Source organism: Ursus maritimus, unplaced genomic scaffold (assembly GCF_017311325.1).
Source record: "Ursus maritimus isolate PB19 unplaced genomic scaffold, ASM1731132v1 scaffold_9, whole genome shotgun sequence".
NCBI classification, from domain to species: domain Eukaryota; kingdom Metazoa; phylum Chordata; class Mammalia; order Carnivora; family Ursidae; genus Ursus; species Ursus maritimus.
Window position 1 is genome coordinate 4,804,836 of NW_024427107.1, and position 144,179 is coordinate 4,949,014.

The 144,179-nt window shown below is 37.2% G+C and overlaps 2 protein-coding genes across 8 annotated transcripts in view; both read right to left on the reverse strand.

Moving 5' to 3' along the window:
- Nucleotides 1-11,531, reverse strand: part of PXDNL (peroxidasin like) — a 450,345-nt gene extending 438,814 nt beyond the window's left edge. The window contains exon 1 of the mRNA XM_040625808.1: nt 11,365-11,531. Coding sequence (XP_040481742.1) covers nt 11,365-11,528 — 164 coding nt within the window. The 5' untranslated portion in view covers nt 11,529-11,531. The remainder of the gene's footprint in view (nt 1-11,364) is intronic.
- A 5,164-nt stretch (nt 11,532-16,695) lies between these two features.
- PCMTD1 (protein-L-isoaspartate (D-aspartate) O-methyltransferase domain containing 1) lies at nt 16,696-78,824 on the reverse strand. 7 transcript variants are annotated; one of them, XM_040625715.1, is made up of 6 exons: nt 78,602-78,735; nt 39,282-39,384; nt 33,324-33,514; nt 27,718-27,889; nt 25,781-25,904; nt 16,696-19,295 (listed from the first exon to the last, which is right to left on the reverse strand). In XM_040625715.1, exons 4-6 carry the CDS (start codon nt 27,769-27,771, stop codon nt 18,931-18,933), a joined length of 543 nt encoding a protein of 180 aa, XP_040481649.1. In that variant the 5' UTR covers nt 27,772-27,889; nt 33,324-33,514; nt 39,282-39,384; nt 78,602-78,735; the 3' UTR covers nt 16,696-18,930. The 7 variants fall into 7 exon arrangements, with proteins under 7 accessions (XP_040481649.1, XP_040481645.1, XP_008704900.1 ...); XM_040625711.1 differs by lacking the exon at nt 33,324-33,514 and adding an exon at nt 51,533-51,963 and having other exon boundaries at nt 78,602-78,723; XM_008706678.2 differs by lacking the exons at nt 33,324-33,514; nt 78,602-78,735 and adding exons at nt 51,533-51,963; nt 57,094-57,280.
- Nucleotides 78,825-144,179: the final 65,355 nt, after the last annotated feature.

Sequence of the window (144,179 nt, forward strand, 5' to 3'; positions counted from 1 at the left end):
CATGGGGCTCACAAGCCAGGTGAAATTGATAAATGAATCCTAAAATCTGTGTCTTGCATTTTCAAAATGGCTGCAGAGTAGGAGGACCCTAGGTTCATCTGGTACCACAAACACAGCTGGATGACTATCAAATCATCCTAAATACCCCAGAAATCAACCTGAAGACTGACAGAACAAACCCCACAACTAAAGGGAGAGAAGAGGCCACATCGAAGAAGGTAGGAAGTGTGGAGACTGTGGTTTAGGGGAGAAACAGATTCTGGTTGCTGCAGAGGGAAGGGACTGTGGTGGAGGTGAAGGACAAGAGAGAGAGGAGCATATAGGGGAATACACAAGGAGAACATTTCCCCAAAGCCATTGGCCTGGAAAATGAGAGAGGCTGGATTTTGTGAGTGCTTACAACCAGCAGGACTTGAAGTCTGGAGTTTTAAAGGTCAGCAGGTTTGGCTGGGATAGAGCCCAGATGGCAATGCCCTGCTCCTGGAGAGAAGGCAGGCAAACAACCCAGGAGGCAGTGGGGGGGGGGGGAGAGAACATGGCATGGAAACAGCAATCTGAGGAAAACCTGAGGCACACAGTGGGGAGATTATTCACTCTTCTCAGAGGGCATCCCTGAGAGGCAGCATGCATGGAGACGCCTCTCTGGGAACAAAGGAGCTGACTGGCACCATTTCTCTTCCCTGCCCCTCAGCATAAACATAGACCCACTGCAGAAAGCAGTGCAATGCCAACATTGGCTTCCTAACTTGCTTACACCAAGCCCCATCCACCTTGTGCTCTGGCAGGACTGCTTTCTCAGGCAAGCTTGCCTCAATCCCAGCATGGCAGGCCCCTCCCCAGAAGACCAGCACAAACCCCTGCACACACCACACAAATTATAAGATAATATTATGAAATATTTTATGTCAACAAATTCGACAACTTGGAAGGAATGGATAAATTCCTAGAAACATGTGAATTACCAAAACCAAAACAGTAAGAAATAGAAAACTTGAACAGACCCATAGCCAGCAAAGAAAATGAATAAGTAATCAAAAACTTCCAACAAACAAAAGTCCAGGGCCAGATGGCTTCCCAGGGGAATTCTACCAAACATTTAAAGAAGAGTTAATATCTATTCTTCTCAAACTATTCCAAAAAACAGAAGAGATAAGAAAACTCCCAAACTCATTCTATGAGAGTAGCGTTACCTTGATATCAAAACCAGATAAAGACTCTACTAAAAAAGAGAACCACAGGCTGATATCCCTGATGAACATGGATGCAAAAATTCACAATACATTTAAAAAATCATTCACCACGATCAAGTGGGATTTATTCCTGAGTTGCAAGTGTGGTTCAATATTGCAAACTGATCAATGTGATACACCACATTAATAAAAGGAAGGATAAGAACCATATGATCATTTCAACAGATGCAGAAAAAGCATTTGATGAAGTACAACATCCATTCATGAAAAAAACCTCAACAAAGTAGGTTTAGAGGGAACATACCTCAACATAATAAAGGCTATCTATGAAAAACCCACAGCTAAGATCATCCTTAATGGGAAGGAACTGAGAGCTTTTCCTCTATGGCCAGGAACAAGACAGGGATGTCCACTCTCACCACTATTATTTAACATGGCACTGGAAGTCCTAGCCACAGCAATGAGACAACAAAAATAAATAAAAGGTATCCAAATCAGCAAGGAAGAAGTCAAGCTTTCACTATTTGCAGGTATTGTCATACTCTATACAGAAAACCTGAAAGACTCCACCAAAAAACTGCTAGAACTGAATCATGAAGGAGTAAAGTCACAGGACACAAAATCAACATACAGAAATCTGTTGAATTTCTATATACCGATAATGAAACAGCAGAAAGAGAAATTAAGGAATCAATCCCATTTACAATTGCTCCAAAAACAATGGTATGTAGGAACAAATCTAACCAAAGAGGTGACAGAACTGTACTCTGTAAAACACTGATGAAAGAAATTGAAGATGACCCAAAGAAATGGGAAAACATTGCATGCTTATGGATTAGAAGAACAAATATTGGTAAAACATCAATACTATCCAAAGCCATCTACACATTTAATGCAATCCCTATCAAAATACCAACAGCATTTTTCACAGAGCTAGAACAAACAATCCTAAAGTTTGTATGGAGCCAAAAAAGACCCCAAATAGCCAAAGCAACCTTGAAAATGAAAAGCAAAGCTAGAGACATCAAAATTCTGGACTTCAGAGTCTAGAGTGCTGACCATTACACCACGGGGCCACAATTCTGGACTTCAAGTTACATGACAAAGCTGTAGTGAACAAAACAGTATGGTACTGGAACAAAAAGAGACACATAGATCATCAATAGAATAGAATACAAAACCCAGAAATGAACTGACAAGTATATGCTCAAATAATCATCACCAAAGAAGGAAAGAACATGCAATGGGAAAAAGTCTCTTCAACAAATGGTGTTCGGCAAACTGGACATCAACATGCAGAAGAATGAACCTGGACCACTTTCTGGGGCACCTGGGTGGCTCAGTCGTTAAGCATCTGCCTTTGGCTCAGGGCATGATCCCAGCGTCTCGTATCGAGCCCTGCATCAGGCTCCTCTGCTAGGAGCCTGCTTCTTCCTCTCCCATTTCCCCTGCTTGTGTTCCCTCTGTCGCTGGCTGTCTCTCTCTGTCAAATAAATAAATAAAATCTGGAAAGAAAGAAAAGAAAGAAAAAGAAAAAGAAAAAGAAAAAGAAAAAGAAAAGAAAAGAAAAGAAAAGAAAAGAAAAGAAAAGAAAAGAAAAATAAAAACTGGACGATTTTCTTACACCAAACACAAAAATAAATTCAAAATGGATTAAAGGCCTAAATGTGAAACTTGAAACCATCAAAATCCTAGAGGGGAACACAGGCAGTACCCTCTTTGACATTGATTGTATCAACTTCCTTCTAGATATGTCCCTTAAGGCAAGGGAAACAAAAATAAAAATAAACTATTAGGACTATACCAAAATAAAAAGCTTCTGCACAGTGAAGGAAACAATCAACAAAACTGAAAGGTAACCTATGGAATGGGAGAAGATATTTGCAAATGACATCTGATAAAGGGTTAGTAGCTGAAATATATAAAGAACTTATAAAACTGAACACCCAAAAAAGGAATAATCTAATTAAAAAAGGAGCGGAAGACATGAACAGACATTTTTCCAAAGAAGACATCCAGATGGCCAACAGACACATGAAAAGATGCTCAACATCTCTGATCCTCAGGGTAATGTAAATCAAAACTACAATGAGATATCCCTTCACATCTGTCAGAGTGTCTAGAATCAATAACTCAAGAAACAACACATGTTGGTGAGGATGTAGAGAAAGGGGAACCTCTTCTATTACACTGTTGGTGGGAGTGCAAACTGGTGCAGCCACTCTGGAAAACAGTACAGAGGTTCCTCAAAAAGTTAAAAATACAACTACCCTAAATCCAGCAATTACACTACCAGGTATTTACCTGAGGAACACAAAAATACTAATTCAAAGAGATACATATGCCCTAATGTTTACAGCAGCACTATCTACAACAGCCAAATTATGGAAACAGCCCAAGTGTCCATTGACTGATGAATGGATAAAGATGTGGTATATAGAGAGAATGGAATATTACTCAGCCATAAAAAAGAATGAAATCCTGCCATTTGCAACAAAATGGATGGATTTAGAGAGTATTGTACTAAGTGAAATAAGTCAGTCAGAGAAAGACAAACACCATATGATTTCATCCATATGTGGAATTTAAGAAATGCAACAAAGCAAAGAGAAAAAGAGACAGAGAGAAAGAGAGAGAGAGACGCAAACCAAGAAACAGACTCTTAAATATAAAGAAATAAACTGATGGTTACCAGAGGGGAGGTGGGTAGGAGGATGGATGAAATAAGGGATGGGCATTAAGGACTGCACTTGTTGTGATGAGCACCTGGTATTTTATGGAAATGTTGAATCACAATACTGTACACCTGAATCTAATATTACACTCTATGTTAACTATGCTGGAATTTAAATAAAAACTTTAAAAAAAAACTTAAAAAAGATCTGTGTCCTTACTCTTGGAAACCATTTACACAAAGTATTATGGATATCTATCATATTATATACATATTATACAGATATAGCACTCTGCAGCAACTGAGGTTAAATGAGGGTCTTTTGGTTCTGCCCACTAAAATAAATGAAGTTAGTAGACTTAGGAATTTTTTATAGTATCTTTAGCTGAAATGATGTTCATGCTTTTCTTTTTTCCATTTTAAAATCCAAACATGAAACTTTCTTTTTTCCTACTCTGATGAAGAATCACTGGGAGAGGACTGATACAGTGATCCAAACTGATCAGACCGAACAATAAAACAAGATGATTTTTAACCATAACTCAGTTTTTCACCGCATAGTCTGGAGTTAGACAATAAAACTGTTTCTGTCATTTGTTGTGGCTACTCTGTTGCCTGAAAGAAAGGCAGAATATTTAAAATGTTTAAATGTTTTCATATTGCATTTGGAAAAGGTCTCATGATTTGAATTTTGGTCAGATATGCTCAATTTCATGTAATAGCAAGGAAAATATGCCTTCCATGTATCTCAAGAAACAGTTTATTGTGTCTCAGAGTGGAAAGGAACATACATATTAAATAAAGAATATACCAGAATGTTTAAATTATATCAGTAACCTATTTGTTTTGGATAAACATTTTGATGACTTAAACCTGAGTCACTGCTATGGACTGAACTCTTGATTCCCCTCCAAAGTCATATGTTGAACCCTTAATCCCCATGTGGTGGTATTAGGACGTGGGGCCTTTGGGAAATAATTAGGTCTGGAGGGTGGAGACCTCGTGATGTAATTAATACCTTTAGACAGATGGTCTCTCTCTGGCTACCTGTGAGACAATGAGAAGGCAGCCATCTCACTGGACCAGGAAGACAGCTTTCACCAGACACTTGATCTAGGACCTTCCTCTGAGAAATAAATGTCATTTAAATCACCCAGTCTATGGTATTTTGTTATAACAGCCTGAGCTAACTAACACAATCGCCCAAAGTAAATTTACCACTCCACTGAATAAAAGAACACTTTATAAAAATTATTTGTTGAAGATGCCATTGAAGCAATGGAATAAATTAACAAAGATAAAGTTGCTCAACATCCACAGTCTCCTTAACTTACTTTCTGTAATTCTCACCATTACTATAATGTTTCTCTCTCCCTTTGGAACCAGAAACATCAGACACATTTGGAGCCTGGGCTGGGACATCTGCTGCAGCAGTGATGGTCTCCAGATGCCTTGGCTCTGAGGTTTGTAGCCTCCGTCCTGCTGGGTTTTCTCCCTTTCAGATAAGGTCTGCATCTTGCCTCATCTATCTAGACATCAAGCTCTCAATTACTTGCTTACACTAATCTGTTATCGAACACCTCTCCTTGGAATTGCAAGCTCCAACGAAAACATACCCACTCTCTTCTCTCATATCTTTACTCCTCTTACGCGACTTCCATTCCCTTTGCCTACCACTCACACAAAACATTCCCTATCCTTTAAAAAACAAACAAAAACGACAAAATTCCTTCAACCTTCTTCTCCTCCAGCAGCTTGAAGGCAAAATTTGCATTCCGTTACATCAAACTCTTCTTGCCAGATTTGACCACCCTCCTCCCTCTTGAGAGCCCTTGTTTCTGGTACTCCTACTTCTTTGGTTGCCGTGTTCTCCTCTGACTCCTCTTTCTTTTGCCCCCAGGGTCAGCACACCACACAACTGCAGGGGGCACCATTTCCAGCACAGTGTGGAGCTGAGCAGTGTACAGACTTCACAACCACAGCTGATAGTCCTGGCTCTTGCTTACATATGTGTTCCCTTGACTGTGGGGTTTTCCAGAGTTCTAGCCTATGCAGACTTTTCTCATTCTACAAGCATGTCCTGGAAAACCACATTTCCTCCCTCCGGCTGAATTAATGCACACTCTTATCTCAATGACTCCCAAAACCACATCCCTTACCTCCCGAGCTTACCATATTCCTGAGCCCTTACCCTATCCACCAGGATGCCCAAGTAAAACTCAAATTTTCTCTATTCTTCAGATTTTTCCCCTCTTTGTCATTTATTTTCACTATCTACATTACCCTATCAAGCTGACAAACCAGGACATTCACCATCCTTTCTTACTCCATAAATGCAAAACAGATTGGTCTTTCTTGCATCAGACCTGTACTATTATTCAACTTTTTATATATGCACTAGCTCTCTAACTAGAACAGGGACCTCACTTTTGCGGCTTCATATTGTAACTACTCCCCCAAAAGCTGTTATTGCGCAATGCTTCCCTTCATCTCACTTATAGAATCTATAGTAGGGATTGAAATGTCGAGTTCAGTATAGAAAACACTATTCTCTTCCACTAACTTAATCAGCATATATCATCTAAGTACAGGCCATTGTAGGAAATCCTGAGATGAGACCACTTGGATCCTGGCATCACTAGGCAATTATTCATCCCTGTTTTGCCGATGAGGATACTGAGACTCAGAGATGGGGATGCTAACATTTCCTTGGTGGAGGCCAAGTTCTGAAATCTGGAAAAGCAAGCCTATTACTCCTTAATCCTTGCAATCTGGCTTCTATTCCTATCTGTCAAAGCTGCTTTTGCTGTCATCTGCACCACCCAATTGTCAGGCTGCCTTTCAGTGTCCAAGCTCGACTCTGCCATACCTCAGTCACACCCCTCTGGGAAACATCTTGCTTCCTTCCCTGTGTTAGCCAGCTCACTTTCTACCCTTCCGTGGTGTGTTCCTGTCCCACGCCTCCGCCCTGCACTCTCCCTGGTGCTCTAGGGGAGTGCTCCACATCACAGATCTACATCTCCCATAACTACTTGCTAGACTTCTTCAACAATTTGTCCCCCGAGAACCCCCAAATTAATATGTCCAGATAGGACTTGTTTATCCCCTAAACTAATTCTCCTGTAGGTCGGTGTGGCTGAAGGATGACTCCCAGATATCAGGGGTGGGTCACACCCCAGACAGTGATGCCAACAGCTGGCAGCTTTTATCCCTCCACACCCCGACCCTGCCCTCTCCTCACTGTTCCTCCACCCAAGATCCTCACGTGGGCTCCATGAACACTCATCCCATCTTCTAGAACAGCCTCTTCTAGCTCTTCTCTGAGGACCGAGCTGCGCTGAGTCATTAGGGTGGTGAGGCTGCACCATGTTAGGCCCCCAAGACTGGAGGCATTTGCTGAAACAGTGTACCCTGACTTACTAACTAGGCAATGAAACAGGAAATGCATTTCAACTTTTAGTTCCATTTCTCTCCCCAACCGGTCAACAACTGGGGTAGGTTTGAATTTAGATATAGTTCAGCCGGGTCCCTCATACTTCCCTTCAACCATGCCAAATGGGAAAGCGTCTAGGGAATCCAGGCCTGCTCACTACTAAGTGATAACTCAAAGCCAACAAGTTATGTCAGTTGCAAAAAAGTTATGAAAAATTCTGTTTCAAAGGTCAAAGTAACCCCTGAGGTTAAATTTAAGAAAAAAAAAAAATCTGGGGCGCCTGGGTGGCTCAGTCGTTAAGCGTCTGCCTTCAGCTCAGGGCGTGATCCCAGGGTCCTGGGATCGAGCCCCGCATCGGGCTCCTCTGGGGGGAGCCTGCTTCTTCCTCTCCCACTCCCCCTGCTTGTGCTCCCTCTCTCACTGGCTGTCTCTCTCCATCAAATAAATAAATAAAATCTTTTAAAAAAAATCTGATAACCTGATTGGATTGGAAACTGGAAAGAGCTGAAGGAATTCTATTTTCTTCTTGAACAAGATGACATTTTTATCAACTGGATAAACATTTTCATGACTGAACTTGTCATTTTCCCATTTGCCACTGCCAGTCTTCCTCCCAAGGTTGGTATATTTGGAGGGCAAAGCAAGATTTGTACATAAAGGAAATGCCTTAATTAAATAGTTAAACGTTCACACTGTACATATTTGTATATTTAAAACTTATGGGGACATTCTCATTTTTTACATTTTTCTAGTGGAATTAAGATGGTTTTTAGAGTCTGTTTAATCACAGTCCCTGAGTTCAACCAAGGCTCAATCTTTCACTCCTTGGAATTCTAAGGACATCACATTTCTTAATCAGCACCTGAGATTCTGGAGGTAAAACCTAACGACCTGGGTCTAAAGTAAAATCAACTAAAACTACGCAGAGCCTCTGATTACTGAACAGGCTCCCTAAAGTTCACTATTAGAAATTTTTGGTTTGCAAATTCCAATTCTGAAAGATTTGCTTTACTAAAATACACAGCATGAGGAGTGAAAGTTTCTAAATGGTTTCTAATAGCAGCCTATTTGGTAAATGATATTTGCTTTGAATACCCAATGATATCTTTATACATGGAATTAAATTAAAATTGGGGGGAGTAGTTCTTGCATTTTTCTAAACTTCAAACGCCAACCATAATCAATCATTAAGTATAGTGAAGTTTCCTTATCTGTGGTTGAGAAAAATATTTTCTGTATTAAGGTTAAAATTTTAAAAACATGTAAAGACAAACTCAATAAAGTTATAATACTACTAATTAACATTTACTAAGCACTTTGGCTATGTTTATTTACATTATTTCCACTGCTATGATGACCACACATATATATAAGTGTGGTTTAACAAAAACTCTTGATGCTGCTATTAGGGAGAAATTGGTCCAGGCCCCATTTGCCTTAGCTTCCAAAGTCTGATTGGCTTTTTCTTTTCCAGAATTCTTATCTTTTTTTTTAATAAGATTTTATTTATTTATTTGGGGGGGGGATTGAGCACAATTCTTACCTTAATGCAGTTAGTAGTGTACCTTCATGATATTGCTTACTTGAAAACGTAATCCTATGTCAAGTATTTGGAGCCCAAAAGAAGCAGAGTGCACCAACTTTTATAAACTTTACATATATTTCTTATCCTTTATGCTATTTCTCTAATAGAGGTCACAAATGGAAGGTCCTGGGATAAGAGTAACCTACAAATATGTGTGGTTGGGCTTGGGTGCTGTTGCCTTTCACTTAAAAACATTTTCATTATCCTCCAAGATTTAAAAGTTAGGGAATTACATTTTTGACTTCTCTATCTTCTTGAAAAATATGGCAAGCTCATTAACAATAGGCCCAAATTCCCACAGGGCAGCAATGAGCTCTATGGCTGGCCGGCCCTTGCCACTGGCTCGCCTCTCCCACCTCTTGGCCCCCATAGACCCAATCGAGGTTGGTTGCCGTCCATCACACCACTTGTGCAATTGTTCGTCCTCATCCAGCCACTTCCCTCACATTACTGTACCAGCCAGCTTCCTGGAGGTATTTGAGTTTGCAGCTCAAATTGTATCCTTAACTGTAAACGTAATAATAGTGAGCTCATCTACTGCTAAGTAGGGCCAGGCACTGTTTTAAGTTTTTAACGTGCATTAACTCATTTAATCTTCAGAATAACCCTAGACGGTGAACACTATTAGCATCCCCATTTTATGGAAAGGAAACCGAGACATCAAGAAGCCAAGAACTCACCCATGGCAACATACATTTTGTCTATAGGGTACCTGGCTCAGCAGCAGGCCCAATCTGGAACCTGAGAACCCAACCATTAGGACTTATTTCCACATGTAGTGGAAGGCTCTTCACAAGTACATCGACAGCGTCCTTTCAGTTCCGTCCAATACGTCTAGAAGACAGTGTCTAATGAGCGCTAATTTCTTCTTTGAAACACCTAAGAATCAAAATTTAAGGCCCAGATTGGAACTTAAGTAGCCTTTTATTTAAGTCGGTGGCACTTGATTAGACAAGCTGCCCCTTCTGTGAGGCTCTGTTACTCTCCGTCAGAAACTGCTATTAGGGGCGCCTGGGTGGCTCAGTCGTTAAGCGTCTGCCTTTGGCTCAGGTCATGATCCCAGGGTCCTGGGATCGAGCCCCACATCAGGCTCCACCGCTGGGAGTCTGCTTCTCTCTCTCCCACTCCCCCTGCTTGTGTTCCCTCTCTTGCTGTCTCTCTCTGTCAAATAAACAAATAAAAATCTTAAAAGAAAAAAGAAACCACAATTATAAAATGACACAAGGATGGTTACAAGTCCAAAGTCTCTCTGGCTCTGTGCCGACTGCCTGTGCTGATGCAGCAGTCCCAGGTTCAAGGACCTGTCTTAATACTTTTCAGAGTAAGACTTATTTTGGTATTTGCAAGCATATGAAATAAACAAAACACTTAATGAAAATTACCATAAATATGTATGGCAAATACACATCTCTTATTCTACACAACTACCAACCACTAATTTCAACTTTTCATTACCAAGCTAAATTCCTCATTTCATGATTATGACCAAAAAAAAAAAAAAAAAAAAAACCCCAACCATACAGTGCTGATCTTCTTATCTCATATCTCAAAATCCCAGGAATGTTAAGCTATTTCACTCTGCTCAAGAATGGATTTGGAACAGTGAAAGGAGTTCTCTTCCATGGACATGACATAATCTGCAAAAACTTTACCATGGAGAGGTGAACCCTTCAAATTCGCAAGTCCTTTTGGCATTTTTCCTTCTCTTGTGATGTAAGACTTGAAAATTATGATAATAAAAGATTTGCACTTCGTACATATTATTTAATCCAAATGTCAATTCAATGATAAAGGTTTATTATCACCACATTAAGACAAGGGAGTGGTATTTGAACCCAGGCCCATCTGATACCTGTATTATGGTTTACTCTACCATTCCACTACCATCCCATAATGCCCCCTAGGTGCTGATTAAGTCAGAAGGCTTCTCCAGAAGGCTTCTAAGTACCCAGTACCTACTGGACAGTGTCTGCTCTGGAAAATGGATAGTCCTTCAAGGGCCTGAGGTTGACAGCATCACCCACCTGAGAGGCACACCCAATACAAAGCCCAACAATGAACAAAAGAAATGCAAATTGCCAGCACATATTAAGTTGGAAGCACATTCCAAAGCTAAATTAGTTCTTCTCAAATGGGACAGACACATGCTGACTCAATTAGGAGTCCAAAGGATTTTGAAGACGATGAAAGGGATAATATGAGAACTTATACAGGAAAATTCTTAAGATAGAGATGAAAATTCTCAACAGTAAGTTCTGGAAGATGTTAGAAAAGATAACTGCACCTAGTGCAAATATATTTCAATTCATCATTGCTCACATTTTCTAGTCTAACAAAGCAGAACCATTTAGTTGTTTGAAAGGTGAAAACCCTCTTCCAATTATACAGCAGGGATCACATCAGGAATCTAGGTTAAAAGCAGAGTGCTTGGTCTCAGTAGAGGGCAATGAAAAGTGCTGAACGGGAATCTGTGTGAACTTACAGGACTGTGGTCTGCTGCGGCACCTGAGGAATGTGATCCAGCATCAAGTGCATGCAGCGGACGGTGCTCTTCAAGCAAAGGCACCGGCTAGGGCAGGGTAGCACCGGCAGGCACCACACGACCAGGAGAAAGCAAGTGGTCCAGCAGAAGAGTCTGGACTCCATCGCTCCACCCGCTGCTGGAAGCGAAGCAGCAGGAGCAGCAGCAGCGGTGGTGGCGACAGAGGTGGCGGCGGCGGTGGCTGCAGTGCGGAACCTGCCGTACGGAGCCTGAGCCGGTCTTGGGAGCCCCAGCTAAGCGCCGCTCCCAGGGAACTCAGCCTCTGACCAATCCAGAGCAGGGAGATCACATTACAGGGCGGAGGGCGCCCGCCGCCTCTAGGGGGAGCGGGACTCTCAGGGACGCGGAGAAGCTTGTCCATGCAAAAGCCGCTTTCAGAAACGTACTCCATTTGGGCAGCGCAATGCAAATAAAAACTTTTCCAAAGTTGCTTCCACTGCACGTTATGTTAAGCGCTAGCCACTTACACCCTAGCTGTCCTTTTTTTCTCCCCCTAGCTGTCCTTTTGAAGCGCAAGTTGATTATTTATTGAATCAATGCAGAACAGCTTTTCTTTTTATCTGGTAGTATTACTAAATCCTAAAGGGCAGACAGAGTTCTAATAAATGATCTAGGCTCACATTTTCCTTCCCTGCTCCAAAGTACGCTTTCAAAAAATGGTTTCATTTCTTCCTATTCTACACCTGAAGACCAAAGCATTTCGCTCAAGATTCAAACTAACTACTTCCTATTTCTTCCTTTAATATTTAAAGCTGTTATATCTACACCATGAAGCTCTACACCATCATGCAGAGGAGACAAACTGATCGACAAACCTAAGTTTAAAGTAGAACAAGGCTGAGCCACCGCTGGGCTCAGTGGCAGCACCGTTGGAGGGACACTCATTTTTCACCAGGTTTAACTGGCCACAGGTCACTGAGGTGAGCAGCCTTGAGGACACTGGCAAATACAGACCTCAATAAATGTGCCTTAAACATGAGTTTTTGGTGACTCTAGGCAGGTATTTAGAAAAGGTTTTTGGTTTTATCCCTAAAGACTAACTTTTAACCCTAAACTAGCACTTTAAAAAATGTAAAAGTAATATAAAAATAAATTAAAACTTGAGATGGCCCAATCTAGGCAACAATCCCAGATGACCAGACTGGGTGACAAATCCAACGATTGCTGATCTAGTTTTGTCAAACTTTACGAATCTTATGAAGAAAAATAACTTCATTTGCCTTCTTTCCAATAATTTCTCAGTCCCTTTGCATTCTACAGTGGGTGAATACTGCCCTCTTTTGGCAAAATGTTCAAACTTAAATATGTGGGGTTTTGTTATTTTATTAAAATACAGAGATCACAAGAAAAAAATAATCTCTATGAACAAGAATGATTTTAAAGTAAATCAAGTATCCCTGACAACTGTTCATGTTTATTTTATTGTCTAAGTATCGAAATAAACTGAAAAAGCTAATTTCTTCCTTTCATTCCCATGCCTTACAATTACCATGCTTTTGCCAGTATTTGTGACTTGGAGGACTTAGATGGACAAGGCATACAAGTTTGTGCATTGTTTTCAGTTCAAAACATAATATTAGCTTGTATTCATAGAGTATTTTTCCAGGATAGACTATATGCTCTCTATTTTAGAAACCTAAATGAGAAGTTTAAATGAGAAGTTCTGTTGATTACCTCCTGTGAAAACAGGGCTAAGAACTACAAGCAAGGCAGAGAACCACATGCATGACACAGCCACTACAGACCACAGATTCTTTCCTAGAATGCCTCAGGACAACTTTCCTGCAGAAAACTATTATTATATAGGTTAAGTATTATAAACATTTTTAAAAATGCCTTGAAGTGTTAAGTTAAACACATATACAAGAGTCCAAAAATGAAGAGAAAATGAGAAGGTGGCAAGGTAAGTAAACACTGAAGGCTGGTTCAGTCTGAGAGTATTTGCTTAACCAAGTAAAATAAAAAGATTTGGGGGTACCACGGTTACAGGAAGGAGAAGAAAAAAACCTTTCCTAAGTGGAGGGTCTTAACTGGGAAACCTGTATTTTCCTCAAGTTCATTAAGGACGAACTAGAAAAAATCCACTTTATCCCCTGTCCCCATCCGCCCAGAGAACACAAGGAAAATTGCCTGTTTCAAACTTGCTATGGGGAGGAAGGGAATAAAAAAATCTCCCTGGAGATTAAATATCCCCAAATTAGCTTTTAAAATAAAAATTTAAAAAGATACACTAGGTGACCACCAACCCCCCCCTCCAAAATGCTATAGGAATATCAAACCAAATGGATTTTGAAGTAAAGAATACAAAGAGGGTTCCCACATAATGTTAAAGGTTCAAATCACCAAACAGACATAGGAAACCTAAAGTGTAGCATCACTGCATCAAAATATACAAAGAAAAACTGAAAGACCTAAAATGAACTGACATTCTACCATCAGTGAGAGATTTTGCTGAAAATCACAAGAGCATACCAAAAAAATGTTTAGACTGTATTAGATTTGAATACCATAAAAAATTTGCTTCAAATGACATGTACAGAATACTATACTGAACAACAGAATATATGCTCTTTCAAAGCACACCAAGCCATTTATTAAAAATGACTATATATGGGCAATAAACAATAAGGTTGGTCCTGTTCATTGCTTCTATTCAAAACTGTACTGGAGGTCCCAACCAGCGTATCTGGCAAAATAAAAACAAAACAAACAAACAACCCAAAGGAAAAAATAAACTGTCTTTATAAAGATGATTTGGTTGTCTATGTAGAAAATTTAGAACAATCACAAGACAGTAGGATTTAATGTATAAAAATCAATAATGGAGCAAAATGTGATTTTAACAAACAATACAACAGCACTGAAAAATATAAAATTATCTACACATAAATCAAAAGATGCTTGAAACAAAATTTTGTACCTTTATTAAGACATTTAATAAGATCTAAATAAAAGGAGAGAAGTACCCTATTCATGGATTGGAGGACTCCAAATCATAAACATGTTAATTCTCATACAAATTTATCAATAAATTCAGTGATTCCAAAGGAAATCCTAAGAGGACTGTGTATATGTTGTCTGAGAAGCTGATTCTAAAATGTGTATCAAAGTCAAATGGTCCAAGAATAGCCAAGAAATTACTGAAATTTAAGTTGAAGGGACTTATCTTACTAGATCAAGAATTATTGTTAATCTATACTAAATAAGACTGTAGTTTTAGCACAGGGATCCATAAATTGACTAACAAAATAGGAAAGAAAACCTAGACACACAGCACAAAGATGCAAAAATTTATGACCATTAACACTGTAAATCAGAGGGAAAAAATGGGACTTTTCAAAACATGGTGTTTAAACAGTTGATCAACAAAGTAAGAAAAAAGAAAGTATTATTTCTCACTTGACACAGAGATCAACAACAGGTGTATTACAGACTTAAATGTGAAAGACAAAAAGAGAACTTTTGTAAGAAAATATAGGCTAATATTTTCATGATTCTGGATTGAGGTTGTGTGAAGATGAATCTGATAAAAATTAAAACTGAAAATTCTAATTCAAGAAAGATGCCACAAACAGAGTAAGAACAGAAACCACAAACTAATGAAAGATATTTGCAATACATGTAACTGACAATGGGTTAGTAGCCAGGCTACATAAGGAACCCTACAAGCCAGCTGCTTTAAAAGAAACTACCAAATAAAACATTTCCAAAAGCCTCTAATGGGAACTTTACAGGAAGGAAACCTAAAACCAAGAAACACTCAAAAAGGTACAAAACGTCCTTAATAAGTAACAAGGCCTCTGTAACACTTCACACTACTAAATAGGAAAAATCACTATCAAATGTAGGTGAGGTTATGGAATAACCGGAGTGTTTAAACACTGCAGGAAGGAACACATTGTTACACTACTTTGGGAGATACATTTGCACCACCTAGTGAAAGTGAATATAAACATATTCTGTGATCCAGTAATTCTACTCTTAGATGTACACTCTATGAAGACTCTTGCACACACAGCGTCACAAGACGTGCTGAAGTGCTGAAGAATGTTGACAAGCAAACTATCTGATGTAACAACAAATGTCCATCAACAGTAGAAAGAATAACTAAACAGAGTTTAGTGGATGTTACTTAACTATATATAACATGGAGCAATCTCAGAAAGGCAACTTGGAGTGAAAAATTGACCTGCAGAATACAGAAGAGTATGATTCCACTTGTATAAAGTTAAGTATGTGTGAAGCCAAATGATACATTATTTAGAGATATAAACGTATGTGCTAAAGCTACAGCGAAAGGCAAGGTTACGATAAACACAAAAGGAACACCCAGAGAGGAATTAAGAGGAGATCAGGAAGGAGCACACAAGTCACGGTAATGCCAGCAGTGAAATCTAGTAGTAGGTACACACATGTACTTACAGGCACACTTACTTATTATTCCTTGTGTTTTGCACGTATCTTCTAAATATCCTTCATATCTACTGAATATAAAAATAAATTTTAAAAAAACCTACACTGTCTTCAGAGGTGGCAACAGTCCAAAGGAAATGAGATGTCCAAATACAGATAACTGTATACGGTACTTCAAGTATATATTCATATGTGTACTGAGATTTTCTAAATTAAAAAGAAGAGAAAAAGAAAGCCAGGCTACTGGAGAACAAAATTTAATTATATGCAACTGTTTATTTAAAATAGTTTTCCAAGCCTTCCCATGATTTCACAGGCTTTCCTTCACTTTTATCCTCTCAAACAGCTAAGAACCAACATTTAACATTTTTTGTATTTTAACCATATATATGCTATTTTAATGACATTTTTCTTCACTAAGACTAGAACCAATGTGTCAGCCCACACAAGGTGTATATTTAAATTATCTTCTTGGTAGTAATGGTGCTGCTGAAGGTTTCTTGGATTTATCAGATGCTTGACACTATTTCAAGCCATTTTCATCTAGCTGTCTGACTTAGGAAAATCATGCTGTCTCCCTAGCCCTACTTTCTCTCTGTAAAATTAAACAAAAAACAAAAAATAAAAAACAAAAAACTAGATTAGATTATTTCTATTGTTTGATCTGGCTGCTAAAATCCCATGAATATATTCCCCATCATTTTCAATTAATTTTACTTAAACTTTATTTGCTACTTCTTCGCCTATAAAGCATAATTAACCATAGTCAAGTAACCGTGAATTCATTAAAAAATAAAAACAAACCCAAAATATTCTTAATTATTCTAATATATTCCCATTGATAAAAGGGTTTTTCACTTAAATTTTCATTTTTTATTTCTACGTCTTTATTTAAAGTCAGTAATAAAGTCACAACTGTAAAATAAATGAATGCATTTAAAAACACAAAAGATACAAAATATGTAATGATCATGAAAATCTACTGTACACTTTGCTAGGGTCAACAGAATAAGAGACCATATGAACAAGCCGATCTTCAAATATATCCTTAAAAAAACCCTCTTTCAAATAGTAAGATCATCATTCAAGAATATGTATGTTTACATAACTGGACACTAGCTCCAAAACCAACAAAGTGTGTAGAGGGCAGCCAAGGGAAGGGTGCTAGCTAAAAATATGTGGGCACTGGGCACTCGATATTAAACCTCTAAAACTAACACTTAATTTAAAATAAAATGAACATTCCTAACAGATGACAATTGTATAAAACTATTTTTTTTTCCTTGACAGAAATGAGATGGGACATTTCTTAACAGTATCAGCTTAGTAATCATGTAAAAAAAAAAAATTGTGGAGATACAAGCAACTCCAAACCCAAACCTCTAACCCCGGTCATTGGTATAAAACAAATACCTTCCGTGAAATTATCTTTCCCATTACTAAAATAACCTCATTTACTTAGGAGAATTCATACTTAGAATATTTCAAATACTTGTTTTTAAATATGTAGAATTACCAGAGCTGAGATTTTTGAAATCATCTATGTATTACTAATAGTTGAATCTTTCAAGAGATAATAATCCTTTTACTATATACATCAATTGGGTTTCCTTAAACATATTTGATCAACTACTTGGAACAGTGATGCTGGTGGCAGTGATACTCTCAAATTTTTCCTTTTAAAAAATACGTAATCCACGTGACACTAAGTAGTAAATATGTTACATTGTGTACTTTCTTAACAAGGAATGACTGTTTTCAGGTCCTAGTAGGAAGAAAAGAAACCAACAATGGCATCTACTACCTGTTTTAACACTGATAAGCTATAACTAATAGTCAAATGATGGATAAAGTATGTGATATTAAGAAAAAAGTGAAAATCATTATAATTTTACCAAAAAAAACCCAAAAAAACAAAAAAAAACCCTACACACACCAAGAAGTTAAAAGAGCACAACATAGGTCCCGAAGATTATACTACGATTCTGAAAACAATTTTCAAAGCAAAAAGGCATCTAAATATAATTCCTGTGAATATCTCATAGACTACACAAAGATGAATTTCAAAGCAAATGTAGGCTAGCTCAGTCCCACCTTGTCAAAGACAAATATTTAAATGAACTAGGAGTTCCATTTGTTAAAGTGCACCTGCTGACCAAATCTGCTCTGGTCCTGCCTCCGAGTGCAACTCAAGAAAGAGGCTGTTACCCATGTTTACTCCCTACCTATCTGTGCTGTCAACAGTCATTCTGAACAATGGATTTTCTTTTTTAAACCAAATACTTTATACAGTGGATAATAGAAAAACCAATCCTAAATATACTATCTTCTAAAATTCCAGCAAGTAGATAACCTCATTATCTTTAAATACTGAAAATGTAAAGGGTCCACACAAATTAAGAACTGTATTAGGTATATACTTTTTATTTAATACTCACTTGATGTGCTCTTAAAATCTCTATGAGAGAAGCAGATAGTTTCCCGTGTCTTTTGGCAATAGATTCAAAAGCAAAAGTAGCAGTGCTGTTGAATTCCACGAAACTTTTTTTTAAAGCTAAATTATTCAATATCTGTATTGTTATTGCACTCATATATTGCCCGGAATACTACAGCAACTCAGCAATAGTGATTGCAACAAAGTAAGGTAAGTGGGTCTACACAGCATTTGATTTTCTAATTAGGTAAGAAAGTTTTCATAGAGGAAATGCAAACAACTACAATTCAAAAATCAGTATATGCTTAACAATTATGTAACCTTATACAAAATTAAATGTAAGCCTCACCACTACAAATCTGTAAGGAATCAGAAAAGGATTTACAGTACACAAATCTTGAGTATTGTTGCATTCCACTCTTGAAGTCACTCTGAGTTAAAACAGCATTTTTTCCAAGATTTAAAGAAAAATATATTTTATAAAAGGGATTCTTTTTAATTACTGAATACATCATTTTTTTATTACTAAGACAGAAACAAGTTATACTTCTTCCACTATAATTCACTCTGATGAAAGAATTCTCTTTTAACTCCTAACAAATGCTACATTTTCAAGACTAAAGGAATAATCAGTAGGCATTCTTTCTTCTTGATCTAAGTTATTTCTCTCTAAAATATGTCAAGTAAGCCTTTAAAGATTCAGGGAGGGGTAGTTTCATGATTTTTTCTCTCAGTAAATTCTGAGGTGGCTCCTCGGGCTTCATGGCTTCGTGATCTTTCTCTTCCTCTTCTTTGTTATCTTCTTCCATTTTTTCATCTTCCTCACTGTCTAGAGGCTGAGGAATAAGCTGATTACCCACAAATACATAGGTATTAATTCTCTGTTTAACCCTCTTTCTTTTCCTTTTTGGTGGAGCCCTCTGAGGAATCCCCTTGGCCTGCATCTCATCATTTATGAAATTTCTAAGTGTACGTCGAATATAAATACGAGCCAAGTCCTGGAGATTCCTGACAGCACAGGGGGCTAAAAAAAATAAAAACAAAAACAAAACACATACACATAAAACATAAAAAAGTAAAACATTATATATTGTTCATTTCTTCACAGAACAAGTATTTCTTAGCAAACGTTAGAAAACACAGAAAGTATAAAAACTCTGATTCTCATCTAACAAAGATTTCAGATGCTTACAATTTGCCAAGCCACCATTCTAAATTCTGTGGACAGTGGAAAGGTTTCTATGTACAGATATGTGTGTCCCCATATATATATATGCATAAAAATTCTTTGAAAGAACAAGTAAGAGCTTAGAAACAGGCTACATGAGAATGAAGTAGTTAGGGAACAAGAATAAAAGAGAAATTTTACACTACATATTTCTCATACTTTTTGATGTTGAAAACCATATGAGAACGATCTATTTCCAAAAACGCAAATAAAGGCACTTTGAACAGCTGCCTCAGTCTGAGCTTTAAAGCTATTACTCGTGCACGTACACACACACATACACACACACACACACAGTTTTTCCTCTGTAAATCAGTAAGTAGAACTGGTTCATAGGCAAAGGGCCACCATAAACCATGTTGTCAATAATCTAGTAACCCTAACACACACCACAGATTTCCTTAAGTTACTGATGTTTACTTCTATCAAACACATCACAGTTGGACCCTACCCTGTCTGTCGTTTCACTCCCATCTCCCACAGACTTATAAATGCATAAGCCCTAGAACACACACTCTTCTTTGTAGCCTGTTCCAAGACTTTATACATAGAGAAATTAATCCTCTAGTCCCACTAAGTTTCCATCCCTGTGGAAATAAAACTATCATCAAGGATCCCTCTCAAATGCCTTTTCTTCAAACTTTTTTCAACTCCCTACTGAAGACAGAAATAGAAAAGAATTCCAAAGAGCCAGGCTGGGTATGTTTAGTTAGAAACTATTTGTTCTACTGCCTGGGCCTGCCCTCAAGTATATGAGATGGAAACTGAAACAACATGCAACAATTTGAGTTCAAGTCCTGCTTCTGCCAATGATGGAGTTTTGTGAACATTGGTAATTAAAAACATGTGAGATCTCATCCCTTATGTGTTAAAATGTGTAAAATACCACCTGCTCTGCCTACCTCCCAAAACTGTTTTAAGCTGTTTAACAGTCACTCAACACCTATGTGTTAAACTATATGCTACCTACTATTAAAGAACTCACTTACATATAGTGGATGCTTCACACTAAGTCCTTCCTTTTATGGAGATTATATATTGGGGGGAGGGGTAGATAAAAAATAATTACAAAAAAGAGGATATGAGAAAAAACACCAAAGACACAGAAAGTAACACGGGGGCACAGCTACTTCTGATTGGGTTGTCCAAACCGTCTCCCTGAGAAAGTCATGCCTGGCTAAGATCTAAATGATGAGGAAACAGACATGTAAATATCTTAGGGCAGAGGGAAAAGCAAAGCCCTAAGAAGTAAATGAGCTTAGCATGTTCAAGGAGCTGAAAGAAGGCTAGTGTAGATGAAATTCAGAGCAGGAAGATAATGGTAACAGGTATGATTACGGGTGATCTTGCAGGCCTTGGTAAAAAAATGTGCCTTGTATTGGCCATGTCGCTACTCAAGGGTTTCTAGAGAGCAGGGTCATAATGCAATAGCACTCAGGCTCCTTTGTGGAGTATGGATCGTAAAGAGAGGGAGCAGGAGATCAGCTGGAATACTCCCGTAACCCACCTGAGATCTGACCACACTCTCATGCAGATGGGAGTAAGGGAGGGTGGCAGTAAAGTTGTAGAGAAGTGGACAAATTTGCAGCACATTTGAAGACAGAATGGACGGGGATTGGATGTAGAATTTTTGGCCCAAGCAATTAGGTAGGTGTTAATGGTCAATTATTGACATGACAAAGAGGAAGAGTAGTTTGGGGAGAAGAAAATCACAATTTTGTTCTGTGTGAAACCTGAAATGTCTGTTACATTTCCTGAATGGAGATTTCAGGAAGAAAAACAACAGTGACATACTGATCACCATTTCAGCACGTTATAGGCAATAACACACTTCACACTAAGTGAGGAAAAGGAAGTAGACAGAGGTGAAATACCTTGCTCCCGGTCACAGAGGTCATAATAAGTGACATGAGTTGGGACCTGAACATGGGCGTTTAACGGCACAGTCTATATTCCTGCCTAACCACAAGCAGCTGAATCATGTCTCTGGGACTCAGGGGCAAGGTCAGGGCTGCAGACAGAAACTGGGAGCCATTAGCCTCTCCCTAAGCACCTGAGAGGGAGTGTAGACACAGAAGAAAGGCCTATGCCTGAGTAAGCTCTGAAAAGGCCAGGGCGGAGAAAGCTGGTGGAGAATAAATCTATAAAAGAGTTTTGGGAATTATAAAAGAGCTAAGAAATAGAGCTATAATTAGTCTTTTCGGCTGGTCTTTATTCTTGAACCTCTCTTACATTTTTGGTACTCTCTTTTCACACCTTAATTATGTTCCTCCTCTCCCAACACTGCTCTTCCAAGGACATATTGGAATGATGAACCTTTCAATCCAAAACTGTCAGAATACCTGAACTTCATAAAGAACCAACCAGATCCACAATGGAAAAGATTCAGACTTTCCGTAAGTCCTAAAATAGTATTCACATGAGCTGCATTAAGTTTTTCTGAACGATACAAAAACTTTTAGATAATTCTCAGCCCTAGCTATTCAAAAGTCCCCCATATTTTCTATTCTTTAACACCCCCTTGTTTCTAATGTTTCCAGTTATGAGATAAGAATTTAATGGACCAGACAATGCTAATCCTGACTGCTATTAAAATTTTATTTTGAATTAAAGCTTTCATTCCAAAATTATAATTAAGGTTATCTCTAACACACACACACACATAAGCTCTATTTGTTTTCCAAAAGGTAGTCTCTATAAAGATTTCATAGGAACCTAGCAGTCAGCACTTTCATTTTTATTTATTAACAAAGATTGAAAAGGGCATTATATTTAGGGCAAACTCACAAAAGTGATGATTTGGGGCCATTTTTTAGCCTACAAAAACAGCAACTTCATATAGCTCAGGGTGGTTTAGTGTCACAATTTCTGAAGTTTCTTTTGTCCCTTGTGATTTGTAACAATATACATTTGGTTTCCCATTCCTGACACAGAACTCTGAAAATGCTCGAATTATATAAGTGATAAGAGCATAACAAGGTTCCTTCCAACCACACCTGAGTTTATGTTAATGAGGTGACTTTTGGTAAGCCCCTGAGGATGCTGGGCTGGTTGCCAGGGAACCAACCATGAGCTTGGAGGACTGGGATTTTCATTAGCACCCTGGGGGGGGGGGGCGGGGAGGAGCTGGAGGCTGAGTTAATCATGAATGGCCAATGATTTCACCTATCAAACCTCCATAAAAAGCCTTAACTGAAAGGGTTCAGAGAGCTTCTGGGCTGATGAACATAAACCCTCCATGCATCAATTCCATCTGGTTGTTTCTGTGTTGGATCCTTTGATAATAAACCTGGTATCTAGTAAGTAAACTGTTTTCCTGGGTTCTGTGAGCCGCTCCAACAAATTATCAAACTCTAGAAAGAGGTCATGGGAGTTTCTGATTTATAGCCAGGCGATCAGAAACACAGATGAAAACCTGTACTTGTGATTGATGTCTCCAGCTGGAGGAGGAGGGGGCAGCCTTGTGGGGCAGAGTCCTTTAACCTTTAGAGTCTATGCCAACACCAGTTAGTGTCAGAATGGAGTTAGAGCATAGGACACCTAGTTGGTGTCCACAAAGAATTGGAGAATTGCTTGGTGTGGAAAAACCCACACACCTAGAATACAGAAAGAAGTATTTGATGGGTGGTGTATAGAGCTTTTTCCTTTTTCCTGTCACCCCTTTCTAAATGGCCTGCCCTGAACTTAAAGCAGTCTGTATATCCCCCCAAAAAAGAAAGAGGACTTTAAGCTGAATCCAAAGTAGAGATAAGTAAACCTGAGGAAAAATGATAATTACATTTACTAACTGTTTATATGGGCAATTTCATAGCTACAAAATACAGTTGGCAAAAGATCTGCATGTGTTATTTTATTTTTTTGCTAACATGCTTTCTTATTTTAACCGCCTATAATTAATGAAATAATGTTCTCTAAACAGAAAGCAATTTTAACAGAAGAGGAAACTTGTTCTTATTCTCCAAACATCCTATTAAATTTTGACAAATAATATTTTCAGACCATTTTTCATTCTGCAAACATTATTCAGAGTGAAGCTTTTATTTTTTTACAAAATTACAATTCCTGACTCATTTTTATAAATTGCTATTGGGAGCTGATAATTTTTTTCTTTTCTTTTTTTTAAAGATTTTATTTATTTATTCGACAGAGACAGAGACAGCCAGCGAGAGAGGGAACACAAGCAGGGGGAGTGGGAGAGGAAGAAGCAGGCTCATAGCAGAGGAGCCTGATGTGGGGCTCGATCCCATAACGCCGGGATCACGCCCTGAGCCGAAGGCAGACGCTTAACCGCTGTGCCACCCAGGCGCCCCAGTTTTTTTCTTTTTATTATAGTAACTTTCAAGTATACACAAGGGAGTTAATAGTGTAAGGAACCCCATGTGCCAGACACTCAGCTTCAACAACAATCCCTTCTAGCTAATCTTCATTCATCAACACTGCCATTTCCTATTTTCATCCCCATCACATTATTCTGATGAAAATTTTTAGAGATCATTTCACCTGTAAATACTTTAGAGGCATGATATTTTTTTTAATTTAGGCTTGTCTTCTATTTTATCCTTTTAAACCAAATTTATCCCTACTTTACATTCACAGTCATGTCGATCAACCCAATCAAGGACAGTCTTATCAACCACCTAGAACTATCTGTACTGACATCCTTAAACTGAGAGAGAATGAAAATTGCCCATTTATAACATACCATCATCCATGCCATTCATAACTGTGTCACTGTAAAACCACATTTACAACCTACACTCTTCTAAAGGACACTAAAGTAGGAAAGATGTCAGATAAAGAGGAATGCTCAGGCTACAACAGTGTCCATTAGAAAGAAAAACACCTAAATGGCTGACGCACAGAAATCTACAGGGGCCTCTGTAAAGACACTCTGTACCCTTACAGGTACACATCATGCTAATGGTTAAGTTAGGCCATTGTCAAGACCAAACAGTGTCACAGAACTGTTTTCATCACTTCTCTTTATGACTCTCTAACCAGTTATGACAGGTTAAAGAAAATTGTCATAAATAACCTGTAATTCTAACATTTGGAAAACAGGAGAAAATAGTTGAACATGCAGACCTAAGCCATTTTCCCCTACCAACTTTGGTAAGTGATAAAACTGGCATTTCAATTCCTAGCTATCTCCCTGCCAAATCCATCTCTCCATTGGTTAAGAACCTGAACAGGGAAAAAGAGGTCACAAAAATCACAAAGCTCAAAAGAGGGTAAAATGAAATGAAAATAAAATTAACTATAAAGCCAGGTTCTTTTGAAATAAATTCATTTAAAAAGCAAATTAAAGGAAGAAGTCTACCATGGTAAAGTTCATTTTTGGTACAGAACTTTATTTACTGATTTCCAAAATCATGATACATCACAAACCAATTAATACTACCCTTACCTCTTTTTCATCTTTTAGCTGCAGTAAGTGAATCACTGTCTTCTCCTTGAAATACTGCTTTTTTCTTGGTTTCCAACACAAACACCTCATCTCTCTCCTCACTATCCCCCAAGTGCGCTCATGTATTCTTATACCTTAAAATGACATTTTTACATTGAGGATTCTTAATTTATACCTCCCTCACTCAGTAGATTTATACCTACTCGGCTACATGACCTGCGCATGCCAACAGAGAACTCAAACATGGCCAGAATAAAATATCTACTGTTCGTAGACCTATTTCCAAACTATTTCACTGCCAGTCTTGCCAACAACAATAAATGGTACCATCACTCAGCTAGCTATTCAAGGCAAAACTTTACATACCCTTTCTTCCTCTACCACCATCTTCCATGTAGTCTATTTTTCTACCTTCAAACAACTCTGTCCACACCAACACGGACTTTTCCCTTTGAGTGTAAGAAAAGTCTTGTATAATCTATCTTCTACACTCTAGCCAACTACCCTGAAACTGAATACTGGTCTTGGAACAACCAAGCTCTTTTCAGCCCAAATAAAGGCTTTTGTGTTTGCTGTCCTTCTGTATAGAAATGCCAACAAATTTAATATAATTAATAAGCTCACAACTATAATTAATAAATTCATGTTTTCTTTGACCTGCCCCTCCTTTTCCTATGTCCATGAAGGTAGCTAACAGCGTCTGGTACAAGGTAGGGGCTTTAACCCACCTCCATAAAAAAGTTGAATAAATCTACTCAATACATTACTGCCTATTTATTTAATTCTTAATAATTATGTAGTCCATTAAATCCCAAGCATAAGAGTTAAACAATCTAAGTCACATTTCAATCAGAAAGGACCAACAGTTACTTACGGAGTCCTACAGAATCTGGTTTGCCATTATCATTCTTACTTGGTTGTACAAGTGGAGCAAATGAAACAGCAAGGATGTTTTTACTTTCCCAAGTGTTTTGTCCAGTTCGCATAATTTGTGTTAACTATTTAGAAGGAAAAACAGAAACAAAATCTTAATCCTGGAAATATGATCGCCTGACAGTCACAATTTTATTTTAGCGGAATAAATGCCAGCGGTTGTTATAATCACTTGTATTTGAATGCAACCACATTACTTTCGTTTAAATACTTACCATAAAATAATACAGAAAGAATGACAAATATTTGCAGCTCAAGAAAGATTATTCCGTGTAAATAAAATATCCAAATATGGCCAAGTGACTCATCATGTTATATTTGGGCTGACAGCTTCTTGGGTCTTATTTCAATTCACACCTGCCAGTGGCTCCCAAAATATATGTCTCACATAGGTTCAGTTGCTTGGTTAAAGCACTAAATTAGTAAAACCATGTTCTGATTTCTGTACCAAAGAGTCAACTTCATGGTCTTCTATGATGGTAATAAAATGCAGATTCTAATCCTAATCCCAAATTAGTATTTCACAAATAAATGTAATTAATCACAAGTGGATTAGAAATTTTACCTACCCGGCAAAAACCCATCCCCAGTCCTTGGGAAAAAAATATTAGCTCAGTACATGGCTTGATCAAGTTAAATTCATATCTTCAATTTCTATTATAAAAATCAGCACATTATATTTGACATTAGCATAATAGTATATAATTAATATTTAATAAAATACCAATGGGAAGCCATATCTTAAATGTTTGAAAATGTATCTAAACAGAAGATTGCTCATCTGGGAGTCTCAACTGTGGAAGCATTCAAGTAACAGCATTTTTCTAGGAATGTTTTTTAATGACTGTTTTTATATTATGTCTTTTTAATAACTGACAAACAATTTGCCACAGAGCACAGTGCATGGTAATGGTGAAATCTACTGAGCTGCAAATAACATGCTGTGATGTTAAGGGACCCCCTAGGATTACAAACTCCAAAATGATCAGGCAAGGTCCCAGTTGTCTTATACAATTTATCTTCTACTGTATAAAACACAAGGCATCTTAAATATCTCAAACTTAGGCTAATATGAATATTAAAGATTTTTTTTGAAATGCATTTTTATACATTTTTAAAGTAATTTCCTTTTGAAAGATCCACCCATTTTCTGAATACATCAGTATTTCATGTATTTATTATACCTAATAATTCTAAACGAGGGCAGGCAAATTGCTGGAAAACATTTTCAAATGAGTCTATGTAGAACTAAATGAAGATTTAAAAATTTACTTGTTTCTTTAATGGATTTAAACAGAAATCCCAAATTTTCTTTTTTATATGTTCAAAGAACTAAAGAATGTTGGAAATCGAGCAGCTAGAAGATCATCACATTCAATTAAAAAGCTCCAGGTAGGGGCGCCTGGGTGGCACAGCGGTTAAGCATCTGCCTTTGGCTCAGTGCGTGATCCCGGAGTTCTGGGATCGAGCCCCACATCAGGCTCCTCCACTATGAGTCTGCTTCTTCCTCTCCCACTCCCCCTGCTTGTGTTCCCTCTCTCACTGGCTGTCTCTATCTCTGTCAAATAAATAAATAAAATCTTTAAAAAAAAAAAAAAAAAAGCTCCAGGTAAAGAAACTGTAGTAAGGAAACAACTTGGCAAACACCACACAGGTAGTAGCTAAGCTCTGGTGAAAGACCAAATCTCTTCAAATCTTAAAAAGGATTTCTTCTATATTTCCTTCTGTTTGATAATTAAGAATCCATTTCAAGTTTTGTTTTTTTTTAATATAGATAGATCCATAAAGCGTACTTCTCTAAAAATTACAACCTACTTCTCACCGATTATATTTCCCACCCTAAATTACTGTGTTTAAGCAAAGGACAGGAGAAGTTACCTGATCTTCTATAGGCATGACTAGGATGCCTCCAACTTTCAGTAATATTTTCATGTAGTTTTCATGGTCTTTCTGGACACCAGCTCCACAATAAATTCGATCATACTGATGACTGTCAGATGCTATCTGGAGGCAATTACCAACCACAAATGCAGGTTCACAGAACTCAAATCTGCATGAAAAACAAATATATTTTAATTCATTTAAACAAAAGATTAGATCTAAAAATTTACATAATTCAGTTCTTTGAAATAGTGAAGTTACCAAAATTAATTTTAGGATAAAATATCATGATATTTGATTTAAATATCATATTTATGAAGTTTAACTGATCAAATATATTGTTTTATCATCAATGATATAGCTTACATGTTTTCAAAACTTTAACCTATTTTTTGCCATACTGAAACCTCACTTAGGGCTTTAAAAATGAACATAATGAAAAGCCCCTCATGATACCAATCTTGTGATACCCCACAAATGATACACAGTAAGGATAAGAATCACAAGGGTCAAGCAAACAAGAAAAGGTTCACCTTCCACTGCCCTTTCCAAAAGGAGCTGATGGGCCAGTGACAATGGGAAGGGCTCATGCAGTATTCGTCTCTGTTTGATATTTTTGCTATGGCTAACAGTGGAAAGCTTTGTCAGGAAAAAACACCAGTGTCCTGATCACATACCTTAGCAACCACTAAGATTAGGGAGACTTTCCTAGTAGATTTTAGCAGGGCTGTGTTACAGGACTGTTACAGGATGTTACTGCTGCTTTGGCCCCTGTGATCTCCCTATGCAACAAAAGGAGATATGGTTTCAAAGCAAAGGTATCTATCTTATCCAGGCCGCTTGTTCCTGGTTACAGTGTTGGTTCATGGTATATAGTTATGTTTTTACAAACTACCCTATTTAGACTTCTACTTTATTCCTTAAGCTTTAACAAATCGGAAAACAGTTTCTAACATATAACATTAATTAAAACCCCAATGTACTAGTAAAACATGTAATCTTTTAAAAAACTAATTCATGGAATATCCTTTTACTTTTAAGTTGATTAAAGTTAATATGACCACACAGCAAAATCACGCTATTATTTGAGGATGAAATAATTTATCTTGAAAGTTTCAGCATGCAGTGAAAAATGACACTGATTGAATGAATTACAACCATTTCTACTTTGTAAAACATATCCTGTCCTTAGTAATTAAGAGACTTATTACATAACAAGTTTCCATTAAAATTCACTGAAACACAAGACACATTATCTTCATTAATATTTAAAGAAGAGTTTACCAGAATTATTCCCTGTCTTCAGTATCCTGTCTTCTTAGTGGAGGGGCCAGGGGTAGGGTGGGAAGGGTTAAGGGGTTGGGGTGGGGTGAGTCATCAGCTTATACTCTCTTTTCCACACCCCCACACTAAGGTAGTCCATGTCCCATTATTTCTTTCACTGTAACTGCCTCCTTGCTGCTCACACTTTGCAGGACTCTCTTCCATCATTTTGTTCCCTACTGCACAGGATAGGGTGAAGTTCCCCTAGAGTAGTACCACATGGGGCTCTTTATGACCCTACCATCAAGTTGTTCTGCCAGATTCATTTCCTGGCTCTTCCTCTCCCGCATCCCCCATACTATGCTGTAGCCAGATTGAATTACAGTTGACCCTTGAACAAGGCAGAGGTTAAGGGTGCTGACCTCCTCCCTCGAACATCTGAGTATAACCTATGACTCCCCAAAAACTTAACTAATAACCTACTGTTGACCTTACTGATAACTAAACAGTTCACTAACACATACTTTGTATATTACATGTATCATATACATACTGTAATCTTACAATAAAGTAAGCTAAAGAAAATATTTTTAAAAATAAGAGAAAACATATTTATAGTACTGTACCATAAAAAAAATCTGCATTTAAGCTGTCCTTCACAAGTTTAAACCCATGCTGTTCAAGGGTCAGCTGTGTGTGCTTCTAGTTGCTTAGTGGAACTATTACAAAATGTTTTGGAACTCTGTATCTGTGTATATGTTGTTCCTTTGACTGAAATACCCTTCCCTCTCTTCTTCCCTTGATAAATGCCTACTATCACTTCAAGATACAGTCCAAATATCAGTTTTAGTAAGGAAAACCTACCCAACTCTATTTTAACAGTATCTCATTCTACTTGGATAGTACACAGGAAGTGTAAACTTACCTAGGTTGGGGACCATGCTTAAATTCCTTTTAAACTCAAGACTATGGTACAACCTATGATTGTCTAAAATATGGCTAAAATATAACTTCTTGAGGTTTTAACTAATAAGATAATATGGATCATGTTGTTTAATCATTCCACCAAATTCACAGTAAGCATTCTCTGAAATGAAAAAGTTAGACTATTTTCAATGAAGTCTATCTAAAAATATTTATTCTTATAAAAATTTATCTTAAATAATTTAATTTTATAATAATTTAAGTCAGTCTTATTTTCAGGATGAATATGAGCAAGTAATTTATATTTTAAAAATTAAATTATTAAAACCTCTTTTATCAAGCCTGTTAAATCAACTCAAAAATTCGCTTATGGTTTTAAAAGCTTTCTTCTTGTTAAAAATAAATGATAGCCTACAGAACTATTACCTAGGACAACACCACTGCAAGTAAACAACTTACAATTAAAACCACTTCACAGATTAGTGATATTTTATACATCCTCGTCCCCGCAAAATTAATTAGAAAGAATTTACTGCCTGATTTTAAAATTAAATGTGTGATTCTGGTCAAATTTCTTTCTACTACTACTAAGCACAATTCACTCAGTGAAATATTATTTACTGAACACCAACTGTGTATTAAGATTGAAAATACAATGGGAAACACTCACGCCTGCATCTAGCAGAAGCGAGGCGCATCGAAGAACCGCAGCAGTAAGGATTTGTAACTACGATAAATGCTCTAGAGGAAAGGAACAGGATTCCGTAAGACCGAGGGTGAAAGGAAATGGACAGATCTAGGAAATCAGAGAAAGGCTCCCTGAGAAAAGTCAAGCTGTGATCTGAAAGATGAGACAGAACAATGTAGAGCCACATGGTAGCCAAGATGGTAGTCACTAGCCACGTGTGGATTCTGAGCCTTTAAAACGCAGCCAGTCCAAATTGAAATGTACTGTAAGGATAAAATTCACATGGGACTTCAAAGATTTAGTCCAAAATAAAAGATAGCCCCATATTTCTTTTATATTTATGTGTGCAGGGGTGGGTGAGTGTGTGTGTGTGTGTGTGTGTGTCTGTGTGTGTGTGTGTTTCAAAAGCCACATAAACTGAAGATACTAAACAAATACCTTTCTACTTATCACCTGTAACTAAGAGCTGCAAATACTTTCTCCTTAACACAATATCCCCTTTGAGACATTCTCCTGGTTTTCCTGCTATTTCTGTGAATATTTCTTCTGAATTTTAAATGTATCTCCATCACCTATTATAGTCCTCAAAATACATTTACTGCCTGAACCTTACAAAAAACAAATGTTCTGTCAACTTTGAACATGAACCCAAAAAAATCTCAGGACTAGAAAAGAAATTTGCCCAGAACGTTAACAGAAAAAGTATGTGTCTATGACACTTTCTACATCAATATGATGGTTCTTGTTTTACTAAATTAATCACTATAAAAAGCCATAACTTCATCCTCTTAGAGAATACAGTTTTTCTCAAAATGCAGCCAAAAAAAAAAAAAAAAAAGCAAAACTCAAATAATTTAAAAAAATCTTTGTCTTTAGTGAATAAATCAACTGTCTTATAACTGAAAGGCACTTTTTTAGGCCTTCCCAAAGATCTTAAATAAGCCACCATAATTTTAGGAAACAACTTAATGCTTTCTTTCCCCTGTAATGCAGATCAAAACAAGTATATTTTCTTCCACTCAGGGAGTAATACAAAGGATCATTATACTGAAAATCAGATCTCTAAATCTATCAATTTCTACTAACGCAAATGGAATATATATTTCTAACAAATACGTATGGGATCTTTACACTTTCATTTAACATAGTCAAATTAATTTCCTTTAACAGAACACTCAAACCTGAAAAGTTTATTGAACTTGAGATGTTCCAAAGGACTGGACTATTTCTACATACAAAATAGTAAAACTTCAAGGATGTAAGTAATATTGGGGACAACAATGTATATTTTTAAATGTCGGCACTAAAACATCTAGAACATAGTAGAAAATTCATATGCCAAACACATCCCAAAACACTGTAACACTACCAATTTAGTGGTTATTAAGTAAAACATCTACCAGAAATAGTATCCTATCTGGGGATTCCTCATTGTAACTATGGCTTGATCTTTTCTACCAGTAATACATGAATCCTTCACATTAGTAAGGAACACAAAACAATTCTCAAATTGCATATTATTTTATATATATGTTTTATACACACACACACACACACACATAAATAAATGGGTAATGGATTATCTTTCCTAATAAAGGACTTAGAGATGAGCTTTAGGATTTCTAACTAGGTACATTGTTGAGGATCTTACTTAGACATTTTGTTTTCTAATATTAAAACTATGGCTTATTTTTATAATAACATTTCACATACCAATTCCAGGGCTAACAATATTTTTTGAGAAAGTCTATGATTAAAAATGTTTAGGCCAATGTTTATGGACATGCTCTCCTACCTGTGTCAGATCACGCTCATGCCAATATTTACAATGAACTAAACAACTGACTGGAGACATGGATGATGGCTGCCGTGTTATCAGAGTAAATTACAATTCCTACTCAGTCTTCCAATTAGACAGGTAAATAAAGAAAACATTTTGTTCCATAGGCTTTCACTATCTTCTGAAAGCTGCATCTCACCTAGGTTTCCACAAACCTCTACAGAGGCAAAGGACATATTTTAAACCACAAATACAACTTGTATATAATCTGGAAGACTTCGGCAATAAACTACCCAGAAGTTTTCAGTTTATTACAAAATAGTACTACACTATTTATATATCTGTACATAAAATCTAGGTTAAAAATAGTGAAAAAGAAAATCCAAATTCCATTTTTTCACATCAACCACATACTATACAAAACCTGAGGGGGAGGGGAAGGCAAGAGGTATACCAAAATGGCATTTCCTATGTGGTTATCATTTTATTCATAGAAGTATGATTCACGTGTGCTTGTCCTAATTTTTATTCTTAATTTAGGAAAGTTCATTAAAATTTTACGTCTATTAGCAAAATGAAAAGTAGCAATCATTTTTATTCTTTGAAGGAAATTTCCAAAACACAATTTCCCAGATGGAGATAACTCACACTCCTAAATTACACTGAATTATACCTAACAATATAAGTTATCTGTATATAAAACAAACAGTTCTGAAATGTGTGTAATAACTACAAATTGATTCACGTTAGACTTATATAATCATTTGTTGATTTAAATCTGAAAATCTAGTAACTGTTTTTAGACTCTCATGCAGAGGGAAAAATACTTGGCACACTCTTACTAAAACGTATACTGGAAATCACTTGTGGAAAAATATAGAGCACATATTATCTTGGTTTACAACATGAACACTTGCCCAAAATAACACTGGGATTCTCATCACTTACCTTAGCAGTGGTTTCTTTATAGGTGCATGTTGGAATATCTTCGTCTGGAGACGGACAGATGATTTCCTTCACAGCAGGGACCTTGCCAACTTGCCCATATAATTCTTTTGATAAGCTGCTAGGAGATCAGGGTGACCTAGCCTTGCCCTGCAGCTTCCCTCTTAGACGGATAGTCTAGGTCTAGGAGCTGACTGAGAGTAGAAAAAACAACATTCCCCTTCAATAGACTGTTGAAGTGGGGGCTGACAATTTGCACACCTAGTTTATCATGTGCCATAGGATGCTGTCATTGAAAATTTAGACAATTATTCCAATGGAATAAAGGATTTCAAGGTCATAGGAGAGAATCCTACCTTGTTCTCATATCTCATCCAAAACAATCTGCCAAATGAATCACAGAAACCTCTTTTTCTTAAAACACTTTGTCAAAATACACATTTTGGGTTTTAAGAGCTATGACTACTTAGTTAAAACAAGACAAAACTTCAAAACTTTTCACTGGGAAGAAAATCCAGGGAAACATTATCTCTTGATCTCCAAATGCAGTTATACCATTCAAAAACTCTTACAATCAATAATTAAGCTATTGAATAAAGTAAAATTCAAAAAATCGAAGACTTTACCTTTTCAAGTGTTTTCCCTTCCACTGCACCAAACTCATCTCAGAATAATTCAAGCATTATTTAAAGCAAAGTGTTAAGAGTAAGTACATAGTGTTCTTCCATTGAATGAAGCTTTAGGAAAATCCACAGGATCAGAAACAATCTCTAAATACCTAATAGGAAATGTGCAGGTACATCACATAGAAGTGAGCCTTCAGTACTTCAACAATAATTTCTTCTCCTAACAATACGTTTGAAGCCATCCAACTTTGCCCCATGCTATTTCTCACTGATGTTAAAATATGTAACTGATAGATAGCCATGATAGCTATTCTCAAGCATTTCTGTTATCACCATTTGCATGTTTGTCATGATTAAAAACTGTTCATAACCTGTAGCAACTGTTATAAAACTGCCATCTGAACATTACTGGCGTATCAAAACAGTCAAATATCTGAGAAATATTTTGAAATAATGTTGAATATGTATTTGTAGATAGCAATTCAAGTATGCCATAATTCTCTTAAAGATGAAGCAGGATTACTCTAGTGAAAAGCTGACAGGATATAGAAGCATTTAATTTTTCCAGTGCAAATCAAATCACATGAAAAATGAACCTATAATTAAAGATAAACTTAGGCCACTAGATACTGCCATAACCCATTAAATAAATTTTCTAAAATACAAAAGACTGTATTAACTCTGCACTATACCTTAACTAAAACTGAGGACTGCATTGCCTCTCCCAGTCATCTCTGCCCTCAAAGTAACTCATACCATAGGTGAGTCTCATTAATGAACACAGTAGGTATGCTTTGTAATAAAATGCTATGGTGCATTTAACCATGTTAACGGCATTCCTTAATTCTAACCTGAAGGCAGTAGATGATGAAAAAGTAAGTGCTGCTTCAACTTTTTTAATCTGGGGCTAAGTTGTTTGACAGTAATTCATGGGTAGCAGCTTACTGCTGAGAAGAAATATTAGAATAGATCAGTGTTTACATCATTATAGCTAAATCAGAACTAAATAAAAAGGCTGGCTTAATGAGGTCACAGCCTGTCTATTCCTCAGTTTTCCCACCTGGGCATTGTGGACACAAATACGGCCTCTAGAGCTATGGACTAAGCACTTAGAAGGACGGTACATGGTACTTAATGAATAGACAATACATATTAGGTGCTATTATTTTTTATTATCTCATTACTGTTTTCAGTACTCCTATCATGACTCATTTATATGACAAACTAAACAGAAACAATAGTCCTCCCCATTCAAAAAGAATGAAAATCTTCAAGTAAATTAGACCACACTGCACTCATCTGGCTACTGATGCTAGAATATTTCCAAAGTCAGCTATGGTATCCTTGAAACGGATCCTTGACTGATCTGTTGTAAGGAAATGGCACATTCCAAAGCATGCATTCCAGAGGGCTAAGTCGACCTCATGCACATGTACACACAGAAGTACATAAATACTGCTATAAACAAACACTATCCCAATTACCAACTCATTTGCAAAGTACTTACAGGGTAAAGGTTTACAATTCAGGCTACTTTAACTGACTTATTGTTCCAAGTTACTATAACTGGAGAGATTATTATGCTTACTGTTCAAGCACAGATGCTCATTATAATTTGACTTTCTCCAAACTTCTTCCCTCATAAAGCCAGACACCTAAGGGCCTTTAAAACCTAGGCCCAAAAACTTATCTAGATCAGAGTGGCTAAAACAAAAGTGTTGTAAAGAGTTTGTGTGAAGGGGCACCTGGGTGGCACAGCGGTTAAGTGTCTGCCTTCGGCTCAGGGCGTGATCTCGGCGTTATGGGATCGAGCCCCACATCAGGCTCTTCCACTATGAGCCTGTTTCTTCCTCTCCCACTCCCCCTGATTGTGTTCCCTCTCTCTCTGGCTGTCTCTATCTCTGTCAAATAAATAAATAAAATCTTTAAAAAAAAAAAAAAAGAGTTTGTGTGAAGAGCAGAACTGGGCAGCAAACAGGTCAAATCCAGCCTGCTGTATGTTTCTGTAAATAAAGTGCTACTAGAACACCCCCTGCCCATTTCCTTTCATGGTGTCTAAGGCTGCTTCTGCAGTACAATGGCAGAGTTGAGCAGCTGCTACATAGATCATTTAGCTCAGGAAGCCCAAAACAGTTACTACTAGGTCCTTTACTGGAAAAGTTTTGCCCATGTTTAGGAGGACCTTTGAAATTAAATGTCAGTTTTATAAGGGAATTTCAGAGAATCTGGAAATACCACAGGTACAGCAGAGGGATAAACCACACAAGAGAGCATACAGTAAACAGGGAGTAGCCTCTCCAAATTATTTCCTTTGCTGATACAGGAGTAAGGCATGGAAAGAAAAGTAAAGTACATACATTATAATAAAGATTCTTCCTTCTAAAAGAAGAAATACTACTTTCAAGACTCAGGAACCAAGCTTGCTTTATAAAGCACACACAAAAACACACATCTGTATTTTTTTAAAGGTCACCTTACCTTATGTATTTTAAGGTTGAGTAGTTTATAGATTCTTTCCCACCTACTATATTTAGAGTTCATTATGATCTCCAATAGATATGTAAGATGCAATTTAATCATAAGCAACATAACAACACTTTTGAAAAAAGAACTGACTAAAAAGATACAAACAAACAGGATAAGTAAGATTGGAAAAGTATTAGGTTTTAGCTATCCATCCTCCGTGTTACACATAATCAAGGATAACCTGGTACTATGAAATACAAAAATAGCAATCAATTTAACACAGTTACTTTATATTTTGTTAATTTAATTATGTATTTTGATAACCTGTATACAATTAAATATAATGAAACTGCTTGGAAATGGGATTTTAAAATCACTTTGTTCTGCAAGTTTTTCAAATTCAAAAAATTCACTATAAATAGAAATATCACCCACAAACATCAAGAAAAACTGCAAAGAAATCGTCAAAACACAAGATAGAAAGAAAACTATTATACCTTTAGAATTTCTATCACCAAAACCAAATAATATAAAGACCAAAAAAGGAGCCCAATGAGTTGCACATCGACTTTACTAAGCTTCCAGCTATTCACTACTTTTAATGCAAAATGAAACATTTTCCCAGGATTACTACTTTTTGTATGCAAGATACTTTTATAATCTGAAAAATTTAACTAATACTTCAGAACACTACTGAAAACCAGAACAGATAACATTTCCCAAACTAATTTTTTTCAGACTAGTTTACTAATGTCTGAATCTGTTTTAAAAATAAACACTTCAGAAACAACTATATTATAAAGACTGACTATTTCAACTAAAATAACAAGACTGCTGAAAATTATAAAGAAACATTTAGATCAGTCATGTCACCATATTTTATGATTCACCATTTTATGAATAATAAATCTGTATAATAGAGTAACAACAAAACTCAAGAAACACGAGGAAATCTAACCATTTTACAATTCCATGGAAACAAGTTTAGAAAATTTTTTTAAATTGAGACACAAACATGTACAGGCTTCAAACTTACTGGTTATGGATTATTTAGTATTTAAATTACATCAACATAGAAAAGGTTTGAATAATAACCTATTTTACTGTTTCCCAGGACCACGCCCACTTGTCAGCCATAAACTTGAGCTCCACAGATACTTGTATAGAGGTGCTTCAGTGATTCAAGGCTCACCCTTGAGTGTGTTCTGAATGAAATGTACTTCTATATTTTCTGTGTTCAAATGTATTCATAAAGTCTTTATGTGTACACTGTTTCAACATCAAACACATACAATAGGAATTCAATAAATTAATAAAAGTCTATAGCTCTAATAAACAATATAAAAAATATTCATTCCGTATCTTAAGCATTTAACATGCTACAAATCATCAGACAGACAGAAACACCAGACACAAAACGATGGTAAAATTGAATCCCAACTTCTTATAAAGTAACTTAGGCTAGAAACTATTTTATTTCTGTCAAACAATATGTTATTCTTGGAAAGAGAATATGAACCAACACGGTAAGCACTTAAAAAATGATTCAAAATGTGAATTAAATTTTAATTATTTATAAAGACAAGCATAAATAAGATAAAGGATGGTGTTCAGCAAGTTGATGCAGAAAATTCACATAGCTTGCTCAAATACACTGAATTAATTATAGAACAAAATAAACCTGAACATTTTCCAATTCTCTCAAGCCTGCCTTACTGAGGTCTTTAATAACCAATTACAATCACACCTATACACAAGACCTCCCCCTTCCCTCTATAGCACTGAGGATTTTGCAGCAGTTTTCTGTTCTTCAACCAATCAAGTACCACTTGCCAGAGGAGAGACACACACTAGCAAAGGCAAGGGGAGGGAGAGAAAGGGCAGAGAAGGGGAGCAAAAGGAAAATATACTCCAGCAGACGTTCACAGGGCCTTCTCTGCTTCCTTCATGGCACTGTCTCAAGCCTAAGACTCTCTGGGAAAAAGCCCTCAGCTCTGATTCAGACCCCCAAGTTTCTCACCTATATGGTCATGGCCAGGGTCTAGAGATGAGTGAGGAAGACCCACTCCCAACAAGCCAAGCTGGAACTCTGGTTTTGTACTAAAACTTCGCTATATAAGGTGACTGAGTTCTAAGCTAGTGTTCTAAGATTTTAAAACTTTCTTTAAAATATGACTAGTTCGGAGACATAAATGCCCTCAAATTTTACATAATCTCACAGAGTTCCTGAATTTTAGCATAAGACACCCCTGCCTCATAGTTCTGTCATTGCTGAATTTTAGGAACATTACATACCAAGACGACTCCCCTGCCAGGCTAAGGACCAAAGTCTGCGCAGTATTTTTTCTAAGGCAAAGTAAGAATTGTAAACAATGGTTTTCTACAGAAATTGTGCAAACACAATCCTATCACAAGGTAATTGAATGTTTTTAAGAAAGTCCTCTGTATGCTAACAGGTATCACCCTTATTTTATAAATAAAGAGGGCAGATCTATTAAATTACCACTCCAAAGGCATAAAACCAGTTCCAGAACAGAATTCTCTAATGCCAAGCATCTTTACATTCTTATTTTCAGAAAAGGTACTTGTATGATATTTAATGAAATATTACCCTAATATCACTAATAGAGTGATAGTAATACAGAATTATGTTATTTGTAATTTACTACAGACTTCCATAAAACAAAAATTATAGCACCAAATAATTTCTCTAAATTAATTTCTTCAGTCATTTTATACCACACTGATTTTTGCTGCGTTCAACTGAGCAATTCAGGACTAATAAACTAATAGCACTGAGGAACAGACATGTCATATGTATCTACTCATCAACTGCTTCCAAACCAAAACTATAGATATGAATACTTACTTATCAAAGCTATCACTATTTTTGATGAAGCTCTCCAGTTTTTCCTTGGCATATTCCACCACATCTGAATGAAGCTCAATCCCATGATTTATTCCAAAAGGACCTGCAATTGTAGCAGCAGCATTTTTATAAAATATATATATTAATAATATGTCTTCACAGAGCTCTTTTAATTTTTGCTCACTTATCTATCACAGGAGCATTTAAAGGCTTAAATATGTGCACATCTGCTAGCCAGATTTAAAAAGCTAAATGGAAATCTCACTATTTACATGGCTTTAATTAAAAAAAGAAGAAAAGAAAAACAGAAAGGCTGGAGTAGCTTATCTGTCAGTACAGTACTGACAAAGAAATAATCATAGTCCTACATAAAGTTTAAGATCTTTACCATTACATTTTCATTTATCATTTCAAAAAATGTTATAATTCTAAAATACCTGAAACCATGGGCTAATAACACAGATACTATATAAATACCACACACCACCCTACTATATGCTAAATTCCTGGAGAGCCAAGACCACATTCTATGCCTTTTGGAGCTCCCAATGTCTAGCAGAATGTGGCATCAAGACATTTCATTGCACAGCTGATCTAACTCTGCTGTTCCAGCATACTTCATCCTTCACTTAGTATTTCTTTTTACCCGTAGCCATGGATAAGTGACATCATAGGAATGAGGAAAAGGAGAGACAGCCCAGGAGATGGTGGTCAGATCGTACCCTGGTATACTCGCTGAGAATATAACCAACAGGATTCACATTTCCTAAAGCTACTGTGCATTACTGCCTGGCCTGTGATCCACATGAAAGTAACACACCATCTCATCTAGTTACGCTAGCTGCTTTTGAACTTCCAAAACCGAGCCAAACAGCATTTTCCACACTACGTTTTTGTTATATTTTTATTTTGAAATTGGCCTCCTAGGAAAAAGTATGTGTATGTATTTATTTTCTCTATCTTACACATATTTATTTTCTCTATCTTGTATCTTAGGAAATAATTAACTCGATATGCCCCCTACTTAATGTCATTAAAAATACAATATATGGTGGAGTTCTACTGACCTCTAAGATTTTTTAAATGACAAAAAAGTCATCAATTACCATGTTTGAATGTTCAGAGGGCACATGAAAGAAAAAGTGATCTAGAACTACTTTAATTATAAAAATTAAACCAAAACGTTCGGAGACTATTTGCAAGACAAAAATCAGGTAATGTTTTAACGTACTACATTTCTATCATACTGCATTTGATTAGTATTAAAAAAAATGGTTCTACTTGAAAAATGTATTCAGATAAGAAGGTTAAATAAAAAGGTATCTGGTCCATCAAAATACAACAGAATTAACTCCCTTTGCAATGTTTTTATACTTTTAAAGTAAATTATTCTGACTGATTCAATCTTAAATGTTTTGATTTGTTTTTTGTCTCCTTACGATCAAACTGCTGGTCTTCATCTGAAAACTGGAACATCTGATAGCATTTAAGACATCTCGTAATTCCTTATTTTAACCATAAACTGAGTCAAACAAAAATTTACTATTTCCAAAAATAAAGTGGCTAAAAAATATACTTCCAGAAGAACACATGGTAACGTCTCTTTAATTTATACGCTGAGTATTTTGATAACTTGAATTTCCATAACAAAACAAAGAATGTTAGGAAACAATGAATAATGTTTTCCTCATTTAAAAAACTCAAATTAAACCACAATTATTTAACATTATGTACAAAATAAGGAAAATATTGTTCTATGAAATGAATTCCTTTTAAAGGATATCCATGTAAAGTAAAACAGAGACTTCCATATTTTCATCAACCATTGAGAATCTAGCTATACTAATCAACTATTTTTATGAAAACAAAACAAAATTAGGACTACAGGGGTAAGAGATCAATGAAAAACATCAATATTGCTGTAATTTGAAGTTTCCTGTTAAGACCAAATGCATAAGCACTGTAATAAAGGTGTCAAGTAAAGAATCTGGAAATCATGGCTTCTATTCACTCTTTCAAACTGCTTTCTTAACAGAGGGAGTTTGACCTTCATAGTTCTAGATCAAAGGGACTACACAGGTGCTCATCACTTAAAGACACCACTGGTCTCTTTTTCCTTTCCTTGCTTTATGCTTACGGTCTAAAACCAAAGTGGCAACTTCTGGAAATAAGGTTAAAGTTCATTAAGAAAACTTAACGTTTTTCATATAACTTGTTTTTCACATTATCTTGACATAAAATGAAAATAATTTCATTAACATACAAAGGATCTGACAGTATCATAGACATACAGAACAGACTATTATTAACTTCTAGTACAAAAACACCATATATGATTTGTCAGTGAATGAAATTAATTTAAATAACATGGAGAAATACCTTTATCACTAATGAACTGAATAATAATTAACATATTGAAAATAAATCTAAAGGAATGCATTACTAAAAGGCAGAACTTAAATAGCAATGTCACCAATATCTCATTTATTTAGAATGGGATATGCAACTAGAACACATCAACTGCATGATAAAAATGTAGCATGATACTTTTTATTACAACTCATATTTGACATAGAAAACTAAAAAAGCATACATAGTTGCTTTTAAGGAAAAGGGGTAAGAGATGTAGGGTGAGAAGGACACATTTCCATCATTACACCCTTTTGTCTAAAGTGTCTTGACTATACCTGTAACTTTTTCAGTCAAAAAATAATGGGCTAGTCAAAGAGATGGAAAAAAACATGAATATAAGATTTTCAAATTAATAAAATAAATAACAGAAAATAATTCTGACAGAAAGGTACAATGGAAAGGTCAATGGGAAAAATGAAACAGTATCCAAAAGACAAACTCTGTCAACACTTTCTAACACCGTCTAACAGATAAAGCATAAATGTAATTTTGTATTCAATAGTTTCCCAAACTATTTTGTATTTGCCAATGTGAATGAAATGATAAAGGCATCATTTTTGTAACACATATTAAAAAAATAAAGTACCAACAGTTGATCATTATCTTTAACAAGTAAACATTGAAGAAAAAACAGAAATATACACAGTACACAGAAGTCAAAGTTTATTAAGACAAATAGTTACTAGAAAAACCCAGGTATCCTATGCAATATTAGATGTGATTTTTAAGGCTGGCAAAGGCCTATTTATTAAAAGCAATAACAAATGTAACAGAATACCAATATAATAAAATCTATAGATTATTTTTCCTTTGTAGTAGTTGGATCTAATCTAGCTCATTTATCATCTATCAGTCAATAATCAAAGCATACGCTATATAAAGATCAGTAATTATTAGGTTTAGTTGTCTATACAATATCTAGATCTCTTTTTTACATCAATGTTGACTCTATATGACACCCAGTATTCCAGTTTGATTCTCTGAGACACCCTGAAAGGCTGTTTAGAATGTGGTATTGCAGGGTAGAGCTGGCCTGAGGCAATCCAGGGAAATCAGGGGAGCTTCACACAACATTTGAATGAAGTTTTCACTGACTTCAGTATTTTGTGTAAAGCTAATTTACAGAACACAGCCACAGGCAAAAAAAAAAAAAAAAAAAAAAAAAAAAAAAATTCATGATACATAACTAGAAGAGCTCTCAAGATAAACTAATTTAAGATCCATCATTTCAACTGAGGACTCAGTTCTACATTTTATGTGGCAGTAGGAAAGAGAGTGGATTTAGGGTTAGATGTCCTGGTTTCCAACCCTGGTTCCTGCTCCTAACAGCTGCATAATCTGAGACCTTTCATTTATCTTTTGAAGTCTTTCCTATTGCATAAAATGCGTTTCTGGGAAAATCAAGCAAATTATGTACAAGTGCTTCACACACTATAAAGTACAAAATAGGTACAAATTATTAGAAATCATAACGTGCCCTCTCTTTGTATACAGAACTGATTAGCTGTAGAACCAAAACCATAACCTCTAAGTAGTTCTCAACCTCGACTGCATTCCTAGGAATTTTTAAATTATATTTAAAAGTAGATTAAATTTAATTTGATTCAAAGCTGTAAATGCTTGGTTCCCAGCCCAGGCAGGCAGAGGAACTCTCCTAGGATATGGCCCAGGCCCTGCAGATAACCTTAAATGCAGCCCAGGTTGAGCACACTAGCCACAGCCTCCTAATTTTTAAAATCTCTTTCGACTATCCAAATCTTTATTCTCACTGGTAAAGTGGTATCCAGAGTTGTAACTACAAATAAAAGCATTATGGCTAAAACTAAGTATTTACCACAAGAGGGAGCAGGTGAATCAGTTATCTGGTTTCTACGAAACTAGTGTAGTTTCTCAATAAGAATTGAAATATATAATGTAAAAACATCTTTTAATAAGTTCCAATGATATTTTATTACTAATTTCAGTTGTATAAAATAAAGCATCTTTGGGAAGACTTATAAGTAAGTTTATAAGAATTCAGAGACAGTAACAGGTAAGCAGACAGGATCAGGTTTCACTCTTTCTGTGAACACCTTGGAGTATAACAAAGAGAAGTGCAAAAGTAGATAAAGGAAAGGGGAGTAAAAGGAATTAGCAAAAGATTAGGTAATCATTAACTAGATAAAAAGAAACAGATCTCATGTACTGACACTTAAGATACAATTAATTTCCTACGGTTTCTCCATCCCGTTATATTACACAAAAAGAGCACATTAAAGAAAAACAAACTGTCAAATGTTTATTGAGTCTGGCCATGTTAGTATAACCATTCTGAAGCTAGCTGGATATATCTAGAGTAGACTAGAGACTTGGTTCTCTGCTCTCTAGCTTTAGGAAAGGCCTCATGAAGCAAATCCTGAAAAAATTTCCAGAAAGTTCCTGTTCCGGCCCCTCAAGCTCCTCTCTACTGATGGATTTCTAACTGCTGTTTTACTTTATTACACTTGAATCTCAGACATATGTTTACACAAAATCTGAACATACTGGTTTAAATAGTTACAGAACAGGGATCCAAGCCCCTACGTAAACTACATGTCCAAAATATAAAAAACAGACATCACAATCAGCTCATTTACATATTTCCACCCAGTAGGCTAATACTCAAGTCTAATATGTTCACAACTTATGACTATCTCACACATCTACAGTGGAACATTAAAATAGATTGTTTCTACAAAAATAAATTCAGTAAACAGAGAAAAAGTTGTGCTCATCTACAAAACAGAAAATAGTTTTAAAAGCTAATTTAAAAAGCTTTAGTTCTTGATCTAAATTCTTTTTAATGCAATCATTTCCCCTGGAAGCCATTTTCAGCAGCTCTTTCATTCCACAGGATATTTATTTGTGAAATATCTGAAGATATGCTGGGGCCAGTGTAGTGACCAATTCACATAATATTTAGTGAACTAAATGAAGAGAACAGCCAATGAAACTGACATAATGCTTCTACTGCTAGTTCAGAGATGATACACACAGTTTCAAGGTTACAGGATGTGTCTTGTGCACTGCTGTGTCCTCAGCAGCCAGCGCAATGTTGGATATAATAAATATTTTTTGAAAGAATGGTGAAGTACAAAAATGTAGCTATGGTCCCAAACTTAAAAGGTTCACAACCAATACTGAGGCAAATGATATATACAAAGCCTAAAATGTGTATTTTTCATGCCTTAATTTAAATATAAAGTATACTAGCAAAAGTCATTAAGTATATGTCAGATCTATTTTGTTATTGTCACAGAATGAGGCATTCCAAAGAAGACAGAGATAAATACATTCCATTCAAAAGAAATTTCTTACTAATTTTAGCTGCTGATAGGAATCTTCTAAAATGCAATACGTATTTTCCTTTACGTACCTACGAAAAATATGACTCCAAGTCAACTATTATCCCTATGATGTGAGTATTATGCAAAAGTAGAGGTACCCCAGGCTTTATGAAGCTATACCCGAAATGGGGAGACAACCAAATAAAATGGAAAAAAGGAAAACCTTTTAAAGTATGCCTTTCAGGGGCGCCTGGGTAGCGCAGTCGTTAAGCGTCTGCCTTCGGCTCAGGGCGTGATCCCGGCGTTCGGGGATCGAGTCCCACATCGGGCTCCTCCACTGCTTCTTCCTCTCCCGCTCCCCTGCTGTGTTCCCTCTCTCGCTGGCTGTCTCTCTGTCACATAAATAAATTAAAAAAAAAAAAGTATGCTTTTCAGGGCACCTGGGTGGCTCAGGTGGTTGAGCGTCTGATCTCAGGGTCATGAGATCAAGCCCTGTGATGGGCTCCACTCTGGGCATGGAGCCTGCTTGGGATTCTCTCTCTCCCCCTCTCCCGCCACCAACCCACAGGTGTTCTCTCTCTCTCAAAAAATAAAAATAAAAAATTAAGTATGTCTTTTGATTCTTTCGGATTTTTTTAACCTTACCAATTATTCCACAAAATACAGAGAGAATAATCTGATGTTCAGGTTTCCACCTGAGTAATTTTTGGTAGTAAAAAAGTACCTTTCACCAGAATGAGAAACACAACAGAAAGAAAATTTAGAGAAGGAGACAGAAGGGGACAGTGAAGCACAACCTGCTCCTTCTGGTTCTGGGGCCCATTTCTGGCCCCTCCTGGGCCATTCTCAGGCAAATCTCTTAATACTTTGGAAGCTCATTTTCTCTTTTGTAATATAAAGCAAATAAAACAACCAGGTTGACAGTTTTTGGATTTAAAATTACTAACAATTTGAGGTGTTTGTACATATTTCCCCAAGTAGCAATGGTTCATTGGTAATTTGGTGTTTGTGGACATACACACAAATGACCTCAAAAGCCACCATCTAAGGGTACAAACAAATTTTAAGAAGTAGCGAATTCGCAAACAATAGAGATCAACTGTATTTGGTACAAGGATAATCTTGAGTTGGGTAGAGCTAATCCTGAAGGTAAATAAAAACTCAAGATGCTCAGAGAACCACCTAAGATTTTTCACACCACTGAGGGGATTGCTTTATAACTTTGAAAAACAGTATGAGGAAATAGAACCACAAATTACTATGAAAACTTTAAAATTTCTAAAACCCATACTATTTCCTAATATTTGATATTTTTATTACTATGTGTTGCCCAATAATAATTAGCAGTAATATCACATAACCACAAAATCATGTCTTTTTAGAGATAGCAGCATTGAAAGAGATGTTTGAGAGTAATGACTTCTACTCCACAACCAGAAGTGAGGGGGTAAAAAACCCTAAGATATAGAAAAGTAATGGCAACTCAATACAGGGTATGTGGGCAGAAGAAAAGATGCAGAGAAGCCTAACTAGGACTAAGAAGGAACAGTTTAAAGAGTGACAAGCTTTACTGATTTCAGAAAATATGACTAGCCTAAATGAAATGGTTCTTTTCAAAACAGATTTGCTCAGAGCCCAAAATAAAGCACATACCAAGAGCCTTTGTAATTCCTAAAAAGAAAAACAAAATATCCTCTAAAAAAAAAAAAAAAAAAAGAGGAAAAATTGAAGTTTGGTTTAATGCAGAAAATGTGCTCTGCTTTAAAGAGAATCCTGAGAACCTGCAGAATGTGTTTTGTCTTAGCAAAAAGAATGGGGGAGGGGAGCTGAAGACCACTCCCGATCTCCCTGTTTCTCTGGCTCACAGTGAGCCAAGATAGATTTCTAAAAGAGGTGCTTAAAGGAGCATGAAAAAAATATTTGAAAACTTTATTTCTGATAAAGGGCTTGTATCCAAAATATGTAAAGAACACTTACAACTCAATAAGAACATCCAACATCTTAATTAAAAAATGGGGGAAAAATCTGAAAAGACATTTAACTAGATACAGGAATGACAAGAAAACACAGGAATAGATGCTCCTCCAAATCATTACAGTGCAAGTTAAAAGCACAGCAAGAGAGTATTTTATACCTACTATAATAGCTGTTAAAAAAACTAACAAAAAACTACACAAGCATCGGTGAAGACGTGGAGAAACTAGAATCTCATTCATTGTGGGAATACAAAATAGTGCAGCCACTTTAGAAAATACTTTGACAATTTCTTAAAAAGTTAAAGATAGGGCCGCCTGGGTGGCTCGGTCAGTTAAATGGCCAACTCTTGGTTTTGGCTCAGGTCAGGATCTCATGGGTTGTGAGACTGAGCCGCGCTCAACAGGGAGTCTGCTTGAAATATTCTCTCCCTCTGCTCCTCCCTCCACTCACACTCTCGTGCATGTTCTCTTGCTCTCAAAAGAAGCAAATCTTTAAAAAAAAAAAAAAAAAGTTAAACATAAGCTTAACATAGAGCCCAGCAATTCCACTTCTAGGAATCTACCCAAGAGTTATGAAAATGGATGTCCACAGAAACATTTGTACATTTCGAATGTTCACTACAGTGTCATTCATAATTGCTGAAAAGTGGTAACCCAAATGTCCATTAAGTGGTGAATGGACAAATAAAATGTGGTATGCCCATACAAAGAAATATTATTCAACCATAAAAAGGAAAGAAATACTAATACATGCTACAGCTTTGAAAACATATTGCTAAGTGAAAGAAACCATACATAAAAGACCATGTGTTATATAATTCTATTTATATGAAATGTACAGAAAAGACAAATCTATAGAAACGGAATGTAAATAAGTGGTTGCCACGGGCTAGGGTGGAGACAGAGAGTGGATTCAGCCAGGCATGGGGGAGTATTCTTGGGGTGATGGAAATATTCTCAAACTGAACAATGGTAATGTTTGCATAACTCTGCAAATTTACTAAAACTCACTGAATTGTACACTTAAAATGGGCAAACTTTATGGTAAGTTGTATCTCATTAAAGGGAGAAGGGGGCTAAAATATGAGTATCTCAAGTCAAAGGCAATATAAGGGCAGCTGAATGAGGACCATTTAATGTCCTCTGATAAAGAGATAAAGACTACAGAGACCAAATATGATGGCAACATGTAGCTTAACTAATCAGCCTTTTGGACAACACAGCAGCACTGGACAATATAATGCTGACAGTGAGTTGCCTGTTAAGCACATAAGCCTGCTAACTGTTTTAACTTTAGAAACTAATGTTGTAGTGGTGAGGTAGTGGCAAACATAGTATTGGAATGATTCTGGCAGTTTCTCCAGTCATTTCTATTAACTCAAGAACTAAGGAAGAGACTAAGGAAGTCATTAAGTTGGATGAACCCTCATATTATAGGTTTAGAAAATGGGAGTAACCCCTAAGCAAAAAGGATCAGAATGGAAAACCATCCCTACCCAAATCAGAAAGATGATCAGACTAATTTGCCTTCATAGACCTGATATTCATAACTCAAGTCTGGGAAGCAGAGGACTTGGGAGCTCTCTTCTCTTGGACTCTATTTTTCAATGGGACTCCCTAGGTATGGAAAGACAGTACTGAGAGGAGAATTAAATAAGTGCTTGATTCTTTGTGAAAGTTTTTCGTTCTAGGAAGTCTTAAGGAGAAGCAAGTGGAACAAGAACTTATCTTCAATGAGAAACTCAACAAGTTGTCTAAATGAGGCACACTGGGAGTCGGAGTGATCCATTCTCCAGATCTGGAGCAAAAATAAATTCCACTTATGAATAACTGCTTCAAGTATACTTTAATCACAAGAAATTTACTGAGGTTAAGATAAACCTAACTTTCTCTCACTGAACAAAAGCTCTCACAAGACTGCAACCTATCCTCTACAGGTGTGTTTCTGGAGAGGCGGTGGAAATTCCCCAATGAGCATCTTTCTTATCTGCATTACCAAACCACAGACACCCTGCTCTCCTTGCCTTAGCCATAACTCCTCCAGATCATGCTCAGCATGTCCTCAAATGAGAATCCCTGCCTATGGTGAGCGCCTGTCATCCCCATCTTGTGACTAGGAGAGAAACATGGCTTAGAGCCATGATGTTACAGTTACTTAACAAGGACAGAACTTCTGTCAGTAAGGTCACTGTGAAGCAATGAAGCCATATCTGATTCACCATACTCAGATAATTGTAGGGAACATGTAAGCACCTTTCTCTGGGTCTACCTCCTTGCAAACACTCACAAAGCAAACCAAAAAAAAGAAGGGCAGGGGTAAAAAAATTAAGCTTCCTCAGAAGCTGAACAGATCCAAGATTTATTAGCTGTAATCACTGTTTTGCAGACTATTCTGCCTTTCCTTCTTCTTTAAAAGTTTATCTTTCTCACCAAATGACCATTTCCCATCAAAAAGAAAGGAACTTTATCTTTGGTTTTGACTGCAGGGTCACACCCAGATAAATCCTGAATAATGTCCAGTAACTCTATAGTCATACATGTAACTAGAGACCATGACTCCCTGGAGCCTTGTAACAGGAGGAAAATATCAACTGCATTGTGGATCACTTACACAGGGGTCTGTTTCTCCAGGCTGCCCTCTGGTATGGATTTAAACACATTCAAGATACAATAAAGTATGAGGTCAGCCTACAAATGCATATGGCATATTACAGGAATGTAATCTCTTGGAGACTGAGACTGAGTAGTAGAATTTAAGGAGGCAATCTCACTGATAGCAAGGTTGCTAATTATGACCCCCCTCTTCCCTGCAGGCCTTTCGCTAAGACTGACCTCCCTCAGCATGAGCCAGGTGACAGGCTCTTCCTCTCGGTGGAAGACAGGGTTAACAGGTGCTCTGAGGCTAGCCAGACGTACTAGGAAGCCTGGACTCCAGCCTAAAGTTGCCAGAGCTGGTCAAGAAATGCAGTCAAGAAGGCAACTCCCATTTTTTAAAAGCAGTCCCTACTCCCTCAACTAAGTTCCTTTGATTTGGACACAGACTCAAACCCTGAGATTCCTTTTTCAAAAATTAATAGATACGTGGGTGTGGGGTTCCCAACCTACAGAGAAACTCCTGTCTCAGGAAGGGCAGGAATACCAAATTTAAATGTAAGCTGCTTAATTTCTTTCTTGGTAAAAATTAATACTTTGCTACTTTTTGAGCATATCATTATGAATCAGAAACTTAGTAGTGGGATGAAACAGACTGTTTTATGTATTAGGTTGTATTAGGTATCAGGAACTGACTCAGTTGTCTTTATGAAATAGATTGCAGATCCCGTAACTAGGAAAGAAAATAAGGAGCTAGTCAGTGTGCAAGAAAGGGGAATTTCAGGTCTGAAAATGCCTTATAAGTCATTTAATGTGACTATATAATTTACTGTCAAAATTGGGACACTTTGGGAAAGAAAAGGACATTATAAATACTAATGCTAGGACAAGAGGGATAAACTGGGAGTGACCCAGCACCCTGGGAACACAGAATCATCTTACTAGAGTATACTCGTTTCTCTATTTGAAACCCTTCAATGACTCTCCATCACTGCAGACTGAATTTTAAACCACAGCCTCATCCCTAGAACTCAGGCATATGCCTCAATTTAAGGCTTGTCACAAAGTAGCACTCGGTAAATACCAAGTGGCTTAGTAAAAATAATGGTTATTCAACTTCCACCAATATCCTAAGGTCTTAGCATATTATTCTCCTCCAACCATGCCTTTTCAACCCACATTCTGTATTTTGCAGGTTCACTTCCTAGCTTTGTGACTTGAGGCAAGTTAGTTAACCTCTCTGTGCTCAGTTTACTCACCTTTGTACACAGGAATCCTAATAGTATGTACATTACAGGATTATTAGAACATTAAACGAGTTAATCTATGTAAAGTGCTTTAAACAATGTCTCGCCCTCATAGTAAGCATTCAGTAAGCTTCTCAAAGGCAGTGACAGTTGTCCCTTTTGATCAGGGTGTATACCTACACTAGGAATAATGCCTGACAGAACAGACAGTAAGTATGTTGAAAGCTTACTCACATATACTTCTCTTCTGTTTTTCTCCCAATCCCTTGCTTTGCCTCACCGGTGCCATATACTCTACATCACACAAACTCCTGTGTCTCCATCAAAAACCTGGCACCATTCCCTTTAAAATGGGACATCAATGACTACTGAACTCTCTATGCCAGTAGTCAGTCACAACCCTTTACCTGAAATAGATTACATGATACCCCTGAGTTTCCTGCCTACCAGCTGTTCAATTTTAAGTACAGACAATGACTGGAAAAACAGTTCCGAGGGTTTCTTAAATCTAGGATTAAATCCACAAACTAACTTTCAGGGTTAGGGCAGAGAATAAGAAAAGATTACTACCGCCTTGTGTTTCTACATTTAAATAAGGAAGAGAACTACTTTGAGTACATACATTCAAAGATATAAAAATTTACAAACCCTGTAAATCATGAACAATAACACAAACTCAGCTTACTTTTTAAAATAAAATTTTACAAAAATAAAATTACCTAAAATTAAGCCCACCATTGTACTTAAATATCCGGTTCCACTTCCCAGGTTAAGAAAAGACAATCCTGGTTGAAGTTTCAATGCTTCCATAACTTCAGAATAAATGCAAGGTGCTGACAAGTGTATGTTCCCATGCTTCCAGGCTAAGTCTTTGTAAGCATTGTCTCGGTAGCCTTCCAAATAGTAATCTCCGCGATCAATCGCTCTGAAGGCTTGCTCCACTCTTTCAGTGCGGATATACTGAGCTTCTTTTAAGTTATCAATTAAGTCATCATTATCTTCCCCAGCACTCACAGCTCCTCCCATGATAGTATTCAAATCAAATCATAAATTTTAAAATGTAATAAAATTAGCAGAAATGGCTTCCAATAATGTAGTGTGGTTTGTTTTCCCTTTAATATTGCACTTGATTTCCAAAAATAAATTAATCCTGAAAGGGAAGAATAAAAATAAACAGGTTTAAATTAATGCTCACAGGAAAGTAATTCCAGTTTTTTAAATATATAATAGTCATTATAACTACCATTTTTCAAGGACATATTCTGTTCCAGGCATAGTTTTAAGTTCTTTAAACATATTACTTTATTTATTCTTCTAACAACAACAAAAGGTAGCTTTAGTTTGATCTCATCTGTACAGATGGGAAATTTGGGACACAGAATAGTTAAGTCACCTCATACTGTGAGGCCTAATATAGCCATCAGTCACACATAGCTACCAAGACCAAAATTAAAATTAAATACAATTTAAAATTCAGTCAGGCACACCAGCCACACTTCAAGTGCTTAATAGCTACATGTGGCCAGTAATGGCCACACTGAACAGAGCTGCTCTAGAAAGTGACACTGCTGGGACACAGTTCCAGGTCTTTCAGACTCCAGAAACCATGATCTTAAGCATTACGTCAGGCGGCCTTTCAAGTAGGGTGAGTCTAGTTTAATACACATGAATTACTTGATTGATTTAAAATTCCTAAACTTAAAAATCCACTAACACCTAAATGCTAAACATCTTAAATGCACCACATAAATTCAAAATGTTACTGCAAGGTAACATATTATCCAAACACTGAATACAAAATACAAAAACAAAACAAACCAAACACATCCACATGTTTAAAATATACACACCCACACACAAGTACATATATATTAAGATTGTTTTATTTGGTAAACCCTGTGGTGATAAATAAGGAGACCACAAATTTTATTAACAACTTTAATAGTATAAGCACTAGAATATATGTCACGTGCATAAGTACAATGAACTTCTTTAAGGTCAAATTCAGCATGTTTAAATGAAAAGATAAGTGCAATCTGATAAACTAAATATAAATTTCAGTACATCATAATGAACACAATTTAATCTTTATCCAACTACAGTTGGTAAATGAATTCATATAACACTTAATTTCTGAATTAATAAATCAGGAGAAAAAAAGTGAAAAATGAAATGCCTGTGGCCAAAAATAAGAGTTCTGACAGCCAATTCTGGCAAGGCTGTACCCTCACCCTTGACTTTAGAGAAGAAAAGCAACTTCAGAGAAGAAAACGCCTCAAGTATCATCAGGGTCCTCACACCTCTGGCACCAAGCTGCCTCAGCGCTACTGGGGCAGCTGCTTCACCAGGTCCTGTCCCTGTCCCCCAATGCCTGCCTATGTCCTCTTCTGTATTTTCCTATGATCTCCTTAAACTTTCTGAGTAGAGGAAATACTGTGAACTCATGTCACACTTCTATTTAACTTATTCAAACTCACTTATACAAACCTGGCTGGCTCCAGTGCCCCCCCACACCCAAAAAAAAGGATTAACTGAAAAAAATACATGGGCTCGCAGCACCATTCTCCTCAATGAGTGTATTTCACAGCACACAGTGCAATCGGAGACATTGATCCACTCTTCCTTCAACAGGTCTTAGTTTGGACATTCTTTTATAGCCCACGCATCTCAACTTGCTGAGCACAGTTCTAGCATTTAAAGTTTTGTTTGTTTGTTTTTTACTGACATGGCCTCTAAGCATAGGTTAACTTTCTACCTGGCACTCCGACGAATGCCTTCCCAAGATGAAAGAAAAAGTGGCTAAGTTAGACTAGTAGGCAGCTTCAGTCCAGTGTGGCACCTACCTTAGGACTTTATAAGCCTAATTATGACTATGCAGACATTTAATGGCTCTCCAGGAAATGCTGTATTTTACTAGTCTGAAAATTATTCCGCAGAGTAATCTAATCCTTTTCAGGTCCTTCTGAACTCTAACCTGTCCAAAATTATCACAGCAAAACAAACAAATGACTTCACTACACAAAAATGCACTCTTGGTGAGAAAGGCAAAGAGGAAGAATCAAACCAACAAGAACTACTACCATTTCCTGATGGACACTGCACTATTTTCTGTATATTATCTCATTAAAAGCTACAATAAGCCTATGAGGAAGGCATTCCCATGCCTACTTTCAAGTAGAAACAATGTGTATAGGACTAGGGTAAATACAATGCATGTGACCGTTGCTAAAGGAGCCCAGAGGAAAGTGGATCCAGGGATCCAGGAAAGCTTTCTTAAAAAGGCATGGATTGTGTAATGCAATTAAAGGACTAAGGGAATTAAAGGTTGAGGATATGGCTGGTATTAAAGCGAGAGAGTAGATGACTTAAGAAACTACATATAGTTCGATACCTTCCAGCACCATAAGACCTTTATCCTGTAGGCCAGTGATTTTTTTTTTTTTTTTTAAAGCCTGGACCCTTCTGAGAATCTGATATTTCTGGCCCCTCTCTCTAATTAAAAAACGGATGAATGAGAAGTTTTACATCCTTCGGAAGGATCCTGAGTTCCTACAGACCCATGAGTTGAATCTTATTTAAGAAATCTATTACATGCAACAGAGACAGCCACAGACGGAGGGAGAATTACATGTCCGTTTTAGAAAGTGCAGTGCAATCTGTGTTGCTGATCTACTTCAACAGACCAGAGACCAAGTACTCGGAAAGCTGGGAAACACATCACCTTGTTAACAAGGAGCAGCGCAAAAATTTGAAGCCAGATTTCCCGGACTCCTTTCTATTTTGAAAGGAAAGACAAATACATCTGAACACAAAGCCGCAAGGTATCCAGGAAGGAGATGGTCAGGAAAGGTTTTCTGGAATAGGATGTGCGATCTGCTACAATGCATCATGTTTCTTTAAAACAAATTTTTATTTGTATATACTAAATATACATTTAGTATATAAGGTAATGATGTGCAGATAATGAAGATGTGGTGGTGGTTTCCATGTTCATGTTTTGAAGTGACAGGAAGGTACAAGCTTACACATAGTAAAAAGATACCTTAGCAACTTATGAAAATTTTCAGCAAAAAGCTGAAAACAGAGAGTGCCTATCTCTAAGGCAATTCAAGTGGTCTGAGGAAGCTGTGAATGCAGATAAAAAAAAATGTTAAAACACTGTCTCTGGATTAAAGCAACAGATGAATTGACGCTATACTCAGATTCAGATTTTTAAATTTTGATAAAAATATGCATATGCAAATAAAACGACATCCATAAGCAAATTATCTTCTAGAGCCTAAATTTCAGAGGAAGATGAACCTTAGGGTTTAAGGCTATTAAGGACTGACTGACTGTGATGCTACGTGCAAATCCCAGATTTAGCTATGCTAAAAATTTTTATTAGGATTGCTATTGCTTTTGTTGGTAAACTGGTTATACGGTTGCATAGGTTTTCAGTGGTATGTTTCAAGGCTATTTTTTCCACAAGTCCTATTGTTTTGCAAAACATTAGTAGGTGTTTTCAGATGTTATAGAAAACCCAGGACTGGACTTGTTAGGGCCTTGAAGGAATCTTAAGAAACCTAAAGGACCTCAGACCACCTCTGGAGAAGAGCTGGCATGAAAACTACAAAATGGGATGAGCAGAGCAGTGGTAGAGTTATACAGGGACACAGTTATGGAACACCAGCCGAGACATGGGGGTGGAGACAAAAGATGGGAAAATTTTCCTAAATATGAAGATGTGGTAAGCACAGTGGCAGAAGGAAGGAGAGGTGTTCAAAACAAGCAGAAAAGACAAGGAGACAAGAGGCAATGCACCCGCCCACTTAAGGCACTACAAATAGTACCAAGAGCTGAAGCGCAGGAATAGAAGGCAGTGCTTGGTGAGGCTAGAACAATAAAGAGGAATGAAAAATGAAGCTTGAAGGCCACACACACACGAAGCTTGGACTTCCTCCCACAGAAATGAAGCCAGCAAAGGCTTTTTAGAGAATGAGAAACATACTGGATGACTAATTTTAAAATAAGATGTAAAGGAAAAACCAAAACTGTAAAAGGAAGAGAATATAATTATACATTATTTGGTCTGGGGAAGACAATGTTTACATAGTCAGAATAGTGAAAACACAATTGCTGATTCAAGTCATTTAACCACAACAGGATGAAAGGGAAGAGGTAGAGGGGTATGGAAGTTGATACCTCATTTGTGATTATAGAAAGTAAATGCTATCTAAAATTAATGAATTTAAAAAGAGTATCGTAGTTAGCAACGTGGAGGTAACTTCCCTACTATGAAATAGCTGAATGCATTAAGTTCGCTCTGGAGTGTGAGCCTCCAGGTGGAAACAGGTAAAGCCAGGAACTGCTATACTTTGTCTTCAGGGTATCACTTGACTTTCCAAATGGTGTACATGCATTATTTGAACAAAAGTGACAAGGAAAGCTGAAAATAAAGGAGATATGTAAATGTGTGTGTGTGTGTGTGTGTGTGTGTGTGTTTACACCAGAATAAAAGACACACAGAATACAATTTTCTATTTTAAGGAATAAAAATACATTTAACAGGCTACAGTAGAAAAATCAAAGAATAAAAAAAGAGACAATAATATAATAACAATTTATCATATACATAGTTTCTGATAGTGGGTGGAAAACAAATTATTATAAATTAAATTACATTTTTATAACGTTGACCAATTCAATTATAATAGTATGTGCATTTGTAGAAAACTTGAAAACCAATAAATAAAAATTATTCATAACCCTAATATTCAAAGAGCCACTGCTAATACTTACTTTCTAAGCATCTATATGCTTTCTTTTTAATACAATATTAGTATTATACTATATATATTATTTCAAACTTTTGCTTAATATGTCTTAAGCATTTTCATGCCATCAAAAATTCTTCCAAAATCCAAAAGTGTGATATCCCACCACATGGAGGCACCAAAATGTAATCAATCCCCTGACTGCTGGACCATGAATTTTGGATTATAATTAGTGTACCTGTGAGGAATTTGCACGTTAAAATCTGTAATAAATATTGTGATAATTCAACAATAATCCCCTAACTTGAAATATACTTCATTTTTTACAAGTAAAGCAAACACTATTAAAAAGCCATCATAGCATTAAGTCATGGAAGCATTTGCCATTTGTTAATTCTGAGATAATTCCATCTCAATCATGGAAAAGTGCCAAATACAAGTCAAGAGACCAAGGTGTAGTCTTGGTCCCAATGATAACTTTTTTGTATGGCTCTGGGCAGCTCTCCAGAACATCATTTCCTCACCTGTGAAATGAAGAGGCTAAATTCTGTGATTCCTAAGGTTCTCCCAGAGCTCTAATGTCCCTGTTATTTGGCATCAAACCCATATTTGAGTACAGCTCAGGTTTAGTTATCCAGGAATGTCTGTCCATGCTTCAGAATCTCTGTTACTTCGGTCTCATTTTTTGGTGCCCCCCTCCTGCCATTTTCTCTAACACGGAAAAGACAAAAAAATTAGGAGTGTTCAAGTCCAGCATTAAAACAATAAAAGCAAAATAAGGAATCTAAGGAAAAGAAAAGGTAAAGGCAAAAGAGAGAAGCATCAGAAAATAAAAGAACAGCTTACACAGTTATGTCTGTTTGAGAAGGAAGTTGTCATATTTACTCACAGAACACAATTTCACTCCTTGGCATTTTCTTTCTAGTACGTGTGTTTGGGGTACATACATTCCCATAAGCTCACCTAAAATGATCTGCAAGGTGTTCCAAAAAAAGATGATTCTAGTCTTTCAAAGTAAGATATGTAGCTTTAATGTATTTGGTTTATGGGAAGATCTACTGAAGGCCCAGTTCAATATTATGGTGTCTTTCAGGCAGCTTAGGGATATTTTATGGAAGGTTAAAGACAAGTCAAAGGAGGCGGGAAGCAAACAGATGGCAGACAGATGTCACAGAGTTGGAGGACAGAATGAATGCTGACTCACTTTCTTTCCCTCCTAGCAACCAGTGGCAAGCAGCCAACTGCTGCTTGCTGCTCCTTTCTCTGCAAAGGTGAGGACAAAGCTCAACCAGCTTTGGAGTAAAGGAAACTGTGATCCACCAGTTGAGGATGGAGAACACACCATTTGAGGGCATGAACAAAGGATCTTTCTTCCTCATGCCCTCAAAGATCTTATCATGGGAGTCATGCATGAAGGCTGCTTTGAGTGTGGAGACAACTACACAGGAGAAAAAATCTTCTCAATGATGGCAAATAGATATGATGAGACATAAATACAGAATAAGAAAGAAGAAAGAAAGAAAGAGCAAGAAAAAGCTAAGGAAGGGGCAGAACAAGTCTCCCCAAAATGTGCTACTTTGACATGCGGACCATTTTGAGCTGAAGGCAATCAAGACCCAGCATACGAAAGAAAAACTTTTACCTCCCTTTAAACTACCTCAAAGAATTTAGTTAAGGAGCTTGTCCCAAAAAGAGAGCTATTACCAAGATACAACTTTTTTTTTTTTTTTAATCTGAATGACCTATCCGTATAGCAGGGCAAACATCTAATTACCAAACATCTGCTGTTCTTATCGTCCTATGAATCGCCTCCTCCCCTGTGACATCCCAGGCCCCTAGCCTACTTCTTAGCGCTTGATGGCATGCATGTAAGCCTCAACTGCCCGCCCAGCTTATCCCTGTGTCTCACTGTCTTTGTGGGGCTCCCATACATATACAATTAAATTTTTCTCCTGTTAATCTGTCTTATATTAATTTGATTATCAGACCAGCCAAAGAACCTATAAGAGTAGAAGGAAAATTCTGACAGAAAATTCAGTACTCATTGTGTCAATCTTTTTTTTTATTTATTTATTTACTTATTATTACTAGTGATAACATATATATGCAATTTCCTAAGTCTCTACTACATACGGGCACTGGGCTCTATTTCTTTACCAAAATTCTATGAAGAAGCACTAACTTCATTTTACTAATGAGGAGACCAAAGTTCGGAGAGACAGCGAGACAAGCTCAGAGCTCGTGAGTATCTGAGCCACAACTCAAATTCAATTTGGCAAGCCATAAAATCCTCCTGAAACAGAACAATTTGCAAAGAGGCACCTGGCCCATAATTCAAAAGTAGATTTTTCATCCCCTTGCCTGAAAAGATTCAGATCTCTCTCCCTCTCTCTCAAGCTCTCGTTTCCTCTTTTTTTCTCCCTTTTAGTAATCTGGGTTCAAAAAGAATGGAGTAGTGGAAATAAAGCATCTAATGTCAGGTACTGACTGCAGCCTCAGGCAAATTATTTAACCTGTGATCTTCAGGTTCCTTGTCTATAAAATGGGAAAAAATAATAACCATATCGTAAATTTGTAAACAGTGAACAGTGCACAGCACATAAAGCTTCTAATGTACACATGTCCAATAAGTAATTCACTTTCTTTCACATGTGGGACAAAAAAAGACACATTCAAAATGTTCATTTTTAAACCCAAAAGACCAGGAAGGGAAAACAAAAAAGGATCAGTTCTGAAATCTAGTGATCACCTAGTGACTTCCTTAAGACAGAACTGCAGAATGAAAACGTAAATCCTAAAGTTAGAGGTGTCAGGAAAAAAAAGCCAAGGAACAGTGAATACAGAAGCAAAAGGAAAATTATACCCATTCACATTAAGTTGATTGAGAGAGGTTAATATAAAAACAAAATAAAAAAGCAAAACAAAACAAAAAAACAATCCAGTGCCTTCTGTCATGCTCTGGGCCACAAACTCAGCCAAGAGGCCTAAATTAGGACCAGCTGCCCTCTGCATTCACTTACACAGGCTCAGGCAGCAGTCAGGTACTGAACCTCTCTTTGGTAGCTTACTAGCTAACTTCCAGCTGTGCTAATTTTCTCTAATGGAACATTTGTTACATAAATAAGCAAAAATTAGCTGTCTTCTATAGTTTTCTTTGGTTTGACACATGTTTTCTGTAATAATAAAGATAAAATAAAATGAAGATAAAATAAAATATTTAAAATATGCATCACACTTGTAAAGGTGTTAGCAAGCATTTAATAAATGATGATTAAACATAAAACACTGTAAGAGTAACTTCTAGCATTCTACTTCAGGACATCCTTTCAAATTCTAACATACCTAACAGCTACAAAAAGTGAAAGTATATTTTTCCTTTATAGTCCCTTGTACCCTGGAATCTTCACCTGATCAGACAGTTGATAAACCACTGTCTCAAGATAATTAAAGAGTATCTGCTCCCCAACCCTTCAATTCACTACTACAAATTGTTTCCAGTAACAAAAGAAAGTTCTGTTGGAAACAACTAGGTCCTATATTTTAATATTTGGCAAGTTTAAAGATGCCTCTATTCATAGATGTTGACTTTTCAGTCATATTCTCAATTCTATTCCAGTCTTGCATCCTATGCCTTTTCCTTCTCTCCACCTTCCTCCTCATTCTTTTAATTTTCCTATTATCCTTGCCTGGGGCAGTGAAGATCAGCATAAACTCAAACAAGATGGAGAAACAGTAGGAGATAGCTCTATAGGAGTTCAAGGAATAGGCTATAAAGGGATGGAAGAATATAAAATATTTTTGAAAGACAAGATGAGACATTTTAAGCTGAAATTTTATCATTTTGAAAGTTACAGGATTTCATATACCTCCAATGTCTCCTCCACTCCTTTTACTTAAAGATCTGAATAATGACCTCTTCAAAACTGTATTACTACACAATCAAGCATGTGTCATTATCCTAAACAGTCACACCCATATATTACAAATGCCCTCAATATGCAAAGTTCCATGTATCTTTGAGCTAACAAAACCATCAGACATTAACTGCCTCAGATTTTAGGATTATTGCTTAACATCTTCAATTTTTCAAGAAATATAAGACGTGCTCTAGTAACCATCCTTAACACTTAAAAAAAATTCCTTAAGGAAGCTACAGCCAAGAAAAACCTTTCAAACAGAGGAGTTGTTTACCTCCTGTAACTCAGGAAAAGTCTGAAGCAGAACACTGAAATGACAATTGAGCTTTCTGGTTTTAGTCCGTTAAGTGACAATGTTCTTAGGAAGTAATGAAATCAATAAGAAAGCACAACAGAAAAACATACACATTTTTGGCTCCTCTTGGGTCACGCTTTTAAAGCTGGCCCTATTTTATTTGAAAAGTTTTGAGTTCACAAAGAACAATATTCAAATAAAAAATAAAACAATATTTCAAAGCAAAATTCCATAATTTGGGAATATGGATGGTCTGTATCTGTTCCCTTCCACTAGTATATCACAAACCAAAACATGAGCTCACACGAAAGATACTCTTTCTGCATATTATTGTACTGTGGAATGCAAAGACTGGCCTTGTCACACTATATGATTTTAAGCAAACTGTTATCTTTCCTGGCTTTGGTTTTTTTCACCTGGGAGATACTGTCACTAAATCAAATTTTCTTAATGGCACCTGTAAAAACTTTAAAAACATCTAAGTGTATTTGCTATACAAAGAATGTAAACAGGTTAACTAAAAGTTTTTTGGCCTTATAAAATGGCATCTTTCCAAAGTTCATGATGATCATTTTATCTATGGACAGACAGAGCAAGCTATATAGAATAAAATATCTAGTTGTACATCATTCTTAATTTTTCAGTGCTTCAACAGCAACTCATATAATTTCATTAACTACCCCGAGGCATTTACACAGGACAGGTGGTATTATCTGCACCATGCAAATGGAAGAATACCAATTGAGAAAGAACAAACTATTTGTTCTAGATTTCCCACATAATACAAAGATATTTTGGTCTTATTCATAGATCTAATGGCATTCACTACCACTAATATTCACATTACCAGAAACAAGAAAACACAGCAACTAGAAATGTAAGTCTAAGACCTTTTGAAAAATACACACACACCACATTTGATATTAATACCTTCATCCCATTTATTGGGACAAATAACTCTATCCCTATTTTTACTCATGACCCAGAGAAAGTTTAAGAAGTTCTTTAAAATAAACTGTAATCAGGGATGCCTGGGTGTCTCAGACAGTTAAGCGTCTCCCTTCAGCTCAGGTCATGATCCCAGGGTCCTGGGATTGAGTCCCGTGTCATGTCGGGCTCCCTGCTCAGTGGGGAGTCTGCTTCTCCCTCTGCCCCTACCCACTGCTTATGCTCTCTCTCACTCTCTCAACTAAATAAAATCTTTAAATTAAATAAAACTGTAATCATAAGATCATCACCATAATTCCATAGGCTTTAAAATAATTGCCATGAAGCACATCTTAACTTTTAAATGATTATCTGTCATCAATAGTTCTTTGTATCAATAAAACTCATTTGGAGAACGCCATGCAAACTAAACCACCAAAATGCTGTAAAAGCTTATTAAACTATAGCCAGTACCTCCCTCCAGGCTTCACTTAACAAGTTCTTCCAGCAAGCTGAATAAGACGCAGGGACACTGAGGATAGAAGGTCAAAAAATGGCTTCAGTTCAGTTCAGTGCAATAGACAGTCTTTGTCCATGGAAATTAGTCTCTTAAACAGTCTTTGTTCATGGAAATTAGTCTCTTAAACGGTTCGTGTATTAAAAAAAAATAAAAATATTTAAAAATTACTTTCAATTTGACTACAATAAATTCATAGAACTGAAGGTTTTTAATAATGTAAGGAATTATTTCATATTAATTAGACTGATGGTCAAACTGTGTCCTGAGTATAATTATGGTTATTAACAGTACACATTAAAACACTAAACACCCTCTGGACAAAGTTACTCAAAGCAATTAGACTGCCTTACATTTGGATATTTTAAGTTTTGCACAAAAAGACTTCCATTTGATTTCCTTATTCAATTAACAAAAACTGATCACCTATTTTTGCCTCAGGAACTATGATAAGCATGAAGGATTCAGAGACCATACTCCAGAGGCTAAACTCAAAGAGTTTTCTTGGGAGGTAAGAAAAGCAGAAGAGCTCACTTCATTTTTACAGATAAAGAATTGAGCCCCAGCAGCTGCTTTGTCCAAGATCACACAAGTTAGAAAGAAACCCAAGTTTTATATGTCATTTTATAATAATCTAGATAAGACAAAATCTGTTCAAAACATTAGAACGTTTAAGGCCAAAAAGACCTAATTTACTCCTTTTCGATTTCTTAAAATTGAGCAGAATGCTTCTTTTAAAAAGAATTTTTTATTAATTTCAATATTTAATTACTGGTAGTAAGCAATATTACTAAAACCTGACTCTATGACAGCTCATTGGGAGACTGTAAGGGAAAAAAATGCCCAATTTAAACTATTACAGAAAACATAATAATTAAAAGTTAGATAGCTAAATCATTTTCTCTTACTTGAAGCTATTCATTGTCTTCACAGGAAAGTTTATGAATTATTATCAATCTCTAAACAATAATTATATAACAATGTATTAAATATATCTAGACTGAATCCACACAGGTTATAGTGGTGAGTTACAACATCAACCAATGTAAAATTCTGGTCTGAATTCAACAGGATTTATATCAACAGGAATGTAACAATTTTACTTTACTCATTTGCTAACCTTAGATTATTTATAGATTGAATACTAGTATATCAAATTATAATGATTTCATATCAAGTTATAGATTCATTATTGAGTTACATTCTAATAGAATGTTTTCCAACATAAGCAAAAATTATACATAAAAGATCAGATAATATAGTGTTGATTCTAGATTGGAACCCTAATTCTATAAATTCTAGCTATGTTAATATTAATAATAATAATTACCTCACAGGATTCACGTGAGAAGTATCCGAGATGATGTATGTAAACTGCCTGTAGTCCCTGGTCATGTACCAAGTACTCAATAGGTGTTACCTGTTTCTATTAACACAGGCCTACTTCATCCTCTCACAAAAGAACATGTTCCCATCTCAAGAAACATTTGTTCAATGTATAAAAATCTGTATCTAGTAATAATATATAATATATATGAAATACTTCAGATTTTAGTTGCCAATTTTCATTAAGATCTCAACAGTTCTATGGTGTTTCTGAGGGAAACCAAAGCATGGAAAGATGGGGAAAGACCATGGGGACATATCTTGAGATGCTGGATGGAATTAGAGAAATCAGTATGAACTCATTATTTGACTTGGAGAGCTGTGTGTGCGTGTGTGTATATATATATATACACACACACGCACACACAAACGCACGTACACAGAGAAAAATACAAAGCCATAGAAAACACATATACATACATACTTTTCCTTGTTTATGAATGCCTAAAAGATAGACAATGATTCAAAAAAAAAAAAAAAAACCCAAGCTCTTCTTGAAAAGGTAAGTAGGAAAACATGTTTTGCATTTTTATTTGCTGCATTTTCCTATCTATTAATAGTAATCTCCCCATTCCCCATTCTGCAGACACTAGGGTGTCCACCCTTTCATCAGCAGCAGGGACGCTGGCATCTCTGCTGCAGTCTTCTCTGCTCCCAGCTCTCACAAGCATCCTGGGCATCTTCGACAACTATTCAAGCCCCAAAAGTACAACCATCGCAATGCCTTAAACTCCAAGGACCTATTCACTCACTGTCCAATCTCTGTATCCTTATTTAATTCCACAATCACATCTTACATCTAATTTGCCCATTCTTTTTCTACCACTACATTTAATCTTCAGTGTCACTAGTGCTACAGCAAAGGTTTTCCATAAAAGACCAAACAGTAAATACATTAGAATTTGCAGGCTTTAGTTTCTGTTAACAACTACTGAATTCTGTGCCCTATAAGAGCAAAAGCAGACACAAACAACATGTAAATGAACGTATGGCTATGTTCCAAATTTTTTATTTATTCATGAACACTGAAACTTCAATTATATATAATTTTCACATATTACTCTTTAAATTTTTTTTCCAAACATTTAAAAATGTAAACACCATTCTTAGTTTGCAGACTATTCAAAAACAGGCAGTGGGCCAGGCTAGGCTCATGGGCCATAATTTGCTGACACCTATCAGGATCACTTTTGCAAATACTGTTAAGTATAAAGAATTACACAAAGGTTAGTAAAATGCCCAAGAGATCTTAAAAATGTGTTCAGAAAGCCAACCTAAAAGCAACCTAGGCATGTATACTACATTTTCTAAATCATTCCTGTGAGGTACAGACCTAACTAGCATTAGGTTACAAGAGCTTTTTTGACCCTTCTTTTTTTTTAACGATTTATTTATTTGAGAGAGAGAGACTGAGAGTGGGAGAGAGCATGGGGGGGAAGGGTCACAGGGACAAGAAGACTCCCTGCTGACCAGGGAGCCCGTTGTGGGACTGGATCCTGGAACTCCAGGACCATGACTGGAGCTTAAGGCAGTCGCTTTCCAACTGAGCCACCCAGGTGCCCCAGCATATTAATTCTTTATAGTTGAAGTACTGCGGCAGTTGCAATAAAATGAATAGAATAAAATGAGTCAAAAGCAAACTATAGCTTTCCCGGGCTATCCAAAAGTAGAGTGTTCCTATGAAAACTTTCCTAAGCCAAACTGGCATAAAGCAAAAGGTATCCCCTTGCTTTCCGATGCCACTTTGGTTTAAGAAAGACCTACATTAGTATGGTAATGGCACTTTTCCTAAAAGTAAAAATCCTCTATAGATTTCTTTCAGTTAATGAAAACAGGTACTAACACAGGTCTTTTGTAAAAGCTAAATGGCACAATGCAACCTTTCAGATAGTGGAAGATACCTATATATTGATAACATGTGAAAATGTGAAATCTCATTCTAGAACTTTAAAGTTTGTTATCCATGAGACCAAAGGCATAATCCATATAGTTTTCTGTGCATATAAAACCCAAACAAAATACACCACTTTGATATTTGTGAAAAAGTCAAGAAAAATAATAAACTGTAAAGAAGAAAACCTCTAAAATTATCCAGTTCACCCTGTCATGCATGGGGCAAACTAGTTGTTCAAGGTCATACTAACAGAATTCAAGGGTCCAGAGTCTTGGTTGGGTTTCTTTCCAATACATTATAAAATAAAAAAAGTGACACTTTTCTGAGATAACATGTGCTTGTCTACTGTTTCTAAAACAACAAAACCCTCATATTGTTAAAATAACACAGGGAAGAAGTGTAGAGTCCTTACTAAAAGTGTAGACAGAGCTGCTAATTTTCAAGCCAGTGTAGTAAAAAGAAAGAAGCGTGTTCAAATATTTGGTCCAGGAACTAGAACTCCATTTTGATATTTAAATGTGAGAGAATACAGGAGGCCAACAAGAAATAGTCAAGATCAGTGACTGGAACAAAATATAGAAATAGCAATTGGCCTTTAACTCAAAAGGAGTCTACCATCATTTTAACTGGGAGAAAGGTTTAGAATGGCAAAGGGAGCAAAGCAATGAAGATAGGTTTTAAAAGCAGCAGCAATTCACTGCCCTGATTCTGCCAGAGACAAATTAAGTACAAATCAAAAATATTCTACTTGCAGAGAGTAAATGATGGTTAGCAGGGGATGGGGAGTGGGGGATAAGACTGATGGTGTTTAAGAGTACAAGCTTACAACGAGCAGTAAGTCATAGAGATCTAATGCACAATACAATAAAGACAATATTGTACTATAATTACATAGTATGACAAATATTGCTACAAAGACAATAACATATGAATGTATCAAAGTAACACATCTTACACATTAAATTTATACTGTGTCATATGTCAAATATATTCCATAAAAAAATAGAAAAAAAATTCTACTTCCTGTATCAATTCTTACTGGGTAACGATCAGCCACAGCATGAGCAGATGGTGCCAGAGACACTGCAGGAGAAAAGGGCTTTGCTTCTGGGTCTGGTGCACTGCTTGGCAGGCTCCTGCAGTGCTTAAGGGTTCTCCACCAACACACTCCTACAGGGCACAACAGCCAGCAGCTTCCCCCAGCGCCCTCCCTTGGATGGTTTGCAGAAGACAGCCTTCGGTAAAACACCTCTCTATGAACATCTTTCCCCTGGTACCCAAAAGCAGATTTCTGGCAATTCCATTAAGGAGTCACCACAGCAACTTCCTTGCTATCCAGTGAGCCACACATCTTCTCAACAAGGTCCAGATCTCAATCCTGGGTGGGGCTCTTCCTTAGGTGCTTAATCTTGGCCTTTAGGGGTAGAGGCTAATCCTTGTATCTTTTTCCATATTCTTTATTTTTTTTTAAAGATTTTATTTTGAGGGGTGCCTGGGTGGCTCAGTTGGTTAAGCATCTGCCTTCAGCTCAGGTCATGATCCTAGGGTCCTGGGATGGAGCCCCATGTCAGGCTCTCTGCTCGTCGGGTAGCCTGCTTCTCCGCCTCTCTGTCTCTCATGAATAAATAAAATCTTTAAAAAAATAAAATAAAAATAAAGATTTTATTTTGAAAGAGGGCAGGCAGGAGGAAGGGGGAGGGAGGTGGAGGGAGAGAGAGAATCTCAAGGAGACTCCATGCTGAGTGCAGAGCCCAACTCAGAAGCTTGATCTCACAATCCTGAGATCATGACCTGAGCGGAAATCAAGACTAGGATGCTTACCGGACTGAGCCACCCAGGTGCCCTATTTTCATATCCTTCAGAACTCTCGTTACTTACTAGCCAATCCTGTTAACACTTCTTTACATCAAACTTTCCCTGTTCATATTACCCTGTGGTTTCTCCTTCCTGTTTGAACTAGACTGATACAGTGCTGAAAAGCATTAAGATGACACTCAGGTCAGTGAGGGAATGAAGAGCAAGCAGACAGGCAATAAAATGAACTGTGAGTACAATAGATACTGATATGCTGCCAGCCAAAACATCCACAATCCCTTGGATTTGACTTAAACTGCCATGTCCTGAAAACACTCTTGGTTTTGGTGTTTTGTTTGGTTTTGTTTTTAACTTCTAAGTATTTGAGTGTGTTTTATCTTAGTTTCACGGCAAAATGTTGTCACCAGCTTTTCTGTGCTATGAGAGCTGTCCATCCTGATCACAGAGGAATGTTAGATAGCCAAGTGACTAAAAGTACTGAGGGCAGCAGCTGCCCATTCTGCCATCTTAAATTCCCGCTCAGGAAATCCATCACTGTCAAACTTTTAGAAAGCAAGATGGCTTAGTGGCCTCATCTACTGGGATCAGCTTAAACATGAGCTTGTTAAGTGAAGTACATGATCCTTCTGATGCCCATTTCCCCTCTATAGACTTTAATGATTATTAGCACACCTGGAAAAGGACAAAATAAAACCACTGAAAAACTCATTAAATTTCGTGCATGCATGGTAGGCAAACTAAAAATAAAAACCCACAAAGTAATAAAGGAGCAGATTAACAGTAAAGCCAAATTCTTGAAACAAATGCCGGGGATAAGTAATGGTAAAGGTTACCTTTTCTTGTTAGTGGCATTTCAAAGTAAAAGAAGAGAGCAACAAAAAATATTTCTTGGAAAAAGCAGTCCCAGAGTTGGAGAAACATAGAAGGAAAACTAAAGATATAAGCAGGCAACTAAAGAATTCAACAAATTTACTGTATCACTCATTTAGCAAAAAACAATTTTGGAAGAAATCAATAATAAATGACACTAAGCAAGCCATGCCTACTTTGCTACTGTACTACAAATGCAATACACTGGACACCAAAGAGAGATAATTGCCAGAAAGACAGCCTTATATATCTTTTTTTTTTTAAGATTATATTTATTTGACAGAGAGCATGAGAGCATGCGCACAACCGGGGGGAGCAGGAGAGGGAGAAGCAGGCTCCCAGCTAAGCATGGAGCAAGCCCAATGCGGGGCTCGATCACAGCACCCTGGGATCATGACCCAAGCTGAAGGCAGATGCTTAACCGACTGAGCCACCCAGGTGCCCCAATAGCCTTATGTTTCTATACGGTATTTGTTTTATTTTAAAGTGTGATGGGTTGGAAGGTATATGTGTTTTGGAGGAACAAAAATACTTTCAAGAATAGTAACGTGTAGCAACTTCTCTTATCCCACTACCTTATTGTAATTTCTCCAAACGTGTTTTACAGCTGGTGAGCCTAGGGTAGAAATTCATTTATGTGTATTTACAGGGAATGCACAGTGAATGCACTTTCCTACTAAAAACAAAGCATACGTACAACTTCTTCAAGTACAAGATTCTTGCCTCCCAACTGGAAAGACTCCACGTGGCAAACTGACAAGGATCCCAGCTTCTTCTCTGCCAGAAAAGCAATGTCATGGCTGTTAATATTGTCCCTGCCTTTCTCCAACATAATTGCTTCCAGGATTTTAGGACAGGTCTGTATTTCTCCTTTCCCCTACTCTGCTGATTCAAAGTCATCCTCCTCTTTAGCACAGATTTCCCAGTGCATTTAATAAGTTTCTAGATTATTTTCACAGGGAAAGGGTTCCTGCCATCACTTCGAATTATATTCAAACCCAAGAACCTTCTTGAGACCCCACCTCTCAAACTAGCTACTGTATTCAATTACTCATATTCCCTCTTTAGTGAAAATCCTATTCTGTCACTATCCTTATCAACGTCAATTAGATTACTGTAACTAACTTCACTTTGGTCTTCATACCTGCAGTTTTCCCAAATTCAGTAGCATCCTATATATCACTCTGATTCACATGCCCAATATAACACTTTTATCATTAAAGAAAAGAAGCAGCTCCAAAAATTCAGAGGTGCCTCCAGGCAGCTGCAAAACTGAGACGAAATCCCACCTGGCAGGAGTTCAAGGCCATTATCATTTAAACCCAGTAGTACTAGTTTTATCAGTTTTATAAATGTCATCTTAGTATTTTGTGGGGGAAAGGGATTGCTTAGCAATCATTTCCCTAAGGGATCAAATGGTCTCAATATACTTACCTATATTAGTTTTCTGTCATTGCCATAACAAATCACCACAAACACTAACAGCTTAAATCCATACAAGTTTACTATATTACAGTTCTAGGGGTCAGAAGTCTGACAAAGGTCTCACTGGGCTGAGATAAAGGTGTCTGCAGGGCTGCATTCCTTCCTGAAGGCTTTCACGGGATTTGTTCTCTTGCATTTTCAACTGTCCATCTACTTCTTTGGCTCATGATCCTTTCATCCATCTTGAAAAGCCAGCAACGTCAGGCTGAGTCCTCCTTACTCTGTCTCCTTCTTCCACTTTTAAGAAACTCTGTGATTACACTAGGCCTATCCGGAAAATCCAGACTAGTCTTCCTAACTTAAAAGTCAGGGGATCAGCAACCTTAATTCCCCTTTGCCCTACCAGGGAACATATTCAACAGATTCCAGGGATTAAAACATGAACATCTTTGCAGGGGGAGGGGCATTACTTGTCTACTACACTACCCAAATTTTATTTGCCTTCTATCTCCAGCAGAGTAGGGAATCAAACAAACCCAACTTAAACGTGTAATGTGCAACCCAAGTCTATCCTCACCCATCCTACTTTTCCCCCCAGATACAGGAAAGGAAATAAGAGATCACAAAGATAATCAGTGCAGAGGTATGCTCTCATCCCTTGATAGAACTTGGAATTCATTTTCTCTTATATATAATTTGTGGTCACATTCTTAAGACAGCACAAAGTCCTTTAACTGAATCGATAATAACTATACCATACACTAAGTGTAAAAGAACCTTACAAAGACCCTGAAATTCAATTTGAAATACCAACTGCAAACACTGTACCATATAAAACCATCAACCTTTTGTTCTGGTTATTATCAAGCCATGTAATCATTTTCTTTCTTACAAAATATATGCCCAGTCTTAATTACACCACTCGGAAAATTATGCCTAAATTAAACTTGAAGCTTAAAAACTGATAAGGGCTTAGTACTGCTTAAGTCTTGACCTTACTTTTAGAAATGTGGAAAGTAATTATGTGGATGCATTCTGTGTGCTTACAAAAATTCAGTTCAGCATGAGTAAGACGCTGTACATGATAGTCCACACCTTTTCTTAGCTGTTGGTACCTGCCAAGATTTATAGCAGATTCAAAACTGTCAAACTTTAATGTAGTATTATTCCAGATTGGCCTCAAGAGGGAGCAGCATCCTTTTAAAAACAGACTGCCCCGCAGGTAAATGTTTTCAGCGCATCACTAAAAATGAATGGAAAGACACACTAGCCAAAAAATAGGAAGATATTTAGGAACAGGACTTGATTTTAATAAAGCTCTACATAACAGAGGGCACTAATGGATACAGAGGGAAGCAAGACACAGAAGTCTCTCAGAATTAACTATAGGATATACCACCCTTGGGTGGTAACATTCTTGATAATCCTTTGTTTCTCTATCCGTATTTTCTAGTTTTTCTATAGTGAATTCTTACTGTTATTGTATGAAGGAAAAAAAGCAAAAACAAATAACCTTTTACTTATTATTTCTTTTTTTTTTTTTAAAGATTTATTTATTTATTTATTTGACAGAGAGAGAGACAGCCAGCGAGAGAGGGAACACAAGCAGGGGGAGTGGGAGAGGAAGAAGCAGGCTCATAGCGGAGGAGCCTGATGTGGGGCTCGATCCCAGAACGCCAGGATCACGCCCTGAGCTGAAGGCAGGCGCCTAACCGCTGTGCCACCCAGGCGCCCCTTACTTATTATTTCTATAGCAACTAGTAACATGAATGTTAAGTGACCAAAAGAGAATCATAGGTGTACAGAATCATAGGTGCAAATGATTCTAAACTACATAAATCTAAACTATATAAAGTACCATCTAAAGTATATACAGTACCACCATAAAAGGAAATGACATATCTATCAAACATATAAAAACTAATTTTTTAATGCAAATCAGAAAAATACTCAAATCGCATATTTAGGACAGAATGACTGAAAAATGACAAAGAAAACATTTGACTATTCAGTAAGCCATATGGTACCACTTAAGGGAAAAAAAAAAAAGCACAAGTTGCACAACCTTAAATGACTTGTCAGGAGTAACCTGATAAGACTGGCTACAGAACCTCAGTAGCTGCTACGCTTTACACAACAATACTCTGTATTTATAGCACCCTTGGTCTGAGAGAATCAAAAGGCATTCACTATTTACCCTGTATCCCGTCATCACCTTATTCACTTATTATTCCATTCAATTCTGACTTCCATAATTCTTACCACTTGTTACTCAAAAGGATTCCCAATGACATTCTTAAAAGGCATGAATATGTTATTTCTGTTTATATGTAAAAGTCTGAAAGGATTCACACTACACTATTAAAAAAACCATTACCCAAACCACCCATGAGGAACAGATGTAGAGGGGGAGACTTGCTGAAGAAGGAAATTTTCTTTTAATTTCATGCATTTTAGTAATTCAGATCTTATCTTTGAACATACAACAATAATACAATAAAAAAATTAATGACCACATAAAATATATTGCATTGTAGTCCATGATATTTCCTTCTGGATGACACAGGGAATTTAGTTCATCCTCTGAACAGCCGTATTAAATATATTGTTAGAGGCCACAGTCCCAGAGACCAGTTTCCAGATATCAAGGATTATTTCTCAGCACCAAACTTCTAAATACATCCACACACCTTTGTCCAGAGCAGACAACTGGTCATGGGAGCTACCTATCAGCACTGCCATCCCTGGTCTTCCAATTCAACAGCCAACTATGAATTTTAGCAAGCATTTTTGCGTGATTCTCCATTTCTGCCTTCTCTCCATTCACTTAGCTGTTAATCATTACAAGCCAAAAAAGATATCCATTTTATTCCCCACCATGAAACATCCATTTTAGCTTTCAAGCTTTATTTTCCCCTATAAGGAAAGAGCTGCTACTTTTTATTTCTCTTCCTTCAAAGTGTTGCTTCAATGGATATAATGGTAAAAAACTGAAACCATCTAAATGCCCACCAATAGAAAATACGGTTAAATTCCTATATATACAATCTATATATGTAAGCTATATATAGCAAATACATTGAGGCTGCAAAAATATTTTTTTAAAGAATGAAGTTTTTCATCTACTAACATGGACTATTAGTGATAAATCAAGTGAAAAATGCAAGTGAAAAACTGCAGTGTACCTCATCTTTACGTAAGCAGAAAGAGTACTTATTCATATTTATTTGCATATAATAAAAAAATAGTATCTTCTATATCATTCCAGAGATGAATGGCTATCTCCCAGTGGGGAAAGTAGGAGGCTGAGGAGGAGACATTTCCAGTTTATAAAACATTTTGTATGTTTAAAATTTGAACCATGTGACTATATTACCTAATTTTAAATCAATGAATTATTTTGAACTTCCTTAAAACTTTTATCTTCAGATTATTTGTGACTGCTGTTAATACTTAAAAGTTGAGAGCGGGTAGACTGACAAATTAATTACCTTGAGAATCAACCTCACTCCGTTATAATCATGCATTTTAGCATTCCAAAAGAAACCCCAAATGTCTGCCCCAACATCACCAAGATATCCTACCTTGGTGTAGGATATTTCTAACAGCAAGAATTACTGTATTTAATAAAGCAATAACCACTTATTCAGTTGCTAAAATGTAACACAATATAGGATGCAAAGACAGACATAAGAGAAATATAAAATTGTAAACTCTGCAATGGTAACCACTAACACTGATGGATTCAAATATGTCTGAAATTTCACAGGAACTCTTCAGGACACAAAGAGTTATGTGTAATTTGTGTGAGGGCATTTCAGCTAATCATATAGTTGGAGATTCTTGATATCACCAAAAGGCAGAAAATGACACTGCAGTATAAGGAAAGTTTCATTCTACCTTTCATATCCATATGAGCATAGAAGAAACTGAGGCCAAAGAATTATGGTACATTGCAATTCATTTGAAAATGTGTCTTATTCAACAACATGGACAAGAATTCAAATATCAAACCATTAGTTTTAAGAATTAGTAACATAGATCGGTGCATATAGAAAAGCAAAACAGCATTTTTTTAAATAAACAACTTACCATAATTACCTAGAAATCAATCTGAAAATAACTCATTTGATAGCCTACAACAAGACAATCTGGTTTTGTTACATACACACACAATTAAAAACTTCAGTGAAATACTGTGTCATCTAGCAACTAAAATCAAATACTACTTAAATGCCATTAAAGGAGTAGTTGACTACTGATCATTTTCATATTCATTCACGTTTATTTCCTGAGCATCCACTGGAAGATACAACAATAAGATATGGTTTCTGCTTTCAGGCATTTTATAATTCAATTACTGTTAGAGTAGTCAAAAACAAATTCAGAATAGAAAGTTATCATCAAGAGGTTAGCAACTGCACAAATAAGAGCAGACCCTACCACCATGAAAACAAAAAAGAAGGGGCTCTAGGGAAATATTGTGAATGAGCTAGTCTTTTATTTGAAGGACTTCAGGAAGCAGAGATAGGAAAGGGAGAAAATTCCAAGTGGAGATGCATAAGACACCAAGAGTTTACATTCCTTCTGTTCCAGAAAGAATGTAAACACAAGTCTGAATAAAACAAGAATTAAATTTGAGAAAGAGCACTGAGGACAAATAATGGAGTTTTGAAAGGCAACACTGAGGATCAGGGACTTCGTTCTAGAGTTATCAGGAGCCACTCAGTGGAGGCATGGTGTCAAGAACACAGACTTGGAAGACATGTTTGGGATTCAAATTCGTTCTAGAGTTATCAGGAGCCACTCAGTGGAGGCATGGTGTCAAGAACACAGACTTGGAAGACATGTTTGGGATTCAAATTCCAGCTCTTCTACCCACTAGCAACCCTCCAGGCTCATGAAGTCTCAATTTCTTCATCCGTAGAGTGGGAAACTATTTTGAGGACCAAATGAGAACAAAGCATTCAGCATAAAGGCTGACATAAGAAACTATTAGTAAGTGTTTTTTGTTCCATTTGCTCTTGTCAGGCAGAGAAAATATGATCAGGACTGACTTTAGGACAATTAATTTGATAGCAGTATGCATGATGAATGGCAAAACCCAGAGATTAGGGATGTCTTATTAATGGCAGTTGAGGCAACGGGATTAAAAGTATTTTGTTTCGGGGAAAATGGAAAAGCAGCAGGAGAACCTGATTCCTGAACCATAATGCAATAAAATGACAAAGAATTTCTGAGAAACGGGGAGAGCAACAAATCAAAGTTGACCTTTGATTTTCAGCCTAGAAGACTAAGAAAATGTTAAGATCATTAATATAAACCAAGAAAATGAGGGAAGAATTAAATTGCAGAGGAAACAGTTTAGTTCTGAATCTACGGATTCAAGATTCCAAAATGACAGTTACTTACAGAGTTTAGCAAGGAGAACAACAAAAGGCAAGTCTGAAGCTTAGGAAAGACAATGAGGCTGGTGATGAAGAACTGAAGCTTCGGCAGGGGAGAGAATGAACAGTGGAAACCATGGGTGTGCGTAGGACTAGAAAGGAGAAAATACAACTCTAAAAAGAAGTGCAAACTCAATCTAAAGTGACACTTGTATATAAGTGAGATGAGAAAATGAACAAAGCCACAACAAGGTACAAGTCTGAGGTGCTGGCTTGTGGAAGTTACAAAGAAGACAAGGTCTTGCCAGCACTTGGTGCTCATAGTAACTCAGATTATAAGCAAACATGATGATGTGACTACTGTAGGTTTTTAAGAGCCTGCAAGTTACTAAAAAGTGTTAATTATTTCGACTCAACCCCGAGCAGGACACAGCTAACACAGAATAATTATAATTAGATATTTTTCAGTATCTCAAAGCTCAAAATTTAAACTACTAAGTCATCTTGCTTGACATCCATCCACACATTTGACTCTATTAGATTATCTACTATTTGAGGAGACCCCCCCCCCTTCTACTTAAGCCAGCCAATTCTCAGGTTTTCTCCATTCTACTTTGGCTTCCCTTTCATCTCAACTAGCTTACATATATATGAATATATGTCGCCAAAAAAGACTTTCAGGCTAAACTGCAAAATAAACTTTCTATTTCTATCCATCAGATAAAAGATCTCTTACTAATTTTTGAAAATACACACACTCACTGTTGGATTCCCCACCCTTCAACAGCCGAAAACTCAATAGATCTTAACATACTCCAAAGACTTCTTTCTGGTGCCGAAACATTTCTGTACCCAAAACTGTAAAACCCACCCACATTCAATGTTAAATCCAAGAGATAATCAAGAGTAGATATGCCACTTAGATATGAATCCAAATACCATCCTTAACAATTACCAAGAATAAAAACTCAAATATTTTCCTATATGTAGGTTTCTTCTCAAATATACATTACAACTGATACTTTATTAACTTCAGCATTTGCCCTATTTCTTTAAAATACACAGCCATCACATATGCTGGCAAACCAAAACAGATTAATATACCATAATATTAGGAATTATACTTTATTAAATTGTTATGGTGTATTTTTTTAAGAGACTACAAAATACTAAAAATGAAATAAACACACTTTAATCTCTTTAGGGCCCTCTTTGTATTCTTTTATTACATTAGTTTACTAAAGCGCAACTGGGTTCATAAAAATGTTAAATGAGATTATCCATCCAAGTTTGTAAGGAATAAAAGTGCCTGTAAGAGCTCCAATTCACTATAATATCCAAATTTACCATGGCATCAAATAGAGTGACTAACACAATCCCTCTTCTTCTTGGTTAATGGCACCAGCTCAAGAAATATTTTAATAATACAGCACAGAAACCTCATCTAAAACAATACCACAGTTTCATACTATTTATCCTTTAGGCTATTTTTCAATGCATGATTATATTCAGGTCTCTATTTTGTAAGGAATACCTCCAAGCCAAAAGAGGGAAAAACTCCAAGATCAACAATTTTATAAGACAGTTTTCATTAATGAAAGGCAGCATGGCAGAGCAGAAAACACAGGTTCTTGGCTTAAGCCTGAGTCTAATGCAGTCACCACCACTAAAAAGGTGATGAGATCTTGAGCACTTGAATTAATCTCTCAGAGTCTCTGTTTATTAATCCTTAGATTGGGGAGAATGCTACCTATGTTGTTAGAGATAAACAAGAAAAAGAATATTACTACTGACAACTACAACTAAAATGCCATAGATATCGTGGTTCCTTTTAAACATTGCTCCCCAAATAATTACACAATTGGACCTAAGATTTCAGGCTATATATATACATATATATGCTTAGAACCAGACTTCTTTATGATTATCTCACTCGGTTCTATATTTTCTCTGGAAGCTAGCAAGAAGATGAACACACAGTACATTTTTAATAAATACATGCCAGTGATTATATCAACAAAGCCTCCAGCTCTTCTGCCCACAAAAATACAAAATATAATAGGGATTTCCTAGCTTTCTGTCTTATTTAATAGTAAGCAGTGCAATATCACCCTTTCACTTACAGCTTACTCCCTATGGTCTACTATCAAAATATTTAGCTCCTGGCTGTTTTGAAGTTTTGGTTTTTAGCCTGTCTAAAATACGAACTTCTAGGCCACTGGCTTTCTACCTTTTACCTTATCTTCAGACATGAGCAGGTTCATGTTTAAGGAATTGAATTTGTTTTCAACCGACCATACAGAATTTAAATTTACCTTGAAAAATGCACTTACCAAAAAAACAAAAAGAAACTACTTTAGTAACCTGCTTCATGAAGTCATCCAAGCCTCCTGTAAACTACCATAAGCTCTGTGTAAACATATTACTTAACTTGCCTAATATTTAAGTATCCCAATCTGGCTTTAGACAATCTGAAAGTTTTGCCACATTATGTTTCAAAATAATAGCTTGTAGCCCTTTTTAAAAGCTATTTAATAAAAGATTATAGAAAAACTGGAGACAATGTTCAGCAATAAAAAAACACATGGTTTATGTAGCTTTTAAAAAGAATTAAGTATTAATAAAATGGAAGAATATCTGTGAGTATCCCTGGCCAATGAAAAGTATATACTATATATGATCCCAATTTTGTTTTTAAAACATACTTACACGCATAGAAAACTCCTGAATGGCTAAATACCACACTTGTAGACAGTTACCCTGGGTACTAAGAGTGGAAAAATGGGGGGCGGAGGTAAGGAGCAGACGTCTTCATTGTTTAGCTGCTTAATTTTTTTCTTAAAGAGCACGTAGTACTTTTGTAATTAAAAAAATAACTAGGAGAAAATAACATTGGTAAAAGTATACTTTCTCCTCCGTACCCAAATTCTTCTACTGTGTAACTTTAAAAACATAGTTACGATTTCTCAGTTTTAAAAAAGAAGACATACAAAAACACAGTACTGGAAGTTAAAAAAGAAAAATCTTGGATTTGCAAAATTACTCCCGCTGGTTCTACTCTTGGGTCCTCTCTATGCCAGTGTTTGAAATACCCTAAGGACGGGTACCATACTTAAACAGTAGTAAACGCTCAAACAAAAAAACAGAAAGTAAGAAAATGTTAGCTCCTGCTCTAGCCTCGTAAATCCCTTCCCAGCCTCAACCCTCAAGGCTTCCCCGAGCCTACGTAGGCTGGATTCTCTTCCTTCAAAATCAAAACAACAACAGAAAGTCACGGGGTGGAACTGAAAAGGCCCGAAGGGGCCCGTGGGTGTCTTCGGACCGCAGCGTCGGGGGTCCTGGTCCCCGAACCCAGGTCAGAGACCAAGGACCGTCCGCCCCAACCTCCCATACGCTTCGACCCCTCCAGACTTCCTCGACCGCCCTGGACTCCCGGCCCCTTCGACCCTTCCGACCCCGGCCCCCAACCTCCTTCGAAACCCTCAGCCTCTCTCGACTCCCCAGCTACCAACCCTCTCGACCCCCCGCCTGACCCCGGCACGCTCCCCAACCCCCCCGCCCGACCCGCAAGACCCCGAGTCCACAGGCAGCGGCGTTACCTGCGGCGAGGCTGTCCGTCTGGCCCGCCGCAGCGACGCGCAGGGTCAGGCACTAGGACTCGGCGGGCTCCGCGGCAGCCCGCCGCCCCCACCGCCACAACAACACTGCCGCCAGCACCGCCGCCGCCGCAGCCTGGAGGAGGGGCGGGGCCCGGACCGGCTGCTGGGGAAGCCCGACACTCGCGGCCTCCGGAGTCGGCGGGAACCTGGGCATGCGCAGACAGCAGCGGGCGCAAAGACCGCTCTGGGAGGACGCCGGAGTCAACAAGGCTTGGGGGACGCCCCCATCGGCTCCGCCCCCACAGGAATCGCTCCGCCCCGACGCCCAAGCAACGCGAGGTCTTGAAGAGACCTGGGGACTGACCTTGTTGGGAGAGATCCCGCGAGAACAGAGCCTCAATCTCCCAGCCCCCTTCCCGGCGTTAGGACACTCAGGGACTATTGAATAGCTGCTGAGAGGCGGTCGCCGGTATCAGAGCTGGGATTGGGGGTGGAGGCTTCACCCGAGGAAGCTGTTCTATTCCGCGGTGTTTCGGAACAGGGCATCTAGGTGTCGGAGCATCTTCGAGGGTGCTTCCCCGCGGGGTAACTATACAGAAAATTTTGTGGAAAGTGCTCCCCGATTTAACTGAAGAGCCAACGATTTTTCGCCAGATCGTGCCACTGTAAAGTGTCCGCTCAGCATCAGGAAGTTTCCCCAGCTCCCGGTGTTAACGCGTCCGCCGTTTGGGCCCTCGCGTTTCCCTGCGTTCTCGGCCTGGCTCGGGAGTTGATCCTGTTCCCATAACTAACATGCGTGCAATACTCAACAAATTGAGTACCTAGAACCGGTGAAGATGTGTGCCAAGCAAGTTTCTCGTGGCTTGCCTACCCATCCCATAGCCCATTACCAGAAAGGGTTTTGAGGGAGAGGGATTAGCAGCTTGAGAAAGGGAAAGGAGACCAGGGTCTGGAGAGCTGAGAAAATGTTGTCCCACGAACCCAGGCAGTAAACACGCTAGCCACAGTTTTCAGTGGGATTTAGTATGCCTAAATGCAGTATGTCTTCTCGTAAGTACAGTAATTTTTGTGCCAGTGTTCTACTTTCTTACTCAAATCTTTCAGTGTATGTGCCACTCCCGCCCACTAGCAGGTTTGCATTGTTTGAATTTTAGTCGGTTTTGATTTTCAGAAGTGTTAGTGGTTGTAGGCTACCTACCTTTAAAGGTACCTGTGGTAAATTAGAATTAAAACATCTTTGATGCCCAGATTACTGTTTCCCACCATAGCTGATTGTGTGCAAGAGTGGTTAAATAATATATTCTTAAAAGAACAGTCAAGGTCAAAGCTGACATTGCGAAGTAAGAGTTTTGCAAATGAGGAAAGTTGCTGCTAAGGGTGGTCTGCCAGCAATCCAACAACTTTGTGTTATTTTAATGAACTTTGTTTTATTTAATATGAATGCAAATACAGTGGACATTTTGCTCCTAACTGCAAAATCTCTATTCACTTGCCTTCTGGGTTAGAGCCCTTGGTCACAGATTGTTTGGCCCTTGGCCTGGTGCCAGGGCACTTCTCTAACTGTGGTGGGATCATATAACAGTCTTACAGGGTTAGCTTTCTGCTATTCCAAGCAGAAATTTTAGCACATGAAAATACCTGACTGTAAGCAAATTAAGTAGGAATGATTAAGTTAGGAAAATAGTTAAAATCTTTAAACAACAGCTATGAATTTTGCCCAGTTTTTCCTCCACATTAGTATTTATTTTCTCCATTCTGCTGTAGGAATTTTTCAGTTAGACCTTTTTTCTCTTCTTCCTCTACTACATTAAAGTTGAACACAGCTTGTTTTTAATAAGACTACTAGTAAGTACTTTGTTAGTAAACAGGACTAACTGCTATTCTTGTGGGTGAGTAGTTGAACAGCAAATAAGCCAGTAACGTATCTTTCTGTGGTACACACGTCTCATGGTGATGCCCCATCTCCATGATTCAGACCATTTCTGATTATCCCTCGTTTAGTACATTTCATATGTAATTTACTTCTGGTGAGTATGTGTCTTCCTACTAATTTATAATCCACAACGTCTGGACACATGCCCACTGTGTTCACTATTACTTTCCAGTGCCTAGTACAAAATCTGCTTCAATGTTGGTACTTTGCATTTGTTGAATGGGTAAATTTTGGTTTACTGTTGCAGCAAGTCTGGTCCTTGCAACAGAAAAGTAACACTTGGCTATAATAACTTAATTCTCCATACCAGGTTGTTTAAATTTTAATGTGAAGTGGAAAATAATGAAAGTGAATACTTGTGAATACAGAGTACTGGGTAGGCAGGAGCCTTGTATTGTCAGAAATGCTCTGTTACTTGAATGCATAAGACATTCAACAAGTGCTTATTAAATTAAATCAAACTCAGCGTACAAACTACTGTCACCATCCTGGGAGTTCACATTTCCCACAGGCATGGCAGAGTTGCAGTGTGTTTCGTAAGCCTCAAAATTTGAGGTCTTCCTGTGTTGCCCAGATTAACAAATCATCTAGTTATTTGCAAACACCTGTGTTGCATAATAGGCCATCGTTTTGGTTTATAGTGCCAAGTGTGGCCTGTGAGGCCTGAAAAAATTTCCTTATATCTTTCATTTGACCTGCAGTGTCTGGGGAAAACCCAGGACTAAATCCTGCTAAATATGGAACTGTTTTGTTTTACAATTTTATTTCCTCGTACTATTTTCAGTACAGTTACAAGTCCATCATCTCCTGCCCCCCCCAAAAAAACAATAAAAACAAATATTTGCTCTCTAAAGAAGTTTAGTTTCACAGTGCTTCTTTTTCTCTGTTTGAAAAACAAAACGTATCGACATTTCCTTACTGATTTTAAGAAACATAAATGTAGTTTGTTGGGAAAAGGATAATGTTTTCTAAAGTAGAACTAGAATTTGAAAATGAAGGAGGAATCTTAAGATCCTACATTCCAGAGAAGTAATATCTATGTAGTTTACAAATTGAGGAAATAGCAGTCTTTGAGCTGACAGATGAAAACAAATTTCTAACTTCCAACCTTTGTCTATAGCCATTAGCACTTTTTTCTAATTACAAGATCTCTCCCTGGTATTGTATTCTGTTTTTGTGGAATTCCACTTACGATTACTTCACATATTGAGCAACATTATAGTCAAAATTAAGGATCAAGAGCTCTATGACAGCATTAAATTAGCTATTCTCTAGAGAAAAATGAAAAAGACTTTGTTTAAACCAGTGGTTCTCAAAATGTGGTCTGGGATCAGAGGTATAAAATCATAAGAGAACTTACTAGAGGTGCAAATTCATGGCCCTACCCCAATTTAACAAATCCTCTGGATGATTTTGATAAACGCTAAAATTTGAGAACCATTGGTTCAAACCACAAAATGTACATTCTTAGTACATTACTTTTTCTAAAATATGTATAATTCTTATATTACGAAATTAGGTAAAAAAAATAGGCTTCTTTGGTGAAAGGAGTACTCCATTTCTGGTATTTCCAATGTCTGTATTATCCCCTTCTAAGGATTTTACTCAATGCTCATGGACCCACCCCAATATTTTTTCCTTTATGAGCCTTTCTCAATCCTTCAAGCCACAATAGGATGTTTTGTTGCTATCATTGTTCACATGTAAAGATGGTATTTACGATTGCAAATGTGACTGAAAAGACAACCCAAGCAATCCTTTCCATACTGGAAAGTTGCCCAGAATTGTGCACCCCTGCTGCCTTAGTGGGCCTTAATATTAATAACTGTTTATTTTCTTTACTTTCCCCTCAGGAACTACCTAGCCAGAATGCCAAGTTGAATAGTAGACTCCAATATTTTCCCAGCCTTTCCAAGCTATTCTATATTTTCTGAAATTTCTAAATGTGTTTTAAAAAGCTGCAATAAAGCTTATATAAAGTTATAATGAGACTCTTAAAAAAAAAGTGGACTATCAAAGAATATAACTCTTAGGAGACCAAAACAAAAAATGTAAATACACATGCCTTGTCATGTCCTACCACCTCCCTCCACCAAAAATATTCAAAGCAAAATACTGAAAAGCAGAAAAGTTGCTTTTAGCATCTCAGATTCACTAAACATTAAAATACTAAAAATAAAACTATACTTTCCCAGTCATTTGATCCTATTCTTCAAGTGGATACTTGAGGAATTCCTGCCCTATTTAATATTAAAAATGAAACCTGTTTGTTCAGACTACATCCAATTAGAAATGAGTTTTAATTACTCTCTAGTACTTACAAACCATAATATAGGTGCATGTTACATTATTTTTATGTAGAGATCTTTTATCTAATAATACATAAAAATATCAAAGACATTTAAGTAATTGACTGGTTTAGGCCTCATTTCAGGATTTACTAAATTGACTTATGATGGACAATGGATTCCTGCATCAACTCTTTTTTTCTGTTGGCTGGGGAGAAGTCATTATACTTCAAGAGCTGTACAGATAGCTCTTTTGATCACCTACGCTGAGATATCTTAAGGTTACTTATATTGCATTTGCCAAACTCTATATATTAATGTAATATTAAATTGGCCAAATGGTACCTAAAGTGATGTATAATATCCGTTCTATTACTAAGTAATTTGATACTCAGTGAATAAAAGAAAGAAAGGCAAGTACCAGTCTTATTAAAGAAAAAATTTCTTATATATAAAATGATTTGAGAGACTGAGTTATCTAACATGCTGTATTTATGTTTCGATGTCATAAGTCTAAGTTGAATTAGATAATTTATTGCTATATACATTTAAACATATGAAGTAACTATATGAAATAACTATTTGGAAGTAATAACATAAGTACCTTTTTTTTTCAATTTATTTAAACTAAAAAACAATTCACCCATTTCTTTCACCCCCCACGCACCACCTCTGGCTATCACCAATATACTCTCTATATCTATAAACTTGTTTTCTTTTAACTTATTTATCTTTTTTTAGATTCCACATATAAGAGATCACACAGTATTTGTCTTTCTCTGTCTTATTTCACATAGTGTAATACCCGTGAGTTCCATCCATGTTGTCACAAATGGGAAGATTTCCATCTTTTTAAAGGCTGAATACTATTCCATTGTATACATATAACACTGTTACTTCATTCATCCATCAGTGGACACTTAGGTAGTTTCCATATCTTGGCTATTTTAAGTAATGCTGCAATGAACATGGGAGTGCATATATCCAGTTAGTGTTCTCACTTTCTTTGACTAAATACCCAGAAGTGGAATTGCTAAATCATATGGTACTTCTATTTTTAATTTTCTTAGGAACTTCCATATTGTTTTCCACAGTGGTGGCTTCACCAATTACATTCCCATCAACACTGCAGAGTGTTCCCTTTCCCTTTTCTTCACATCCTCGCCAACACTTACTATTTCTAGTCTTTTTTATAACAGCCATTCTAACAGGTGTGAGGTGATATCGGATTGTGATTTTGATTTGCATTTCCCTGATGATTAGTGATGTGGAGTATCTTTTCATGCATCTTTTGGCTATCTTTATGTCTTTGGGAAAATGTCTATTCAAATCTTCTGTCCATCGTTTAATTGAATTGTTTGGGGTTTTTTTCACTATTGAGTCATATGAATTTTTAAAATATATTTTGGATATTATATTAGCCCCTTATCAGATATATGATTTGCAGATACTGTCTTTCATTCAGTAAGTTGCCTTTTCATTTTGCTGATGGTTTCCTTTGCTTTACAGAAGCTTTCTAATTTGATATAGTCCCACTAGTTTATTTTTCCTTTTGATCTCAGATTCAAATATCACTGCTAAGACCTCTGTCAAGAAGGTTACCACCTATTTTTCTTTCTAGAGTTTTTATGGTTTCAGGTCTTATGTACAAGTCTTAAAATCATTTAAGTTCAATTTGTGTATGATGGAAGATAATAGTCCAGTTTTATCTTTTCTATGTGGCTGTCCAATTTTGCCAACGCCATTTATTGAAGATACTGTCCTTTCCCCAACGTATATTCTTTCTTTTTTTGTCATAAATTCACTGACCATGTATGGGTAAGTTTATTTCAGGGCTTGCTATTCTGTTCTATTCATCTGTGTATCAGTTTTTATGCTAATACCATACTGTTTTAATTATTATAGCTTTTTAATATAGTTTGAAGTCTGAGAGTGTGATGCCTCCAGTTTTGTTCTTTATCAAATTTGCCTTGGCTATTTGGGATCTTTTCTGGTTCTACACAAATTTTCAGATTGTTTGTTCTATTTCTATGAAAAATGCTATTGGAATTTTGATAGAAGTTGCATTGAATTCATATATTGCTTTGGGTAACTTGGGCATTTTAACAATATTCTTTGAATCCACAAGCATGGAATATCTTTCCATTTATTTGTATCTTTTTCAATTTATTTCATTAATGTCATATAGTTTTCAATATACAGATCTTTTGCCTCCTTGGTTAAATTTTTTCCTAGGTATTTTATTCTTCTTGATGCAATTATAAATGGATTTTTTTCTTAATTTCCCTTTTTGATAGTTCATTATCTGAATAGTTCATTAACAGAGTTTGGTGTTATACACTTTGTATCTTGCAACTGGACTGAATTAATTTATCCTAATATTTTTTGATGGAGTCCTTAGCATTTTCTGTAAATAATATGTCATTTGCAAATAGTGACAGCTTTTTTTCTTCCTTTCCATTTTGAGCACCTTTTATTTCTTTTTCTTGACTAATTGCTCTGACTAGGACTTCCAATACTGTGCTGAATAAAGCAGCAATAGTAAACATCCCTGTTTTGTTCCTGAACTTAGAGGAAAAGCTCTCAACTTTTCATTATTGAGTATGGTATTACTTGTGGGCTTGTCATAAATGGTGTTTATTATGTTCAGGTACATTCCCTTATACCTGCTTTGTTGAGAGTTTTTATCATAAATGGGCATTGACTTTGTCAAATGCTTTTTCTGCATCTATTCAGATGATCATGTGATTTTTTTTTATCCTTCATTTTGTTAATGTGGTATATCACATTGACTGATTTGTAGATGTTTAACCATCCTTGCATCCCTGGAATATATCCACTTGATCATGGTGTATGATTCTTTTAACATATTGTTGGATTCAATTTGCTAATATTTTGTAGATTTTGTATCTGTGTTCATTAGGAATATTGGCCTGTAATTTTCTTTTGTTAAGGTATCCTTGTCTGATTTTGTATCAGAGTAATGCTGGCCTTGTAAAAAGTGTTTGGAAGAGTTCCCTCCTCAACCATTTTCCGGAAGAGTTTGAGAAGGATGGGTATTCTTTTTGAAGGTTTGGTAGAATTCACCAATAAAGCTTTTGTTTGTTGGGAGGAACGGATACAATCTCCTTACTAGCAATTGATCTGTTCAAATTTTCTATTTCATCATGATTCAGTCTTGCTAGGTATATGTTTCCAGAAATGTATCCATTTCTTCTAGGTTGTTCAGTTTGTGAGCATGTAATTATTTATTATAGTCTCTTATACTTTGCGTATCTGTGATATCAGTTGTAATATCTTCTCTTTTATTTCTGATTTTATTTTATTTGAGTCTTTTCTCTTTTTTCCTTGGTGAGCTTAGCCAAATGTTTGTCAATTTTGTTTACTTTTACAAAGAACCAGCTCTTAGTTTCATTGATCTTTTCTATTATTTGTTTAGTCTTTATTCATTTATTTTTGCTCTTTGTTATTTCCTTACTTCTTACTAATTTGGGGCTTTTGTTCTTTTTGTTGTTGATAATTAGGACACGTAGGTTGTTTATTTGAGGTTTTTCTTGTTTTTTGAGGTAAGCATTTATTGCTATGAACTCCCTTCTAGAACTGCTTTTGCTATATTCTATAAATTTTGGTATGTTACATTTCCATTGTCATTTGTCTCCAGGTATTTTTTTATTTATGCTTTGACACATTGGTTGTTTGGTAGCATGTTGTTTTAATCTGCACATATTTGTGAATTTTCCTGTTTTCTTTAGGTAATTAATTTTTAGTCTCATATCATTGTGGTTAGAAAAGGTATTTGATATTATTTGAATCCTCTTAAACTTATTAAGACCTGTTTTTTGGCCTAACATATGATCTATCTTGGAAAATGTTCCATGTGTGCTTGAGAAGAATGCGTATTTTGTTGCTTTTGGATGGGACAAAAGAACTTTTATTGCTTCATCTTGAACAATTGAAATAATTGTATATTGAGTATATAGTTATCTTGCCTATTTTTTCTCTAGCCCTGGAATTTGTCTTCCCTGAACGTATCAGATTTTGCCTCTCTCTGTAATAGCTTTAAAGTACAAGTTAAAACATTTCTTTATGATGAAATTTACATTGCTTCTTGAAAACAGGATGTTTTCTGGAACTCGAATATGAATATGTGGTTTTCTTTTTCATTAGAATGACAATTTAAGGAGGGGATTGCCCTAATTCGCTAACTATATAAGTATATATGTTAGGTTACTAAAATAGTAGATATAATAAGGATGTTATTTTATTGACAGACAGCATTTAAGATACTCTATATCCATGAAAACTTTTAACCTCTTCTTCTTTTTCCAAGTTTTTATTATCTCTTTTCTCAGGGGTATCCAGCACTAGTGAACAAAAAAAGTAGATTATTCAATTTTCAGAGATCATTAATATTTAAGAAAAGAGAAATGTAATTCTCATCTTGGATCTGGATTCAGATCCATTTTTAGGTTGTTGTTTGTTTGTTTGTTTGTTTTTTAATACCAAGGCTTATTCCAGAGAGCTGCGTATAAACAAACCTCTAGTAGAAACTTGAAGAGTAATGGCATATAACTTTCAAATTTGGTAAGGTCAGTTTTTTACTGAGGAATTGAAGAGAAATACTGGAAGTATATTCATTTCTATATTTCCTATTCCTTGGTACCATGAGAATTATAATCTATAAACAAAGTACTACATTTCTCCTAAGAAGGAGGATGACAGGGAAAGGAGGAGGGAAAAGAAGGGAGGAGAGAAAGAAAATTAAAAACTGTTACTACCTCCCATTTTCTGTTTTTTTTTTAAATTGTTTTATTTATTTGAGACAGTGAGCAAGCAAGAGACAGAGCATAAGAGAGGCAGAGGGAGATGGAGAAGCAGACTCCCTGCTGAGCAGGGAGCTGGCTGCGGGACTCAATCCGAGGACCCTGGGATCATGACCTGAGCGGAAGGACCCTGGGATCATGACCTGAGCGGAAGGCAGACGCTTAACCAACTGAGCCACCCAGGTGCCCCCTTCCATTCTTTATTTAATAAAGTTCATAATAGGTCAAATTAGTTGATCTTTCTTATCCTTTTGTGTTGCCTTTTCCATATTATCTTGTTTTTAACTTCTTTTACAGTTGTGTTCATATTTAATTTATTGACAGACCATTCCAAATAGATTGTGAGAAGGTTAATAGAGGCCCAGGGCCTAGCACAATGTCCTGTTCATGATCAGTGCTTCACAAAAAAATGTATTGAGTAGAATTTCCATAATATATAAATTTCTGGGGGAGGGAAGACAAACTCATTCATTCCACAAGTATTTATTAGAATATAAGATATGCTGGGCATGGGAGATATAGCAGGTAGTATATCAGCAAAGTCCCTTGCCTTCTTGAGCATGTATTTTAATACAGCTATATGTAAAACAAGATGAAATTATGGAATACTATTATAAAAATTTTTAGAACTGAACATTACCTTAGAAGCCATTTGGTGAACTCCTCATGTTTTGCAGATGTATTGAATATTACCTTGGCAATTATACTAGACTTACATGAATAGGATATTGGAAATTTTTCCAATAAGAGGAAATATAAAAATTATCAACAAAAGAAATTTTCTTTTAGGAAAATAAACATTTCTAATTTATTGTGTCTAGTAAATAGTGACTTTAACTTTAAAACTATTACAGTTTTTAAACTACATAGATGCTTTCCCTTCATTAAAAATTCTGATAATAAACTAAATGCATCAAAACTACAGATACAAATATTTTTAAATTTATATTTAACTAAATTTTCAATTTTTGAAGAATGTGTTAAAAAATCAACAAACTTTCTGGGAAACTATGAAGGTGCTGAAGATATACAGCAATATGTGACATAATTTCTTTCTTAATAAACTTGTACTAAAATAGTACAAGGAAGAAAATGACCCATTACATAATAAAAAGAGTACAAATAAGATGCTCTTGCATCATAGAAGTGTTCCATGGCAGAAGTCAAATTTGAATCAAGATCTAAAATTTAGATAGAATTTTTGCATTACAAAGATGATGAGAGCAGTCATTTTTAGGACAGGGAATAACATAAAGAGTAATGCTGAGGAGTGCCTGGGTGGCTAAGTCAAGCATCTGCCTTTGTCTCAGGTCATGATCCCAGAGTCCTGGGATTGAGCCCCTGCAACAGTCTCCTTGCTCTCGGGAAGTCTGCTTCTCCCTCTCCCTCAGCCCCTCCCCCTGCTTGTTCTTGCTCCCTCTCAAAAATTAATAAAATCTTTAAAAAAAAAAGAGTGTAACATTGAAATAGAAAATTCATGGTGCATTTTCAAAGAGTGGAGATAAAACTCACTTAGCTAGAATATAAAGTGCAAAAGGGATAATAGGAGCCAAGTGTAGGAAAGTAGATTAAGACTTTGGTAGATTTTGGTAGTCATTAGATCTTATGCAGCAGGCAATGGGGAGCCATATTCATTTTTATTTATGTGCAATTGATTCTAGTGCCATATATCAGAGCTAAAAATCATACTATACATAGCTGTTGCTATTAGGTCAAACCATTTGAGAGTTTGCCTTTGTGATTCATAGCACATATGAAATTACTGTGTGTGTGTCTGTGTGTGTGTGTGTGTGTGTGTGTGTGTGTGTGGTGTGTGTAAGCTATGGCATTAGAATTCTGAAATGAAGATTAAGATAAATTACTTGGCCAGAAGCCTGACTTACTTGATCAGATACTGAACCACAGTAATGAGTCCAGGCACTAAAGTGATAACTAGTATTTATAGATTCTTTCTGCTCTAAATAGGTTGATAATGTTGAACACAGTAATTATGAGGAATTGGCTAGAACCAATTGGTCTTCAAATAGAGTATTTTTAAAAATCCCACTAAATGGAATAGTTTGCTAAAAATAATATTAAAAATAGGGGTTGTGACAACAAATCCATTATTAGGACAGAACAAAATCTTTTCAATGGAAAATCCTAAAGCCATCCCTTATTCTAAATAATCAACACCATTCCTTTTAGATGCTGAATAAATGCTGGATAAATCAGAATGTGCTTTAAATTCAGTGTCCTTTCAGGGAGACATTTAAAGAGTCTGATCAACACCAAACATTCTGGAAAAGTGTTCAGTGTTGCCCAATTGGAAGGTCATGGCTAAATGATAAAGGCAGTCCAAAAAGCACAAATGGTTGGATCCCACTGCTTCCACTGCTTCTGCTGCCAGGACTGGCTATAAATCAGTGTGTAACATGAGCAGAGTGTGTCACAGTTTCAGGAAACAGTGCCCTCATGCCGCCTGAGGCTGTGTGGGTATCCCTTTTTAGTCTCATCCATACTTTGCCCATCTGTATTGTCCTATGACCCAACCTTTTCTCTACTTCTCTACAGTATGTCCTATTTGACTCAGCTAGAACCATGTTGGAAAGACCATATGATAAAGGAATTCATACCAAGATGCTTCATATATAAAATCAGCTTGATTTCTCTCCAGGAATGTTTTTATTTAAACTCTTAAAATCTAAATTATTACAAAGAAATTAAATAATAATATTCTAACAATGATAGAGAATTTTTGGCCTTGGTGGTAAGCTACTGCTAGATTGTTATAGTTAAGAGGACTTTTTGTTTTCTTAGCTTCCTTCAATTTCTAATTAAAAGACTGAAAGATGAAATATGTATCTCTGAACTAATTGTTTATATTTTTGTTCTATAATTTTTCCCTTTTCTTAATCTGTTTTAGCAGGTAGCCAAGTTGTATGGTTCTATGCCTTGTTGAAGAGGTAAATTTATTGACAGGGCAGAAACCAGACTTGCTTACACAAAAATAACCCTCCAAGCCCTCCGCAGAAGGGGAATGAAAGTGATGACCCTGGATCTAAGGAACAGCAAAACAAAACAAAACAAAACAAAACAAAAACCTGTTTACCAAGCGATTCCCCAAGCAGGAGGCAAAACCTCAGAGAAAGTAGATGCACAGTATATACAGAGAGGCTAGATTTTTAGACTTGGAGTTTCCAGTTTTACCACATTTATCTCATGCTCCAAAGGTAGGATTCAATCAGTAGAACCTCCAGAACTGAAGGGTCCACACCAGCTGGGACAGTGGGCACTTTGGCAGTAACCACTATAAACTGATGGCTCATGGCCAGCAAATACTCCTCAATGATTTGACCATCTATAAGAACCCAGAGTCCTGGAGGTAAGAGACCTCAAACCATAATTCAAATTAAAAATTTCTCATCAGTTTCATAGATTATCAAAATTAATTTGAGTAGAAAAAAGTTTGACTATATTGTTTTATGATCTAAAACTTGTACAATCTCCTATGATTTTAACTATGTTCCAGTATGCCACTAGAGAATATTCTTGGAGATCTCTGGCAGTCCGTTGTTCTCAGTACCTTTGCTTTTACTTACTACATATTTAAGGTGACCATACATCCTGTTTGCTCAGGGCAGTCCCGGTCTATGACTATTGTCCTGTTGTAATTATTAATAATGTATCCTTTTACTCTCAAAGGTGTCCAGGTTTGAATGAGGATGGCTTCCTGATATATAACTGATTCAACTGTATCAGTCTCAATAGGCCGGATTATGCATTTCTAACAAACAACACAAAATTGCAGTGGCATAGCACAACAAAAGTTTATCAGGTGACATTTCGGCAGCTGTTCTCCATGGAGAGGGTCAGTATTCCAGACACCACCATATTAACAAGTGCTGTCCACACTTGTTATAATATGAACAGAGAGCTCTTGGATTGTCTTATGCCAGCAAATAAGTAATCTACCCTGGAAGTAACACACATTTCTGCCCAGAGCTCACTGGCCAGAACTTTTCATAGGGCTCAGTCTATCTGTAAGGGGGTGGGTAATTTTCCCATTTCCACAAAGAAAAGACCAAAATATGAGTATGAAAAGTCTCACTGTTAGATATTCAAACAAAAAGACAAGTGCCAAGGGACCTATTTATTATTGGTATTATGAAGTTGAAAAATATACTGCCACTACCTTCATGCTTAGTCATAATCTTAATAACAGTGACTCTCCGAGGGCCCTAGTCCCAGTTCTTAAAGATAAGAGAGTTTAAGATTTTGTTTGTCACTAAACAAGAGAATCAACAGTAGACAAGAAAACAATATCCCAAATATGAACAGATCCTTTTAGTCTGATAGCAGTAACAATAAAAAATAAGTCATAAAACAGAAATACACACTCTATGAATATATTTGTATTGCATAGCTCCCTAACTTAAATAGTAGTCTGGGATAAAAACCATAAGCTAATTCATATATATGCATTAATGGTCTACTAGCATATTTGTTGTGAAAATTAACCATTTGTTGTGACTGTTGAGAGAAATTTTATGTTTCAGTAGAAAAGTGTATCACACCATTTTGGATTACTGGATTCTAGTCCTGTTCATTATCTTTGAGATTATTTTGAAATAATTATAGATTCACAGGAAATTATAAATTATAAGATGCTTCCTATACTTTTCTGTGCTGCTGTTCTTGGTTTTTGTGTTCCAGTGGGTTGCTGTGGTTTCTTAAGTGTACTCTGGAACTTTCCCAAAGCTATTTTCTTCCATGGGTAGTGGTTGTTCAGCCATTGTTTTGTTGGGGAGGCAATGGGGATGGGACCTCATAATCTACCATCTTGCTGACAAAGCTTCTGTATATATAACTCTACATAATTTTATTACGTGTGTAGATTCCTGTAACCACCAGTGCAATCAAGACATAAAACTGTTCTATGATCACAAAGATCTCCCATCTTCTACCGCCTTTGTAATCACACCCACCCTCTTGCCATCAGCCCTAACTTCTAACAACCACTAATCTGTTTTTCATGTCTGGTTTTGTCATATAAAGAAAATTAACAGAAATGGAATCACACAATATATAACATTTGTGATTGGCATTATTCAGTCAAGATAATATCTTTGATATTTACCCAAATTGTTGCATGTATCAATAGTTTGTCCCTTCTTATTTCTGAGTAGTATTCCGTGGTATAAATGTACCACAATTAATTGAACCATTCACCTATTGAGGGACACTTTAGTTGTTTCTTGGAGCTATTAAAAATAAAACTGCTTTGAACAATTGTGTACAGGTTTTTCTGCAAACATAAGCTTTCATTTCTTTGGGATAAATAACCAGAAGTGCAAAATTACTAGGTCATATGGTTAAAGTATATGTTTAGTTTTTTTAAGAGTCTGCCGAACTATTTTCCACAGTGGTTGTACCATTTTACATTCTCACAAGCCATATGCCAGAGAACTAGATTCTCCACATCCTCACCAGTCTTCCATATTGTTGCTATTTTTTTTTATTTTAGCTGTTCTAATAATAGTGACCTTGAACATCTTTTCATGTGCTAGCTTGCCATTAGTATGCTCTCTTTACTGAAATGTCTCTTTATATCTTTTTCTCATTTCTAGTGGAATTTTTTGAATTCTAATTTCTAAAATTGAATTTTAATGTCATGTTTGAGAGTTCTTAACATATTCTAAGTATGAGTCCTTTGTCAAAATTATGGTTTGCAAATATTTTTCCCAGTCTGTCACTTGTCTTTTCATCTTTTAACAGGGTGCTTTGCAGAGCAAAAGTTTTTAATTTTGACACAGTCCACTATATCAGTTTTGTCTATGATAAATTGGTATTTTAGGATCATGCCTAAGAACTACTCACCAAACTCTGGATATCAGAGTTTTTCTCTTACGTTGTCTTCTAAAAGTTTTATAGTTTTGTATTTCAAATCTATCATTCATTTCAAGTTAATGTTTTATATTAGGTATGAATTTTAGGCTGAGTTTTATTCTTTTCCTATAATATTCAATTTTTCCAGCACCATTTATTAAAAAGATTATCCTTTCTCCATTAAATTTCTTTTGCACCTTTGTCAAAAAACAGTTGGTAGTATATATATATATGTTTTTCTATCCTTTTCATTGATTTATGAGTTCATCCCTCTGCCAAAGCCACATAGTCTTTTATGATTCTAGCTATATACTAAGTTTTGAAAACAGAGTGATTATACCCACTTTGTTCTTCAGAATTCTTTTAGCTGTTCTCATCCTCTTGCCTTTCCATATAAATATTAAAATAATCATGTCCACATCTACAAAAACATATTTCTGGGATTTGGGTAGGAATTATGTTAAATCTGTATCTCAGAATTTGGAGAGAATTGACATACTGTGTTGAGTTTTTCCATTCATAGATATAGACTATCTCTCAGTAGTGTTTTTTGGTTTTCAGCATACAAATCCTGTACATATTTTGTTAAATATACAACTAAGTATTTATTTCACTTTTTTGAGCAATTGTAAATGGTATTGAATTTTACATTTTGGTCTCTAAATACTCATTGCTAGTATATAAAATACAATTGATGTCTGTATGTTGTCATTTTATCTTGTGACCTTGCTGAACTCACTGATTAGTTATAGAACTTTTGTGTATTTGTGAGTAGATTTCTTGGGATTCTTATGTAGACTATCATCCATCCACAAACAGGGTCAGTGTATTTCTTCCCTTCCAAGTTGTATGCCTTTATTTCCTTTCTTGTCTTCTTGTGCTTCCTAAACTTCCAATAGTACTAAGTTGATTGTCAGTGGTTAGAATACATATACTTCCTTTTTCCTGATCTTAGGGGAAAAGAATTTAGGTTTTCATCATTAAGCAAAATGTTATTTGTACATATTTTGTAGATGTTTATCAAATTGAAGATGTTCCTCCTCTATTCTACTTTACTGAGAGTTTTTGCCATGAATGGATGTTGAATTTTGTCAAAGGCTTTTTCTGATTCTGTTGATACAATCATGTGGTTTTTCTTCTTTAGCCTTATAACAGGGTGGATTACATTGATCAAGTTTCAAATATTGAATCAGCATTGCATCTTGGGAAAACACCATTTAGTTGTGGTGTATAATTCTTTTTATATATTGCTGAATTCTATTTGTTAATATTTTGTTAGGCATTTTTGCATCTATATCCATGGGAGATATTAATCTGTAGTTTTCTTTTTTTGCTGTTTTGTGTTGTTTTGATATCAGCATAATGAGTTAGAATGTACTTCTCCTTCTGATTTCTGGAAGAGATGGAATTTTCATTAAACCAAAGTTTAGTAGAATTCTTTGGTCAAACCGTCTGAGCCTAGGGATTTCTTTCTCAGGGTTTTTATAGTTAAAAATTCACTTTATCTAGTAATTACAGGCTATTCACATTGCCTATTTTATATTGGGTGAGTTGTGGTAATTTCAATTAAGTTGTCAAACTTATGTGTGCAGAGTTTTCTTTGTATGCCTTTATTACCATTCTGACGAATGCAGGATATGTTGTGATATCCTGTGTTTCGTTCCTGATACTAGTAATTTGTACTTTCTCTCTTTTGTTTCTTTTTTGGTCTTTCTAGAGGTCTGTCAGTATTAAAATCTTTACCCAAAAAATCTTTGGTTTTACTGATTTTCTCTATTGTTTTTTGCCTTCAATTTGATGCATTTCTGTTCTTATCTATAGTACTGCCTTCTGCTTACTTCAATATCAGTTCATTCTTCCTCTAGTAGTTAGAGATGAGAGCTTAGAGTATTTGGGACTTTCCTCTGATATATGCATTTTAGTGCTATAAATTTTGTTCTTAGTGCTGTTTTAGCTGTGTCCCGCAAATTTTGGTATGTTTTTATTTTCATTCAGTTTAATGTGTTTTTTTTAAATTGTCCTTCAGATTTTCTTCTTAATCTATAGGCTATGTAGAAGTATATTGTTTGATTTCTAAATTTCAAAATTTTTCTGTTATCTTTTTGTAATCCATTTCTGGTTTGATTCCATTATATTCAAAGAACATGCTCTGTATGACTTCTTTTAAACTTGCATAATCTATCCTGGAGTGAGATTCCTGTCAATCTGTGGGCTTATGAAACTAGAAAGCAAGAAATATAATGGTGGGACAGGTATAGAATACCAGTTACTGACATTCCCATTCCAAATAAGAGGAAATGGAAGATGGAAAGTACTCACTGCCTGGGAGCAATTTAGTAATCCAACTGGGCAAATTCCATTAGGTTTTAGGGCCTGGAAATAATCACCTGTGCTCACTGATTCACCTTGATTTGTCAGCTTTGCCTTCTGGGCTTCTGGCTCCACCCCTGGAGTTATCTTCCTTTTTTCATAAAAGGAAGCAGTTATCTGCAACTGAGTAGTTCCATCAACCTCTCTCCTGTCTGAAGGATTGTGGGAGTCTGACAGCCTGGGCAGCCTTTCTTCATTTTGTTCTGTCTTTGTCCATTTCAGTTCAGCCTTTCTGCCAAGATCCTTGTGGGTCTCTCATGTATGTCTCAGCTTCACTGCATTAAGCAAGAGGCTCCTCCACAAATCATTCCTAGGTAATCCCATATCTATTCCTGGTTTTTGCTTAGATGGAGATCCATGAATCAAATTCCTGCTCTTCAGAGAGCACCCTGTGTCACTGAATACTCCAACCTTTCTATCCTGAGGCACTATGGAAAGGTTATTCATACTCTTGGCTTTCTCTCAAGAGTATGCTTTCCTGACAGTGACTCTCTTAATTTTAGCATCTTTGGCCGTCTAGATAGGATGAAAATTTCTTTTTTTTTTTAATTTTTTTTTATTATATTATATTAGTCACCATACAGTACATCCCTGGTTTCCGATGTAAAGCTCGATGCTTCATTAGTTGCGTATAACACCCAGTGCACCATGCAATACGTGCCCTCCTTACTACCCATCACCAGTCTATCCCATTCCCCCATCCCCCTCCCCTCTGAAGCCCTCAGTTTGTTTCTCAGAGTCCATAGTCTTTCACGCTTCATTCCCCCTTCTGATTACCCTCCCTTTCTTTATCCCTTTCTTCCCCTACCGATCTTCCTAGTTCTTATGTTCCATAGATGAGAGAAATCATATGATAATTGTCTTTTTGTTCCAGTTCTTTGAAAAATGTCCTCGGTATTTTGATCGGGATAGCATTGAAAGTGTAGATTGCTCTGGGTAGCATGGACATTTTAACTATGTTAATTCTTCCGATCCATAAGCGTGGAATATTTTTCCATCTTTTTGTGTTTTCCTCAATGTCTTTCAAGAGTGATTTGTAGTTGCTAGAATATAGATCCTTTACGTCTCCGGTTAAGTTAATTCCAAGGTAACGTATGGTTTTTGGTGCTATTGTAAATGGGATGGATTCCCTAATTTCTCTTTCTTCAGTCTCATTATTCGTGTATAGAAATGCAATGATTTCTGAGCATTGATTCCTGAATCGCCAAGGAACTGTTGAAAAGGAAAAACAAAGCTGGGGGCATCACAATGCCAGATTTCGAGCTGTACTACAAAGCTGTGATCACAAAGACAGCATGGTACTGGCACACAAACAGACACATAGATCAATGGAACAGAATAGAGAACCCAGAAATGGACCCTCAGCTCTTTGGGCAACTAATCTTTGATAAAGCAGGGAAAAACATCCAGAGGATGAAAATTTCTTAAATCATCAAGCCCTAATTCCTTTTTGCTTAACACTTCTTACTTCAATTTATCTCTTTCCTCTCACATTTTATTTGCAAGCAGCAAGAAAGAACCAGGCTTCACCTTCAATACTCTGCTTGAAAATCTCAGCTAAATATTGACAAATTCTCTCTCCTTTGACCAAACTTTAGTCAGGTTCCTCTGAGTCCTCTTTTGACTAGACCTTGCCCTTGAGCTCTGTCCTTGGCCTATTTAGTTTTAGCAAGAATCCTGCTGGGTCAGTTTAGTGAAAATCCCCACCCTTGATAATCTAATCGAATTCATTATCCACAACCTTTGTTAACCTGTCTTTAGTAAAAATCCTGTCATGTTGGTTTAACCAGAATCCCCCTACCCTGATGTTTCCTCTTAGTAATGTTCCATCCGCTGACCCCAACCCTGTTCCTCAGCCATAAATCTCCACATGTCCTTGTAACAGCTCAATCTCTTGTTTAGCTCAATCTCTGACCACCCCTTCCCCATCTTTAGTGACAGCCTTACTCTCTTTAGCAAGTATCATGAAACATACTTTTCTTTAACATTGTTTAAGCCTATCATTTATAAGTTTGCTTTCCATATAAAAATAGGAAACAATTCACCTAAGCCACTATGTAATTTATGCCAGCTATGCTACTATATAACAAGGATCCCTTTTCCTCCAATTCCCAGTAGCATTTTTCTCATTTCCTTCCAACCCTCCATGTCTTTGTTTCTATTAACAGTTTGCCGATGATAATTTTTCTCTGAACCCTGCCCTTCACTTCATTCTGAGTCCTTACTAGCAGAGCCATTAACATCTGTATTTCAACTAATTTATTATTTCAACAACTGTTCAAGACAATCTAAGCTTTTTCTATCATTCTCCTTAAAATTCTTCTAGCCTTGGGACACCTGGGTGGCTCAGTCAGTTGGGCATCAGACTCCTGATCTCAGGGTCGTGAGTTTAAGCCCCACATTGGGCTCCACGCTGGGTGTGGAGCCTACTTTAAAAAAAAAAAAATCCGGGGCGCCTGGGTGGCACAGCAGTTAAGCGTCTGCCTTCGGCTCAGGGCGTGATCCCGGCGTTGTGGGATCGAGCCCCACATCAGGCTCCTCCACTATGAGCCTGCTTCTTCCTCTCCCATTCCCCTTGCTTGTGTTCCCTCTCTCGCTGGCTATCTCTATCTCTGTTGAGTAAATAAATAAAAAATCTTTTCAAAAAGTTTTTTAATAAATAAATAAATAAATAAAATCCTTCCAACCTCTACACTTTACCCAGTTCTAAAGCAACTTCCACATTTTTAGGTATCGTTTTACAGCAGCACCCCACTCTCTGTACCAAAATCTATATTAGTTTCCTGTTGATGCTGTAAAAAATTACCACAATCTCAGTGGCTTAAAACAACACAAATTTGTTATCTTCTAGTTCTGGAAGTCAGAATTCTGAAAATGAGGCTCATTGGACTAAAATCAAGGTGTCTGCAGGATATTCACTCTGGAGGCTCTATGGGAGAGTCCCTTCCTTGCCTTTTCTAGCTTCCAGAGGCTGCCTGAATTCCTTGGCAGGAAAGCAGTTGTTTTCTAAAAGTTCTCTGCATTGCTAGGCTGTCTCTTTCCTCATCTTTTGACTAGAGCATGCTTAGCCTGGGATTTTTTTTTGTTGTTGTTGTTGGCACTCATTTATGATTCTAGGTTGCCAGTTTCTCCAGCACCCAGTCTTGGAGGATGAGGTAAAAACAAAACCCGGGAACTCACTGCTGGGTCGTTCCTTAGGTCCAAGGCCCCTATCCTGTTTGGCTTCTTCTATCCAACTTTGAATCTTCTTATGTTTTCTTATGTTATGCCCATGGATTTTTAGTTGTACTTAGCCCAAGTATGGGGGGAAAAAACCCTTCTCTCATCTTTTGAGACCATACTGTATCTTTTTAGGCTCTTCAAAGGCCCACCACATACGGCCAATGTGTCAAGTACTTGAGAATCCTTTTTTCTCTGGTCTCTTTTCTGTGATGCCCTTTGGAGGCAGCCTCCTATAATTGGGGCTATACTTCCTAGAATTATGTGCACCTCAGAGTCAATCTTCCTCCTTTCTTCCCTCTCTGCCAATTCTTGTTCTGTTGGTTTCTGGGATTCAGAGCCAGTAGTTGTAGAAACTACTGTAGGACTACTAAGACTGAAGACTAGATGTTTCCTCAAAGTAGAGGGCTCAGTATGAAGTAAGGGACTTAGAAACCCTCAGCTTCAGAGTCACAAGGTAAGCACTGGGGGAAGGAATAAGTTTCACTTTGCTTTGGTGACAAAACATTTATTGCTTATGATGGTACTTCCATCTATGCTTCAGCTGTTGTTTTGGGAAATTCCTTCCAAGTTATTGTGAAGTATGCTGCCAATCTTATTTTTGGTGTTGACTTGTTGTCTTTTTGTGAATCTCCTAAGTATTGGAGAGATTATGTTGTGGAAAGCCAATCAGCACATTATAAATAGGACTTCCAGATGAGTAGTTCTAACTGCCCCTTGCCTGGTTCTACCCACATGTCTTATGAACACATTACCTTGAGCTCAGTACATCCTAAATTAAAGCAAACCTGGGATCCAGCATTTCTTCTTACCTCCATCTCCTTGAGCTTTCTTTCAGTTAATGAAAACACTAATTACTCAGTTACCCAAGTCAGAAAACTAAAGGTCAAAACTCTATCCTTGTGCTCCACCTCCACATGTGTTTTATTTCTTGGATCCTGTCAATCTTCACTGGCTTTGCCTGCGTTAGGCCTGTCAGTCTCAGTCCCCTCAAACTCACTGATTCCAGTCTAAGCCATGAACATTGGATGTCTTTCCATTTATTTAGGTTTTCTTCAATTTCATTTTCATTTCAGTTATTGTATATTTCAGCTCCAGAATTTCTATTTGGTTATTTATACATCATTTTCCTGGCTACACTGGATTTTTGAGCATAATTAAGACAGTTGTTTTGAAGTCATTATTTAGTAAGTCCAAATCTATATTCCTCAGGCACAGTTTCTGTTACTTTCTTCTGTGAAGGGCCACGCTTTCCTGTTTCTTTGCATGCTTCATTCTTTGCATGTTGAAAACTAGACATTTTAAACAATATGATGTAGTAAATCTGGAAATCAAAATTTTCCCTTAGCATTTGTTTTTGTTGTGTGCCTTGGGATGTTTTTTGTTTAGAGACCCTTTTTTTTTTTTTTAAGATTTTATTTATTTATTTGAGAGAGAGAGAGAGAGATCACGAGTGGGGGGGAGGATAGAGAGAGAAGCAGACTCCCTGCTGAGCAGAGAACCCGATGCACCACTCAGTCCCAGGACCCTGGGATCATGACCTGAGCCAAAGGCAGACATTTAACTGATTGATCCACCCAGTGCCCTTTAGTGACCCTTCTAAACTATTTTTGTGAAGTGTGTGTTCTTTGTCGTGTGTGGTCTCTGAAGCCTCTGTTCCTTTAGTTTGTATTCAGATAGTGTTTTGAGAGTAATTTCCTTGAACACTAGCAACCAGGGGGGAAAAAAAGACAAAGAAGAACAAGAAGGAGGAAGAGAAGAAATAAAAAAGTCAAATGTGCGCGCGCGCGCAATCTCTCCCAGTCTTTGCAGTGTACTATCAGTACTTAGCCAGGTCATTGTGCTCGTTCTGCTTGCACTGGTCCCAGAAATCAGCCAAAAGCAAAAGCTTAAGACCTTCTTGATTCTTCTGTGAATATGTATCCTGTCTTGGGCATGTGCATGGCCTTCTCATTTCCATAGTGTAGATAGGTGCTTTTGTATACCCTCATTTCCTAAAGAAGCTCTCTCCCTCGCTTTCTTTCTAAGATTTTGTCACTCTGTCATATACCTCAACTATAAGCTTTTGTCCCAGGAGACTACAGGTTGCTAGTTCATCTTAGAATGATTTAAGGTATGCCTGCTGCTTTTCCAACCTGAGCTCTAAGGTGAAACAAAAACAAGTGCTTCCTGTTTGTCCTTCAGTTAGCCCCAGACAAGTTAAAACACTCAGACACAATTTCTTGCAAGTAAGTTCTGCTCTGCTCCTTCCGGAGTCGGAGACCAGAGTCCCACCTTGGGAATGTGGGTGGCCATCTTCACGACCACCGCTGAGCTGGGGAAGGGATGTGGCAATGGCTAGTAAAAATGCCACGAAACTTTTCTACTATTTTTCAGTTGTCCTTCATTCAGCATTTAGTTGTGGCTGTTTTCCAGAGCTCTGGCAAAGGTGGTTCTGTGATAGTTTCCCTTTGAATTTTTTTTATTTTTTAATGCTTCTGTGGAGGGATGAGTGCTTATAGTTGCTTACTTCCTCATTTTCACTGACCACTTACTATTTTTTAAAGTATTTTTTATTATTTTTGAAAAGGTGATTCTCATGAGCAGCCCAGATAAGAACCGCTATAGCCACAGTCTTCCTCTCCACAGTCATCTGTCACCACAGTCTCTCCAGTTCTTTCAGACTGTTTGTAGCTGCAGCCTGCTAGTGGATTCATTACATCTTTGAGCTTGCCACTCAAAGTGCACTACCATTTCTGACTTTTCTGGGGAGAGACACACCAGCTCTCCATCACTTTCATGATTGTCTACTTGTTTTCTTTCCTAAGTGAATTGAATCTTAGATGGCAAGCATTTCCTCTTCTTCACCTTTTATACTTCAATGTCAGGCACATCGTAGAGGGTCAAGAAATGTTATGTGAACCACAAACTGGGCTTACTGAGTCTTGCTAAAAATGTGTATATTGATTAAAAATATTTTCTGTATCTTGATCTAAAGAAAAACACTGGCAATTTTCTCCTTCTCCCTTTCCATCTCCTTCTCCTTCCTTTGTCATTTTCTTTCTCAGTCAACACCAGCCCCAGCAAGGGATAATCAAAGACTATAAGTGAAAAATAACTGTGGTAGGTCAAATAGTCCTTAGTCCCTGGATCTCAGCAGTTCAATAACTGGAGATCCTAGCTCATTTCAAATACACGCCTTCGCTTGGCAATGCCCCAGGATGGATGCCTGTGATGCCCACCTACTGCAGCCCTAGTGCTGCTCTGTTCTGGCATCTCTTCACCTTAACTGCTGTTCCTCTTGCTCTTACAGAGTAGAGATGTGCCACTTCTCCCGGTAACTGTGAGCATGGTGCAAAGTGCTGTGTTTCTCACTTCACTACTGATCCAGGGGTTCTGGTAGCTATCAATTCAGGTATGTAGTAGCGATGGATCCAAGCATTAACTCTAGCTCCTACACCTACATTTAAAAAAATTTGTTGATTTAAGACGTCCCATTATATCTCAAACAGAGGGGCCTTGTCACCCCAGATTGTATAGAATTTAGTGTTTAAAATACTCTAAAAGACTAAGTCTTTTGACATTTATATTCACAAAAGCCTCTTGTGTTAAAAATGCTGATTGTCACCATCCTCCCCTCTCTTAGATTCAGAGTCAGTGGTTCTGGGTGGAGCTCAAGGATTTTAATGTGTGACACAAGCCCCAGGTGATTCTGATGCAGGCTATCCTTGTGCAGCATACTGATGATCTGTGCCACAAGGGGTATTCTAAACATTAGAACAGTGTGCGCTTAGAATTCACTGCCAGGTCCGCTAATCCAAATACTTATTTATAATGATCCCTAGAAACGTTTTTTAAAAAATCTCCATGTTCAAACTGTATCAAAGTGACATGTCATGGTTAATGAAAACCAAATCTTCCTGTGGAACTTAAGACAAAGCCAATAGTCCCTTTACCCATCCTTCCTTACCTCTGACCCACTCTCCCCATGGGACACCACCCCTAATCATTCCCTTTTAAGTTCTTCTAGTGCTCATTTCATTATTCTAAAATTACACATGAACTGCTGTTTATTGATTATCATCTAATTTAGGCTTTATCATCCTCTTCCAATAATGGATGTGGAAATTGTTCCCTTACTTCACTATTGCTGCTCTCTTAATCCTATGAAATTATTACTTCTATGGTATCTTCTCATCTTTGGAAACATGTATGTAAGCCTGTGTTTCCTGCTCTATCAATCATAAACAGTCTCTTGATTCTCCACTTTGTAAGAGAATGGCATTCACTTCCCAACTTTCTCTTCTTCCTTCCCAACTTCCGATCTCTGTGAGCTATCAAGGTCATATCATTTTTACTATTTGTAATAAAAGTATAGTTATAATTAAATTAGAAGGGTTGTTCAACCTGGGACTTGATAAATATGGACTATAAAAACGATGTAATGGAATGACTACTACAAAATGAGAATTGTGTAATTTACAGTTCAAGTATGCATAATTTTATGCAACAAATTATGCAGAACATATATTAGTGTTCTTAAATTGGTATTTTCAAATTAGCTTTCAGTATTTCTTCACTTAGAACTAGTACAAAATTTAGCCAGCTGGGTTTATCTATTGCAGATTTTTCTTCTCTTGTTGTGTGGGCCCAGTTTTTGCATCATGCTCTTCTGCACCAAATCCCTGCCACTTCCTTGTACCTGAACCTCAAGTGGTCACTTAAGTCATTCTTGGTTTCTGCACCTCTTATTGCTTCAGATTTAAATTTCTCTTAATGAATTCCATTTGATCTCTAAGAATATCTAATGCTTTCCCAGTAGGGTGGGTAAAATACATGATTCTGGTTTTATATCATCCAGAAAGCCTTCTTTTTCTAATTATGTGTATATGCTCTCCTGAATCTTACTAATCACAGTTCTTATAGATATATAACAGAACTCATGCTATGCAGTTTACGTTTTACTGTCTCTCATTCAGTGTCTCTTATTTCTCATCTGAAAAGTCAATTCCTCAGAGAGGTTTTCCCTCTTGTCCCAGCCCCAGTTCCTGTGTTCTGTAGCCCAGGCCCCTGTTCTATTTTATTTGTAGCATTCATCCCCATGAGAAGTTGTGCCATTTATGCATTTGTGAGTCTTGCCCTACTAGAATGGGAACCCCCCCCCCCCAGATGGATCCTGAGAGCCACAGCAGTGCCCAGTGCAGACGGCTTCCTGAAGATTGCTACAAATCTTCAATGCAACAACATCTATTCTTTGAGAACCACTGCTTTACACTATGCTCTCTCTCAAAAGTACTGTAACATCTCTGTGTTCTGCTTGGATTGTATTGATAAGATGAACTTATACCAGGCTTTCTATGGATGGGAAAGGGGGCAGGTGTCACCTCCAGATTGAGTCTGAGGTATAACAAAAAATATCCACTGAGGCAGTAGCTCTCAAACTACTGTGCTTAAGAATCACATGGAGAGGGATGCCTGGGTGGCTCAGTCAGTTAAGTGGCTGAGTCTCGGGTCCAGCTCCTTGATCAGCATGGAGCCTGCTTCTCCCTCTGCCTGTTTCTGCCTGCCACTCACCCTGCTTGTGCTCTCTTTCTGACAAATAAATAAAAAAAATCTTAACAACAACAACAAAAAAAGAATCACATGGAGAACTTCTTAAAACTCCAATTGGTGGGTTCTCTTCCCAGAGATTCTGACTTAGTAGATATGAATGGGGCACATGAATTTACATTTCTAACGAGCTCTCAGGATCATAGTGTGAAAACAGTGTTCTAAGACAGATCCATATGTCCTTCCTGATTAGTGCCAATACATCTCTGGCTGCAAGAACTGGGAGGTTTTGGGGGGTTTTTTTTATACTATTTAACACTTTGACATAATTTCCTCCAAAGGGAGCATGGCACATTGTATTCTCTTCTCTCAACTTATATGAAACAAGTGTACCCAGGTCAAGAGATATTTGAGTAACAAGGTCCACCTTGTCCATATCAAATCCACCTTCCCCTTTGTCTCAGAATGGAGCCTGGACGTGTCATCTTTCTCCTATCTGAGGACAAGCACTTGCCCACCTGGGGCACATGGCAAACTATTTGAGGTGGTCTCCGTATCATCTTGTAAGAGTCGTAACCCAGTTCTAAGCATGCTTGGTGAGTTAACCTCTGAGATCAAAGCCCTTTTCAGTATGAATCCTGTAAGGATCTCATTCTGTACGAATTCCTGGTTGCTCACTTTGTCCTGTGAAGACGCCAGGATAAATGCAGATTAGGAGTTGACTTTGGGACCCTAATTAAACTGGTAAGGCATGAGTAGAGAAGAAGTATTTCCCTTTTTGTACTTAAGTGAATAGGGTGAAATAGTTTCTTTTTTTCATACAACTATAAATTTAGAATTGAGCTACAGCCTTATAAACCTTGTTAACATAGGACGATAGATATAACCTGTACTATTATCTACTTTTTGCAGAGAACTCAGAGTAAGAAGTGTAAAATATGCATCAAGTATTGTCATATTCTAAAAGTAACACTAGAACACTTCTGCAAGGAAGTTATAAGGTTGTGAAATAAGTTCTCCTGACCTTAACCCATTGCCCATCTCAGGTAGTGTGAAGGATGGTGAAGAATTCTGAGTGGGATTGCAGGGCCAATACACTTTTAGGTGAAGAGCTGGGGAGCTGTGGTCTCCCAAAACTTGGAGAAATAACAAAACTGCTGCTAGACTAATTTGTCAACATATGGATGAGGAGTCAGTGACAGAGTTTGAGTGTCAGCTCAGCTTCATACAGCCATGTGAGCTGTATCTCCGTGACTCTCTTTCCTTATCTGTAAAATGGAAATAATAGAGTACCCACTTCTCAAGATAGTTACAAGGGTTTAATGATAATAATTGTCAGGAACAATGTCTGACACATGGTAGTGATATATGTTAGAATATAACTAATTCTTAAGTGCCAGGGTTTGGTGGTTTGTTTGTTTGTTTGTTTTTAAGATTTTATTTGAAAGAGAGAGAGAGCATGAGAGGGGGAAGGGTCAGAGGGAGAAGCAGAGTTTCTGCTGAGCCAGGAGCCTGATGCAGGACTCGATCCTGGGGTTTGATCCTGGGATCCCAGGATCATGACCTGAGCTGAAGGCAGTCACTTAACCAACTGAGCCACCCAGGTGCCCCAGGAATTGTTTTCATCTCTGGGGATGTAGCAGTGAATTATGGCCCACAGATGTTTATGATTCTGACAGTTATCAACCATGATTTAGAGGCCATCATTTAAACATCTCTGATTGTAAGATGTTTCATCTTTAAAAACCTTTCCAATTCCAAAATTGTATTAAAAAGGGAACTATTACTTAAATCAACAAAGTACCTGTCAATACAATGTTGATCATTTTCCTACTGTGATAGTTAATTTTATGTGTCAACTTGGCCAGGTAGGCCATTGTACCTAGATATTTGGTCAAACACCAGTCTTGATGTTGCTGTGAAGGTATATTTTATATGGGATTAATATTTAAATCAGCAGATTTTTAGTAAAGCAGATTATCTTCCATAATGTGGGTAGGCCTTATCCAATTAGTTGAAGGTCTTAGGAGAAAAAAAAAAAAAAGATTGAGGCCCTCTGAGAAAGCGGGAACTGTGCTCCAGACTGCCTTTGGATTTGTACTGCAACATGAGTTCTGTCCGTGTCTCCAGTCTGACAGCCCACCCTGTAGAGTTTGGGCTAACTAGCCACCACAATCACTTGAGCCAATTCCTTAAAATAAATTTCTCTGTCTCTCTCTCTCTTCCAATAGATAGATAGATGATAGATAGATAATGTTTATAGATAGGTTATATAAAGTTATATATATATATATATATATATATATTTTTTTTTTTTTTTTTACTTGTTCTGTAGTTTCTGGAGAATCCTGACTAATATACTATGTTTTATCATTTGGGGATCATAAACAAGATATTATTTAAATGTAATCTATATTAGCTGATATGAGAAGCTGTAGTGACTCATCCTTTTTAATTGCTCAAGTCATTAATGAGGGCGGTGAGTGTATAATATAATCAACTTTTAGTAGATGTTGATTCCTTTGTACACGTCAGGATCCTCTGCTTTCCTACTAAATTTGAATATTGCAAAGAGTTAAAAGAAAAAGTCCCACACAAGTTTAATTTTCAGATAAATTCTTCTATATCCATGCAGAATGGAAAAACATCACAAGTTTAGCTGCTTGAAGCTGCAACCTTCTCAGAGGGACTTTCACGTGAGCTGTGTCCTGTCCTCCCTTTGCCGGCTTGAAGTCCAGTTCTCACTCCTGCAGAATGATTTAAAGAAATATTTAAGACCATGGTTATATTTTACTATTATACAGATGAACTGTAGCTTCTGTAGGTGACCACATTGCAACATATTTCCTCTTTTATTAAAAATTAACTTCTTTCCTTTCCTGATGTTTGCCTGTCATTGGGGTTGCAGAGGGGACTAACAGCCTCCTTGAATGCAGCTTGTTCAGACTGTGGAGAAGGTGACAGTGCACCTATGTATTCTGCGCTCCCACCCCCAGAGATTCAGAGTGGCAAGGTCTCAAGCAGCACCCAGTGTTTTAGGGGCTTATCTAAATGTAAAGAGAGATCTCTTTTCCTCTCTTATGTCCCAAATTTATATCAGAGCTTCAAGGGATTTTTTCAGAATTTTTCGGTAGTCTTTATTTTCCACACCAAATAACACTTTGAGTAGAGAATTTTTCAAGTAGTCTTTTTTTTTTTCAGTAATCTTTTTATTTTCCACACCAAATAACACTTTGAGATAATAAATTTTTGGCACCAATTTCTCCATCTTCTACTTATGCAGAACTGTTTGTTCTGTTTCGGGTTTTGGTGATGTATTTCAGAGTTCTGAGAGCTTGAGACACAATGCTGCCAGAAGAGGTGACCAGAAAAATGTTCATTCATAATATGTCATGGGGATAACAATAATATCTACCCGATGGGCTTATCTAGAGGTTTGTGTAAGTCAGTACTACTGTAAAGTATTCAGGACGTTGCCTAGCACATCATGAGTGCCATGTATCAGTTTGTTAAGAAAATCCATGGTCAAACTGTGAAGGCTATATGGTGCAGTCCTCTCTTACACCATTAATAGCATTAAATTGCAACTCTAACTTTCTTAGTTGAGGGCACTGAGGGAAGAAGTGTATCTGCTTTGTAACAAAAATATAACAAAGTTTCAAGCACACAGAAGCTCTAGAGCAAGATGTAAAGATCAAAGAACATCTCATGTTTTTGTTCTCTTTCTGTTTTGAAATGTATCTCATGAGACCAAAATAGCAGGAGCACATGTTCTTTAAGGCAGTTTATCAAGGCCAGATATGCAGAGGTAACCGAAAGGTGGTCACACGGCAGAGGAGCCCAAGCTCTGGGGTTCAGGAGTGTTCAAGTGTTTCCTGGAACATTTGGGAAATGGATTTTTTTAAAGATATTTATTTATTCATTTATTTATTTATTTGAGAGGGAGAGCACGAGCGGGGCAGGGGAGGGCAGAGGGAGAAGCAGACTCCCCGCTGAGCAGGGAACTGGACCCGGGGCTCCATCCCAAGGTCATGACCTGAACCAAGATCATGACCTGAGCTGAAGGCAGACGCATAACCAACTAAGCTACCCTGGTGCCCCTGGAAATGGTGTTTTTGGTACACATCTCAGTTAATTCTGATGCAGGTGGTTTGAGGATCACCCTTGGAGAAACACAGGTCAAGTCCTTTATTAAATTTCAGTCAAATTCATAACTTAAAATATATTGTAATTGAGTTGAATAAGCTACCTGAGGTTTCTCATTCTTTATCATTTTAAATGGAATAAAAATAAAAGACCTAGTAACAATTATTCTGGATTCTTACATGCAAAATGTATGTTCTTTGAATAGGAACAGGTTCCTTTATTTAACATTTCTGACTTAACCCTTAATCTCACATTAGAGTCCTCAATTCTTTTTCTATTTTATAAACTACTAAGAAGCAATTGAGTGGTTCAAGCAATCCAAGTGCATGTATTCTAAAAGATAATGTTATTTGTCTGGGTGTGAGCATGGGTGTCTATGCAACGACTAAAGTTTTGTACGTTGGGATTTTGTTCAGTGCTCTTGCAGTGTACCACAAAACAAAGTCCAACAATATTTTAACCAGTTATATCAAAAATTTTTAAAAATTGATGAAAGATCATGCTATTAAAATAACTATTCTTATAGCCATAGGGTTTATTAAAGTACATGAAAGTGTTTTATTTCTTTGAGTTAATAAATGTGGAAGTGTTTGTGGATGAATTTCATCTGTGGCTCAATATATATAACTCTATTCTTATGTATTAGAAAATGGCTCATGTTAATTTTTAAAAAAAGCCATAAATAAATGTCACATCTCATAGAAATCATGGTTTTCCCAAAGATGAAAATTACAGGAAATAGGACCATTGAATTCTAGGAAGTTAGTGTCTCTACCAAGGACAATGGTCTTTCAAATTTCGACATTCCTTTGAAGTCATGCCTTTTCAGATAAGCATGTGGGACAGTAGGTAGTTATATACAATGATTTTTGGTTATGTCAATGGTATTATGAAAGCTCTGACCTTTTCAGAATGCTCAAATTTACCATGTTCGACCCCAGAACCCTACTTTGGTCTTAGTTGAAAATAAGGAATTAATGAAAAAACAACGTTTGTTTTCCTGAAGTGTTCTTTTTTTCTTAAAAAAAAAAAAAAAGAATGCCATTTAGTTTTTTTATTATTATTATTTATTTATTTATTTATTTATTTATTTGAGACAGAGAGAGAGTGAGCACAGGAGGGGGGTGGTGCTGAGGCAGAGAGAGAAACAGACCCCCCAATGAGCAGCAGGCCTGACATGGGGCTTGATCCTAGGACCCTGGGATCATGACCTGAGCCAAAGGGATCATGACCTGAGCCGAAGGCAGACACTTAACTGACTCAGCTACCCAGACATCCCACCATTTAGGTTTGTTTTTTTTTAAATCATCTTTCTGTCTTCCAGTATAATATAACAGAGACTTTAAATTTTCATTTAAACTAAAGGTGAAACTACCATTTGCTAGTTAGAATCATTAATTCATGAAAGTAACAGATGGTTAGGAGTGTATATGAAATACAGGGCTCTAGAAGAACCACAGTGTCACATTGGTGGGAGAGAAAGGAGAAGTTACTACTTCTATTTAAAATAAATTCAAGGAGAAAGGGAAAAATCCCTCAGAAAATGCACAGAGGAAGTGATTAGCAGCAGTTGAACAAAGTGCGGATGTTAAATGAAACAGCGTAAGGACTAAATATATGTGAACTCAAGCCCGGAATGATTTATTAAGGATGATATTCATGGCCTAAGTGTAAAACCAGACATTTTCAAGAACAGCCCAAAGCATTCTCAGTGGCTTTGTCATAGGTGGGGACATTGTCTTTCTTGCCTAACCTATTTTCACAACATCTTAAGTGGCCATTCTGCTCACCTTCCACATGCCCACCAGGACAAACCTTCTATGTAAATTCCTCCATATTTTGACCATTGCTTGGAGAAAAAAAAAAAAATCCACACTTCTTAGTAATTTTAAGTTGCAAGTTAAAGTTACAAAGTTTCAACTCTTTGGAACCAAAGGATCTTGGTAAAATTGGACAAACCTTGGCAGTTTTATAGACTGTGGAAAACGAATAGCCCTAAAAGACTCATGGGATTCCAGGGCCTGTTCTGCCTCTCCACTTCTGTTTCTGCACAGGGTGCCGGGATGACAAAAAGTTGTTCCATGTGTGAAACCTAGTTCCTTTATGAGATCTCATACACACACACACACAATAATAATAATAATAATAATAATAATAATAACAACAACAATAATAATAATAAAGATAATCTACTCAAAAAATAAACATGGATCTGCTCAGGAATGTGCAGATTGCTGAAGGTCTGTGATCCTTGAGGAGAAACTACATACCCTGTTTACAGTAGACGCAAGGGTTCTCTCCCTTGCCCTTCTCTGCTCTCTCCTCACATTCTCCCCACTGCCTTTGAGGTAAAACAAACTTCTCTCATTGCTGCCTGTGCAGGCATTAATGATGAACATTTTTGGTTGCCTGGGCATAACTTTGGGGTCTCACCATCCTTCTAAAGGTGCTCTATGAAGAATTTTTCCCACTAAATAGAGTTCTCCTGTGCTGGGTATCTTCTCATGGTCCCTGAGAATTTTCCGTCCTGCTCTGTGGCCCAGGAAGCCTGTGGACCACATCAACAATGGTCTCCCCTCTTAGGCTTCCAGGTAGATGCAGCTAGTGGGAGGCACTGAAGATGATGGGAGGCTGGGAAAAGGAGAGGTCTAGGCACACCTTTCCCCAGAGGCATCTGAGCAGATCCCAGGGTGGGCTGTGTCTCTTCTGAATGCCTTCTCTGGGTCTGGCCATTCTTCTGTTTCCACTTCAGGCCTAGGGCTGGCAAAAGGTTCCCAGGGATCAGTGTTACCCCTTTTTGGTCTCTTCGAACCCTGATCCGCCTTTGTAAATAGTCTGTTAACTCTCCTCAAATTATCCAGCTTGAGTGTGCCAGGAGCTTGACTTCCTATGATGAATTAAGTGCCTGTGGTTATGATGTTGTAATTTCTCCACTTGATACCACATAGTGTATGAAACACTTTATGTTCCACCTTTCCTTAAACCTAAGAGTGTTGTAACTCTGGGCCTTCCTGTTTCCCCTCCTGCAATATAATGCTCTTGTTCCCTCCTTTTCTGCCTAGCACCTATCTCTCTATCTTCAAGATCCCTCTCAAATGTCACTTGTCTTGGGAGTCTTTTCTCTGCCCCGCCGCCCCCCCCCCCCCGCCCTGTCCAGAAAGACTTGGACTGTGTGCTCCAATTATTTTGATGTATTTGTCTTCCCCACAGGTATTATGTCTTCATTCATTCACTCATTCCCCCAAACAATGACTGACTTATTTCTACATTTCAGACATAATACGGCATTGAACAAAACAAGTCCCTGCCCTTATGGAGCTTATATTCTCATGGAAGGGAAAACAATAAATCAGTGAACAAATAGATTTATGGTACATGAGGTAGGGATAAATACTATGGAGATAAAACAGGCTGAGGGAGTGACCTGTGTAGGAACAAGAAGTCTCCAAATGCAGATAGTTGTTGCCTGGAAGGCCTGAGAGCAGAGGAGGTATTTGAGCAGAGCCCTGAGTGAAATGAAGATAATACCTGCTGCTAGGTCTTTTAGCCAAAGAAACAGCAGTGCAAATGTCCTGAGGGAGAGTTATGCTTAGCACCTGTGAGGAAGAACATGGGGCCCAGTGAGGGAGGGGCGTGGGCACTAGCATATGAGATAAGGAATAACAGGGGAAGGTGAGCTCAGGGCAAGCCTTACAGCTCAGGATCACAGATTTGGAAGCTCCTGGGGAGTTGTGAGTAACAGGTGCCCTGACTTGACTATGTATTTTATTACCCGCAGTGCCTTGTCCAGTGTCTGGATGAATGGAAGATTAAATTGTAGGTCTCAGTTAATTCTGTGATCCAACCCCCTGCTCTTTAGCCAATGTAACTTTCCTAGGAGTGTTAAAAAATAAAAGTCTTTTCTTGGAGATATAGCACCATGCAGTAGAGCTGACATCCAAGGTGACAAGACTGGGAAGTGGCCAGCCCTATCCCCAACTAGTCTCTTCCTGTGTGTCTGTCTCTACCTAACATACATTTAAAGCCAGTAGACAAAGATGCTGTTCCACCTCTGTCAGAACCATTGAGCTTATTTTTCACAGATTTTGGCTAGTTATTTCTAATTATTTAGGTCTTTTCTTAATTTCTTAATTACTTTTATTGAAGTAAAGAAATGAAAGTCAAAATAATGATTTTCACTAAGAAAAACAGATGATGATAACCCATGTATTAACAGAATTATCTCCTTGCTAAAAGATAGATTTGTGAATAGTTTTATATTCTCTTTCATGAATCAAAATATGACGTTACCCAAACAAGATTACTGATTTCATTATGCTTTTTCTTTTTGTAAATTTTAGTATAATGTAATTACTTGAGGGAATGAGGAATTAGGTAAGAAAAGGCTCAACCTCTAGTTCTGCATTGAATATTTACTTTAGTTTCCAGAAAATGCAAATATTTGATCAGATACTGATTTGCTTCTATTAGATATACTTTGCAATTGAGCATTCCAAAAGGAAAACTTATAAAAATATGTATATTTAAATTTCACTACTATTCTTTTTTTTTTTAAGATTTTATTTATTTATTTATTTATTTATTTATTTATTTATTTATTCGACAGAGATAGAGACAGCCAACGAGAGAGGAAACACAAGCAGGGGGAGTGGGAGAGGAAGAAGCAGGCTCACAGGAGGAGCCTGATGTGGGGCTCGATCCCAGAACACCGGGATCACGCCCTGAGCCGAAGGCAGACGCTTAACCACTGTGCCACCCAGGCGCCCCAACAACTTTACTATTCTTAAAATCTTTTATTCCTAAAGTAAATAACACAGCAAGAAAACAAGTTATAGTTAAATATAAAACAGATTGGTCACAGAAAACTAAGCCTGTGCCTTAATTAAATGCCACCAAGAAACACAGCTCTCTACCAAGATAGGAGTATGGATTGGGAGCAGATGGTCCTTGTCGTTTTGGTAATATCATAAGGATTCACCCAAACCACTGTGACTGCAATGCAGCCAAAGCTTGGTGATAGAAAAGCTTCAATCTCAGGAATTTGCTTTGGTTCTATTCCAGTCATTGTTTCTTTCCCTGTGAAGAAAATGGAAGTTTGTTCAAACCTAAGATGAAAATCGCTTCCTTAAAGATGCTTTAATTACCACATTTTTTAAATTTTGGAAATTGAATCTTCTTTAGTAAATCAAATACAACAAATCCATTAGACATTGAAGAAGACACAAGATTAAATTGCAATGTGAGACATTTGGTTTAAGTAGAACACCCTTTGTAACAGAAAAAGTATATAGACATTGCAAACAGGTCACTGAATGGTCCTAAGAAATATTTCTCCCTTAATAAATTTTGAAATGGCTAAAGTATTAGAAGTTTAAAAAATGAATTTTTTAAGTAAATGAACAGTCTTTTATTCAAGTAATTGTCATTGCCAAAAATTTTTAGAACTCCTCCTTATCCATCATCATTAATACATTGATATTACATGAGAGCTCATTTAAGATATTATTTATTAATTTGACAGAGCACAAACAGGGGGAACTGCAGGCAGAGGGAGAGGGAGAAGTAGACTCCCCGCTAAGCAAGGAGTCTGATATGGGGTTTGATCCCAGGGTCCTGGGATCATGACCTGAGCCAAAGGCAGAAGCTTAAATGACTGAGCCACCCAGGTACCCCTAAGAGCTCATTTTCATTCTTCATCAATTGGTTATTTTAATATTCAAGAGAATTTTTCTGCATATTTGTCTTTTTAACTTTTATGATTTTTTAGTTATGATAAAATATACATAACAAATTTACTATTTTAACCATTTTTAAGTGTACAGTTCTGTGGAATTGAGTACTTTCATAGTGTTGTGCAACCATTACCACTATCCATCTCCAGAAATTTTGCAGCATCTCAAACTGGAGTTTATGGACCTTAAACAATAACTCCTCATTCCCACTTCCCCTAAAGCATGGGAACCAACATTCTACTTTTTTTTTTCTATGAATTTGACTACTCTAGGTACTTCATGTAAATGGAATCATATAATATTTGTCCTTTTGGCTTATTTCACTTAGCATAACGTTTCCAAGGTTCATTCAGGTTTAGCATGTGCCAGAGATGCCTTCCTTTTTAAGGCTGAATAATACCCTATTGTATGTATATACCACATTTTGTTTATCCATTTATCCATTGATGAACATTTGGGTTGTTTCTATGTTTTGGCTACTGTGATAAATGCTATTATGAACATGGGTGTACAAATATCTGAGTCCCTGCTTCCAGTTCTTTGGGTATTTTCTCAGAAGTGGAATTATTGGCTCATAATAGTAATTCTGTGTTTAGTTTTTTTTTTTTTTTTCCTGAGGAACTGCTATGGTTTTCTACAGCATCTGCACCATTTTTTATCCCCATCAGCAATGCACAACAGTTCTAATTTCTCCACATCCTTGCCAACATTTGTGGCTTTCTGTTTTTATTTTCTTAAGCTAGCCATCCTAATGAGTGTGAATTGGTATTTCATTGTGGTTTTGATTTCCATTTCCCTAATGATTAGTGATGCTGAGCATCTTTTTATATACTTATTGGCCATCTGTATATCTTCTTTGGAGAAATGTCTATTCAAGTCTTTAGCTCATTTTTAATCAGGTTGTTTATTTTTTGTTGCTGTTAAGTTTTAGTTCTTTATGTATTATAGATATCAATCCTTTGTCAGATATATGATCTGCAAATATTTTTGCCTATTCTGTGGGTTGTCTTTCACTTTGTTGATAGTGCCTTTAGATGCACAGAAGTTTTCAATTTTGATGAAGTCCAATTTATCCTCTTTTTCTTTTATTGCCTGTGATTTTGGCATCATTCTATATTTTTTAAAAGTTTACTCTTAAGGATAATATTATATCCTTTAAAATACTAAAGGAGTAAGTCATCTTCTGGGAAGAGATTTTGTTTTAGTTCACAACTAATGTGGCTATTAAACTTACCGATGAAAAGTCTTAAAAGAATGCAAAGATGAAAAGGAAATATTGACTACTAATAAAAATATACAATAATAATAGCCTCTCATTCAGTGAGTCAGTTGGTCAGTCAGCTAATCACTGGATATTTGGTCCCTGCTTCTGTTATAATCACTATGCTGTTTTTGACGAAGAGGAAAATCCTAATATAAAATGTCTTCTTAAAAGATCATTTAGGCCAGTTGGGGGGGGGGGGAGATGGTCCCTATAAGATGATCCCTAAAACAAAGGAAATCTGTAATAGTAACTCATCTTTATTGATAGCTTACCATGTTTCTAACTTCGTATTATTCACTTTTCATGCATTACCTCTTTTCATGATCAAAACTGCATGTCTCCATGTAACTAATATTAATTTCATTAGACATGTAGGAAAGCTGAAGCCCAGTGAAATATAGTCTTGCACTAGTATGCAACAAAGTGTTACTCAGTATAGATCTCTTTGATGCCTGTGGTAGAATAGAAGCTCTGTGTGGTCAGAGCATAGGCTGTCTCATTCACCTCTGTATCTTTGCAACATAGGGTTTCTCAGTTACTGTTTATGCCTGGTCTTGGAAGGAAAAACTTTAATACTTGGTTCTTAACCATTCTGCTATATCATAAGAAAGAAGAAGAAAATGTTTCCCTTCTCCCTAAGTATAAACACAAAGAGAACCCAGTTTACATTGCTGCTAATTTCTTCCCTTGGGTCTTGGGACATCTCATGTCTTTATTCATACTCAACTTTGATGAAGGTTGATGAAGACAAAACTCCTGCAAGAAAATCTCATTTGTTTGAACAGATGGTGCTATGGTTTACTCATAATAATCGTTTAGAAAGTTCTCCAACTCACATTGTAAATGTTAGTGTATAATTGCTGTGAGTTTCTTTAATTGCTTAGTAAAACTTTAGCCAAAGTGGGTGGAGATATGGCAGCATGTATGCTGCTGAACATCCACAGAACAAAACAGGTAACATTTTGTACTGTTAAGATCAAGTATCTTTCCTTAAAGAAAACATGTAAACAGAGGTTTTGTATGAAATATCCCACTTAGTTGTATAGCCTAGGGTAATTCACCTGACTTCCCTGGGCCACAGTTTCACTCCACATTAAAAAACAACCCTAAGAATAACCTTGACATCCCTTGAATCTTGTACCGTTATTTAGGTAAATTTAGGGGTGAATTTTAAATTGAACATAATATTCTTCTGGAAAATTAAGTGTTTTATCAACCTTTGGAGGAAGACCTCAGTAATGAGGTCTTCTTAAATTAAAACTGATGTTACAAAACAACCCTAAAACAGTTAACAAAATGGCAACAGTTAACAAAATGGTACGTATCTATGAATCATTACTTTAAATGTAAATGGACTAAATATTACAATCAAAAGACACAGAGTGGCCAAATGCATAGAAAAACGAGTCTGCTGCCTATAAGAGACTCACTTCAGATGTAAGGACATGCCCAGACCAAAAGTGCAAGGATGGAAAAAGATATTACATGCAAATGGTAATAAAGGGAAAGTTGGAATAGCTCATATCAGACAAAATGGACTTTGAAACAAAAAGAAAGTCAGTATGTAATGATAAAGGGGTCAGTCAAAAAGAAGATAACATTTGTAAATGTTTTTTCACCTAACATAGGAGTACCTAAATATATAAAGCAAATATAACACATGAAGGGAGAAATTGACAGCAATGTAATAATAGTAGGTGGTTTCAATAGCTTATTCAATTACATCAATGGATAGGTCATCTAGACAGAAAATCAATAAGGAAATATTGGCCTTAAACAACACATTAGGCCAGATGGACTTAATTGATACATATAAAACATCCCATCTAAAACCAGCAGAATACACATTATTGTGAAGTGCACATGAAACATTCTCCAGGATAGATCACATGTCAGGCTACAAAAGAAGGTCTCAAATACAAGAAGACTGAAATCATTTCAGGCATCTTTTCTGACCACAGTGGTATGAAACTGGAAATCAGTTACATGAAGAAAACTGGAAAAGACACAAACACATGGACACTAAATAACACAGCACTAAACAACTAATGGGTCAATGAAGAAAACAAAGAAGAAATAAAAAGGTACCTCGCGACAAATGAAAAGGAACATAGCTTTTCAAAATTTATGGGACACAGCAAAAGCAGTTCTAAGAAGGTAGTTCATTCTGATACAGACTTACCTTAAGAAATAAGAAAAATTCCAAATAAATAATCTAACTTGACACCTAAAGAAACTAGGAAAAGAAAAACAGGAAAACCCAAGGTTAGAAGGAAGGAAATAGTAAAGATCAGAGCAGAAATAGAGACTAAAGGTACGGTAGAAAAAAATCAATGAAACTAAAAGCTGGTTCTTTGAAAAGATAAAGTTGATAAGCCTCCAGCCAAACTCATCAAGGAAAAAAGAAAGAGGACCCAAATAAATAAAATCAGAAATGAAAGAAAAGCTACAGTTGATACCAAAAAAATACAAAGGAATATAAGAGACTACTGTAAACAATTATAAGCCAACAAATTGGAAAACCTACAAGAAATGGATTAATTCCTAGAAACACACAACCTTTCAAGATTGAATCATGGAGAAATAGAAAATCTGAATAGACTGATTACAAGTAATGAAACTGTAACAGTAATTTATAAACTTCCAAAAAAACAAAAGTCCAGGGCCAGATAATTTCATAGGTGAATTCTACCAAACATTTAAAGAAGAGTTAGTACCTCTCCTCCCAAATTATTCCAAAAAGTCATAGAGGAAGAAATGCTCCCAAACTCCTATACAAAGCCACCACCACCCTGATGCCAAACCAGGCAAAAACACCTCACACACCCAAAATTTACAGGCCAATATTCCTGATGTATATAGATGCAAAAGTCCTCAACAAAATATTAGAAAACTGAATTCAACAATACATGGAAAAGATCGTACACCACAATCAAGTGGGATTTATTCCGGGGTCGCAAGGATGGTTCAACAAATCAACCAATGTGACACACCCCATTAACAAAACAAAGGATAAAAATCATATGCTTACCTCAATATACGCAGCAAACGCATTTGACTAAATTCAGTATCCTTTCATGACAAAAACTCTCAACAAAATGGGTATGGAAGGAATGTACCTCAACATAATAAAAACCATATATGACAAACCCATAGCTAACATCATAGTCAGTAAAAGGTGAAAGCTATTTCTCTAAGATCGGGAACAAGGCAAGGATGCCCACACTCACCACTTTTATTCAACATGGATTGGAAGGCATAGCCACAGCAATTAGGCAAGAAAAATAGAAGGTATCCAAAGAAGAAAGAAAACTATCGCTGCTTGTGGATGACATGATCCTATATATAGAAAACCCTAAAGCTCCACCAAAAAATTATTAGAACTAATAAAAGAATCTAAAGAAGTCTCAGGATACAAAAATTAGCATACATAAATCAGTTGTGTTTTTATAGACCAATTATTGGGCTACCAGAAAGAGAAATTAAGAAAAAAAAATCCCATTTACTGTTGCACCAAAAAATAAAATATCTAGGAATAAATTTAACCAAGGAGATGAAAGACCAATACTCTGAAAAGTATAAGATATTGATGAAAGAAATTGGAAATGACAAAAATAAATGAAAAGATGTTCTGTGTTCATGGGTTGAAAGAACTACTATTGTTAAGATGTCCATACTACTCAAACTTAAAGTTTCAATGCAATCTCCATCAAAATACTAATGGCACTTTTCACAAAACTAGAACAAAGAATCCTAAAATTTGCATGGAAACACAAAAGATCCAGAATAGCCAAAGTAATCTGGGGGAAAGAACAAAACTGGAGGTATCATGTGCCCTGATTTCAAAGTATATTACAGAGCTACAATAATCAAAAGAGTATGGTACTGGCATGAAAATAGACACATAGATGAATGAAATGTAATAGAGAGCCCAGAAATAAACCCATGCAGATATGGTCAATTTATGACAAAGCAGGCAAGAACATAAAATGGGAAAAAGATAGTTTCTTCAATGAATGATGTTGAGAAAACTGGAAAGCTACATATAAAAGAATGAAACTGTACCACTATCTTATACCATATACAAAAATAAATTCAAAATATATTACATTTGAATGTAAGACCTGAAACTATAAAACTAGAAGAAAAACACAGGCAGTAAGCTCTTTGAGATCAGTCATAGCTATATATAGCATATATATATATATGTATATATATATACATATATATATATATATATACACATATCTTTGTGGGGTGTGGGGAGGCCAACAAAAGCTAAAATAAACTAAAATAAACTAATAGGATTACATCACACAAAAAGTTTTTGCAGAGCAAAGGAAACCATCAAAAAAATGATAAGGCAACCTACTGAATGGGAAGAGATATTTGCAAATTACATATTTGATAATGGGTTAATAGCCAAAATACATGAAAAGCTCAATATCAAAAAACAACCTGATAAAAAAAATGTGCAGAGGAGTTTAATGGGCATTTTTCTAAAGAAGACATACAAATGGACAACAGACACACAAAAAGATGCTCAACATCACTAATCATCGGAGAAATGGAAGTCAAAACCACAATGAGATATCACCTCATAACGTGTCAGACTAGCTATTATCAAAAAGACAAAAAATAACAAGTGTTGGTGAGGATGTAGAGAAAAGAGAATCCTTGTACCCTGTTGGTGGGGATGTAAATTGGTGCAGCCACTGTGGAGCAGTATGGAGGTTCCTCCAAAAATTAAAAATTGAACTACCATACGGTCCAGCAATTTTGGGTATTTGTACAAAGAAAAACAAAAATACCAATTTGAGGAGGTATATGCACCCCTATGCTTATTGCAGGATTATTTACAATAGCCAACATATGGAAGCAAGCCACTGATGAAGGAATAATGAAAGTATGGTGTATATATAACAAACAGAATATTAGCCACAAAAAAAAGAATGAAATCTTGCTATTTGTGACAACATGGATGGACCTAGAAGGTATTCTGCTAAGTAAAATGAGTCAGACAAAGACAAACACTGTATGATTTCACTTATATGTGAAATCTAAAAACAAACAAGTCGACAAAAGGAAACAGAAACTAACTCATAGATACAGGAAATGGATTGGTGGTTGCCAGAAGGGAGGGGTCAAGGGAATGCATGAAGTAGGTGATGGGGATGAAGAGGTGCAAACTTCCAGTTATAAAATAAATAAGCCATGGGGATATAATGTACAGCATAGGGAATATAGTCAACAACATAATAAGTTTGTATGGTGACAGATGGGAACTAGACTTACCATGGGGATCATTTGTAAAATACAAAAATACTGGATCACCTTGAGCTACGCATGAAGCTAATAGAATATTATATGTCATTATACTTCAATAAAAAATGATGTGAAATACACTCTGCCACCTGGAATTTGGGTGTCTCCATCAGGTTATTTGAATCACTTTTTAAGACATTACAGTTACTATGGCAGATATTGAATAGCAGCCATAGAAATGAATCTCCGAACTTCCTATGCATGTAATGGTTGAATCAGGATCTAAAGTGTCCGCACTTCAACTAAACAAATAAGTACATATAACAATATAGTTAATTTAGTTAGTATATATTATATCTAGACAATATAGCATATATATATACAACACAGTATAAATCATTAATATATACTTTTATATATTAACAAAATATAATTAATAATATATATTGTTAATATTGCCAACTTTCAAAAATCCTTTGGTATTTCTGCATGAATTCCTTCATTTTGCTCTTTACTTCAGTTAATGTGTCCACTTTAAAAGGATCCAGACTTTTCTAAATGTTAGTTGTGTGTGTGTATACTATAGAATTTTTTTAAAGATTTCATTTATTTATTTGAGAGTGAGAGAGAGAGCAAGAGAGTGGGGTGAGGGGCAAAGGGAGAAACAGACTCCCCGCTGAGCAGGGAACCCAATGTGGGGCTTGATCCAGGACCCTAGAATCATGACCTGAGCTGAAAGCAGATGCTTAGCCATCTGAGCCACCAGGCACTCCTACCACAAACAAATTTAGGAAGAAATAGCACCAGTTTGCTCAGAGAACACATAGCAAAACCACATTTAGGAAAGTACCAAAACTCTGGTAGAACTATTACCAGGAAAGGTATGAGGGAAAGAGCTGTTTATATAAGGAAAATTGGGTGCATTGGGTAGTAAATTCCCATCAATTTAGAAGTTTTTCAAGCCTATGAAGGCAACGAGAAGGAAACTTAAGCATTAAGTATTTGAAACAGAAGGATCTTTCTAATCCTAAAATTATTTGATAATAATTTAAAATTTGGGGGATATCATATTTGGGATTTGTGACACTTTGTTTATTGGTGTGGGGGGGGGAGGGGGTTATTTTCCCCACACCACCAAGCAATTCTCTGATACCAGTTTGGTGTCCTACAATTCAAGTTACCTCTGGCACTGTCCACCTGGAGACAATGTCAGATCCCACAGATTAAAGACTCAGTCCCACAAGACTACCTTTCCACACACTTTGGATGCCAATTGCAAGTCCAGATTGTTACCTATGCTTCTGACCAGCTGGGCTATAGATCAGAGTTCCAGTGACCTCCTCAGGTTTGAGTAATTTGCTAGAGTGATTCACAAAACTCAGAGAAACATTTTTCTTACTAGAACACCGGTTTATTATAAAGGATATAACTCAGGAATAGCCAGATGGAAGAGGGCAAGGCATGGGGAAGAAGCACAGAGCTTCCATGTCTTCTCTGAGCTTGCCACTCTCCATGAATCTCCACATGTTCATAAGCCCAAAATCTCCTCAAACCCCAAACTTTCAGGTTTATGTGGAGGCTTTATTACATAAGCATGAGTATTAAGTTATTGGCCATCGGTGATTGATTCAACCTCCAGGCGCTCTTCCCTCCCTGGAGACCAGAGAGTGGACTATGCTATTGTGATTTATAATAAATACATATTTGGTCTTTGTCCCCATTTCTGGCACAGAGCTCCAAAACCCTTGAAATTTCCTAAGCAAAACAATGGGAGCATCTTTAGCTATAATTGGTCTCTTGTCTTAAATTTCTAAAATCACTTTCGAGCTTTTGCTTGTCTCATTATTTATAACAAGTACCTTTCAACCACAACTGAGTTTATGTTCATGAGGTGATTTTTGGAAATCCCCTAAATATGGGGGAGTTGGTTGCTAAGGGAACCAACATGATTAGAGAGTTGAAACTTTCAGTTTCACCCCTTAAACTCTGGGTCAGGGAGAAAGACCGGAGGTTGTGATTGGCAACGGAAGTTGGAGGGAGGGCCAGTCTTGTGGGATGGAGCCCTTAACCTGTGGGATCTGACAGTTTCCAAGTAAATAGTATCAGAAATGACTTGAATTGTAGGGCACCCAGCTGGAATCAGAGAATTGCTTGGTGGTGTGGGAAAAACACCCACACATTGGAATTGGTGCAGATTCTTAAACTTTCTAATCCTGAAATTGTTTGATAATAGTTTTAAATATTTATAAATAATTCTGATCTTATGTCATATTTAGGATTTGTGATGCCTTTTTGGTTTGTGTTTTTTCATGTCAGTTGAAAACATCTGCTTCGAAATGTTTAAAAAATTAGCATGTCATGGCTAAACATGCATTAAAATAAATTAATCTTCCAACTCATTTGGCAGCATCAGCCATTCACCCAACAATGGGAATAGGGAAGAACAGGGGGAACACAGAAAGAGGGAAACACGGAAAAGACCTCTTATCAGCCACTGAAGGGGCAGCAGTAGGCATCTCATTGCTGCATCAAGCAGCACTCTCTGGGATATCGCTTGCTCCATAGAGCCCATGCATTTCTATTTGTTTAGAAATTCTACTTAAGTCTCAAATATAATTTTAAAATTTTGTGTTATTCAGTATTTGGAAGTTGAATGTTGATTTTATATATCCAGAGAAACTTTGTGCCGGTTGACAATTTTAAAGATGAGTGTGAGCACATGCTGTACTGTGTAGTTACTTTAAAAACTTCTATCCCGAGGTGCCTGGGTGGCTCAGATGGTTAGGTGTCTGCCTTCCTCTCTGGTCATGATCTCCAAGGTCCTGGGATGGAGCCCTGCGTCAGGTTCCCAGCTCAGCGGGGAGTCTGCTTTTGCCTCTCTCCGTGCTTATGCTCTTTCTGTCTCTCTCTTTCTCAAATGAATAAATAAAATCTTTAAAAATAAATAAACATCTATCCCTAGCTTTTCGCAAGTGATATATGGTTGAAGTAAAAAAAAATTTCAAAAGTTAAAAGTAAAAATATTGTAATGTGATTCATATCACAAACACTGGGATGCACTATGGGCTAACTAATTTCCCAGAAAGATACTAACCGTAAAAATCTGAAATAAAACATTTAGTATATAACTAAGGTATCAGTACTCTTTCCAGATATTATCATACTTTCAAAATAAAAATTTAGAATTTTTAAAGGGAAGATTATTTTATTCTTTTAAGATATGGTGGTAAATAAACTTATTAATGAATCTTTAATACATTCACACTGACCACATGTAACTTGAAATGGATAGATAATTGTTTTCATTTGTTCCCTGATATCTACTACCAAACAAAATCTAACAATAAATGTGAAATCTTAACTGAGAACTTTCAAATCTAGATCACACTGATAACAGTGCTTTTTAAATATAAGAGAGTATACCGTCCCCCAATTTATTCTTTCTATTTAAGACTAAAAACAATGGAATTAAAAAGAAAAAAAAAACTTCATGAACAAAGGTAAAAAAATCTCCTGACTTGGTTTGTATGAATATTGCAAGTTCTCATCAAAACAGTTCTGCAACTTGTCAGAGGAGCTGGGCCAAATAAGTCACATGGGTAAATTTAAAAAGTTGATTATCATCCTGAGAGTGAGGGTTTCACCTAACTGTTTGTCAAGCAGGCACTTATTCTCCAAATGGAGAGGAGGTGGAATGATTTAATTTATTGCAGACAGTCTGGCACCACTGAAGGTTTACTAGCACCTGTCTGAGGATTTGTTTTCAAGACCCTGCTCAGCATGATTCCCTGTTTGACCTCCACTAAGTTATTCACACTCTCGGGGGCCTTATTTTTTTCATCTCAAAGCTCACATTAATTTTTATGTGCTCTTTGGCTAGGTTACACAAATAGGACTCATGGTTTTTGTTCTTAATATTAAATAGGCTATTTCTAGAATTCGTTTCATTAAGAGAATCCTATATAATCTGAAGAAGATACTATCATGACTTGCAGTAGTTAAAGGAACCATGCTTTTAGAATGATTTAAACTCAATCATTTATCACTTTCTCTAACCCTTTTTTTCTCTTCAACCTCATACTTTTTCTTTTAAGATTTTAATGATTTTAATCATAAAATATTATGCATTACCATAAATATATTTTGCAACTAAATTTTTTACATTTTTTTATGTAAGGTCACTCAGTATACTACATTAGCAAGTTAATTTGTTCAATATTAATATTTTACAAGTTATTAAAATTTTATTGCCAATAATTTCCAAAGACAGTTTTAATTAATAAGCTTTGAATATTCAACATTATGATACCCATATTTAAATTGTAATTTCTCCTTGCTCAAATTACTTTTCAGTGCCCATCAATACTGTCTTAAAGCACTACAAGTTTCATGTTATGGTACATAAATGATGGTAGATTTAAGACAGGGCATGTTCAGATTTGAGTTTGTAGAGGTCAGTGCACTTGGAAGGTATTGATCATTCTTGGAGCTATTACTATTAATGGATTACTACTATCATTCCTATTTTGCTGACTGGCAGCACACTCAGATCTTGGGATTTATGCACCATTCTAAACAGGGCTCCAGCCTTCTGTGTTGCTGGTATTCTCCCATTTGCAGTCCCTGACAAGTCTCCAAGTAGTTACTGCTATTTAGAATTAATGGATGTTGGAAAACTCCATCGATTCTTAACTGACTTCTTTAAAAGGTGAGATGAGCTTCTGCCCAGGGAACTAGTCCAGCCAAAGTGCTAAATTGTTCAGGGAGGTACTGAGAACATTCAAAGTCTCTGCAGCTGTTAGCACCTGCATGTGAGCCATCTTGATCTTTGACCCCTCCTCTGGTAAATATTTTGATGGTGGGAACAGCCATATTCCATATGACCCCTGATCCCGTGCAGTTTCTCTGCCCGCTGAGAGCTGCCAAGACAACTCAAGTAACAGCTTAGCATTTCATTTTCATATTCTACTTGGGTGGGCTGTGTCATATACAACTTTGCAGCTTTTCACTGGACTCCATGTTCACGTTTATTTGCTTATTTATTTATTTTTTAATGTTTATTTATTTACTTAATGTGCAGTGATCACAGGATGCATCAGTCAAGTGTAAGACTTTTAGGTGTTCCCATAGGGTCATAATATTTTTGTACATCATTAGTTTAAATTATATTCCTCTGTTTTCCGCTTTTCCATTTCAATTAGCTTGTTTAAAGTGTCAAATCCTCTAAAGCTTTTGCACAGTGATGGAAACCATCAACAAAACAAAAAGGCAACCTACTGAATGGGAGAAGATATTTGCAAATGATATATCTGATAAGAGGTTAATATTTAAAACATAAAAAGAACTTATACAACTCAACATCAAAAAAAATTCAATTAAAAAATTGGCAGAGGACCTGAATAGAAATTTTTCCAAAGAAGACATACACATGGCCAACAGACACATGAAAAGATGCTCAGCATCACTAATCATCACAGAAATGCAAATCAAAACCACAATGAGCTATCACCTTACACCTGCCAGAATGGCTAATATCAAGAAGATGAAAAATAACAAATGTTGGTGAGGATGTGAACAAAAAGGAACCCTCATGCACTCTTAGTGGGAATGTAAATTAGTGTAGCCACTGAAAACAGTATGGTCCAACAATTCCACTACCGGGTATTTACCCAAAGAAACAAAAACACTAATTCAAAAAGATATATGTACCCTCATATATATTGCAGCATTATTTAAATAAGCCAAGATACAGAAGCAACCTAAGTGTCCATTGGTAGATGAATGCATAATGAAGATGTGGTATATATATATGCAATGGTATATTATGCAGGCATGAAAAAGAATGAGATTTGAGGCAACATGTATGGACCTCAAAGGTATTATGCTAAGTGAAGTAAGTCAGACTGAGAAAGACAAATAACACATGATTTCACTCATATGGGGAATCTAAAAAATGAACAAATGAAAAGCAGAATCAGACCCATGAATACAGATAACAAACTGATAGTTGCCAGAGGGAAGGGGGCTGAAGGATAAATAAAAGGAGTGAAGGAGAGTGAGAGATACGGGCTTCCAATTATGGAATGAATATGTCATGGCAATAAAAGGTACAGCATAGGGAATATAGTCAATGATATTTTAATGGTGTTGTATGGTGACCGGTGGTAGCTATATGTGTGATGAGCATAGCATAAGGTATAGAGAAGTTGAATCACTATGTTGTACTCCTGAAACTAATGTCACATTGTATGTCACTTATTCTCAAATAAAAAAGGTTAAAAAATGAAATGTCAAATTTTCTTTGAAGAACTCAAAAGCGAAATATTTACTAGTAACAGCAGGCATTAGGGCACTTGAGGCTTGGATCTGCTTGCCTTAAACTGTAGTTTCAGGATGTGATGGAAGAGGCAAGTGACCAAGTTTTGCCTCTTGGTAGGTTCAGAGTGTGTCGCCCCTGTGTTTCTGTGCAGACGTCATGTGCCGGACACAACTGAGTTAAGAAACCAGAAGGTATTACATTTTTTTCTTTAAGAAAGTGCTTTTCAACCTATTAGAATTTTTTTTTAGAGATTTTTTTAAAGTAATCTTTATACCCAGTGTGGCTCAAACTCACCACCCCAAGATCAAGAATTTTATGCTCCACTGACTGAGCCAGCCAGGCGCCCCTATTTTAAAATTCTTAAACACATTCCAGCATTGTCTATTGAGTGTGCATATTACTCTGTGAAGAAAACAGGGGAAGAGAGAGATAGGCAATGTTCTCCATGTTGTGAAGAGAATGCTATCTCTAAAGAATAGAATAAAAATCTGCAACCAAAGTAGTTCTGCTATTGCAGATGAACTCAGGTTAGGACCTGGGGATGGTGCTTAAGTGACTCCTAAGTTCTCTTCTAAGTGCAGAGGAAGGCCAGGGTTGAAGGGTATAGGATAGGAGGATTGGAGGCTCTCCTTGGTGCAGGACACTCAAGTGCCATGTTTATTCTCAGGGCTCCATGATGCCGGCTGCACACCCCTCAGTTAGATCGCTGCCTGGGTGGGTACTTCCTTCTTCACTCCCCCAGCTCTGCTGCTGCTCCTGGAGCTGCACTCTACCCTCTGAACCTCCCACACCCATTCATAAGCTATGGCTTTTGGGGGTTCTGGGTAACAGGAGAAGACAACAAACATGACTGCCCAGACCTCCCCCACTGTGTCTCATTACCCCCCTGCCACACGGGCTTACTTTTCCTGCTGTTTGAAAACCCCAGGCACATTTCTGCCTTCAGGCCTCTGCATCTGGGTCTTCTTTCTTCCATTCAGGGTCTGTTCAAACGTCACCTCATCAGAGGACCTTCCCTGGTCGCCCCATATGAAGTAACCCCTACATCACTCTCTATCATGACACCCTCTAAAATATTTCATAGTACTCATTATTGTTGATATTATTATTTTTCATTTGATTACTTGCCAGTTGACTGTCTCCCCTCACAAGGATATTAAGTGCACAGCAGCAGGCACCTGGTTGGTCTCATTCATTGGTGTAGACTCACCATCTAGAACATCGCATGCAATAGTAGGTGCTCAGTAAACGGTTGTTAATGAATAAATAAAATGTTGACTTCATGTAACACCAACATCATGGGATTAGGCAATACTTCTCAATCCTCCTTCAAAGTAGGTTTCAGCCAAGGCGAATATATGTCAATAAAGATCTTTCTCCTAACCTGTCAGTTACATAAAGCCTATCTACTCATTAGGGGAAAGTAAAAGCTAGACCAGGTTTTCTGAGGTGACTGCTTAATAAAAAAGGAAGTTGACAGAGACAATAGATAGTGCCTAAAACTGAAGGTTAAGTAGGGGAAATGTGATTTAAAGCAGGTCTGGGTTTCAGACTCCTTTCCTTAATTGCAATGCATGCTATGATATCAGAATTCTAATTAGCATGTCCTTTTAAAACACTTTCTCCTTTCCTCCCTTTTTCTCTCCCTCTCTCTGATACCAGAGTCTCAGAATCAAGCATTTCCATGTCATAGAATAATCAGATCACTCTCAAAGATACCACGAAGTGTATACATCAAGAAGTTACACTTTCTCTTCATTTTGCCGACCACTTCCCTATTTTCAACCCAGACAAAAACCTCCTGGTGGAGTTCGTTTCTGTTACTCCCCAGACTGTTTGACTGCCGTCCTCCCCAGACAGCTTGTATATACAGTGTCCCTTCCTCCTGAGGGAGGAAAACATGTGCCGAGGAATAGTGTTATCCATGGTGTGGCCAGGAATGCCCCTGAGCTGGCCCAGCCCCCACTGTTCTGTTCTCTGCCATTCCTCACATCTACCATCTTGTGTGCAGGTTTCCCCTTTCCAGCCTCTAGTTCTCTGTGGTGCTCAGCAGCCCGGGGAAGTACAACAGCGACAGTGCCACCTGCTGTGAGCCCCACGGCCACCTTGGACTGCTTTTGCTAGTCACAGATGAGAATTTGGGTAAGGGAAAATGTGCTGACCCCAGACTGGGTTGGAAGAAGAGCTTATCTGTGCGTACGTGGTCCAGTTGGAAGACACCACACCCTGGGCCCTTCACATCTTCAGAGGGCAGGGACTCTAGGGCCAGGACCGAGCCTGCTCCTGAGAGAATGAGGAGTTGAATGAGGGCTGGAGAGAGAGCTTCGGTTTTGCATTGAGTCAAATTAACCCCTCACTAGCCCGTTTTTTGGTCTAAAAATGAGACTGCGATTGTTATTCTCATTAATAAACATATCCTCGAGGAGTGAAACTGAGCCACAAGCAGTAAGTAAAGGAAAGGGGACATGAAGGCTATGGTTAGAACTTCCTGCATTTGGGGCCACAGGCCAGGCGTGGGAAGCAGGAGTCCTTTTGCTGGTTATAAATAGACTCTTACCCAAGCTTCACAGGGCTCTAGAGTATGCTAGATGCCTCAAGGATGTGAATCAGGAGATGGGCCTGGCAAGCCTGGCTGGGACTGACCTTGCAGGAATTAAAGTCTCCAGTCCTCTGCTTAAGACTCCCGCACACAATTTCAGAAGGACTGTGGGAAGTAGTGGGACCAAATAAAACATAAACAGTGACTCACCTCTGCCTGGTCAGTTTGAGACTTGTGTGTTTGCCTTGCCATTTTTTTTTTTTTTAAGTAGGCTCCATGCCCAGCCTGGAGCCCAATACATGGCTTGAACTCACGACCCTGAGATCAAGACCTGAGCTAAGATCAAGAGTTGGATGCTCAGCTGACTGAGCCACCCAGGCGCCTCTGCTTTGCCATTTTGATAGAGATTGCATGGAATCTGTAGAATGCTTTGGGTAGCGTGGACCTTTTAACATTATTAATTCTTCCAATTCATGAGCATGGACTATCTTTCCATTTTTCTGTGTCCCACAGTAATACATCCACTTGTGTTTATTTGGGCAACAACGGAATGTTAGACTTCTTATGCAGAACTGCTTAGCAGGCATAAAATACATATTAATTTGTTTGTTTGCTTATTTATTTAACTTATTTACCATATTATTTTTTAAGAAGGCTCCAAGACGAGGCTTGAACTCATGACCCTGAGATCAAGACCTGAGCTGAGGGGCACCTGGGGGTTCAGTCTATTAACCGTCTGCTTTTGGCTCAGGCCATGGTCCCAGGGTCCAAGGATCGAGCCCCGGAAGGTTGGGCTCCCTGCTGACCAAGGAGCCTGCTTCTCCCTCTTCCCCTCCCCCTGCTCATGCTCTCTCTCACACTCTCACTCTCTCTCTCAAATAAATAAATAAATAAATAAATAAATAAATAAATAAAATCTTCGAGGAAAAAAGACCTGAGCTGAGATCACGAGTTGGAGGCTTAACCAAATGAGTCACCCAGGCACCCCAAAATATATATTTAATTTTAGAAATAAAGTTTAACCTGACCTATGCCCTTAAATTTCATATATATATACACACACATACATATATAAACACAGAGATATACATATATTACATATATATTTTTTCAACTTACTGAGGTATACTTGACAAATGAAATTGTAAGATATTTAAAAGTATGCATTATGATGATTAGATAAACACATACATTTTAAAAGGAATCTGCCCATCTAGTTATTCATAGCATCCATCGTGTCACATATTTCTTTTTTTCTTTTTGATGAGAACATTTAAGTCTATTCACTTAACAAATTTTATTTATACAATACAATGATGTCAACTATAGTCACCATGTTTTACATTAGATCCCCAGAATTTATTCATCTTATAGTTGGAAGTTTGTACCCTTTTACCAACCTCTCCCTGTTTCCCTCGTTTCCCAGCCCCTAGCCCTGGGGCCACTTTTCTGCTATTTCTATGACTTTGACTTCTTTTTTAGATTCCACATATAAGTGATACCATGCAGTAGTTGCCTCTCTGTCTGACTCATTTTACTTAGCATAATGCCCTCACGGTCTATCTATGGTGTTGTAAAGAGCAGGATTGCCTTTTTCTCATGGCCGAATAATATACCATATTTTATATAATATTCCATACTATATGTATATAATGTTTATTTATATATAATAAATATATAGTATATTATATATATTAATATAATGCATATATATTTATAGTTATAGATTTGTATATTTGATATATTATATATTTTTATATAATATTCCATACTATATAGATACATAATCCAATCATTCATTCATTGATGGACACTTAGGCTGTTTCCATATCTGGGTTATTGTGAACAATGCTGCAATAAACATGAGGGTGCATATATCTCTTCAATATCCTGCTTTCATTTCCTTTGGGTATGTGACCAGAATTGAGATCGCTGGATCATAACATATCAATTTTCAATTTTTTGAGGACTCTCCATACTGTTTTTCATAGTGGCTGCTGCACCAATTTACATTCCCCCCAATAGTGCAAAAGGTTTCCTTTTATCCACACCTTCACCAACACTTGCCTTTTGTCTTTTTGTTAATAACCATTCTAACAGGTATGAGGTGATATCTCATTCTGGTTTTGATTGGCCTTTCCCTAAGGCTTAGTCACATTGAGCATCTTTTCATGTACCTCTTGGCCTTTGTATGTCTTCTTCAGAAAATGTTTAATCAAGTCCTTTATTTATTTTTAATTGAGTTATTTGTTTTTTTGCTATTGAGTTGTAGGAGTCCTTTATATATTTTGCGTAGTAACTCCTTATTGGATATGTGGTTCACTAATATTTTCTCTTGTTCCACAGGTTGCTTTTCATTTTGTGGATGGTTTCCTTTGCTGTGCAGAAGCTTTTTAGTTTGATGTAGTATCTTTTCTTTATTTTTGTTTTTGTTACCTTTGCTTTGGGTGTCAAATCCAAAAATCACTGCCAAGCTCAATATCAAGGAGCTTACCCTCTGTGTCTTCTTCTAAGAGCTTTATGGTTTCAGGTCTTACATTCAAGTCTTTAATCCATTTTGAGTTGATTTTTTTGTGTATGGTGTAAGATAGTGATCCAGTTTCATTCTTTTGCATGTGACTATCCAGTTTTCCCAACACCATTTATTGAAGAAACTGTTCTTTCCCCACTGTGTATCCTTGGCTCCTTTGTCAAAAATTAATTAACGATACATACGTGAGTTTACTTCTGAGCTTTCTACTCTGTTCCATTGATCCTTGTGTCTGTTTTTATGCCAATGCCATACTGTTTTGATTGCTATTGCTTTGTAGTAAGACTTGAAGTTAGAAAGTGTGATGCTTCTGGCTTTCTCAAGATTACTTTTCGTTATTAGGGGTCTTTCACGGTTCCACACAAATATTAGGATTGTAAAAGATGCCATTATTGAATTCTGATAGGGATTGAAGTGAATCCGTAGATTGCTCTGGATGGTAGGGACATTTTAACATTATTAATTCTTCTAATTTGTGATCCTGGACCATCTTTCCATTTGTTTGTGTCTTCTTCAATTTCTTTCATCAATGTCTTATAATATTCAGTGTTGAGATCTTTCACCTCTTTGGTTAAATTTATTACTAATATTTATGTATAAGATATATATTTATTTAAATAAATTCAACTTCCAACAGGTATTGCCTGCTCAGAAAGCTAATCCATGGAGGTCTTTATGTTAATAAGACTGAAATGGATTCCATGATGCATGAAAGAATTCTGTTACTTGGGTAATGGGTTGCATTTATGTTTTTGCCTGATGGGCAGTTTAACCCACAATACAAATATTAATGTTTCCCCCAAAGGAAGTAGGAAAAAGCATCCCTTCTAAGGTAGTATCCCAAGGAAAACACGCAGAAAACAAAATGGGTAGAATATAAGGCTGAGAATGAGACAAGCCATGGGAAGAGCAGGTTAGAAGCCAGTCCTTGGTTGGTAGTTAGTGTCAGTCATTGGAGGAAACACTGCCATAGAAATACAAAAGAGAGTGACTCCTTCTCTCTAGGGTCATCCTTTTTGCTGCTCCAAGAAGACAGATTCCCTTCTTCTGTTTTTCTTGACCCTAGGGACTCTTTATTCTCTACACACATCCCCATACAATGTTAGGAAGGCCATCTATAACTGTTTGAGTAGTGTACTGTTAGTTTTCCATAACAGGCTTTGCCACACAGCTTTCCTCCCAGCTGGATTTGGAGTCTGATCTCTCAGCTGAGTTCCATCCAGAAGTGCGTTATCTTCTCTTCATCTACTATGGCTAGTTAGGGGGAAATTATGTCCCCCCCCGCCAAATTCATATGTTGAAATCCTATCCTTGTGTACCTCAGAATGCGACTGTATTTGGGGACAGGGTCTTTAAAAAGATAATTAAGGTAGTGAGTTCATTAGGGTGGACCTTACCACAATATGACTGGTGCATTTATAAGAAAAGATAAGGACACAGACGTACACACAAGGAAGACCATGTGAAGACTCCGGGAGAAAAGGGCTATCTACAAGCCAAGGAGAGAGCCCTCAGAAGAAATCAGCCCTGATGACAATCTGATCTTGGACATCTAGTGTCCAGAATCATGAGAAAATAAATATCTACTGTTTAAGCCACCCATCGAACTTCTTTATGGCAGCAGTAACAAACTAACACAACCACCAACCCAGGTGTGAGAACAGAATTTTGTCTACTCTTCCAGCCATTAGGCTAAGCTTATTTGTAACATATATTTTTTTATGAAAGATGTTTGTTAAGATGATCGTGGTGTTTCTTGTTAAAAGCACAGGACTGGGTTGCCTGGGTGGTTCAGTCCATTAAGCATCTGCCTTTAGCTCAGGTCATGTGGGATGGAGCCCCGAGACAGGGCCCCACACAACGGGGAGCCTACTTCTCCCTCTCCCTCTGCCTACCTCTCTGCCCACTTGTGCTCTTTCTCTGTCAAATAAATAAATAAAGTATTTAAAAGATATATAAGAAATAAAAGCACAGGACTTTGACATGTCTTTGTTGCAGACGTGTATATGTTTCAAGCCATGATTTCTTGAAAATGCGTCTAAAGAAAGGAAATCCACTGAGCAAATAGCATGATTAATGGGACTCTACTGGCCAAATGGTTGACCTATAACAATTGGCAATGTTTTTTTAACTTAAGTTTCAAAACCAACAAGCATAAGACAAGATGCTCAATATCACTAATTATTAGGAAAATATAAATCAAAACCACAATGCAATAACATTTCACATCCATTATGATGACTACTATAAAAAATCAAACAGAAAAGAATAACTGTTGATGAGGATATGGAGACATTGGAAACCGTGTATGTACACTGTTGGGGCGAATGTAAAATGGTGCAAGCATTATGGACAACAGTATGGCAGTTCCTCCTAAAATTAAAAATAAAATTACCAGCAATTTTACTTCTGGGTATGTACCTAAAAGAACTGAAAGCAGAATGCGAAAGAGAGAGTTGCCACCCATGTTCATAGCATCATTATCCACAATAATCAAGAAGTGAAAGCAGCCCAAGGTGCATTGACAGATAAATGGATAAACAAAATGTAGTGTGTGTGTGTGTGTGTGTGTGTGTATAACTATTATTCAGCCTTTAAAAGGAATGGGGTATTGATGTGTGCTATGATATGGTTGAAATTTGAAGACATGCAAAGTGAAATAAACTAGTCACAGAGACAGACAGATACTGTGTGATTCTACTCAATGAGGTACCTAGAGTAGTTACATTCATAGAGACAGAAAGTGGAATGGTGTTGCCAGGGGCTGCATGGAGGAGGAAATAAGGAGTTAGTGTTCAGTGGGTATACAGTTTCAGTTTTATAAGATGAAAAAAATTCTGGAGATGGCTTGTACAAAGGGTGCACATGGTTAACACTAGTGAACTGTACACTTAAAAATAGGATGGTGAATTTTATGTTAAGTGTAATTCCACAATTAAAAATTTTAAAAATATAAGACAGCTTCAAGGATTTCTAGGCAAGGAAGACTTAGGCCTTATTATGTCATGGGGAAAAATAAATATATCCCATAAAAAATAATCCTGAATGGATCCGACAACTTTGCTGTATGTATAAAAGTCATTTTCATGTGCAACTCAGGGAGTAGCTTTTAATCTTCCAGAATATGAAAAAAAAAAGGAGCACAAAGTTCTTTTAGAGAGTCACATTGTGCCTATAAATGTTCTGCCTCAATTCCTCAAAATGCTTTATGGAACACAGCTACTAGTTGCAAGTGGAAAGCTCTTGCTGGATCACTTTTCATTTGTCTGACCATCTGGGGTAGAGTTTAAGACTTGAGAGATGCTTCAGTTGCAGAAGGGGAGCTTCCTTGGCCACGGTGTTCTCCTGTTTCTATGTAGTTTCAGCAATTCTAGAATCTCTCTTTTCAGGGGGCTTTGTTCCACAACGTTTTAACTACTGGCAGCTGATTAGTTGTCAGTGTTTTACTTCTTGTTTCTGATTATCATTTTCATACTTATTTTAACAAGTGCGTAGTCAGTTTCTGTCTGATTTTGCAGCCATGGAGCATGAGAAAAATAACAATTGAACCTAAGTAACTGCTTTCCAGGTTTGGTGTTGACTATCTATTCTTCTGGCTTACAAGCTATTGGATTTAGATAACAGTTCATCATTGCAGCCTACAGTACATAAAAATACTTCTGTTACTATTAATGTGCCTAAATCTACCAGTAAGGCCCCTGGAGAAAAATAGTATTCTGGGCATGGCCCTTAAGCTTCAAAGTGTTGTTTAATAAATGATCAGTTTATTGAATCAGACCTCTGTCTAGCTTTATAAACATTTTCTTTTTTTTTTTTTAAGATTTTATTTATTTATTCGACAGAGAGAGAGACAGGCAGTGAGAGAGGGAACACAAGCAGGGGGAGTGGGAGAGGAAGAAGCAGGCTCCCAGCGGAGGAGCCTGATGTGGGGCTCGATCCCAGAACGCTGGGATCACGCCCTGAGCCGAAGGCAGACGCTTAACCGCTGTGCCACCCAGGCGCCCCTATAAACATTTTCTTGGTTTCAAAAACAAAAACCAGTCATGGAAAATGTAAGGTAACACTCTTCAAGGCATTGTTGATATAAAACTGTTATTTTACTGAGATATTTCCTGTAGCCAGTCTTTCATGTAGCTAGTATTAACAGAGATGTTAAGGGCATTAGGGATTAGCCAGAGAATTTACATACAGCCTCTCAGAAAGCAAGGTGCCATACACTGGAGACTATATTAAGTAGTTGTAAGGATGTATATACTCATTTCATATCAAAAATTAAGAAAATCCTGAAAAAATAGGATTTCTCCAAATTTAATACTCTCACAGAACTCCATGTTGAAAGAGCTTCTGGGGTAAGGAGTACACCTGGACCCTTCCACTCAGATGTGAAGGGGCCACAAAAGGACCTGCAAATGGGAGCTGCCTGTAGATTAGTTCAAAAATCCAGCTGACAGTATTTTACTGGTAGCAGAATTTTCACCTGTATATACCCTCTTGTACAATTATTATGATGTATTATATGGTGGAAGAAAATAATCATCCAAAGAACTTGAAAGGCTCTCCTTTCCTTTCCTTCCCTTTCCTTTCCTTTCCTTTCCTTTCCTTTCCTTTCCTTTTCTTCCCCTTCCCTTCCCTTCCCTTCCCTTCCCTTCCCTTCCCTTCCCTTCCCTTCCCTTCCCTTCCCTTCCCTTCCCTTCCCTTCCCTTCCCTTCCCTTCCCTTCCCTTCCCTTCCCTTCCCTTCTCTTCTCTTCTCTTCTCTTCTCTTCCCTTCCCTTCCCTTCCCTTCCCTTCCCTTCCCTTCCCTTCCCTTCCTTTTCTCTCCTTCTCTCTCTCTTTTGTGTGTGTATGTGTGTGTTAGAAACCCATTTAATGTAGACGCTCATGGCCTGGACACAGTGGAGAGTGCCCTGGAATTGGGTAGGCAGGCAAGATAGGCAGGCCCACACCTGACCCCAGGAGGAGATGCCAGGTGGTGTGGGCCTGCCCAGACATGCCAAGGTAGCAGGAGAAGGGTGGCCCAGGCAGGCAGACCTGTAGGACAGCCCTTGAGAAGGTATCTAAGCTAGGTGGTGAGTGCCCAGGCCACAGCCCCTAGCCCAGAGAGGCAAGGTTGGGCCTGGTTGGGGGGGGGGGAGTTGGGGAGCCTAGGGACTGGGATTGATAGGGGCTTCCCGGAACTGCTGCTGGAACTCAAGGCATGTTTGCCTGTTGAACTGAAGCAACTCCTGGAGGCGGGCATGGATGTGGTCTTTCTTCTCCTCCAGGTGGTTCAGACAGCAGTTGATCTGGTCCAACATGGAGATGGTAGTAACATATTTTGCTTCCCAGAAGCTGTCATCCTTGCCTCCCACGCTCGCCTCTGCTGGCATGCCCAGGTCCCCATTGGGGCCCGATATTGAGCACTCAGGCACCCACAAGGGCCATGTGACTACTGGATGAAGCAACCTCCTGCAGACAGCAGGTACCTGGCGAAAGGAGGAGGTACCGGTGAACACATATTCTCAAATAAAATTCCTATATTTCAATAGTTATATTAAGCACACCGGTTTGAAAGGATTTGCTAATTTTTAGCAGCTTCGTTGAGTTTTCATTTACATACTACAAAATTCACCGATTATAAGTACAAATCAGTGATTTTTAGTAAATATACAGAGTTGTGCAGTTATCACCACAACCCAATTTTAGAACATTTTCATCTCCCCAAAAAACTCCCTGTGCCTATTTTCAGTTAATTCCCACTCTTTCTGCAGCCTCAGAGAACCACAGATATGCTCTCCAACTCTATGATTTTGCCTTTTCTGATCACTTGAAATCAATAGACTCACATAAAATGTGGGCTTCTTCGTCCAGATTCTTTCATTTGGCATAGTACTTTTGAGATTTATCCATGCTTTAGCACGTTATCAGTAGTTCATTGCTTTTGAACTAGATAGCATTCCAGATATGAATATACAATATTTTTAATGCATTTATCTCTTTTTATTTCAAAGTTTATTTTTTTTTAGTACTCCCTACACCCAACCGGGGACTCGAACTCACAACCCCAAGATCAAGAACTGCATGCTCCTCCGGCGGGTTCACCAGGTCACCCTAACACATTTATCTCTTGGCAGACATTTGGATTGTCTCCAGTTTTGGCCTATTATCGATAAGAATGCCAAGAACTTTTACATACATATCTTTGTGTGGACACATGCTTTTATTTCTCTTGGGTGAATTTCCAGGGGTGGAATTATTGGGTAACATAGTAAGTTCCTGTTTAACATTTTCAGAAATTACCTCTTTTCTAAAACAACAAAACAACTGTACCATTTTACATTCCCACTAGCAGCATATAAGGGGTCCATATTTGCCACATCCTCAACAATGCTTGGTATGGTCTGTCCTTTTTGTTATAGACTTGATATGTAGTTTTTATAAGTAATGCTCTTTGTCACTAGATTCCTCACTGAAGAGCCAATCACGCTCTTTTTTCCCCGGGGAGAAATAGGACGCCAGGAAATGAAAGATGTTATTTTTGCTGGCAGAGCTAGACTGGAGAATGTGGCTTACATTTGGAGCAAGAAAATAAGGCTGCTAATCATCTCATCTCTGAATTGAAATTATCCACCCCAAACTGCCAGCTCCTTTCACTTTCCCCTGCCCTCCATGGTCCCAGACTGCTCAGTGAGGCCACCTGGGAGAGAAGAAAAGCAGAAAGCCATGAGCGGAGAGCGAGGGGCTGGACACTGAGGTCCCAGTGAACATCACAACCAGTAGATGATAGGAGACCAATGGATGTCAGATGCTGAGTTCTCCCTGCTCAGATAAATCAATTTTCATGTGAAGAGCCACGTGAAAGGCTGAAATTGGTCCTTGGCTATAGATCCATTTGGGGGAATGGAGTAGAAATACCCACTTAGAAATATGAGCAAAGAGGAATAGAATTCCCCTCAAATGTGTAATCATGAGTGTAATTCCTTGCTCATACACATATGTAGACCTTTATTCTCCATTTTCTAGCAATACTGACTTTGATACTAACACGTATGTGTACATACAATTTATCGCTATGCAAAATGCTACTGCATAGGTTATCTTGTTCCAGACTCACAGATAGGAAACTCATCTCCAAAGGGTATGACAGCTCGTGAGTAACAGAGCTTGACCCTGTGCCAGGTCTCTGACTCCAAGTCTGTGCCTTTGCCTGCTCACCTTTGCTCATCAGCTAGGAAGCAGGAAACTACCTTTACAAAACTTATGAAATTTCCCTGTATGACCGCTTACTTTTAAGAGGCAAAATAGTATTTGAAATACAGAATCACAAATTAAACGAATATTATTAAAAACAAACCATAGAGGAATTGGTATGGGCACTACCAAAGTGAACAGATTGCTTTCACAGTGCCTGAGCCAATAGAATTGCCTGATGCATAATATGCTGTTTTATTTCCCACCAGTAATCTGCATGAAAATGAATCCCTTGAGAAATGCAACTGTGCTAGTGGCATATAATTACATTGTGACTCAGAGTTCCTTAGCATCAGGGAAGCACACTCCAAATAATTATTTCCATACAACTCTTCCATGGTTCCTACAGATGCTTCATCTTTACATGTTCTAATGCAGTGTTCCCAAGCTGGGTCCTGTGTAACACTAATGTCCAGAGAGATTGTAATAGATGTCCTATGAAAAAAAATTTTCCAGCCAAATAATTTCCAAAAGACATTAGGTTAGCACAAATTTAAATCGGTTCTTTAATATAAGGAATCTCTGAACCTTTATTATGCTATTGCACATGTGAATTTTTAAAAGGAAATATCACGTGGTTTCCCACATTTATTAATTTTGGAACTTTTCTCATGGAATACCTAACAATATGTGTGGGGTATTGCTAATTCCCAGGGGACATCTCTGAATATGCAGCTATATAGAAACATTTGGCATTAATTTGCCTAAAAAAAAAAAGGATAAAGCCACCAAATATGGTGAGGAGTGCTTGAGGTTTGAATTTGATAAGGTGAATGTTTTCGTATTAAAGACGTTAATGAGTAATACTAAGGACAGCAAAGCTTGCTTACTTAAAATGTATAAAGGTATCGTAAGAATAGCCATCATCAAAAATAGAGCCCATTTATTGATGATTAAAGTTGAGTCAAGAACTATTGTTATCTTGTGTTCATCTCTCTCCAAATCCTGTGAGATAGAAATTATTATCCCTAATTGGCCAAAAGCAAGGTTAGCTAATTGGAGTAACTTTTCCTGAGAGCACTCACCTAGTAAGTCACAGAGCTGAAATTCAAAGCAAAGTTTGCACAGCTCTGTACGCCAACTATTTCTTGTACTTCTCCATTCTAAAATGTAACTTTTACCTTAAATGACTTAATGTGCTGTACCTATCAGAGATTTAATTAATGAAGATTGTGACCCTGTAGAAGTTACAACTTTTCAAATAAACAGAAAAGAAAATATTATTCTAACATTACTTTTCTTGTTCTGGGGTTTGGCAATTAGCTTTACACAACCCTTGAGAAATCAAAATTTTCTGGAAACAAAATAGAAGCATTGTAAATGAATTTAATATAGTAACACTTAATAATTCTGCTAGAAACACAAAAACACTTCTAAATGCTATAAAAAACAAGCCGTGAAGTGCAGCTGTAAATTCCTCCATATCAGGTTCTAGTACCAGATGCCATGGGAAAAGATTGAAGAAGCAGGGTGTGTGTGTGTGTGTGTGTGTGTGTGTGTGTGTGTGTGTGTCCATGTGGTATTACTTGCAGAACGACCAAATTAAAATAGAAAGCAGAGGATGAATTTTCTTTTCTCCTTATTTGTACTCAAAGGTGGGAAATGGCTGTATAGAGAGATGATCTCCAAGAACCTTTAAAGGACTAACAAGGTAGTCATGAAAATAAAGAATGGGGTGTAGGGTCATGGCTTAGGCCATGAGAGCTACCTCTGATATTGAAGGGTTGTATTTTGATGAGATGGTAAGTATCTATATCATCCAGGGAAGAAATCCTGAGCAATAGGGCTGTGAAGGGTGATAGTCTAGCATAGCTGTTCAGTCTAAACTCAGAGTCAAGCAGCTCATATTCTTGTGCGAGCTCACCCTTCTTCTTCTTTTTTTTTTTTTTTTAAAGATTTTATTTATTTATTTGACTTAGAGAGACATAGAGGAAGGGAACACAAGCAAGGGGAGTGTGAGAGGGAGAAGCAGGCTTCCCACCGAGCAGGAAGCCCGATGAGGGGCAAGCTCACCCTTCAAAAGCTGTGAAAACTTGGCTCTGCTAGTCTGTGTGTTTAAGCTTGATTACCCTCATCTCTGTCCTCAAGACAGTCATGCTAACTTCACAGGGTTCGTGTAAGGCATGCATGAGATGATGTCAGTGATGTGCTCAGTCCACTGCCTGGCACGTAATGCAAGCAGTATAGAGGTAGCAATAAAAGCATGATCATTTGGAGTCAGATTTTAACTCAAGATAAGTTAAAACTTCCGAACAGAAGGAGAGAACTAATTCGGGAGGTGCTGAATCTTAGTCTGGATGATCCCATCTCAAGTAAGTTACAGAGATACTCAAAGATTGCAGGCGGGCTTGTCCTATCTCAGATTCCCTGACTCCTCTTTCACTTGATGCCTCACTCACACTGAGTTGCCTTTCCACGGAGGAACACTAGGTAATGTGGGGACTGGCTCCCATGTGGCCACACAACAAGAGCCAGGGTGTGGGAGTTACCTGCGTGCAGAATGAACCTTGGACAGTGAGAAATGGGATGCAGAAGGGAGCTGAACAAATAAACTCACCCTTCCTTCCCTCTGCTGTGTACTACCCCTGAGTCCTGCATGTGGACAGGCCGGTTGTTTTCCAGCTGATGTCAAGTGTTGTCATGTGTCATGCAGCACAGTGTGTCATATATTTCCTTGCCTAGCTTTGCCTTTTTCCTCACCTCACTGTCCTGGGTGTGCACCTCTCAAATAATCATTAAGAACTGAATTCTTACCTCTGGCTCTACATTCTAGAAGATCTGGGCTAAAAAGGTGTTCCTTGCAAATCTGAAATTTGCTTTTATTGCAAAGCTAAACTTTGACTTTCATCTCATTAGACAGGACATCGTATAAAGAGCAACATCAACTGACCTGTCTAGGACTTGTCCACCTCTTTGTAATAAACTAATCACATTTTCATATTAGACATTTACATAATAATTTTGAGGTCATGAAACTGGAGTGGCCCCTTTTTTCATGCACATTGTGATATTGTTTTAGGTGACACTAATCTCATGCAATCCAGGGCACTGATTATTGTAAAGAACAAGTTCATGGAGGCTTTTGGCCACTTCTGGCACTTCACCTTACCCTCGCACATTGTGACTCCTGACAAGGTGGGAAGGAGAAACAGGAGTGGGTGGAGTTCTGGGAGCTAAGGGAAGAGAGTGTTACTAGAAGGGGAAAGAACAACTCTACTGAATACTGCTGAGATGTTGTGCGAGATGAAGACAGAATTTTTCACAGCACAGAGTAGCAGGGAAGCCAGTGACCTTCACAAGACTGTGTGGCATGAGTGGGGCTACAGCCAGACTAGATTTGCTCAGAGTAGTGAATTGAAGGGGCCACAATAGTGTATGTGTAGATACAAGACATCAAATGGAGGCTGGACAGAACATCAGATGAGGGTCTCCACACTGATGAAGAATTATCCAGGAGAGAGGAAAGGATTGGTGATTCAAGAGAGAGTAGATAACAGAAAGCAGGGGCTAGGGAAGATAAAGGCATGCGTGCCAAACCACAGCTGAAGAGACTCTTCTGGTACGTATTATGATGAGAGCAATGTATTAGTGTTCTAGGGCTGCCGTAACAAGATGCTACAGACAGGGTGGTTTAAACAACAGAAACACATTTTCTCAGTTCTGGAGACTGGAAATTGAGATCAAAGTGTCAACAGGGTTGGTTCCTTATGACGGTTGTGAGAGACGGACTCCTTTCCTTCGCCTGTATATCCCTGTCTTCTCTTGGTGTGTTCAGGTGGTCTTCCTCTGTGCATACATGTCTCTGGAACACCAGGCATACTGGGTTAGGCGCCAGTGTAATGAACTCATTTTAACTTAATTATTTCTGTAAAGACCCTCAGTTCAAATATAGTTATTGTCTTAGTCCATTTGAGCTGTTGTAAGAAAAATACCACAGATCTCACTTATATGTGGAGTCTAAAAAAACCAAAAAAAAAAAAAACCCAAAACAAAAAAACAACAAACAAAAAAACAAAAACAAAAACCCAACCCAAACAAAAAACTGACCTCGTAGATATAGAGAACAACTTGGTATTTGCTAGAGGCTGAGGTGGGGAGGATGGGGAAGGGGGTCAAAAGGTACAAACTTCCAGTTAAAAGATAAATAAGTCCAGGGCATGTAATGTACAGCATTGTACTATAGTTAACAATACTGTGTTGTATGTTTTAGTTGCTAAGGCAGTAGACCTTAAAAGCCTTCATCACAAGACAAAAATTATTACTATGTGTGTGAGGTGATGGATGTTAACTAAGTTTATTGTGGTGATCATTTCACAATGTATACATATATCACATCATTTTTTGTACACCTAAAGCTAATATAATATTACACATCAATGATATATCAATTAAAAAATAGAAGAAAATAAGAGTGAAAATATATGAAAATTAGAAGATAATTATGGGAGGTCCAACATCAAAATAATAGGGGTTTCATGTGCACCACAACCAAAAAAATAAGGATAAAAATATAGGGGAGGAAATT

What these genes read in the sequence shown, in the direction of transcription:
- PCMTD1 (XM_040625711.1), bottom strand. Translation starts at nt 51,839, where the DNA reads ATGGGAGGAGCTGTGAGTGCTGGGGAAGATAATGATGACTTAATTGAT. An exon ending in AATGGTGGGCTTAATTTTAG is followed by an intron (nt 39,385 to 51,532) that starts GTAATTTTATTT and finishes CTACAATTGCAG; the next exon opens with GTCCTTTTGGAATAAATCAT. An exon ending in ACCAGATTCTGTAGGACTCC is followed by an intron (nt 19,296 to 25,780) that starts GTAAGTAACTGT and finishes TATTTTTTTTAG; the next exon opens with CCCCCTGTGCTGTCAGGAAT.